Below are 121,896 nucleotides of genomic sequence, written 5' to 3'. Positions count from 1 at the left end.
GTCTGTGGTAATGAATTCCACTGATTCACAATTCTCTGGCTAAGGGAATTCTTTCTCATCTTTGTTCAAAAAGCACGTCCTTCTATTCTGAGGCTGTGCCCTCTGGTCCTAGACTCCCCCACTATAGGAAAAATCCTCTCCATGTCCATTCTATCTAGGCTTTTCAATATCCAATAGGTTTCAAATGTTCCTCAAACATTAACCATTTCATTCCTGGGATTATTGAACCCCCTCCAATGCCAGCAAATTTGCTGACTACACTAGGGTGGTGAAAATCAGTATATAAGACATGAGACATTGGAGCCATTTGGCCCATCGAGTCCACTCCACCATTTGATCATGGCTGACCCATTTGCCACTCAACTCCATTCTCCTACCTTTTGCCCATAACCTTCCATAACTTAAATACACTCAGTGACCTGGCCTCCATAGCCACCAGTGATAATGAATTCCACAGATTCACCACAATCTGGCTAAAGAAATTCCTCCTCACCTCCATTCCAAATGAACATCCACTCTAACTAGTCTTTCAACTTTTGATAGATTTTAATGAGATCCACTTCATTCTTCCAAATTCCAGTGAGTACAGGTCTAGAGCCATCAAACGCTCCTCATACAAAAAGTCATTCAATCCCGGGATCATTTTCGTGAACCTCCTTTGAACCCTCCCCAATGTCAGCACATCCTTTCTTAGATAAGTGGCCCAAAACTGCTCACAATACTCCCAAGTGAGGCCTCACGAGTGCCTTATAAAGCATTACAACCTTGTTTTTATATTCTAGTCCTCTTGAAATGAATGCTAACATTGCATTTGACTTCCTTACCATCAACTCAATATGCAAGTTAACCTGTAGGAAATCCTGCAAGACAACTCCTAAGTCCCTTTGCACGTCAGATTTTTGAATTTTTCCTAGTATATAAAATAGTCCATACTTTTATTCCTTCTAGCAAAGTGCATGACCATGCACTTCCTGACACTGTATTCCATCTGATATTTGGCCCAATCGCTGAATCTGACTAAGTCCTTCTGTAGCCTCCCTGCTTCCTTAACACTACCTGCTCCTCCACCTATTGTATTATCATTCCCAAACTTCGACACAATGCCATCAATTCCTTCATCCAAATCATTGCTGTACAAAGTAAAAAGAAGAACTCCCAGCACCTTCAGAATACCACCAGTCACCAGCAGCCAATCAGAAAAGACTCCCTTTATTCCCACTCATGCCAATCAGTCAATGCTCTATCCATGCTAGTATCATTCCTGTAATACCATGGGCTCTTATCTTGCTAAGCAGCCTCATGTGTGGCACCTTGTCAAAGGCCTTTTGAAAATCCAAGTACACAATATCCACCGATTCTCCTTTGTCTATCCTGCTTATTATTACCTCAAAGAATTTCAATAGATTTGTCAGGCAAGATTTTCCCTTAAGGAAACTATGCTAACTATGGCCTATTTTATCATGTGCCTCCAAGAATTCTGAATCCTCATCCTTAGCAATCGATTCCAACATATTCCCAATCACCGAGGTCGGACAAACTGGTCCCTTACTTCTGCCTCCCTCCGTTCTTGAAAGGTGGAATGACATTTGCAATTTTCTAGTCCTTCGGAACTATGCCAGAATCTAGTGATCCTTGAAAAATCATTACTAATGACTCCACAGTCACCTCAGCTACCTCTTTCAGAAACCTCAGGTGTGGTCCAGGTGACTTACACTTTTCAGATTCCCAAGCATCTTCTCCCCAGCAATTGCAATTGCACTCATTTCTGCCGCCTGACACTCTCAAACTTCTGGCATACTGATAGAGTCTTCCACAGTGAAGACAAAAGCACTAATTTCAGTTTGTCCACAATTTCCTTCACTCCATTACTACTTTTCCATCATCATTTCCCAGGAGTCCGATATTTACTCTTGCCTCTCTTTTACTCTTTATATATCTGGGAAAAAAAACCCTTTGGTATCCTCTTTGATATTATTCGCTAACTTAACTTCAGACTTAACCATATAACCATATAACAATTACAGCACAGAAACAGGCCATCTCAGCCCTTCTAGTCCATGCCAAACTCTTACTCTCACCTAGTCCCACCGACCTGCACTCAGCCCATAACCCTCCATTCCTTTCCTGTCCATATATCTATCCAATTTAACTTTAAGCAACAACATCGAACCTGCCTCAACCACTTCTGCTGGAAGCTCGTTCCACACAGCTACCACTCTGAGTAAAGAAGTTCCCCCTCATGTTACCTCTAAAGTTTTGCCCTTTAACTCTCAATTCATGTCCTCTTGTTTGAATCTCCCCCATTCTCAATGGAAAAAGCCTATCCATGTCAACTCTATCAATCCCCCTCATAAATTTAAACACCTCTATCAAGTCCCCCCTCAACCTTCTACGCTCCCCACATCCCCGTTTCTTCATTTTGTTCTTTATGCATTTTTTTAGTTGCCTTCTGTTGGTTTTTAAAAGCTTCCCAACCCTCCCATTAATTTTTGCTCTGTTATTGCCTTCTGTTTTGCTTTTATGTTGGCTTTGACACCCCATGTCAGCCACAGCTGTGTCATTCTGCCTTTAGAATGGATGTATCAAACCTGCATCTTTCGAATTGCTCCCAGAGACTCCAGCCATTGGTGCTCTGCCATCATTGCTACTAGTATCCCCCTCCAATCAACTTTGGCCAGCTCTTCTCTCATGCCTCTGTGATTCCCTTTATTTCACTAAATACTGAACACATCTGACTTTAGCTTCTCCCTCTCAAATGCAGGGTGAATTCTATCATATTATGATCACTGTCTCCTAAGAGTTCCTTTACCTTAAGATCCCTAATAAAATCTGGCTCATTAAGGACATAAGAATAGGAGCAGGAGTAGGTCATCAGGCCCATCGAGCCTGCTCTGCCATTCAATAAGATCATGGCTGATCTGGCTGTGGACTCGTCTCCACCTACCTGCCTTTTCCCCATAACCCTGAATTCCCCTACTATGCAAAAATCTATCCAACCTTGTCTTAAATAGATTTACTGAGGAAGCTGCCACTGCTTCATCGGGCAGAGAATTCCACAGATTCACCACTCTCTGGGAAAAGCAGTTCCTCTTCATCTGTGTCCTAAATCTACTCCCCTGAATCTTGAGGCTATGTTCCCTAGTTCCAGTCTCACCTACCAGTGGAAACAACTTTCCTGCCTCTATCTTATCTATCCCTTTCTTAATTTTCTATGTTTCTATAAGATCTTCTCTCATTCTTCTGAATTCCAGCAAGTACAGTCCCAGGTGACTCAATCTCTCCTCAGTCTAACACCCCTATCTCTGGATTCAACCTAGTGAACCTCCTCTGCACTGCCTCCAAAGCTAGTATATCCTCCTTCAGGTAAGGAGACCAGATCTGCACACAGTACTCCAGATGCGGCCTCACCAATACCCTGTACAGTTCCAGCATAACCTCCCTGCTCTTAAATTCAATCCTTCTAGCAATGAAGGCCAACATTCCATTTGCCTTCTTGATTGCCTGCTGCACCTGCAAACCAACCTTTTGTGATTGATGCACAAGCACTCCCAAGTCCCGCTGCACAGCAGTATACTGCAATTTTTTTTACCATTTACATAATAATCTGCTCTTTCATCTTTCCTTCCAAAGTGGATGACCTCGCATTTACCAACATTGTACTCCATCTACCAGACCCTTGCCCACTCACTTCTATCACTCCTATCTTTATCTCTTTGCAGACTCTCCGTATCTTTTGCACAATTAGTTTTTCCACTTAATTTAGTATTATCAGCAAACTTAGACACAGTACATTTGGTCTCCTCTTCCAGATCGTTAATGTATATCGTGAACAGTTTGCGGGCCCAGCACCAACCCCTGCGACACACCACTCACCACTGATTGCCAACCAGAGTAATACCCACGTATCCCAACTCTTTGCTTTCTATTAGGTAACCAATCCTCGACCCATGCTAATACATCACCCTGACTTTATACATCATTATTGTATGGACAAGTCTTTTATGTTGCACCTTATCAAACACCTCTGGAAATCCAAGTAAATAATATCCATCTGTTCCCCTCTAACCACTGCGCTCATTATATCCTCAAAGAATTCCAGTAAGTTTGTCAAACAGGACCTGCCTTTGTTGAATCCATGCTGCATTTGCCTGATGGTTCCATTTCTTTCTAGATGTCTCGGTATTTCTTCTTTAATGATAGCTTCAAGCATTTTCCCAACTACAGATGTTAAAGTCAAGTTTATTGTCATTTCGACTATAAGCTGCTGGTACACTACACAGTAAAAACGAAACAATGTTCCTCCAGGACCATGGTGCTACCTGAAACAACACTAGACTATGTGAGAGAACACAAGGCTACACTAAACTATGTAAAACAACATAAAAACTGCACTAGACTACAGACCTGCACAGGACTACATAAAGTGCACAAAACAGTGCAGGGCAGTACAATAATTAATAAGCAAAACAATAGGCACAGTAGAGGACAAATTACACTATAATAATAAATGATGTAGATGTCAGTCTAGTCTGAGTATTGAGGAGTCTGATGGCTTGGGGGAAGAAACTGTTGCACAGTCTGGTCATGAGAGCCCGAATGCTTTGGTATCTTTTGCCAGATGGCAGGAAGGAGAAGAGTTAGGTAACTGGCCTATAGTTACCTACCTTTTGCCTACATTCTTTTTTGATCAGTGGTGTGGCATTCGCCATCTTCCAATCTGCCGGAACCTGCCCAAAGTCCAGAGAATTTTGGTAAATCATCACCAAAGCCTCTACTATAACTTCTGCCATTTGTTTCAGTACCCTGGGGTGCATTCCATCAGGATCAGAGGACCTATCTATCCTCAGGCCCACGAGTTTGCTCAGCACTACCTCTTTAGTGATACCTATTGTATCGGGGTCCTTATCTCCCATTGCATCCATAACATCTCTCTTTGACATGTTGGACATGTCCTCCATCGTGAAAACCAACACAAGATAGTCATTCAAAGCCTTGGCCATTTCCTCATTACCCAATATCAATTCCCTCTTCTCGTCCTCCAAGGGACCTACATTCACCTTAGCCACCCTTTTCCGCTTTATATAATCACAAGAACTTTTACTATCGGTTTTTCTATTTTGTGCTAGTTTATTTTCATAATGTAGCTTCTGTTTCTTTATTCCTCACTTAGTGGCACTTTGTTGCTTTTTGAAGTTTTCCCAATCTTCCAGTTTTCCACTACTCTTAGTGACTTTGTATGCACAAGCTTTTAGTTTGATGCCTTCTTTTATTTCCTTAGTTATCCATGGTTGGCTCTCCCCACCCTTACTTTCCTTGCTTTTAACTGGAATATACTATTGTTGAGCACTGTGAAAAATCTCTTTGAAAGTCTTCCACTGTTCCTCAACTGTCCCACCATATAGCCTGTGTTCCCAGTCTACACTAGCCAAATTCTCCCTCAACCCATTGTAGTCTCCATTATTTATGCATAATACACTGGTTTTAGACTGAACTATTGCACCCTCCACTTGTATGAGAAATTCACTCATACTGTGATCACTCTTTCCAAGAGGATCCCTAACTACAAGATCACTAATTTTACCTATCGCATTCCACAGAACCAGATCTAAGATAGTACATTCCCTTGTAGGTTCAGTAACATGCTGTTCAAGAAAGCCAACACGGATGCATTCTATGAAATCTTCCTCAAGACTGCCTTGACCAACTTGATCCATCCAATCTATGTGCAAGTTAAAGTCCCCCATGATAATTGCTGTTCCATTCTTATATTCCTCAGATATTTCTCTGTTTATTGCCTGTGCCACTGTAATGTCATTATTCGGTGACCAATAGACAAATCCCACCAGTGATTTTTTTCCCCCTTTAATATTCCTAATCTCTACCCAGATGTTTTCAACATTCTGCTCCTTAGGTATTATGTCATCTCTCACTATCGCCCAGATCTCATCTTTAAATAAGAGCGCTACCCCACCTCCCTTACCTTCCTGCCTGTCCTTCTGTATTACCAGATACCCTTGGATATTGAATTCCCAATTCTCTCCACCTGCAACCACATCTCTGTAATGGCCACTAAATCATACCTCTTTGTACTGATTTGAGCCACAAGTTTATTGACCTTGTTTTGAATACTACGGGCATTCAAATAAGGTGCCCTTACACTCATTGTGCTTTTAAAATCTTGTAATCTTTTACTCTTTTGCTCTTGACTTTTCTTCACTCCACTCTTACATTTCTCTTTTTTATCTTTTGTTTGTTCTTTATCTTTATCCACATTTTTTTTTACTTTATCCATACTTCTCCAATCTGTTGAACCCACCCCCTACTGTTTAGCTTAAAGCCCTAGTTATGCAATTCGCTAGGATCCAGGTCCCATCACGGTTCAAGTGGAGCCCGTCCCATTGGTACAGCTCCCTCCTTCCCCAGAGATTACTACCTTTTTGGTTCTGCTTTTTAATTTGGTCCCCATCTGCTCTAATTCCTTCAGCAGAACCTCTTTCCTCATTCTATCTACATTGTTGGTACCCACATGAACCACAACAACTGCAAATTCTTTCCCCTCCCACTGCAAGTCAGATAAGATGTCCTGAACCCGGGCACCAGGCAGGCAACACATACCTCGGGATGCTCTATCCTCGCAACAGAGAACTCTGTCTATTCCCCTGACTATACCAGCCCCAATTATCACTACATTTCTCTTCTTTCCCTCCTCTTGAATGACTCCCTGTGCTACAGTGCCACAGATAGGTTGTTCAACCTTCCTACAGCCCCCACTGTTATCCACACAGGGAGCAAAAATCTCAGACCTGTTGGACAAGCTCAAGGGCTGAGGCTCCTCCAGCACTGTCTCTTGGATCCCACTACCCACATCACTCGCAGTCACACCCTCTTGTCCCTGACCACAAATCAAATTTGAGGCAGCTGATCTAATGGGTGTAACTACCTCCTGAAGCGGAGAATCCAGGTAACTCTCCCCCTCCCTGATGCGCCACAGTATCTGAAGCTCAGATTCCATGTCAACTTTTGAGACTGAGTTCCTTGAGCGTCCAACACTTGCTGTGGATGTGGTCACCGGGAACCACAATGGGGTCCACCAGCTACCACATTATGCAGCTATAGCACATCACCTCATCCGGCATCATCCCTAATTTATTTAATTAGCTGTAATTTAGTGACTTTTTATTCCACCACTACAAAAACCTTACTTGCTACTTACCTGTGCCTCCTCACGAAAGCCTCAAGTTCCCACTCCCACACTGGCCCCCTCACACAATGGACACTCTACTTCGACCCTGCTTTACTTTTATTTCCTCCTGCTAATGCACTGATCCCTGCTCCTTTTTTAAACTCTTCTCCCCGGAGTGTGTGAAGCTCTAACTCTCCGAGATGATTGGTCCGCCGCTAGTGCTAATTGAACAACAGCCAATCCAGAATAGCTGATCCCCTAGGGGTTTGAACCATAAGCTGCTTTAAAAAGACACCTCATAGGCATTCTACAAATTCTCTCTCTTGGGATCCAAAATCAGTATCAACCTGATTTTCCTAATCTTCCTGCATATTGAAATCTCCCATGACTATTGAATTATTTCCTTTCTGACATGCATTTTCTATCACCCATTGAAATTTGTAGCCCACGTATTGGCTACTGTTTAGAGGGCTGTATATAATTCCCATTAGGGTCTTTTCATCCTTGCAGTTCCTTAACTCTAACCACAAGGATTCTGATCCTATGTCACCTCTTTCAAAGAATTTGATTTCATTTTTTATCAACAGAGCCACACCACCCCCTCTGCCTCCCTGCCTGTCCTTTCAATACAATGTGTATCCCTGGATGTTAAGCTCCCAACTATAATATTCTTTCAGCCCCAACTCAGGGAGAATGAAAATCTGGCTGAATGGTGCCACAACAACCTGTCACTCAGTTATTTCAGGAGGAGGAAACAATAGGTCCACGAGCCACTCCTCATGGAGGGAATTGAGGTGGAGAGGGTCAGCAACTTTAAATTCTTCGGCGTTATTTCAGAGGATCAGTCCTGGATTCAGCACCTAGGTGCTATTGCGAAGAAACTACAGTGGCACCTCTACTTTCTTAGGAGTTTGCAGAGATTTGGGATGACATCTAAAACTTTGACAAACTTCTATAGATATGTGGTGGAGAGTATATTGACTGTTTGGAAACACCAATGCCCTTGACTGGAAACGCCTACAGAAAGTAGTGCATGTGGCCCAGTCTATCATGGGTAAAGCCCTCCCCACCATTCAGCACATTTACACGGAGCCCTGCCATGGGAAAGCAGCATCCATCATTAAGCACCCCTACCATCCAGGCGATCCTCTCTTCTTGTTGCTGCCTTCAGAAGAAGGTACAGGAGCCTCAGGACGAACACTACCAGGTTCAGGAGCAATTATCACCCCTTAACCATCAGGCTCTTGAACTGAGGGGATAGGTTCACACACCTCATCACTGAATTGTTCCCACATCCTATCATCTCACTTTCAAAGACAAACAAGAAAATCTGCAGATGCTGGAAATCCGAGCAACACACACAAAATGCTGGTGGAACTCAGCAGGCCAGGCAGCATCAAAGGGTTTTTGGCCCGAAACGTTGACTGTACTTTTTTTTCCATAGATGCTGCCTGGCCTTCTGAGTTCCTCGAGCATTTTGTGTGTGCTGCTCACTTTCAAGGACTCTTCATTTCATGTCCTTGATATCTATTGTTTGTTTGTTTATTTATTTACATTCTTTTTCTATTTGCACAGCTTGTTCTCTTTTGCACATTGGTTGTTTGTCCATTCTGCTGGGTTCAGTCTTTCACTGATTCTACTGTGTTTCTTGTATTTACTCTGAATACCTGCAAGAAAATGAATCCCAGGGCTGTACCTGGTGACATGTATGTACTTTAATAATAAATTTACTTTGATCTTTAAACCAACAAATATCAGATCCATGGTGTCACAAGACTAACAGATGCCACCAACCAATGGTCATATACACAGCACTCAGGTATTGATTATTCGAAGTTCAAGGTACATTTACTATCGAAGTATGTACACTGTATCCAACCTTGAGATTCGTCTTCTTGCAGGCAGCCACACTACAAAGAAACACAATCGAACCCGTTAAAAATCTCGTACAACAAAAACAGTCAAACACCCAATGTGCGAAAAAAATACAAATCACGCAAACAATGAAAAAGTAAACAAATAACACACAATATCAAATGCAGAGTCCCCAAAAGTGAGTCCACAGCCATGGAGCCAGTTTAGAACTGAGGCTAGTAAACCTTGCGAGATACAGAGCTGAACACTGGCTCATCCTTCGTCCTCTGTCTTGACATCTTGATCAGATCGTGCAAAAATTTTTTAAAAAGTAAACAAAAGCACATGGAACATTAAATGCAGAATCCCTGAAAGTGTGTGCGTCTGTTCAGCGCTGAGGCGTGTGAAGTCCGTCCTGGAGCCCGATGTTTGTGATGTAACAACTACTTCCGAACCTGGTGCGGTGGGACTCAAGACTCGTGCACCTCATACCTAATGGTAGTGATGACAAGAGAAGGGGACCAGTCAAACACAAGCAGGCAGTGCTGAACACCTGTCTGTTTTCCACTCTCATCCTTGACAATTTCAATCTTGCTTGGTGCTTTAATTGGTGGGGAATAATGGAGCTGATTATGGGTTCGTCTTCTGCCATTAGGCCTCAGCACAGCATCCATTCCCAGTGATGGCTGCCTTGGCTGTACCAGCACTCTGGTGAGTCTAGTTTGCTGAATCCCCAGGAGATCACAAAAGCACATCCTTAAACAGGAAGTTGCAGTCTGCAGACAGGGGTGATCACAGTTCAGAAGAAATATATCTGCTAGAGTATCTAGTAGTTTAGGGAACTGTCTACAAAGCATCGCCTTTGGTCGCCAGCACTATCTTGCCATCAAGGGCAATCACTGTGACAATGATATAAATACTTTAATGAAATATATGCCTCATATTTTAGGACAGCTTTAAATTTATTGGCTACACAACAGGTTTTCAAGGGCTCTGGAAACAGCAGTTAAGATAGGCAAGGAACAGATGGATCTCCCAGCTAAGCACTTTTCCATTATTGTTTGCAGGTCAGCAGGAGCAAGAACGTTTTAGTCCACCACCTATCCCTTTTCAATCTTCAATTATCAATCCACTTAAGGACTACAACCTCTGATTCTTTTACCTTCCTTGTATAGTACCCTTCCCCTTTCTCCTCTCTACTCTTCAACCTCATCTATTAACTGTTCTCAATTTTCTTTTCTCACTCTAATCAAGGCATATGATCTCCTCTATTCTATTCTATTTACAATCTCCAATCAGCATCCTTCTCAGATCTTCACAATGCCCCTCAGCTTCTCTTTCCCATGGCTGTTCTCCTCAAGTTTGGTCTAGGATCACAAGCCTTTCCACCCCAACCAGGGGGTTCCCAACCTTTTTATGGCATGGACCTCTACCATTAACCAAGGGGTTCATGGACCCTAGGTTCGGGACCCCTGACTCCAACTGTTAACAGGTCTCACACACAGGAATTCTGCAGATGCTGGAAATTCAAGCAACACACATCAAAGTTGCTGGTGAACGCAGCAGGCCAGGCAGCATCTCCAGGAAGAGGTACAGTCGACGTTTCAGGCCGAGACCCTTCGTCAGGACTAACTGAAGGAAGAGTTAGTAAGAGATTTGAAAGTGGGAGGGGGAGGGTGTTAGTAAGAGATTTGAAAGTGGGAGGGGGAGGGTGTTAGTAAGAGATTTGAAAGTGAGAGGGAAGGCTCCCGATGTGGCCTTCTATATATTGGCTGATATACTGCGTCCGGTGCTCCCGATGTGGCCTTCTACATATTGGCGAGACCCGACGCAGACTGGGAGACCGCTTTGCTGAACACCTACGCTCTGTCCGCCAGAGAAAGCAGGATCTCCCAGTGGCCACACATTTTAATTCCACATCCCATTCCCATTCTGACATGTCTATCCACGGCCTCCTCTACTGTAAAGATGAAGCCACACTCAGGTTGGAGGAACAACACCTTATATTCTGTCTGGGTAGCCTCCAACCTGATGGCATCGACTTCTCTAACTTCCGCTAATGCCCCACCTCCCCCTCGTACCCCATCTGTTATTTATTTTTACACACACATTCCTTCTCTCACTCTCCTTTTTCTCCCTCTGTCCCTCTGACTATACCCCTTGCCCATCCTCTGGGTTCCCCCCCTTGTCTTTGTCCCTGGGCCTCCTGTCCCATGATCCTCTCATATCCCCTTTGCCAATCACCTGTCCAGCTCTTGGCTCCATCCCTCCCCCTCCTGTCTTCTCCTATCATTTTGGATCTCCCCCTCCCCCTCCCACTTTCAAATCTCTTACTAACTCTTCCTTCAGTTAGTCCTGACGAAGAGTCTCGGCCTGAAACGTCGACTATACCTCTTCCTAGAGATGCTGCCTGGCCTGCTGCGTTCACCAGCAACTTTGATGTGTGTTGTTAACAGGTCTCTCAGTGTTTTGTGTTACCATCTGGGGGGGGGGGGTGAAGACAAAAAAATTCAAATAAAGTCCATTGAATTTGGTGGAAGATCTAGGAAATAAAGAGATAATATTTCAGCTTCCTAAACCAACTCCTTCTCATCTTCATGTATTTATTAGATTCAAAATGACATCAAAAATTTGTGAGCTACTCAAAGAAAAAAGATATCCAGAAAAATATTAATAAGGATAAAACAAGCTAAACTAAAAAAGATCAATATCATCAAGTGTGAGGTAGTACATTATGGACAAAACAGAATTTTTAAAAGGGGCTGTTTGGTTTAGATTCACAGCCCTTAGATTTGATATCACAAACACAAGTAAATCTGCAGATGCTGGTAATCCAGGCAACACACACAAAATGCTGGAGGAACTCAGCAGGCCAAGCAGTATCTATGAAAAGGAGTTCAGTTGAATTTTTGGGCCGAGATCCTTCATCAGGACTTGATATATTTAGTTAATAATTCTTCCTTGTCAAGTGTGCTCAGATTTGCTTTCAAATCTTACATTGCCTTATTTTCCGTAAGGAAAAATTAACCTTGATCCCTCGCTTTTTTAAACATGACCACCCCAGTTCCAACATCTTCTTACCCTTTGCAGAATCCTTCAACCCTCCCAAATGCAAATAGAAAATGCTGGAAATACTTAGCAGATAAGGCTACATCTTTGGAGGGAAAAAACAGAGTTGATATTTTAGATTCATCACTAATAATCTGAAAGTTTGTTTCTCTTTCTTCCCAAATTTATTTATACTTTTCCTTAAACACAATCATGAAATCATTAAAGTCTCAAATGGCCTCAAAAACAGTTTGAGTCAGTAATTCCAACAAATTACTTGAAATTTACTACAAAATTACTACGATAAACTGAACCAATCTTGGGGATGATCTTTCTATTTGCCTTTTAACACCTTATATTTTGCTCTCAGGTTATTAACATCTGCTTAAGATACAGTAAGTCAAAGATATCAAGGGTAATTCCCACCTTTTGTAATTTTTTTGTTTATTATATCATTTTATTTTCCTTTCAGCTTACACCTGCTATTTGTTCAGCTTTGGCTTTTCACCCCATAATCTACAAGAATTTAACTAACTTCTGGCCTTGTTCAGACTTTCTGTGCAGAATCGTCAAAAGTTACAACAGCTGAAGTCAGTTAAAAGAGCTAATCAGACTAACATAGGATACCACTAACTTTACATTGTTTTATCCTGCAGTGTGGACCTCATTACACCTTACGAAAATCCACGAGTTTATAAGACAGCGATTTTGATTTTATGCGCTCATTGACCTGTAAACTACTCCCTCCCCATCGCCACAATCCCACGCTCAACTCCGACCATGCCCTCCCGTTATCTTTCATTTCTCCACAATCTCCTTTGAATTAAAAATAACATTTAGTTGTGCTTAGCTAAAGTAACCAGAATCCGAAGGGTAAAATAACGGGACATTGAGCTACCTGATCGTGGGCGAGATCTGGTGATCCTATAGTTTCTACTTTCCTATCTGAGTGCCCAAAAAAATATAGATCCTGGTCTTGAATATATATGAAGTAGGGAATTGCAAGGATTTACAACCTCTCAACCCATTTGTAAACCTTCATCCTACGACAAAGATTCTTCGTTCTGTACACTAACTAGCATCTGCCTTGTCCAATTTCCACTCGGAGATTTGATTTAGATTAGTGACGAACATTGCTAATATTTACAAATGTTTGCACGAATGCTTCCGGAATTGTACTGTAAAGCCTTTCTGGTGGAAACGGAGATGTAGGCACAGCAAGTTCTGACAGACTGCCGCTGGCTCGAGCGACCTGCCGTGCCTCTTACATCCGGGTGCTGTGGCACAGGTCGGTGGCCGGTCGCTCGCTCGCTCGCTCGGCGCAGCCGCCGTTGTCGCCGGGCAGTGGGAGCTGCTGCTGGAACACAGCCGCTCTCGCGGCATGCCTGGGCTGCTTCTCGCCCCCGCGGGTCGGTAACTGCCGCGAGGTGACCCTCCGAAGTACGCGTCGCCGCCTGCCTGGGGAGTAGAGGTGAGTATCGGCCCCGAGCTCCGTGTGTGCGCCATGAGTCGCGGCCTCCAGCTACTTCGGAGCCGCGGCGAGGCAGAGGGCGCCATGTCAAGATACAGGCCTCTACGTTGAAATTGTGGGGCAGAGATAGTTACTTCAATTGTGTTTTTTTTTCCCTGTCTGATCAGATGAGCTTTGGATCTTTATAACCTCGCAGAGCTCGTTTTTTTTTAAAAAGCATCGACTTTGCCTTAAAGGTGCCCTTCCTGTATATTAGCCTCGATCAAATCAAAAGGGCGTTCCATGGGTGTGTACTTTCTGTATTACAGTAATGTATCCGCATCTTTATTGGGATTAAACTAAGTGAGAGCGATTGCCCTTGATCTGTACAACAGAACGTAGAAGATGTTAGAAAATGCTGAAAAAGCTTAAAACGTTAGGCGGCATCTGTGGAAGGATAAGCAATCAACTTTTCAGGTTGTAGACCGTATATCTGTATTGAAAAGAAAACATTTTTTCTCGTTCCACAGTTTTCAATGTCTTCAGATTATATTTTAGATGTTTTAGGTTTTTTTAATAGTTACTTTACCAAAACTATCAAATACCTGTATACAAAATTTCATTTATTAAACATATGACGGAATCTGCAGATTTCCTCAACCACCTCAACACCCATAGGTGGAGGAGCAAATCAGCCTTGACCCAGAGGACCTGCCGAAGAAGCTGTCTTTATGAAATAATTAGGAATGGCATTCATGTTGTTAGAACTGCCTAGCAGGGGATTAAATATATGGTTAATGATAATAGATATTGTGTAACAATTTCAGTTGTGAGCAGAAGTATGAACTAACATTAGTTTGATGTAATTCCATATGCTAAATTACAGCTCTACTTTGTTAAATTATAGAAATATATTTTCTAATTTCTTATAAATATATCAGAGGTTAGGATAGATTATATAAAATGATACTCATGGAATAAAAATGCTACCACCAATATCTTCCCCCAATTTCCATATCTTAACTATTTTTTAAAAACCCCACAAATTGGAAATGTACTGTACAATCAAAACTGCAAAAGGAACTTCATGTGGCCTAGAGGTATGTTCCCAGACTACAGAAACACTCCAGAATATTTAGTCAAAATAGTAAAAATGTTATAAATAATCAAGCCAGGTTGCAGCTGTGGAAATACAAAGCAAATGTTTAAGACCAATACTAGATAAAGATGTAACCATCTTTAAGTATGTGGAAGACCAGAGTGGTTAAACGACATAATGGATATTGATGATGAGCAGAAGGGAAGGGTGCTGATATAAACATAAGTGTAAAGATGTGAAATACAATATCAGATTTTTTGGGGGGGGTGGGCTAGGAATAATGACTATGATTCAAGCTCTGAACTCAATGCTGTATGCAGAAGACTACCAAAACTTATAATCAGCGTGTTTCAAATGTGCACTGCTTTGAATGACAAAGGAGTTGAGAACAGAAATATAGACTGAGTTTGGGGTAGTAAATTAAATGATCTGAAACTTGCGGTCATGCCTGTGGCTTTGGTGGAAGCATTCTACAAATTAGTCATGAAATCTGTATTTTGTTATTCCCAGCGTAAAGCAAACCACATCGTGAAGAGGGCATAATTTGTTTAATTTGAAAGAAAACAGAGGTTAATTGCTGTTGAATTGAGATGTTAGGCATCTAGGCAGTGAGGAAGCATATTGAAATAGTTGAGGACTTGATGAGTGTCATTAAGGGAAACATTCTGTCAGAGTATTAAAAGGGGACACGAATGATGCTTAATGACAGCAGTAGAAATTGCAGAGATTCTGTTGATTATGAATGTTGACAACAGCAGCAAAAGTAAGAAGAACATTGTTGGGGTCTCAGGAGTATGATTGGGGTGAAGGTAAAATGTGGTAAATGGCAGAATTGAATCCATGGCTAAGGAAAAAGATCTGATTCAATAGTTGTTACAGTAAAAGTTGGCACCATCTGAAAAAATGCAACGAAGAGAGAGAAACTGGAAAAATGAGGTAGAATCCTTTCAGGAAGTTTTTTATTGGGCAATTCTCTAAAAATTATTGTGGAGTGGTTATTTCAGATAACTGCAGATGCTAGAAATCATAAATATAAAAAAAAAGATACTGCTGTAAGCACTCAGCAGATCTGGTAACATCTGTGGAAAGAGAAATAATTAATGTTTCAGGTAATACTGGATCTTGAATTTGGAATATTAACTTTTGCTTCTGCAAATGCTGCTTGAGCTGTTGAATGCAGCATTTTCTGTGTTTAAATCTTACTCTATGTTTTTTGTGATATTTAACAAAGTGAATAAGTTTAATTATAACTTAGTATATTTTTCCATTTTGGCAGCAATTCTTCCTTCAGTTAGTCCTGACAAAGGGTCTCGGCCTGAAACGTCGACTGTACCTCTTCCTAGAGATGCTGCCTGGCCTGCTGCGTTCACCAGCAACTTTGATGTGTGTTGCTTGGTTTTGCATATCATGGATTAGAAGGATTAATCTGAATACTACCCACTTTTTCAAATTAATTGTTTCCATTTCTGCATTTGTTTTAGCACAGCATGGAAACAGGCCTTTTGCCCAACTGGTCTGTGCTGGCCAAGATGCCTATCTGAGCTAGTCTATTTGTCAGCATTTGGCTTATTACCTTCTAAACCGGAGTTCCCAACCTTTTTTATGTCATGGACCCCTACCACTAACCCAAGGGTCCTTGGACCCCAGGTTGGAAGCTCCTCTTCTAAACCATGAACCTGGCCAACTGTCTTTTAAAAGTTGTAATTGTACCTGTCTCAACCACTTCCTCTGGCAGTTCATTCTACATGTGTTTAAAAAAAAGTTATCCCTTGAGTTTCTATTAAGTCTTTTCCCTCTCACCTTAAACTTATACCTTGTGGTTCTTGATTTCTCAAACCCTGAGGGGAAAGACTGAGTGCATTCAACCTATATACCTCCCTCATGATTTTATGCACGTCAATAAGATTGGACAGTCTCCTATGTTCCATGGGGGAAAAAAGTGCCAGCCTGTCTGATCAGTTGCTTTTAGTTCAGTCGCTCGACTCCTGGTAATATCTTGGTGAATCTTTTCTGTCCTCTTTCCAGTTTAATAACATCTTTCTTGGAGCAGGGTGACCATAATTGATTTCAAAGTGCTGTCTCACAAATGTATCAAGTCACTGTCCTGACTGATGAAGGCCAGTTTGACAAAAGCCTTCTTCACTGCCCACTTTCAGGGAGCCACATGTACCTGAACTCCAAGATCTTTCTGTTCCCACAACATTTTGGGCCCTACTACAATGTTATTTAATTTAGAATTGAAAAGTGGAACTCTATCAATCTTTGATGCCTGAGATCTTATTTTTCCTATTTTTAAGCACTGGAATTAAGCCTTCAGCTTTTCAAATTTTGGTTGACCTTTTGCCTAGTTTTGCAATGTGAAGAGTTTTAACCTGAAAGATCACCCCCCCCGTCTATTTTCCTCCACAGATGCTGCTTGATCCATTGAGTGCCTCCAACAGTTTGTTTTTTTTGCTCCAGATATCAGCATCCAAGGTCTCTTGTGGCTCCATCCTAAATATATGTATATTTGTTTCCAGCTGTTTCTCGATGCATCTCTGTCTCTCTCTACAAGTCTTATCACTTTAAAAGTATGCTGTTTAAGCATTGGATGAGTTATTTACTGACTAGCTGGGGCAAACATTTATTGCCTGCCTACTCATAAAGCTCTTGACCAGTTGGCGTTGAACCTTTGTCTTAAACCAGGATTTTTATAACTTTGCTACTTAATTGGGATACAATTTCCACAGATCAAGTCATTACACTGATGGTGCAGAATACAGTGTGTTGCAGTTACAGAGAAAGTGCAGTGCAGGTAGATAGTCAGGTGCAAGGTCATGAAGAGATAAATTGTGTGGTCAAGAGTGCATCATATTGTAGGCATCTGTTCAATAATCATTAACAGTGGGATAGAAGCTGTCCTTGTGCTTAATGCTTTCAGGCTCTTGTAACTTCTGCCCAATGGGAGGGGGAAATGAGAGAATGTCCAGACTGGGTGGGGTCTTTGGTTATGTTGGCTGCATTACCAAGGCAGTGAGCAGGGTAGTCTGGAGTCCATGGAAGGAAGACTGGTTTCTGTAATATGCTGAGCTGTGTTCACAATTCTGCAGTCTCTTGCAATCATGAGCAGAGCAGTTGGCATACCAAGCCATGATGCATTTGGCTAGGATGCTTTTTATGGTGCATTGATAAAAATAAGTCATTGTCAGAGGGGACATGTCAAATTCCATCAGCCTAAACTCCCAATCCTCTTGTCCTCATTATTGTTGATGTAAACAGAAACATGTACACCAACCCCTTTCCTGTAGTCAATGACCAGCTCTTTTGTTTTATTGAAATTGAGGGAAAGGTTGCTGTCATGACAGCATGTCACTTGGCTATTTTTCTCCCTCCTGTACTCATAGTTACATGAGATGCAGCTCACATGTAACTGCAAACCCATTAGTTAGAGCAAAATCTGGCCATACACTTGTGTGTATAGGAAGTAAAATGACTAGGAATGTTCAAGATTTTTCCCCAGCTATGGTGAAGAAATTGCGAAGTCCAAGTCAGGCAGTAATATGGATAGGGAAATGAGTTGTACTGTTGTATGTTGGTTGCTTTCCTTCAGCTGGTAGAGATTGTAGATTTGTGATGTACTGTGAAATACTGGGGAGAAAGGAAATGATAAAGACATTAAACAAATACTTAGTGTTGATCTTCACAGAAAAAGATAAAAACTGATCAAAATGCTACAGAATGCAAAACTAAGGAAATTAGTTCTGGCATATTGGAAGTTAGCAAATGTGATCCCATTATTTTAAAAAGGAAGGAGAGAAGTGGCAAAATACAGTACTAGAAGCCTAACAACAACAGTCAGGGAAACTTGTATAGTTGCAGGGAGAATATGAAAATTTCATTGGAGGTCAGAAATGAACCTGGATCACTGGAGATGTGAAGCAATTGCCCTGTTTGCAGTGCCTAAGCGCTGGCCTCAAACTTTTTTGGCATTTGATTCCATCTTGTCTGTGGAAATGAAACTAAACAAATCAGTGAGGATTGTGCTGGGGACAGATTACAAGTGTCGTCATGCTTCCAGTGCCAACATAACATGCCACAAACTTACTAACATTAAATGTACATCTTTGGAAAGTGGGCGGAAACCAAGAAGCTGGACGATCCAGGAGTCAATAAATTTGCTGCTGTATTTCCTTGCATTATAAAAGTGATTGTTTTTCAAAAGTAACTATAAAATGCTTTGGATATCCTGAAATTGTGAAAAGAGATGTATGTTCTAATGTTAAATATTATTAAGATGTTTAGTGCAATTTCTCTTTCATGTTCACAGTACATTATGTTCTCAGAGACATTTGTAGATTTGAATCATCTCTTAACAATACAGTGTGCCCTATATTATGATTGTTTAGGTGACGGATATTTGCCCTCCGAGAATTAACAAATCATTATCCTAAACTTTGAGATGTAAAATGAATATTGTCTCACTGAATTTATGTTGCAAAGAAACTTACGTTTTTCATATTGCGCCTCAATGCATGTACTGTTGAGACAGCTTACATCATGGAAACCCACAATTTGCATTATAGAAACTCACAATATGGACCATTTTCTAGGAAAACAAACAAGGACTGTTGTAATTTAGGAGTTGTCATTATTATGGACAGCAATTTATTTAGTTTACATTATTGTTATAAAACCATTCAGTTGAAAAGAATAAATTAAGAAATAGAAGTGGGTACAGGCAAACCTGCTTCATGTGTCTGCTCTGCCAGGTAAGGTCATAGCTGTTTTTTGACGAACTGCCAGTTTCTTCAAAGATATTACAAAGTCTGTTGATCTCTGTCTGAATATACTATGTGATGAGCCCTCTCACATAGAAGTTCCTGCTTAGATGTGAAATTTATTTTCACGTCTGCTCTTGAGTGTCTGAGACTGTTACCCTTAGTCACACCGAGCAACAGAAAAGGCCGAAGAAAGTAGTAGATACAGCCCAATCCATCACAGACAAAGCACTTCCCAGCACGGTACATTTACATGGAACACTGCCACAAGAAAGCAATTTATATCATGAAAAACCATGTCTTCTTCTCGCTACTACCATTGGACAGGAGGTACAGAAGCCTTAGTTCCCACATCACCAGGCTCAGCAAAAGTTATTACCCTACAAACATCAGGCCCCTGAACTGTTGATAATTCACCATTAATCTGAACTGATTCTTCAACCTAGAAACTCACTTTCAAAGACTGCAGCTCATGCTCTCAATATTTATTGCAGTTGGTTTTTTGGTACATTGGTTCTTTGTCAGTCTTTTTCTATGTGTAGTTTTTCATAGAATTCTATTGTGTTTATTTTATCCCTGTAAATGCCTGCAAGAAAATGAATCTCGAGGTAGTATATGGTAACATATAGTATAATACTTTGATAATTTACTTTGAACACTATCCCTGCATCATATGTGTCAAGCTGATAACATTTATATTTCAGTGAGATCACCCTTTGTTCTTACTGAAGAATGTAGGTCCAGTTTTCTTAATATCTCCTTTTAAAATGATCCTTCTCACAACAATCTAGTGAACTTGCATTGTACACTTCCAATCACAAATTTATCTCTTCCCACATTGGGAAATTCAATTGGTATGCAATTTTGCATTAAGACACCCTTAGTCTTGTATTAATTCCTCTTGAATTAAGGCCCAGTATGTTGTTTGCCTTCCTGTTTGCTTTTTGCACCTCCATGTTAATTAAAATTGATTCAATGCACAGCGACAACTGGATTCCCCTTAATACCGACACACTTTAATCTTTCACCATTCATGCGGTGCTCTGCTTTTCCAATTTTATTTAAGTATAGTAGGTGATTAACATTTTTGGTTTATATTCCCACCCATTCATTTAACCTCTTATTTCTCCCTGAAATCTCCAGGCATCCTCTGGAATGCATTTCACTATTTATTCTTGTGTCAGCAACTTTTGATATATTGCATTTTATCCTCTTAATCAAATCATTGATATTCATTGTGGACAGGTGGGGACCCAGTACTGATCCCTTGGCATCCCAAAGTCACAGGCTTGTAAATTAAAAAATGATTAATTTTTCTTGCTTTCTTACAGCAAACTAATCTATGCAAGTAATTTCTTATTAATTTCATGTGCTTCATTTTGGTTAATAATTTCTCGTATCTATTTAAAGCCTTCTCAAAATCCAAAAGATAATGGCTGATTTTTCTTATACTGCATTGCCACTTACCTCTTAAGTTCATATCTTTTCAAATTTTTGGTCCATCGTATCCTACGAGTTAGACCCTGAAAGGAAACTTTTAACAGATTCATGAATAATGATTTCCCAGTTTTACATGTGTACTGTGCTCTGTTAAGTTATTTTTTCTCTTTGGCCTCTTGGCCTATTCCTGAATAATAGATTCTAGCATTTCCTCTTTATGTTCAGACAACTGTGCATAGTTGCTTATTTTCTATAGCCATCTCTTTCAAAATCGTAACATTCACATCATTAGGGTTTAATGTCTTTCAATCCCATTGATTTTCTGCTGCTAGTTTTTTGGACAAAATGCAACTTTTCTACCTCTACTTGTTCACTTTAGATCAGTGGTCTGTACTATTTCTGAGGGGTTCTTTGTGTGCTACTTTAGGATATACAAAGCATTTGTTTAACATTTCTGCATTTGCTTCATTCCTCATTCCTGTCTCAGTCTGGAAGGGACCAACATTAGCATTCTGTTACTGCTTCCTTTGAAAACATATACATAGAAGCTCTCGCTGTCCTTTGTTTGATTATTAGCCATGTAAAAATTGTCACCAAAGAGATTAATAATGTGCAGGCACAGCATGAAAAACTGGTTTAGGCAAACAGGTATGCATGAGTATTTCCTTAACCCAGTTTTGTGCATTTCCTTGATGCACTTTTTTTTCTAGCCTTACTCTTAATTCTCAGGACACCAGTAAGTTTGTCATGAAAGTTAAAACTAAAGTCACCAAGATGGCTTCAGTAATAGCACCCCGGTCAGAATATTTGGTTGTGCAATTATTTGGTAGCTATATTAACCATGAGAGGGCCGCTGTTAATGGGTTACTTTGTATTATCTTGCTAATTTAATTTCTTTGCTGACTATTGGGTTTGTAAAAGTTCAGGCAAATCCTCTTGGACCATCGGGTGATTGGGTGAGTGGTCATTTACAACAATTGTTTACAAAATAGTCAAGGAAAAAACCCAACTAATTGATGTTATAGTCTTGTAATGACATAACATTTGTCGCAGGAGGAGGAAATGAATGACAGAAAACAGCTTCCTGTTGAGATAGGCAGCTAACCTTTTTAAAAAAAACACCACATTGTTTTCTCCCACATCCAGGGTTAAAATATATAATTAATTCAAATTCAAATGTTTTTTGTCAATTTAAAAAATGATGAAAATATGACACATTTATCAGCATTGTAAACTATTAAGAACAATTCAGAATACAGTGCTAGTAGTTCACATAAACAAAGGAACACAAAGCTTGGCTTACATTTGCTTTTACTTATAACAGGGCATCAGTAAGCTGAATAAGCTCCATAACATTGGTGATCCAGTGGCAAGCTTATAATAACAACAGCTTTATGTTTGCTTTTCTTTCATTGTATGTCCTTAGGGATGGAAGGTGGATCAGAATTATTCTCCATACTATTTGAATAAACTCACAAACTAATAAAGTGGGAAGGTTGTTAAGTTTAACACTGCTTTGGAATTGTATGTGTTAAATGTTCACCACCTGAATCTGTAACAGGAATTACATACACACTATTTTAATTTTAAGTAAATTGAATAGCCAGAAGATTTTTTTTTAAAAAGTTTGTTTACTTTTTCTTTCAGTGCTGAGCATCTTGTGGAAAAAAAATGGGAGCTTTTCTAGATAAACCAAAGATGGAAAAACATAATGCTCGTGGTGAGGGAAACAATCTACATTATGGACTGAGCAGCATGCAAGGCTGGCGAATTGAGATGGAAGATGCGCACACAGCAGTTATTGGCCTGCCACATGGACTTGATGCATGGTCATTCTTTGCCGTCTATGACGGGCATGCCGGATCCCAAGTTGCTAAATATTGCTGTGAACATTTGTTGGATCACATCACTAGCACCCAAGATTTCAAAATCGCTGATGATCTGACAGAGCCTTCTGTGGAAAAAGTAAAGAATGGAATTCGTACAGGATTTCTGCAGATAGATGAGCATATGCGAACAATCTCTGAGAAAAGGCATGGTTCAGACAGAAGTGGGTCAACAGCGGTGGGAGTCATGGTTTCACCCAAGCATATTTACTTCATCAACTGTGGAGACTCACGAGGATTGCTCTGTAGGAATGGGCAGGTTCATTTCTTTACACAGGATCACAAACCAAGTAATCCACTGGAAAAAGAGCGCATCCAGAATGCTGGTGGCTCAGTGATGATTCAGCGTGTGAATGGTTCCCTTGCTGTTTCAAGAGCTCTTGGAGACTTTGACTACAAGTGTGTGCATGGGAAGGGACCAACAGAGCAGCTTGTCTCACCAGAACCTGAAGTTTATGAAATCGAAAGAACAGACGATGACCAGTTTATTATCCTAGCATGTGATGGGATTTGGGATGTCATGGGGAACGAAGAGATCTGTGAATTTGTTAAATCCAGACTAGAAGTTAGTGATGACCTTGAAAAAGTTTGTAACCAGATTGTTGACACATGCCTGTACAAGGTATATTGAATATGCTTTCCAGTTTTATTATATTTGATCATTTTCTGTTATCCTTTAACATATTAGAATTAGACTTATCATCGCTGTCATATGACTTGAAATTTGTTGTTTTGCAGCTGCAGTGCAAGGCATAAAAATCTATAAATTACAAAAATAAATAGTGAAAAAAGAAATAACAAGAATGGTTCAAGGACCATTCAGAAATCTGATAGCAAGGTGAAGGAACTGTTCCTAAGTCGTTGAATGTTGGTCTTCAGGCTCCTGTATATCCTCTATGATGATAGTAACCTGACAAAAATGGTCTTCAAAAGCATATATTGTTAATTTTCAGTACTGAATTCCATCATGCCTTGAGAGTAACACACATCAAAGTTGCTGGTGAACGCAGCAGGCCAAGCAGCATCTATAGGAAGAGGCGCAGTCGACGTTTCAGGCCGAGACCCTTCGTCCTGACGAAGGGTCTCGGCCTGAAACGTCGACTGCGCCTCTTCCTATAGATGCTGCTTGGCCTGCTGCGTTCACCAGCAACTTTGATGTGTGTTGCTTGAATTTTCAGCATCTGCAGAATTCCTGTTGTATGCCTTGAGAGTGACTAGCAATTAGATATACTGCAGGGACTATTGTGTTCCTGCTGTCTGAATTGTCTTTACATTCTGGAGATAATTGTAGATGCATCTTCCTTCATGTGCCTTCTGCAAAATTGTATTATTGTTTGCATAGCATCATGAAATTATTTATGGGTTTGTGAGTTTTTAAGAAAGAAATGTTATTCTGTTGGAATAACATTGAAATGCCGCTGATCTTGCTAAAATCAACAAATACAGGTGGATCTGGTGACAAAATTTGTAACCTAAGTGTAAAGTCCTAAAGATGTGCTATATTGATAGTATGGACATGCTTTTCTAATGGCCTTGAGATCTGGGCGACTCGATATATAAATTGTGGGGAAGGGACGTGCTTTTAAACTAACAAGATAGGTTTTTGAATTATTCTGGAGGATTCTTGCACAAGTGAGGATAGAAAAACGAGGTGAATCATCCAGGGCTATTCATTGCCACTGGGTGTATTTATAGTGGAGGTTGATAAGTTTTTGATTAGTAAAGGCATCGAAGATTATGGTGAGAAGGCAGAAGAATGGGGTTGAGATGGATAATAAATCAGCCACAGCGGAATGATGGAGCAGGCTCAATGGGCTGAATTGTCTAATTATGCTTCTATGATATATGGACTATCTATATGTTATAGAATGTTCTTTCAGTGCAGCAATTTAATTTAGTTATATTGTAAATAAAAGGTGAACTGGAATACAAATTCCTATGAAATCACTGGTCAGAAAGCAAATTTTTGATTTGCAGAATTTGAGAGAAGAATGACATGTACTAAAAGCAACGTGCATTTACTTTGAAATATTATTCAAGGTTTTTTTTCCACAGGTAAAGAGCTGAATTTTGATAAGGTTATTCACTTTGTTCATTAAATATGAGAAATCTTTTCAACTAATTGTATTTCCAAACTGATTCTTGTAGTGATTATTTTGAAACTGTTTGTCCAAGAGCCGAGCAGCAAATATACTCCTTGTGTTGCAGCTGAATGCTGGCTGTCACCATGTTTACTTTTAAATCTGCAGGAAAACTGAATAGTGGGATATATTTATAAATTTTGCCACAAGATCTACCTTTAGTAAGTGATTTAGGGTATATCTTGCTTATTTATTTGTATGACTGATAGTATTTTTCTTCCACCTTCAAAACAGGGGAGTCGAGACAACATGAGTGTTGTTTTGATTTGCTTTCCAAATGCACCAAAGGTGTCGCCAGAAGCAGTGAAAAGAGAAGCTGAGTTGGACAAATATCTGGAGAGCAAAGTGGAAGGTGGAGCATCTAAAAAAACACTTGCTGCTAAGTAAAATAACTTTAAAAAGTAATTAAATTGTGTTAACCCTCTAAGTTCGTTTATGTGAACTGGCATCTAAATTTTATAAGTCTTTTATTTGCATTTGCTACTCAGTGAACTTAACTGGTACTTCAGTATAATGCTGGATATAATGCTTACTACCTGAAACATTTTATTAAAATACTGTATAGATTAAAATTTTACTTTTATAAAAATTTCTTTGTGCTATTATAGATAAATGTGTGAGCTTAGAGGGATAACTTTCAGTTAATACTGTTAAGTTGTAGTTTTCAGTTACGTATCATATAGAGTTCTTGGAGCAGTTACTAGTTTATGCTAGCACTTGGCAGTTTGGTTGTGGTGACCATTTCACTTGCAGGACAATTAAATTCCAATAATTATCAATGTTTCAAGAATGTGTGGTTGTTATAATTGTTGTCCATCTGAAAAATTAATGCTGCTAGTGTAATTATTTACTGTAGTTTGCTCAGGTTTCTAAAAGCTGTCATTGTTACAATGTAGCTGTGCCCTTGAAGTGTTGCTGCTTTGGTTCTGCCAACTACAAAAAAGTAAACTATCACTTGTTCATGTTTTAAATGCTCCATCAAAATGTTGTATTCGGTTCAAACAAAACATTCTGTTTGTAATAGAATGTTAGGCACAAGGTTAGGCACCCTGGGCAAATGTCTGCATTTTTGGAAAAGAGTTATTGCCCTTGTTCTAAGTTTTCAAAACTTTGAGTCAATCATATTTAATTTCTGATATTTGGTTGAACAGGAAAAATGGTCATACAGTCATTGTGTGTTACAGCCCACTTCAATACATCTGTTGTGAATAATTTGTCACTTCAGTTTTGCTTCCTAAGTTGAAAATAAAGCTGGCAATCAATATTTAAAATAGATCAAAATAAAAGTAAGTTTCTTGATTGCTAGCTATGAAGTTTGAACGATATAATGGGGTTAACTTGAATCACCATTCCAGATAAAATAAATTTCCATATGAAGACAAAATCTGATATTACAGAAGTTATACCTTGTTTATTTAAAAAAAAACAAAAAGAAGTATGCTTTTGATGTGCATACGTAAGCAGGAAATATTGTGTACTCTTCAAAAATTCAAGTTTGACCATTTCAGCATTGGATGGATGAGTATTACCTTACTTACGGTTAGCTTAATTTAAGTGTAGGGTTATCTGTCATAGCAGTGTGAAAATGCTATGTTTTTTTTAAGAAAAAGCTCTGTGTGTTTATGTTAACACACAAATTTGTTGACTTTATCTAAACATGAGATGGATTTTTTTATTTATATACACCAAGCAATAATCATTCACATTCAGATTTAAATTGCATGAGCATATTGTTGACCTATTGCATGTGACCATGTTGGGGAAAGCGTCCACTTTAAACGCATTTTTATGCCCATAATCACAATTGATTATTGTTTTTAATTACATTTCATCATATATTAAATAAATACAGGAAGTGATTGTGGATAGCTGACATACATAATATTCAATTTGCTTAAAAAGAAATTAAATTTCGTAGAAACGTTTGTACTTTCAGCATTGCTTACTAGTGAGAATTCATGTTTTTGTATCTGATTGTAGCGTATATCTGCATTGCTTGTTAGACATTTGACTGCAAGCAGACCTGGCTGAAAAAATAAAACATAAATAGCCAAAATAACTGAGTTTTAAAAAATTACATTGGTGCAAAGGTTTTTTTCTTAAAGTAGTTCTTCCATTGGAATTAGCAGCAAACATTTTGGCTGGCTCACTGTCTGTTAGAAACCCTTGGCAAAAATGCCTTCTAACCTGTAAATCTACATGCTTAATTTTTTTGTTACATACATTCAAACCACTTAAAAATGCTAAAATAATATGAATCAAAATGAATTAATCCAATAATGTAGTTTATTTTACAATGCTTGGAGCAATAGGAGAGAAATGCTATTTTGTATTGAAAATAGCTGAGTTGTAGTTTATAAAGTATTCTACAGTTTTTTTTAAAGGAATGTTGTAACATGTTAAATTTTCGGTATCCATTAGTCATGTAGAGTTGTGTTCAGTGGATACTCGTGGCACATTTATACAGTAAATTTCTCAATCTGCCATCAGATTTTACTTTGAATCTCACCAGGACCTCTTGTTCCCACGCTGGAAAATTTATTACATGGAGTATCTAAAAAAAAGTTATTGTGTAGTTTTGGGTATTAATAGCAATCGCATCTAATAGTCAGAAAATCTGCCAAACTGGCACCATCTAAGTCTGAAGGGTGCTAGAATATTGCAGTTCTACTGTATCGAGTATTAGAGCAAATTAAAAGGGGAGCACTTGACTATAGTTTGATGCAGCATTGAATTTGGAGGCAATTTGTAATGTATGATTAGGATCTGTATTTTTATAGTTGATGCCTATATGAATTTACTGCCTGATGGGAATTGGGACGCAACTGGTATCAGTTCTAAATGCATGAAGTGAACTTAAGTGTGCAGTAGTTCAAAGATGAAATTTTGGTCCAAAATAGACCTATAAAATGTACGTTCAAAATTGATCAGAAAGTTCTGTGCAGTCTTGTTTATGTGAACAAAAAGTTTCAAATACTTGTGAATATATGTCATTATGTTTGTCAGTTTGGTCTAGTTTAGTGACAGGTCAGAGAACCATGTACTTACAGGCCATATTCCAATTTTTAAATATTTTGGCTTTAAGCATATACAGATTTATCGGTAATATTACTTTTGTAAAATTATGGAACTGTAGCTGATGTTAAATTTCTTACCGCCACAATAGATTTCCTTTTAGTACAGGTTACAAACTATATTCCAAATATTAGTAATCCTTTTTCATTCTTTGATCAGTAACTTCCTTAAATGTATCAACTGAACAGAATATGAAATCTGTTTAATTACATTAAAATGGCATAGGGATTTCTGGGCATTGTCATAAATAATTTGAACATTATAAGCAAATGAAGAGGTGTGCATTTATGAATGATACAGAATGCAGTTGTATGCTATAAAGTGATGTCAAATGTATGCTAACACTTGCATTTCATGGCAGTAATAGCATTGTGTATCAGTTATGCACACTTTTGAACTGATCATTGCTATTACATAATACCTTGATATGATCTAGAAAATTAAATTTAACTAAATTTCACAGTGAATCACTGATGCCTACCATAAATTTGAACCAAAATACCACCCAAATTACGGATTTGCTGATCAGGTAACTTTGATTAGATGACTTAATTCCTTCTTTTTATCCTGGAGACAGTGAGGCTTGGAAATTTGATAGTTTGGAAGTTTCTGCTGGAAGCTGTTATGTTCTTGAACATAATGCAATTATTATCCAATTAAGCTAACTTTTAGAAAGGAATTAGTTAAACTAATAAATGTACGATTTTTGCTGAAGTTGTTGGGGTGCCCATCAGGCATAATTTTAAATTTCTCAAGTTTTATTTATTTTTATTCTATCTTCCTTTTCTTATAGTCTTTTCAAAATGTAAGAATAAAAAGGATTGTGTGTGGGGATATATATATATTTTTTAATAATTTGATTTTCAATCAAACTAAAAACAAAGACATTATATAATGTACTTTATAACAGGTAATTTAACGATGTATTTTCCTAAGTGACATTTCAGGTAACAGTGAAGTATGCTACAAGTTGGCACTCTGCAGATGGATAGAAGCAATAGACATATACAGTGGAAGAAATATAATAATTTGCGAAAATTAATACCCGTTGTATTGAAGTTTTATTCTGTGGCAGCATCAGTTAATCTCCCTTGGCTGTGCCTATGTGTCTGGTAACAAGCAGTATATCTGTCTTATTTGTAGAAGAAACAATGAGTTGCTAAATTGTCTTGCTATCCTTTTGTCTCAACATCTTCAGTCAAATAAGACCTTAAAGTATTTACAAACATATACTGTGACGAAAAAGTGATTAATATAATGTAGTCACTTGCTTAATGTTTGCACACAAAAATTTAGCAAAATGATAATCTTATATATAAATTGAGCAGTTTAGTTATGATTTAAAATATATGGCTAGTAAGTAGCTGTAAATCTTTTATTTTTGTATAGTAAATTATACATGTAGGATTAAATACAATATACTGATAATGTTAGTCATAGTAATAAAGTTATGTTAAAAAGTTATTCTAATAAAGACTTTTGCTGAATCAATTCTGAGATCTTTGATTTTTTTTTCATACGACTAAGTTTTAGGAAGCATTTGTATAATACTTCCTTAAATCTATTTAAAGGCTGTTCTAAATCCCACAAGTAAGATTTCTCTGAGTCATGATTGCTTTTCATTAGTTAAAAATAGAGCTAATTTGTGTGGTGAATGATGCATAACAGTTCGAACCCAGCAGCTTTAATACATTAAATTTTTCATGAATTGTTACATGTTTTTAGAACATTGGTCAGATTTCAAAATTTTCTCCTAATGGCCTATTTTTGAACCTTAATAACTGGGTACTCAAAAATTCATCCCATGGTTGTATAAGTTGAATATTGTCAATACAGATATCTTATGGGAAGCTATATCATTACCGGAGGATTCACTGATCTTTCATGGTTGCTACTATGTTGTTTGTCTCGTAGTTTTTCCAATTTTGATTTTCTTATATTCACATAGTTTTAAAATGCATATTCTACTGACCCACAAGTCCTTCTGATTTCCCAGAAATCTTTGAGAAGCAGGGTGCTGAGGGGGTGCCAGATGTAGTCCACATGATGCGTGCTTTGTCGTCGGAGAGCATCCCAAACCTCCCACCGGGAGGTGAACTGGCCAGCAAGTGAGTGCACAATGTGTGGAATCATAACTTACATTTAAAAATCAATATGCACTGGTGAAAGGAACTTAATAGGGGCTGCTAATCGCATGCAATGTATAACTCCATACCAGCACAAATTCACTGCCTCATTTTGCATTTTGTAATGGTAGGAATGGATGATATTGACAAGAAAGGGAACTTTTAGCAAATCTGTATTTCAAAAGCATTTATCTTATTTCCAATAATGTGATAAATGGATGGTCCAAAAACGTGATCATAGATTAATCTTGTTTTTTCCATAGTGATTAACAGTCCCATTTTAACCCCTTACAGTGCAAGATCAATTTATGATTATTTCATCTTAATGCTAATACTGAAAGTTACAGATAGATTAATAAAATGATTTGTAAATTTTGATGTGCATTATGGAACAAATTTTGCATTCACTTAAATATGTAAAATTCCCATCTATAAATTCTGACCAAACTGGGTGACTTAGATTTACGAATGTTATTAAGCTTCTGTAATTATAATTTAAATTGCAGTATCCTTTTTGCGTCAGGCTGCTTGAACAGTTTTAAAGTTTACAATTAAAACCTATTAAACTTTACAGATTAATGACGTAATTGAATTAAAATCACATTTTCAACTTTGCCAGAAGCATCAAGAAATGGTAGTGTAAAATCCCATGAAAAGGATTCTGCAAATACTTTGAGAAATTTGCATGCTATTTGATACCAGTACATTGTAAAAACAATATAACCTTAATTCATAGAATTCTACAAGTAATTTAGCTAGATATGAGTTCCATACAGTATTGTGCAAAAGTCTTGGGCATGTATATATAGTTAGAGTGCCTGAGACTTTTGCACAGTACTGTTATTTATTTCAACGTGGGCAGAGGGCGAGTTTGTGAATCTGGTGGGAGCAAAGGATGTTGAGAATGGTGAGGGTGGAGCACCATGGAGGGGTTTGGGACAGGTGGTGGAGAAGGAATGGGGGGTGATGGCAGGTGTATACACACTCACCCTGAGACACCAGGCAAGGTCATTTCATTACAAACAATTGGTTTATTGATCATTACAGAATGTCTCTCTGGTCCTGCTCCCTCCCCTCTCCCTTTCCTTTTCCCCAAGCATAATTCCTTTCTGCTTGCCCGCTTTCCACTCTCAGTCCACAATAGAGACCCATACCAGAATTGGGTTTGTCATCACTCACAGATACATCATGAAATTTGTGTTTTTGCAGCAGCAGTACAGTGCAATACATATATACATGCAATTACTACAATACAGTGCAAAAGTCTTAGGCACCTTATCTGTATATATGTGCCTTAGACCTTTGCACAGTACTGTATATTTCAGTATTGTATAATATTGAATATCTATTTCAAACACAGGACATTACTAGCATTGTATCTCTATGTTTACATGGGTAAATGAGGTACATGTTCATGTTGGTGTATATTAACCCCTAATAAATTTGTTTGGCAACATGCAATCAGGTACACCAAACTTTCTTTCTGGTTGTTCTAAATAGAAAAGTAGACAGTTGAACCAATATGTCTAATTAAATTTTAAAAAGTATATGAATTCTAGTCCAACAATTTTTGGGGGTGAGAAAGTTTATTTTTAATTTTGCCCAGAAACTAATTGCAAGTGTTTTTTTTGTTGCTGATTGGTACATGATTACAAATTAATGTTATAAATACTGACATATTTTTCTCCTAAAATATAATTTTCTGATTAATAATATTTGATAGTGTTGTAGACCAACTGAACACCAAAATTCCTGGTACTGTCTGCTTAAGACCATAAGACATAGGAGCAGGATTAGGCCATTTGGCGCAGTGTTTCTGCTCCGCCATTCCATCATGGCTGATTTATTATCCCTCTCAACCCCATTCTCCCGCCTTGCCCCCTCAATAACCTTTGACACCTTTACTAACCAAGAGCCTATCAAACTCTGCTTTAAATATACTCAATGGCATGACCTCCACAGCAGTCTGTGGCATTGAAATACACAGTTTTACCACCATTGCCTAAGGAAATACCTCAGCATTTCTGTTCGAAAGGGCGTCCTTGTATTCTGAGGCTGTCCCTCTGGTCCTAGACTCCCCTATTATTGGAGACAGTCGCTCAACGTCTGCTGGATAGGCCTTTCAATATTCAATAGCTTAAAGAGTATCACATCAGATCCAAATCTCATCAGGTTATATACGTTGTAATTATTAGTTAGATATCAGAGCAGAAACTGACCAATTGCCATCTCTTTAATTTAGTAAACTGAGGTTAGTAGTTCCTGTACTTCGAGAAATGAAAGGGTTCAGCAAACTTTAAGCATCAGTATGCTATCTCCAATACTACATGTGAAACTGAACAGTAATGCCCGATAGGAACTTCTGAAGTTGAGGTAATTAATAATGACATTTTCCAAAGTGCTTCACATGAAAGTTTTAAAACAAAATTTAACATTGAGAAGCATGAACATTCAGATACTGTGTGTGACTGATTGACTTGAGGAAAGTCTTGAAGGAGAACAGAAATGTGGAGTGCTATACCAAAACCTATATCTTTGGGAGCTGACACTTAATTGAGTGGATATGCAGGAAACTAAGATTAGGAATCCAGAATGGAGGAGATTGCAGAGATTAGATTAAATTTATAAATGAGGATTAGCATTTCACAATTGGGATTGACAAGGGGTTTTGATTGAACAAGAAATCACAGTTCAATTAAGTAACTAAAGGGAAGAGGAAACTGTAAATATCTCCTCTATCAGTGATGGTGGCTTTATGAGTGGATGCTCCAATTGCAGATGTCGCTCCACTCTTCAAGAAGGGGAGAGGCAGAAGAAAGGAAACTATAGGCCAGTTAGTCTGACCTTAATGGTTGGGAAGATGTTGGAGTCAATTATTAGGATGAGGTCTCAGGGTACTTGGAGCTGCATGATAAAATAGGCCATTGTCAGCATGGTTTCCTCAAGGGAAGATCTTGCTTGACAAATCTGTTGGGATTCTTTGAAGAAATAACAAGCAGGATAAACAAAGGAGAATTGATTAATGTTGTGCACTTGGATTTTCAGAAGGCCTTTGACAGGGTACCACACATGAGGCTGCTTAACAAGCTATGAGCCCATGTTATTACAGGAAAGATACTAGCATGGATAAAGCAGTAGCTGATTGGCAGGAGGCAAAGAGTGGGAATAAAGGGAGCCTATTCTGGCTGGCTGCCAGTGTCTAGTGGCGTTCCACAGGGGTCTGTGTTGGGACCAATTCTTTTTATGTTATTTATCAATGATTTGGATGATGAAATTGATGGCTTTGTTGAAAAGTTTGCAGATAGGAAGATAAGTGGGAGGGCAGGTAGTCTTGGAGAAGTAGAGAGGCATTAGAAGGACAGATTAGGAGAATAGACAGAAATGGCAGATGGACTACAGTGTTGGGAAGTGTATGGTCATGCACTTTGGTAGAATAAATGAAAGAGTTTTTTTAAATGGAGAAAAAATACAAAAAACTGAGATGCAAAGAGACTTGGGAGTTCTTGTGCGGAATTCCCTAAAAGTGAATTTGCAGGTTAGATCTGGTGAGGAAGGCAAATGCGATGTTAGCATTCATTTCAAGAGGACTGGAAAATAAAACCAAGGATGTAATGTTGAAACTTTATAAAGCATTGGTGAGGCCTCACTTGAGGGGAGTGTTGTGTGCAGTTTTGGCCCCCTTATTTTAGAAAGGATATGCTGAAACTGAAGGTGGTTCAACGGAAATTCATGAAAATGATTCCAGGATTGAATGGTTTATCATATGAAGAGCATTTGATGGCTCTGGGCCTGTATTCACTAAAATTCAGAAGAAATCGGGGTGACCTTATTGAAACCTAACGAACAGTGAAAGGCCTCGATAGAGTGGATGTGGAGAGGATGGTGGCAGAGTTAAGACCAGAGGACACAGCCTCAGAATAGAGAGGTGTCATTTTAGAACAGCGATACGGAATTTCTGTAGCCAGAGAGTTGAATTCTTTGCCATGGGCAGCTATGCAGGCCAAGTCTTCACGTATATTTAAGGCAGAGGTTGATAAGATTCTTGATTGGTCAGGTTATGCAGGGATATGGGGAGAAGACAGGAAACTGTGGCTGAGAGGAAAGTTGGATCAGCCATGATGAAATGGCAGAGTAGACAATGTGCCAAATGGCCTAATTCTGCTGCTATATCTTGTGGTCTTATGATCTCAATCTTCTGAGATTTCAGCCAGCTGCACATAATCCTTCTAATGATAGGAAATTGCACTGGAGGGAGTAAAAATTGCAGGTCCAGAAAGATCCTTGCTGTAGTTCTGAAGTAATGGTGTACCATCGCTAGTCAGTTAGAATGTTGGCACTAAATCAACAAATCTGAAAGTTACTCAGGATAGAAAGGTAGTTAAAAACATGCTGCTTTATTCCAAACATTATCTAGCTTTCAATCATTTGAATATTGGTAAAAGAAGTTGTGCCATTTACTCACAAATAACATGCATACTGGTCCTTCTTGTTCCAACGTGTACAAATGAGTTAAACCCTGAAGCTGAGGTGAGATTAACTGCTCTTGACTTTATAGAAGCTGTTCATTGTATATGACATCAGCAAACTCTAATGAAGTTGTAATTGACAAGAGTTTGCTGGGAAGCGGAGAAGGGAAATAACAGAAAGTGGAATGCAAAAAAAAAGGGCAGAAGAATTCAACACATATTGTGTATCGGCTTTCACCACAGAGGATACAAGTAACATTCTAAAAGTAGTTGTAAATGGGGAAATGAAAGGGGGAGGGGATCTCAGTGAAAATTAAAATAACTAAGAATGTGATCCTGAATAAATTATTGCTCTTTCCTGATTTCATCCCAGTGTTTTACAGAAGGGACAAATGAGACAACTGATGTATTGATTTTGCTTTCTAAAACTGTCTAGATTTGGAAAAGGCACAATGAGATTGAAAGATAGCTAAAGTAATTCAGTTTCTCAAAAAGGAAAAAAAGACAAAGCAGGAAACAATTTTTAATATTTATCATGGAATATATTTAGAAAGCTATTATTACAGGTGCTTAAAAATTTAGGAGCTTTGAACAAAACTATTTGAAAGAAATAATGTTTAACCAATTCATTGAATTTTCTTTGAAGACTGAACATGCTGTAGATTACGAGAATCTGTTGGATGTGTCAAAAATATCCAGAAGGCATTTGATAGATAGCACGTCAGTGATTATTGCAGAAAATAAAAGTTCATGGTATAAGTGGTAATATATAGGCACAGATAGATTAGCTGGTTTGAAGGAGACAGGATGAATAAATGCATCTGCTGGCAAGATGTAATAAGTGGTGTGCCACAGTGATCAATGTTGGGGACTCAAATTTTTTTATAATTTAGGTAACTAATTTGGGTGAAAGCATGGAAGGTTTGGTTATTAAATTTGTTATTGTTACAGAGCATTGGTTAGACTGCCATTCACAATACTGTACAAGTTATTGGTTTCCTTTTTTAAGGAAGTTTGTTAACATATTAGAAGCAGTTCAAAGGAAGGGTAATAGATTGATATTTTGAATCGACAGATTGATTTAGAAAGGAAGTTTGGACAGGTCAGGCTTGAACATGAGGCATTTTGACAGGATATTTGTGGAGAGGAGGTTTCCTATTGTGGAACTATGAAAGATTAAGGTAAGAACAGTCTGTCCTCTCAGAATCATGAGTCTTTGTCCTTTTCTTTCTCATACAGCGGGGAGGTATGCATGGGGGTGAGGAAAAGAGAATGTGATGAAAGCAGAATCATTGAATGCTTAGAGATAATTTGATTCACGATAAAGGGGATACTGTGGGTAAACAGAAAAGTAGTCATGAGATTACAGTTGCATTAGTGTTGATTTCGTTAAGTGGTGGCACGGGTTCAAGTAGCCAAGTGACCTATTCTTTGCTACTCTGAATTCGTATGTCTGTATGTATTGGCTGGAGAGACATAAAAAGCAAAGAAAAATGGTTGCATTTGTTGGAGGCAAATCATCTTGACTTTGGAATTTGCTGCAGGTGTGTCTTAAGATTGAGAATTTGGCTGTTCTCAGTGATGTTCCCTTCATGATAATGTCAAACGAGATTCTGTTCATTGATAATTAGAAAATGAGATACATTTTTTAAGAGATACAGCATGGTAGTAGACCCTTAACAATGAGCCTGCACCACCCAGTTACATCCATGTGACCAATTACCCTACTAACCTGTACGTCTTTGGGGTGTGGAAGGAAACCCATGTAGTCACTGGGAGAATGTACAGTCTCCTTACAGCAAGGAATTGAACCTAGGTTGCTCGTGGTTTGATAGCATTTTAAGACCATAAGACATAGGAGCAGAATTAGGCCATTTGGCCCATCGAGTCTGTTCTGCCATTCAATCATGGCTAATCCTTTTCTCCCCTCCTCAGCCCCACTCCCCAGCCTTCTCCCCATAACCTTTAATGCCATGTCCAATCAGGAAACTATCAAGCTCTACCTTAAGTACACCCAACGATCTGGCCTCCACAGCTGACTGGTAATAAATTCCACAAATTCGCCACCTTCTGGCTAATGGTACCCTTTACACCATTGTGCCACCCAAAATGTTCCGTGACGTTTGCCACTTCAGTAAAAATGCAATCATTCACTTACAAGAAGATCTGATAATATTTAGGCAAAAACTGATAAGCTGCAAGTAATACCAGGCAATAAACATCTTCATTAAGATGAATGTAATTATGCTTCCCTGACATTGAAAGATTTTCCCACTGCCAAATTATGAATTACTAGTCAGAAGCTAGTTACAAAAGCGAACCTAATATTAAATATGTTGCTGTAAGTACCTTACGGCCTAACTCCCAAATCTCTCTATCACAGTCAAGATGGGGCAAAGTTATGTTGAGATATTGTAATTGACTGCAGCTTCAGCAACATTCAAAATTTAATGGTATTTAGGGAAACTAGGTGGTAGATAATTTTCTAGTCTAAGCATTTATTTCATTCACCACTAGAACATTTAGCTGTGAAATCTAGAAAATACTGAGCTGCAACATTTAATGGCTTCTTTAAAAGTAGTTTCTAGTTCTGTGAACCCTGCAACCTAAAAGCACTAGGGTAGCTATCACACAGGGCTGATCATCTATAGGATACTGCTTTGAGTCACACAATGATTTGACTTGGACATTTGTTCTTGCTTCATTGTATGACATCAAATATCTTCTTTGCATTTTCAAAAGAGAAGAAAGCTGTGTCACAATCTTTTGTAAATTATGTACTGCCGCATTAATCATTTGCAGATTACCACAGGGCAATAAGTTAGTTACAAAAAATTTTAAAATGCTACTTTGGCATAGTTAATTATATCCTTGCAGTGAAGATTTGAAAAATGGATTCTTCAAGCTAGAATACGTATAGCAAAGTTTCGGATACATTCTGTGGAAATGGAGGCTGGCTTGGAATTGAAATTGTTAAACCACAAGTAACTCATGAGTGAAGGTTTTAGCAGTGCACCAGGTTTTCAAGAAGACAGAATTATGTTGGAGTGATTATTAACCAGAAGCTTATCTTAGGATTAGTAGAACATTAACATTTTGTATGAAGTGGTTCAGCTGCAGGAAATTGCCAGCAGGAAGGTTGGATTTTTTTGTCGTGTGAAAACCATGGTTTAGGTACCTCTTGCAAAAGGTTTTGGTGGATCCTGTGCAGGATGTTGAGTCAGCTGTTTTTACAGCTTAGTAAAGTCCAGATGGCTGCTGTTGAGAAAGAATTAAGCATGGTTAGGCAAAGGGCTGTTTTACTCTATCATAATGAGCCTAACTATTTAGCCTCTAAAGGGCTAGATATAGATAGGAAATATGAGGTGACACAAGACAGGGAGGATTGAAAGAATGTATTCTTGGGAGATTCCAGTGGAAATAGCACAGAGAAAATACAAAGCCATTGCAGGCAGTTCTCTTGACAATGAATGGGTAGGTAGAAGAGTATTTCTTATTCTGGTGAATAAATTTGGTACGATTAATGTTTACTTACACTGTAGCTTAAATTAAGGTGTGTTTTTAATTTGGAAATTAACCAGTCCCAAGTGGTACCTATATAGTAAGTGGTGAAACTGAAGGAGCTGATGCCTAATAACTCCATTTATACAGGTTCAGTCCTGGCCTCTAGTGCTACATCTATTGCGTTTGCCCATTCTTGTGACCTTTGATTTCCTTTGCGTGCTCTGTTTTCTGTGAACATCCTATAGATATGCAGGTTTGTAGGTTAATTCCCTACTGTAAATTGCCTCTAGTGTAAGTGAGAGAGAAGTCTGAAGGGGGTTAATGGGTATGTGGGGGAAATTAACAAACAAATGGTATTGTTCTGAGGGTTAGCAACTTCTTGAACCAAGTAGCCTTTTCTGTCTCAAGAAATTAAAATTCTGGAAACGATGACCATCAATAACAATGGTTATTATTTTATGACCATGTATGTGGAACACCTTTAACGAGTCATCCCAATAGTAACTAAATTACTATTGCAATCCATGAAGAGTAAAAAGATGAATAGAATGATGAGGTCAAAATGGCTTGTCAAACAAAGGCAACAAAAATGAAGCTTATTTATACAGGTCCTGTGATGATTAAAAGTACCGTAAGTAGCTCTTTCAGTTACTATTTTTTTTAAAGAACTGATGGTTACCTAGTATTTGGTAAATAACGTTATGAATTTTATAAATTAGAGCCATAAAAATAGGCTTTTTAGCCCACTGCATCTATGTGAACCATCTATACTACTTCTGCTTACCTGCATTAATTTTGTATCCCTCTATGCCCAACTTGTTCAAGTAATGGTCAAGATGCCTCTTAAATGTTATTATTTCTGCAACCACTTCATCTGGCAGCTCATTCCAGATGCTGTATGAAACATTTACCCCTCAGATCTCTTAAACCACCTCCCTTTCACTTTAAACCTATGTCTTTTAGTTTTAGGCATCCTATCACTGGAAGCTGGCTCTGGCTATCTACCCTATTTAAGCATTTCATAATTTTTCATATCATTACACAGTTTAGAATTCTAACAAAGGTGGTACTCAATTTGTTATTTTAAGCTTTTCTGGAAATGAAGTAATTTTAATATTATTGAATTGGGGGGAAGGGTGATGCAAATATTTAATAGGGCTGAGCATGCCATCATGTGGAATACTGCTATCTTTTCTTTCAAATTTACAATTTGAATAGTAAATTATTAAAAAGTGGTAATTATTTAATGCTTAATTTATTTTAAAAAATGAAATGTTAATCATTTTGTAACATAAACACTTTTAATTTTACTGATGGCTATTTTAAGTCACCATCAACTTGAATGCATACATGAAAAACTTCTGTTTTTATTTTCTTTAGGCGGAGTGTTATTGAAGCAGTTTACCACAGACTGAATCCTTGTAGGGCTGATGGTGTGAGTAACTGTACTATACTTTTAGTATAAGTAGTTTAAAGTAATTAAAGTTTGTTGTATTTGTAGAATCAATAGAAGCCAGTAACATTATGCCAAGCCAGGAATTCTAAATATTTGTTATTAATGTGCCATTTCTGGACTGAAAAGGCATCATTAGTAGATATTCTATATTGTAAAAAGATAACATTATATAACATTTATTGAAATTAAATTCTATATTGTCAAATATTATAGCATGGAAGAGACCATTTAGCCTACAGGTGCTGATGTTTTGAAAGAATTGTTCCTGTTTGTCCTAGCTTTTTCCATATAAACTTGCAAAATATTTCTCAAGTTCTCAACTTGACTCCACAGGAATTTAGATACCTTCTTATGGAATCTAATAACATCAGTGTTATGATCTAGATCATAACCTTCTCATTTATTCTCTCAGTTATTTTACCAATTATTTTTAATCTATACCCTCTAACTACTGACCCCATAAAATTCACCCCATTTTATAATGCACCTTATGATCTCCCCTTAAGCTTCTCTGCTATGAAGAAAACAATGCTAGCTTATCCATGCTCTTCAAATAGCTGAGTTCCTTTCTACCTGCTTCATGGTAGTGAATCTACCCTGCTCCACCCTAATGCCTCATGATTCTTCGTATATCTGTACTGATAATTACAAACAACACTGCAGTTGAACTCAGCTAACCACTTTAAGAGTTCTCTTTACTTCAGAACACTGATAAAATATATAAAATAGGATCTGAATTTTGACACTTGGAGGATTCCCCTACATATTTCCCATCTTTCAGGAAAAAAAAAGTTGGACACAAAAATCTAAGTTGATGTGAGGAGTCTCCTTAATTTCAGGACCAGGTGAAAAATTGCACTTTCATTGTTGAAGGTGCCTTTTTTCAGTTGGTCATTAAATTAAAGCCATTTGCTTTCTCAGGCATTAGGAAGAAATGTAGGGGATTTTTCAGATATATTTTGTATTATCCCTTAGATAATATAATAAGTAAATCAAAATTTCTGGTCATAGTTACACAGCTGTTTGTGGGTAGTTTGCTATTTGTAAATTGTATAATGTTTTTTACGTTGCAACAGTGACCACACTACAAAGTATTTAAGTGGATGATACACTCAGTAAAACCATTATGTGATACTTCATCAAATCCCTTTGTGGCAATCCTTCTTCACAATAGCCAATGATTGTTAGGTTAGTTCTACTTGATCTTTTTAAAAAGGGTTGTTACATTTTCGGCCTGCTGGTGCTTTTCCCATATCTAGTGTCATTTAGATCCTGACCTCTTAACAGTGTTGGTCCACAAGAGATTAGTTGCAGAGGCAAGGTGGGTGTGCTTACCCTTGACTTCAAGAAACAATTCAACCATGTGTAATGTTGTTGTGTCCTGGTTAAAAAAGAACACATGTCCCGGAAATGTAAAATAAAAACAAAAAACTGTTAGAAACACTTACTAGGTCAGGGAGCATTAGTGGAAAGTGAAACAGTTCATTTCTTGTCAGGTAAGTTGATGAAGGATCCCTGAACTCAAAAATTATGTTTCTCTTTCAATTAGTGCTGTCTGTCCTGCTGAGTGTTTTAAGCATTTTCCATGTTTTTAACATTATCGATTTGTTTTGTCCTCTATCTGTTTTACTGCCTTAATGCTGTTATTTGTTCTATTGTTGTTTATCATTCTTTACTTTTAATGTGCCTTATTCCTCCTCTATATTGCATCATCCCTGTGCAATGCCAAATTTATCTCCTCCTTTAGTAGGAGTTAACAACCAATGAAAACATAGGTTTCACCTATGTGGCTTTTCGCAGTCCTTCCCAGAACTGACTTCTGTGCTCCTGGATGCTAAATACCTTCTTTCTGGAGCATTTGCCCAACTACACACTTAGATACATTATCTTCTACTTTTGGAATTCATTAGCATCTGCTGTTGAAAGTAAACCAGATATTACAGCTTTCAAGCTCTTGATCTTTAACTTTTTCTTAAATTTGTAAAACTCTGTTTTTTGGACTCCTTGTGATGTTAGTTCCAAAAGGAACCTTAATTTCTAACAGTTCCCTTTCTATTTGCTGAATGTCTCTGCAACATGTTCCTGTTAATGTGAAGGGAAAGACTGGCAGGATTAGTGAAATGGACAAAATGCAGGGAAATGAGTCTGCATGGGTGTTGGCATGGGAAAATTGGATCATAGGGCCTGTTCCCATGCTCTACAATGCTGTTTCTTACACCTATTCAATAATTTTTGAAGTGGAAGTTAAATATGCTGAAAATAAATACCAGGTGCCATAATACTTTCACATTTAGAACATAAGACATAGAACGCCACAGTACAGGCCTTTGGCCCACAATGTTATGCTTTAACCCACACTAAGATCGATCTAATCCTTCCCTCCTACATAGCCTTTCATTTTTTTTCTAACGTCCATGTGTCTCTAAGAGTTTCTTAAATGTCACCAATGTATCTGCCTCTACCACCACCACTGACAGGATGTTACATGCACTCACCACTCTGTGTTTTAAAAAAAAACACCTCTGCCACACTCTCTAAGTTTTTGTCCAGTCACCTTAAAACCATGACCCCTGGTAGTAACAATTTCCACCCTAGGGAAAAGTCTCTGCTATCCATTCGATCTGTGCCTCTTACCATCTGGTACCTCTGTCAAGTCACCTCTCATCCTCCTTCATTCCAAAAAGAGAAACTCTAATTCACTCAGCCTCACCTCAAAAGACAAGCTCTTTAATCCAGGCAGCATCGTGGTAAATCTCCTCTGCACAAACTAAAGCTTCTACATCCTTCCTATAATGAGGTGACCAGAACTGAACACTGTGTGGATTTACCAGGTCTGATAGAGCTGCCACGTTACCTCACGACTCTTAAACTCAATCCGCCAACTAATGAAGGCCACCCTGTTAACTGAGGGATCTATGGACATGGGCCCCAAGATCCCTCTGTTCTTCTACACTGCCAAAAACTCCATTGGTCACCACCTCCAGGCAGAATACGCTGTATCTACAGCCAACCTCTGCCTTCTGTAGACAACCCAATTCTAAATCCTCACAAGCAATTATCCCTGGACCCCATGCCTCCTGACTTTATGAATAAGTCCACCATGGAAACCATATCCAATTTTACCTTACTAAAATCCATATACTCACATCCACTGCTCTGCCTTTAATGTGCATTGTCCCATCCTCAGAGTTTAATCAGCTTGTGAGGTGACACGCATGCTGCCCCTCACAAAGCCATGCTGACTATCCCTAATCAGACCTTCCTTTTCCAAATGCCTTTAAATCCTGTCTCTAAGAAACTTCTTCAATTATTTGCCTACCACTATAGGAAGACACACTGGTCTGTAATTCCCAGGGTTATCCCTACACCTATTCTTGAACAAAGGAATAATATTTGCCACCCTCCAGTCGTCGGGTACTACTTATGTGGCCAGTGACGACACAGAGATGATCATCGCCAAAGGCATAGCGATCTCATCCCCCACTTCCCATAGTATCCTGGGATATATCCCATCTGGCTCCAGTGACTTATCTATCCTAATGTTTTCCAAAGGTTCCAGCACATCCTCTTTCTTAACATTGACATATTCGAACATATTGACCTGTTTCACACTGTCCTCACAAATGTCAAGGTCCCTCTCACTGATGAACACTGAAGCAAAGTATTTATAAAGGACCTCCCCTACTGCTTCCGACTCCAGACACATTTTCTCTTCTATTTCTGATCGGTCTAATCATTCTTCTATTATCACATGCATGTAGAGCCACTTGGGATGTTCCTTATTCCTACTTGCTAATACCTTCTCATGTGCTCTTCTGGCTCTCCTAAGTCCATTCTTAAGCTCATTCCTAGCTACCTTGTAACTCTCTAGAGCCCTGACTTATTCTTGTTTCCTAAACCTTAAGTAAGCTTCCTTTTACTTCTTTACAAAACATTCCACATCTCTTATCAACCATGGTTGCCTCACCCTGCTTTCTTTCCCTGCTTCAATGAGACAAATTGAAGACAAAATATCTGATTAATGTCTTCATTTCCATTCTGCATTTCCCTGAGTATATCCTTTTCTAATTTATACTCACAATTTTTGTCAAATAGCATCATAATTTCCCCAATTAAATACTTTCCATGCCATCTGCTCCTATCCTTGTCTTAGGCTGTGGTCTGAGAATTGTGGTCACTGTTTCTGCAAGGCTTACCCACCAAGGGAACTGTCGCCTGACCTGCTTCATGGAACATTTCTTGGAAATATACCTATGTGAATGATGTAAAATGTAATATTAAAATAATATCTTGTTTCGATCAATTTTTTTCAGGTTTGAATATGGATGGATTAGAAAAATTAGTTAAAGTTCTATTGTTATTGTTCCAACTGGGGGTCCTAGAATCTAAGCAGAGACACAGTTTCTGATGATTATTTTGAATTTGTTTGAGTGAATATGATCACTGACTTCATTTTGAATTGGAATAAAAATTTAATTATGAGTCCCAATTAGGAATAGGACATCAAACTAGTCTGAAATTTCCTGCTGGAGTATGTTCTGTACATAAATTCCTAAATTTTATTAAATATCTTTTGCACAGTACTATATTTGTCAACATGAAGTGGAGAGTCAGTTTGTAAATCTGGTGAGAACAAAGGATGATGGGAATGGCGAGGGTGGAGCGCCATGGGAGGGTTGTGGGACCGTTGGCACGGGAGAAGTGCCGGGGTGGGGGTGTGGCATGGGTGCAGACACACCCAGCTTTAAGACACCAGGCAAGATCATTTAATTCCAAACATTAGTTTATTGATCATAATAGAATGTCTCTGGTGCTTCCCGCTCCCTCCCCTCTCCCTTCCCCTTTTCCCAACCATGATTCTCCTCTCCCTGCCCCCTTCACACTCTCAGTCCACAGTAGAAACCCATCACTTACATGTCCTGAAATTAGTTTTTTTGCAGCAGTACAGTGCAATACATTTACTACAGTACTGTACAAAAGTCTTGGGCACCTTAGCTGTATGTATGTGTCTAAGACTTTTGCACAGGACGTATAATATATGGAATCCTGAGAGCAAAATTATTCATTGAAGTGCCAGAGACTAAATGGAAATTGAATTGAAGCAAGATTTGGCATTTGTATGAGCAGATATAGAATGAAGAATATACAGCATGTGCAAGGGCTTTATGCATGGTTGGTAAGAGAAAGCCCCAACCAAGGAAGAAGATGGACATTTTAGACTTAGAAGCTCTCTGATGAACATGAAATGATTTAGAGTAAATGCAAAAGAGACAGAATACATGAGGAAATTAGTAGTTTAAGTGATAGGAGCCAGTGGTCCTATACTCCATTTCTGCAGAAAACTAGAGACTGATATGGAGAAATGTATAAAGTAGGTAAGGGCTTGAAGTTGAACAATAAAAGAGGAAGGATAAACAAAAGCTGATATTGACATGTATTGGATGAAAATGTCAGGATTGGTTGCATTAAATAGCTCCAATTAGGTCATTATTATGTACTTGATAATCATTTCATAGAATGTACCATTGTCTTTGAAGTACAAAAGCAATTATCTCCTGCACCATCTCTTCAAATAAAAAATAATCCTTGAATATGTAAATGTCCACATTGAGTGGAGAATGATACCACCAAATCAGATTGGGCTATGTTTCTACTGGCCTTAAGCATCCTGAGAGCATGATCCTACTATTAAACATATCTTTACCCCATCACATTCCACAGGGATTGCTCCCTCCGCGATTCTCTTGTCCATTCGTCCCTCCCCACTAAGCACTTACCCGTGCAAGCAGCTCAAGTGCTACACCTGCCCAACCGCCTCCTTCCCCACCTTCATTCAGGGACCCCCAAACAGTCAGGCAACAATTCACCTGCGAATCTATATCTGGTGATCCCAATGCAGCATTTTCTACATTGGTGAGACTTGTCACAAGCTGGGGGACCACTTTGTCAAGCACTTCTGCACTATCTGCCACAAGCGGGATTTCCCAGTGGCCAAACATTTTAATTCTGGTTCCCATTCCCGTTCCAACATGTCAATCCATAGCCTCCTCTTGAGCCAAGATGAGAGCCCAAGCTCCGGAAGGAGGAGCAATACCTTATATTCCTTATATTCTGTCTGGGTAGCCTCCAATCTAATGGCATGAATATCGATTTCTTCTTCCAGTGAACAAATTCTCCCCCCTCTCCCCCCACATTCCCCAATCTGACCTTTCACCACTTCTCACCTGCCTATTACTTCTCCCTGGATTCCTTCCCTTTCTCCTATTGTCCTCTCTCCTCTCCTATCAGAATCAGGTTTATTATCACCGGCATGTGACGTGAAATTTGTTAACTTAGCAGCAGCAGTTCAATGCAATAGATAATCTAGCAGAGAGAGAGAGGAAAAAAAAATAAATGAAATAAAACATGATAATAAATAAACAAGTAGATCAATTACATATATTGAATAGATTTTTTTAAATGTGCAAAACAGAAATACTGTATATTGAAAAAGTGAGGTAGTGTCCAAAGCTTCAAAGTCCATTTAGGAATCGAATGGCAGAGGGGCAGAAGCAGTTCCTGAATTGCTGAGTGTGTGCATTCAGGCTTCTATATTTCCTACCTGATGGTAACAGTGGAAACAGTGAGAAAGTTTCTTTCTTCTCCAGCTCTTGACCTTTCCCACCCATCTGGCTTCACCTATCACATTCCAGCTAGCCTCTTCCTCTTCCCCTCCCCTCCCTTTTTTATTCTTTCATCTGCCCCCTACTCAGTCCTGAAGATGGGTTTTGCTTGAAACGTCAACTATTTATTCTTTTCTGTAGATGCTGGCTGATATGCTGAGCTCTTCCAGCATCTTATGTGTGTTGCTTTGGATATCCAGCACCTGCAGACTTTCCTATGTTTGAGCGTTATCCTTTGATTGTATTATATTAACGATTGTCACCTGCGGTTAAAGACGTGGAACATTTATTAAATAAATACTCATGCTGCTAGAATATTTAAAGTACTACACTGAACATATCATGCTGACTCAATTAAGTGGAACAATATCACAATGTTAAAATTACATTAGCCATTGGTTCATGTCCAAGCTAATTCTTTGTAAAAGGAATCTGTCTAGTCCCACCTGCCTGCCCTCCCCAGAATCTTGCATATTCTTTTCATTCTGATAACTACAGTTTCTTTTCCTAATGATGCTATGTGCCTGTAATGATGATGTAAGTTTTCCACTGGCCCATACAGAAATGTACTTGGTCATATGATAATAAACTCAATTAACTTTGTACTACTTTTTCAGTGTGCCTCTTTCTACGAAATTTGCACATTTACCTCCAGATCTCTCTGTTCTTGTACCCTTTTAAAACTAAATCATCTAGTTTTGCCCAATTCCACTAATTACTATCCTTCTCACAGTTTATTATGCCTTTTAATCTGTGTATTTGCAAATTGTTCCCTGTACTGGTATACATACATACATACCTGCTGAGTTCTTCCTGCATTTGTGTGTATAGATGCTGCCTAGCCTGCTGAGTTCCTCCAGCATTTTGTGTGTGGTGCTCTGGACTTCCAGCAACTATAGAATCTCTTGTGCTAAAGTCATACATAGATGTACTTTTTGGAAAAGCATTGGTTTTACAGTTGACCTGTAGGGTAATTCAACTGTACGCCTTTCCTCCAGTTTAAAAAAAAGTACTTTGGTACTTTTCTTCATTAATCTATTTTCTATTTGTGCTGTTAGTCCATGGGCTTTAATCTTGATGTCAAACCTATGATGTGGCACCTTATCAAATATGTTTCCCTCATCAACCTGCTCTTATTTCATTTTTAAAATCCTGTCAAATTGGTTGGGTGTAATTTGTCTTTAACATAGTTGTGACGGCTCTCTGAGCATTCCATTTCAAATCATGTCTAATTTGCAAAATGCCACAACGTTTTAAAAAAAGCATTTGAAGTGATCCTTCACTTGTATCCTAGAGTGTAATATATCATGTAGTGATGGAAAATTTGATGTTCCTCTGCCATTTTCTCAATCAGAAAAATTACAAATTAATATTGTTAACCAAGTAATTATCGAGTTAGTGATTTGAATATTAAATTAGCAATAAAATTTTACTGTTTTTTAATGGTTTTTCCACTCTACCACTCCTAGGAATGTTTCTGCAGTAGTTTTCAGTTTTCTTGTCTCTGAAATTATGTGTGAATTTAAGATTTCATTAATCACCATTAAACTCATATTGTGCTAAAAACTAATGTTTTTGAAATGTTGAATTTTAAACAGCAACCTTCAATTCTCTTGCTTTTAATTTGATCACACTACTCTGGAATAAATGATCATAAAAGCAAAAATAGAATCTGTAGGATATATACACACAGATATATACAGATCTGTATATATGCAACTGCTATGAAAGTATTGTTTGCTCATTAACTAAAAGCAATTAAATTCAATCAAAATTATTACGATTAACTCTTTGCAGTCTGGATTGTCTAGAAATTTCTGCATTTTTGGGCAGTCCAGACTTTAAAGGGTTATACTTCTTCTCTTTATCAAGGAGTCGTCATTCCCAGATGACAGGCGGTAGCAGCCAACCAGGATGATTGCATACATCCACAAGCAAGGCCATCAAGTATCCATGAATCACGGGTCTTCAAAAGGTTGTTCAATATTGTGAGAAGAGTTCAAAAAGGATGCTAATGCAATACCAAAATTCAGTAACCAGCAATGATTCAGCAAGAATGTGATTTGTTTGGTGGCTGAAAATATGCATGATTGAATTATTCTTACTACAAATTGGGCAGTTTTGATTTAATCGCATTAACATGGAAGTGCAATTATGTCTTTTTAAAAAAAGAGATCTATTTAGTGGAATATGACCTCTTTTAAAAGTGTATTGCATAGAAGACTTGATGTCCCTATCTGACATAGTAATGGTTGAGTATCCAATCACTCAAAAGAAGAATCAATCAAGAAGAATCTTGCATCTGACTCTTCACAACATTGAATCGATTTGACTAACAGTGAACTTGTAAATGCTCATCTCATTTATTGATTATATTATGGATCACACTTGTATCATAACATTACTGTGGACTTTTTAAAAGCTGACACTATCCTTTTGTGCAAAGTGATTTATTGGTCATTACACATTGGTATATTTCTAATTTTGTAGCAATTAGCAAAGTTGATTTTCTTTTTAAGTGGCAGAGTGATCTGTGGAAAATTCGTTATGTACAAGACTTGCACAACATTGTATCACCATTTAGTTATAAAATACAATGCTTTAGTGCTTCTCTGACATCTTCCCATCTATGTAAATTGTTAAGTAGTTAATGTTACTTGAGAGGCTTAATCATTTGTTTATCTTCGGCCAAGTTATCAAATCAGTATGATAGTAATAACTGATGAAGTATGCTGGTTGTAGTAATAGAGTCACTGGGTCCTGTCCTCTTTCTTTCAATATGAAATGGTCTTCCATTATGTCTTTATTCTCCACCTATTTTTAATGAATAATAATTCTGGTACTGTTATTGGCTTGAATGATTCAGTCAGCACTGGATGGAAGTTTACAAACACAAGGATAGGAAATGAAATATTTTCTTAGGATAATTCAAAGTACTGAATAGGCTTTAGTTTCATCAATCATCAGATTAATCTTTTAATCTGGTTATTTTTCCAATACAGTGGTGGAAGTGCCTTTATAAAATCAGCAGGAATGAGAAATATTGCACACTATTAAATTACTTCTATTTCTATAATGATGGCTAAGAACCCATAGCAGGATATACTATAGTAGTCTTTAGTGTATCGGTAAAGGACAAATGACACTTCAGGATTAGCACAGGCTAGCTTGCTTTATCTTCCAAGTAATTCACAGAACAGATATTTCAATGCTGCTGCTAAGTTTATTTGTATTTAATGCTCGATTATCAAAATTTGGTAACAGGATTACTTTCTCATTTGAAACCATTTATTAACTATTTTCCAAAAATAGAGAATAAAGCAAAGGCCGATGAAAAATATTTCAAGTGGGAAGTGTTATTTAAATCCATTGTCCTGGGGGCATGTAGATTTTAATTGTTTGGTTGTTAAATTGTGCAGTGACAGTAAACGACTTGGAGAGTTTTCTGATTTAAGTAAATGGAAAAGAATGTATTATTTCAAGAATGGATTATATACACAAAAAATAACCAATTTAAAGTATAATGCGACAATCAAATGAGCTTCCAATTTTATTCATAGTCTTTGTATCTTGTGCATTGGATTCCTTTGATCTATTCAAAGCAAATTTCTTTTTGTAATTCTTGAAATTTGTATTATACAGAGTTTAAGCAGATTGGAATTCTAAAGATGATTTAAAAAAAGGCTTTATTTTTAATGTATTTTTAGAGTAGTGATATCTTGTTATGAAAGACTCAGTAATCAGTCTTGAGGATGTTTATTTTAACTTTTTATCATGGTGGCTATAATTTTGCAATAAGTTGCAAAGAAAAATGTGCTGAAATGCATAAATTTTCCTCCCTAAGTGTTGAAACTTCATAGAGCATATATTGTCAAATTATTAATTGAAGTTGCTTTAGAAGTGACATTTTAATCCCTCTCTCATTTTTCCTTAAGTTGTGTGGTCCAGATGCATGTTTATTGTAAGGCATTACAGGATTTTCAAATCCATGTAATTTTCAACAACAGCCAGTAATGCCAGAGTAATTCTGCATAGTGTGGACTTGACAGTTTTTCCCCATTACTGTGATGAATTTGAATAGGCTATTAAACTCAGTCTCTCTAATTAAATTGAATCTAGTAGTATGTTGTTAGAGCAGCCACCCCAAGTAACAAATTGCCTTTTCACAATATTGTGATTTCAGTAGGTTCATTATTTTATTTGTGCAATTTGTAGTTATAGACTTGGGATAATAAACATTACTCCTGAAGTAATATTTAATTGTTTTGTACGAAAAATTAAAAGGTGTCTATAAGCTATTTATATGAAATGCTCCCTTAGGTAGAACACAAGTTTTAAGACAAGGATGGTTGATACTGATCTTACAAATTTTTTAAATAAACTAAAAGGATATTGCACAGGTTTTATTAATTCCAATGGCTTGGGAATAATTGTATATCCTAGAGTTAGTTATTGCTGGGCTGGAATTTTTTGTTTTTAGTATTGACTCAGTGATGACATGCTTTTTGCATTTTTTTCCATTTTTCAATTTCAAAATTGGTTAAAATTCATGGATTGAATGAAAAATTAAGTGAATAAGATAAATGAACTTTACGTCTCTGACTAATAATAATGATTGGATTTGAAATCTTCTTGGACCTATTTTAGAGGAATGTGCATATGAAGATTGGCCTTAACTTCTTTTAAGAAGGTAAGGAGGTTATTTATCTTTGCAATTTGTTCAAATAAGCAGAGGAACTGAAGCGAGTTTATTTACTAACATGCCAGGAAATGACATTAGCATTGAAAGTAATCCTGTTAGTTACAATGTTCTGATGTGTTTTGTTCACTGCGACAGTTGCTGCTTGGTTGAATACTGGAGGCCATTCATGGTTTATGTAAGGTGATACAACTTTGGAGTGAAATTCTTCATTATTCAACCACTTCATTTTCTCTAATATTATTGTACTCATTTTGTTCTTTCAAACCATTGAAGTCTCCACTTTTACTCTTCTGTTTTTTTCCATCACAAGACCTCTGACCAGGGACATACTGGATAATCCATGTGTTTAGAAATCATGTGCAACTTTCTGGAAACAAGTATAAATTCCAGATTGTTCCTGTGCTGGTGTGAGGTGTTATCATTTGTGGGAAAAATCACAGTGGGGTTTAGGGTGATTTTTTTGCTTTTTGTACTTAAAACTGAAAAATTCCAGCCCTAGCTTTTATGAATTTTGATCCTTTACACTTTTCAACTTCAGATTTCAAATTAAAATTAGATTAAGGTTGAATTTTGTAATGGGTATCTCCCAAGTGAGCTGCCCATTGTACAATGTGACAAATTCGGAAATTCTGGTCAGTGTCATTAGTAGAGATATTCAAGATATCATTTGACTTTTTCAAGCCTGTTTTATTCACGATATTGCTGCTATGTTTCAGTTAAAACTAGTTTAAATATATTTTGATAAACTAATTAGAGTCACTATTGCCATTGAATTTAAAAAGGCATCCGTTAGTCTTGCGAGACCATGGATCTGCGCCTGGAAAGTCTTCACTCTACAGGGCGCAGGCCTGAGCAAGGTTGTATGGAAGACCGGTAGTTGCCATGCTGCTCTCCACGACACCGATGTTGTCCAAGGGGAGGGCAAGGGCCAATACAGCTTAGCACCAGTGTCGTCGCAGAGCACTGTGTGGTTAAGTGCCTTGCTCAAGGACACAACACGCTGCCTCGGCAGGGGCTCAAACTCATGATCTTCAGGTCGCTAGTCGAATGCCTTAACCATTTGGCCACTTGCCATTGAATTATAACTCTTTATTTTTTCTGAAAAAGGATTAGTGCTTTCCCGGCATACATGACGAATAAACTCTTCTCGGGCTTCCAGAGAGTTAGAGGTATTGGTTATAACTGTTTCGATGACCAACTCTGCCATCTTCATCAGAGATGATGGCTGGGCATGTCTAGTGTGGTGGTATTATTTCCCTCCATAGTCTGTCCCTCCTGATTGGTTAGTCCTCATCCAATCAGGTTTCCGCTCTCACACCTTGTTACAATCGAATGCCAGCTCTTAGAGCGAGACCTTTGTGCTTGTTAAAATTCTTTTCCTCTATTCTTATTTCAGTGGCTTCCTTTACCAGGTGGTCGCAAAAGCCGTTAGCATGGCACAGTAGTTTTGTGTTGTCAAAGTCAATCTTATGGCCATTGCGAATGCAATGTTCTGCTATAACAAAGTTGAAAGAGGCATTAACGAAGCCATCTTTGTCAAACTGGAAAACCCATCACTGAACAGGGGCAGGGTACAACACCACCTAGCAGCTCGTTACAATGCAGTCTTAACATCTCTACCCTGGCATCTCCAGAACAGTTCACACCTTCATTCATGCAAAGATAAGACTAATGACCCTCTCATTACCTCAATGACTTTTAACGACTGTCATGTGATTGCTATACCTTTAATGAACTCATAGAGTTTATAAACCAGAAAACTTCCCACCATGGATCAGAACTGAAGAAGCCTCTTGGATGAGTGGCAAAACATCTTTTATACAACACAGCAAGTTCAGTTGCCTTGATTTACTTTGATATACAATGACCTAGATGACTGAGAACCTCCATAGACAATGTTTTGCTACACCGATTTCTCTGGTTAACCCAAACGGGTACACCTCCTGTGCTCCTTGATGTGGATTTCCACTGTGTCCCCCATCTGGCCGGTACACAACTCTGCACTGACAGGGAATCCTGTGAACGCTAAAACGTAACAGAACATTGCATTCACGGTAGCCATAGGATTGACTTCGATGGCACGAAACTACTGTGCTATGCCAATGGCTTTTGGGACCACCTGATAAAAGATGCCATTGAAATAAAACTAGAGAAAAGTATTTTTAACAAAGACAAAGTTCTTGCTCTAAGTAAGAACTGGAATTTGATTGTAAACAAGGTGAGAACAGAAAACTGATTGGAGGGATGAACTACAGGGATATAAATACCACTGGACTAGAAATGTCCAGGCATCATCCCTGATGAAGGTGGCAGAGTTGGCTATCAAAATGTCAGTTATAATTGATAGATCTACATGGCTGCAAGCCAGGGAACAGTTTATTCATCTTATTTTCACTGTTTCAACTCTCTACAAACTGGAGAGATTGTTGTGAAAATTTGGAAGAACATCAACATTGAAGGTTGTGGATTTAGAAAGGCAAACCATTTCTAATCAATGCTCATCTTTTGTTTCAAAGTTTCTATAAAATGAAGTTTAGGTCTGAAGCATTGTCATTCGTATAAAAATAAGAAAACATTGTTTTTGAAGATTTTTTAAAAAACTGGAAAAAAAGAGAATGCCTAAAGCACTCAGCAGATCAGGCATTATCTGTGGGGAGCCTTGTCAGTGCCAGAACTGAGAATTGTGAGAAAACAAGAGTTTATGTTACAGAGGACAGCAGACAAAGTTGTTGGGGTTGCAATTATTTACAAGTTGGCAATTGGAACAAAATGAAATGGATACGTAGTGTAACAACAAATGTAGAGGGGGAAATGTGTGTATCTTAATTTGTTAATGTTTGTATTAAATCCTGAGTCTTGTAGCATGCCTAGTTGGAAGATGAGTTTCTTTTTCTTGAGTTTACACTGGATGTATTTGAGGAATGTGAACGATCAGAGTAAGATTGGGGCAGCAGTGTACATTGACAAATGACTCATTAGCCTTAGAAGTCTTCTACAAAAGAGTCAGGCCACATCGTGAGCACCCAATTATATGCCACTTATTCTCTGAAATTTAAAACATTCTTCTGTCTTTTCCAGTGCTGATGAAGGGTCCTTGACACAAAACAATGACCGTTTTTCCGTTTCACTGATGCTGCCTGATCTGCTGAACGTTTCCAGTTTTTCTACATATTGTTATAGCCATCTTATGTAATTAATTTCAGACTTTCTTCTCCTGTTGTTTATATTGTGTTTTCAAAAATGTAACTATTCACACCGGTTTGCCTTACTGCATTCTAGGAGGGTACTGTCCTGGTACAATTCTAAGAAGGGATTATGTGATGAGCATTAACTTCAAACTGAAACTTGCTTATTTTAGCAGAATTTTCCCCCATAAATACCCAGAAATATCTTGTATGTTTATATTGTTGGTTATCAGGTAATATCGTATACACAACTGGATTTTCATTCCCTCATGCATTCCTTTCCCTTCACATTTTTTGAGTCATACAATAACAGCATTGGAAAATATGTTAGTAATTGTTTACTTTTGCAAACAGAATGATTATAGTTTCGGTGAGACGTAATTTAATTTTTATCCCTTTAGAAATATTGGTGTGTAGAATGTTTATCAATACTGTACTTAATACGTTGTTCAGAGCTATTAACTTTCTTAGATATCATGTTGTGTTTACAAAGTGCTTGTTAATTGTATATTTTGTATAATATACTGATCCCAACTACAAAGAAAATATTGTGTGAATTTAATTTTTAACTGTAAGCTTGTACTGTGTTGGAGTCAATTGAACAAATTGCCTATGTTTGTGGATTGTGAAAGATTGAAATACAAATATGGCTGAAGAAGTGTCAGTAATTAAAGTGACAGGCAACTACATCATAATATTGTGTTTTTACTCATGTTAAAATATAAAGATTGCTTGAATGGTTTGGTGAACATTTTATATCATGAATTATTTATAGGCTGCTTTCCACACCTTAGAGATGTATAGTGAGTCATAGGAAACATATATATTCTTTATCTGAACCAGAACACTAATCAAAGAAGAACAAAATTAGAAGATAGTATTTACCTGAAATTAAAAACTGAAAATTCTGAGAAGCTGTATCTATGAAGCGAGAAGCAGAAGCATTAAGATCCATAACGTTTTATTTGGCAGAAATTAGAGAGTGAATATTTGGGGATCATTTTCAGGATGGCTGTTGGTGATCAGTGGAGTTCTGCAGGGCTCAGTGTTGGGACTGCAACTGTTTGATTTTATACATTAATGATCTGGATGAAGAAACTGATGATGTTATGTCCAAGTTTGTAGACACTACCAGTATAGGTGGAGAAACATGTAGTGTTTTGGAGACAGGGAGTCTGCAGAAGGACTTGGACAGTTTAGGAGTGGGCAAAGAAATGGCAGATAGAATGCAGCAGAGGAAAGTACGGGGTTATGCAATTTGGTAGGAAGAATAAAGATGGAGATTATTTTCTAAATGGAGAGGAAATTCAGAAATCAGAGGTGCAAAGGGACTAGGAAGTCTTGGTTGAGAATTCCTTCAAGGCTGAGTCAATAATAAAGGCAACCTCAATATTCACATTCATTTAGAGAGCATGCGAATATAAAAGCAAGAATATACTGCTGAGGCTTTATAAAGAATTAGTCACACCATATTTAGAATATTATAAGCAATTTTGGGTAATGTATCTAAGGAAGGGTACAGTGGGCCTGGAGAGGGTCCAGAGAAGGTTCACAAGAACACTATGAGGAATAAAAGACTTAACATATGAGGTGTTTGAGGTCTCTCAGTCTGCACTCAATGGTGCTCAGAAGGCTGAGGGGATCTTTGAACTTTTGAACTATGATCTCGTTGAAACCTAGCAGATGTTGAAAAGCCTGAACGGAGTGGACATAGAAAGGATGTTTCCATTAGTAGAAGAACCTGGGATATGAGGCCACAGCCTCAGAATAATGAGGAAATACTTTATCCAGACATTTGTGAATCTATGGAGTCCATTGCCACATATAGCTGTGGGGGATAAGTCGTTAATGTGTATTTAAGGCATAAGTTGATGGTTGATTAGTAAGGAGGTTAAAGGTTATGGGGAGTAAGTGTGAGAATGGGGTTGAAAAATATCCATAATTGAAATGCAGAGCAGACTTGATGGGCTGAATTACCTAATTCTGCTGCTATACCTTATAGTCATTATCAGTGGTGCTAACTTTAGGTCATTGGCCTAAGATGTTAACTTTGCTTCTCTCTGCAAAATACTATTACCAGCATTTTGTATTTTAATTGTATATACAAACCAGTGAAAGTCATTAATGGTTCTCTTCCGGTGTAATACTAGCCATAATTCATTGTTGGACCATAGGTCCATATTCCATATGCCTAGTTGTTGTTCTTGAAGGATGGAAGGGTGATGCAAAGTTGAAATCACCATAGATCATAAATCTATATCTAACTGTTGAATCAAAAATAGGAATAGATTTTGGTTTATTTGCCTTCCATGTAACTTATCTGAGCTGTTTACACCATGGGGATACAATTGGTGAACTACTTTAAATACAATGCAAACACAATAACTATCTGAGGTTGTTTAGTTGTTGACATTTCTGTCAACATTCTATCTCTGTTGAAGGCCTCAAGCCAGTGATTATCACTGAACTGGTAAGGATTTTGCATGTCATATTTAAAAACAAAGGTCTGCTCCAAGATACAGGTAATAAATGTTCTTGATAAGACTCTGGACAACGTGGATCTTTTCTCACATTTGAAAACCAACTATCAGTAAGTGCACATGTCTGGTGAAATTCACCTCTTTTTCCAGTGCACTAGCAAAACCTTTGGACTTCTGAGAAAAAGAATGTTCGAAGTTAACTGTGGTAAAATGGAGACTGAGAGGGTCTGATCAATGGAGGCTGAAGGTCTGAGAGGGTCTCTCATCAAGATGATGAGTGGCATTGATCGTGTGGGTAGTCAGAACTAACTGAAAGAAGAGCTAGTAAGAGAACTTCTTTCTGTTAGTTCTGATGAAGAGTCTCGGCCCGAAATGTTGACTGTACCCCTTCCTAGAGATGCTGCCTGGCCTGCTGCGTTCACCAGCAACTTTTCTGTTTGTGGTCTGTATTGTGCTGTGGGTTTTCTATGTTTCTAATGCAAATGGTGATAGTGCTCAGTGAAGGTGATGAAGGGTTGTTATTGTAGAAAATAGTGGAGTGTAACTGCAAGGAGATAATGAAGACAATTTAAAAAACAGGGCTGAAATTGAAATAGTGAAGAGCACAGTTGGAAATTTGAAATAAAAGCAGATCAAGCTGTAGAAAAGAAGGAAGAAAGGCAGATTTCAAACAGATTGGTGATCTTACACAAATTGCAAGTGCTGGCTTTTAAAAGAGATGATTTTCTTCCTTTCAGTGTGGTGACTTTTCATTATCTTTATTCTCCAGCTATTTTTCAAACATAACACTGTTATTGCGCAACAGTTTAAATAATCCAGCCAGCACTAGTGGTAACTTTAAACACAAGGATAGGAAGTGAATTGTATTATTATGGAAATTCAATTACTGAGCAGGGTGCGGTTTAACATGATTAGTTGGAAGATAGGTGCAGTTCCTTGAGCATCCTTTGAACTTGAAAGAAACATCCTCTCGCATTTTCCTGTATATGAATGACGGTGTGACTTCATGTAGAAATAAGAGTTTGATCACCTTTACTACCAATTTCTATTTAATATGGTCTATCTCAGTATGACGCAGCATAGAAACAGGCCTTTTAGCTGACCATGTCTATGTGTCCTATCTTCCACCCAGAGCAAGAGGCAAGTTTATTTTGTTATCACTATTCACTCCAGCACCCTCCACATGAATGTCTCCCTCCATAATATCTGCTACTTTCAATATAATGCCATTACAAGATACATCCGCTCCCCATTCAGCATTCTGAAGGTACTGTACTCCATTTCTTCAAGATAACTCTTCTGCCTCTATCATTATGCACCCATTTCTGACACTGCTTTTCTGTACAACTGATGTCCTTTGATCCTTTATGCTTCCCATTTTCGTAGGCTCAACTATTATTTCAAGGTGAAGCAGTGAGCTATTTATGTTACTTCCAATGCAATTTACAGTATTTAGTGCTGTAATGTGATGAGATAACCTCTACATTGGAAATTCAAATGCAGATGCAGTGACTGCTTTGTAGAACACATCCATTCAATTTGCAAATGCCTGTGACTTTTGCATCCCAGTCCCCATTCTGACTTCTGCCTTTGGCCTCTCATCCTGTCCTAATGAATCCAGCTCTTCACCTTTCAGCAAGACTCTTTATATTTCTTGGGTCTGAACACTGTGTTCAATAGTTTTGGATAATTGGTCTTTTGGGTTGGACATTTCTGATGACATTTCATTAACTTGTAATATTAGGCAAGTTTTCTCTGTGCAGCTGACTGACCCACTGAAGTATTTTAAAATATTTTTGGCATTTTCTTTTATTTCAGATTTGTAGCAATGCATTGTTCTGTTTCTTTTTCCAGCATTGTGTTTTTCATTTTCCTCAGTGTCATTTACACTTTCTCTGGACAAATTATCTGTAGTTAGCAAACCTTCAATGCCACCTCAGAGTCTGTGTCATCACCACTTCTTTTGCTCTCTCTGCCCTTCTACTCTTCAAATTAGAATGTTCTTTTGTTTTTTTAACTTTTCCTAGTTCTGATAAAAAGTCATTGACCTGAAACATAACTCCTTTTATCTCTGCACAAATGTAGCCCAAACTGGTATTTCCAGTGTTTTCTGTTTTTATTTATGATATCTGGAACATTCAGCAAAGGAGAAAATGCAAGAAGTTTTTTTTTGTGTGCTGTCTTTTTATGATCTGAATAACCTAAAGTGGTTCACATCAATTTAAAGAATTTTCATTCTAAGTCACAATTTTGCGAAATTTGTCAGCCACTTTAAGGCACGAATGTATTATTTTTCATCAAGTTATAATTTCTGAATCTGGCGCCAAATGGACTTATTTTGGGGAAAAAATCATTAAGTCTATTAAATCCATCTGACTGATGGTATAATATATTAAGGGCATGGAATGGGCTGCTGGCAATGGTGGTGGAGGTGGATACGATAGGGTCTTTTAAGAGACTCCTGGATAGGTACACTGAGCTTAGAAAAATAGAGGGCTGTGGATAACCCTAGGTAATTTCTAAAGTAAGTACATGTTCGGCACAGCATTGTGGGCTGAAGGGCCTGTATTGTTCTGTAGGGTTTCTATGTTCGAAAATACTACAGCTTTGTAGTTCCCATAGTGCTTAGTATCAGTTTAGATTGCATGCTTAAGATTTTGAAGAGCTCTTTGAACTACAACTTGCTGATTTGAAACTATGTACTATGGTTGAGATAACTAATGCAGAACCTAAAAAGGTACTTTGAAGGAAGCATGAATTTAACTTTTGCATTTTTCTTGGCCTCTATTTAACAAAGAATTGGTATTCCACAATAACAGACATGTAAAATAATTAACTAACAACACCAAATAATTTCTAATTATTCTTAAAAGATTAAATTGAATACAATGAAATTGAACCTCACTACTGCTTCCTAATCAGCTGCAGGATCAAGAGGTGATCTTCCCAGTACAAATGAAGGGAAATCTCAGCAAGACTTGGCTTAACTAGTGGACTCTATGTAATCTGTCAGTAAATCTTGCAACAGATATGTGCTGGCCTTTAAATAATTAACAGCAAACTTTTTTTTAAAACTGCTGACATTCACTGTATCCTGTCTGCTACTGGAAGTTGTTGCCTTTTTGCCAGAAATTTAATCAGTGCTAGTAGAATTTTGAACTGCTATCAGTAGTGACACAGTCACTGATGGCAAAATAATTACAACATAGTGGATATGAAATAATCTGCAAGTTTTCTTATTAAAGAAGATGCTATGTCAAAGTTTGATTGCAAAGAAGCATCCTGTGAAAATGGTAATTTTAGGTTGAGGATAATAAATCCACAGATATTGACAATAACTAAAAGGTGCACTGGTTAAAATGCCGAACTGGTAACACAAATACTTGAAAATCCAGCAATTAAAAATTGAAAATGCTGTTAATACTCAGCAGATCAGGCAGCAATGGTGGAAAGAGAAAGTCTATGAGATTTCGGGTGGTGGCAGTCATGGCAAGTTAGACAGCATCTATGGAGAGAAAGTTAAAGTTTGAAATTGATAATATTTCATCAGTTTTTTATCCACAGATTCTGCCAGTCCTGCAGGCTAATTTCATAAACAGTGAGAATAGGTAAAAGGATAATGTTGAATATCTTGTAGCTTCAGGGTGACAAAAGAGAGATGGAAGAGCAAACCAGGAAATTGCGGAGAATATGTCCCCCCTTTAGAATACTGAAAGTGAAGTGAAGATGCTTTTTGGTGAAATCTCATGGAACTCCATTTGATTAAAACACGTTTCAAAATAGTAAGTCATTCGTGTTCGAATAGGAACAAGGAATAACTGTTGTCCTTGCCAGTGATGCCCAGAATCTGAAAAATGACAAAAAAAAAACTGAAATGATGTGTTTTAAAAAAAAGTGCTGAGTGTGATAATGCTCAAGAGATTGCAATGTTGTAACCTTAAAAATCAGGAGAAATAAAATTAAGTTCAGTCTTCACTTTAACTGAATTATAAATTTGCAATACAGATAAATTAATGGCAGAAATAGAGATAAATGAGTTTGATCGAATTATCACTAACATTGAGATGTGTAGCATTGTAGGCAAAGATGGGAATTAAATATTAGTGGGTATTTTGCATTTTGGAACAGGAAAGCACAGGAGAGTCTGATCAGGAATGGCATTAGGACAATAATGAATGAACCACATGTTCTAATATTTACAGGAACCCTCATGGAGCTTTACTGATCAATAATATGGGAACCTAAAACAAGGATGATAGAATAATTATATGAAATAAATGTTCAGATGGGCTGGGCAAACACAATTGGTGTAGATTCAAGGATGAATTAGTGGAATGCATTTGGAGCAATAGATTAGTAAGGAAATTAGTCATCTGAAAACAAAGGGTTCTGTAGGAAAGAGGATTTGAAAAGTCATCTTTTCTCAGCACCATCTTAACATATCTTTAAATTTCTGGGTGTTAATCTGATGACCTATCCTCAGCCCAACACATTGATGCAATCATAAAGGAAAACTCACTAGCTTCCCTACTTTCTTAGGTTTGCCATTATACAGAAGTACTGTTGAAAATATTCTGACTTGTTGCATCATGCTCCGGTATGGCAACTCGGTTGTGCAGGGTTGTGGCCATTACTTCATGAGCACATTTCTCCACACCATCAGTTATGTGTACAGGAGGTGTTACTTCAAGAAGGCAAAATCTGTCATCAAGAATGCCTGCCATCCATGTCATGCCATCTTTTGAGCAGGGGAGTACAGCTACAGAAGCCTGAAGTCTCTCACCACTAGGGTTCAAGCTACTTCCCTTCGACCATTCAGTTTTTTGAGCCAACTGGTAAACCCTCATCGGTACTGTTTAGCCACTTTGACCACCTTGCACTAAAATTGAATATTTTTGTTCTAGCTGTGATTTCTTGTAAAAAAAAATGTGCACAACTTAAGATTCATGCTTGTGAATATATGGTGGTATGTTCCAGTAATGCTGCTGCAAGCAAGTTTATTATTGCACCTGTGCATGCATGTACTTGTGCATTGGCAATAAACTTGACTTTGACTTTAGGTTTGAGTATGACAGGTCTCAGTTCGGCAGCAAGAATTGCAAAGAAAGTTGCCTCAGAATGATGGATGGGCTGATTAGGTGGATGGGAAATTAAAAGTTATGATAGATAAATAATAACAAATTTTAAAAATATATATTTACTCATTCTGCACCTACAAGAAATAAAACTCCATGGGGAAAGTGATATTTTCATGACTAAAGAGATGGGAATGGTATTAGGTTGAAAGTTAAGGTTAGTCTTGCCAAAAGATTAAAAGCTTTAGGACAGGAAAAAGGCTAACCAAATAATTCATAACAAAGAGAAGGGCGGATTGAACGCAAGCTAGCAAGAAAGTATTGAAAAAAATTACAAGAGCATCTTTTTCACAGGCAGTCCTTTTGGGATTGAAGATGACTTGTTTCGATTCTGGTTCAAAAGCTTCTGAGGTAACTGATGAGGACCACTGGTGCATCAGGAGATTCTTCCACAGATGCTGCATGAGGTGCCTGACAAGCCAGGTGGGCCAGTCCACCAATGGGAACTTTTAATTAACATTAAATGAATAATGGATAATGCTGAATAATGGAACTAGAATTTGATTCCTCACTGCATCAGATGTCATGGTGTCATGAAAACTACCTATCCATCAGTGTCAGCAAAATAAAGAACTTCAGTGGGGGAGGGGGGAGGGAGTACATAGCACATGCTCCTTGCTCCTCTTCACATCAACAGTGTTGAGGTCAAGAAGGTTGAGAGCTTCATGTTCCTGGGACTGGTTCAACCATGGTGATACCACTGCCAAAAAACGCTTACCAACCTCTACGTCCTCAGGACCCATGCTCCTTGTGACTCTCATACTTCTTATCAATTCACCGTTGAAAGAATCTAATCTGGATGCATTATGGTTTTCAATGGCAACTGCTTCTGACTGTCACAGAAACTAGCCTCCATTCGGAATTCTATCTGCACCTCTCACTGTCTCGGTAAAATGCCCTGTATTACCAAAAACCCCACCCAACCTGGACATTCTCTTTTCTCCTCTCATTGGACAGAAGATATAAAAGCTTGAAAGCTGGAACCACGAGGTTCAAGGACGGCTTCTAACCTTCTGTCGTAAGACTATTGAACAGTTCTCTCGTATGATAAGAATGGACGCCTAATCTCACAGTCGATCTCGCTATGACATTGCATTTTATTGCATGCCTGCACTGCACTTTCTGTATTGTAACACCGTATACTGCACTCAGTATTGTTTTACCTCATAACCTCAATGCACTATTACTGTATAAAGAATTGATATGAATGCTATGCAAGATAGTTTTTCACTGTATGCTAGTGTATGTGACAGTAAACCAATTCAATATGGAGGGAGATCATAGAGGCTGAAATTATTTTCTTAAAATAAAAAAGCAGCTTTGGGCATGTCCAGTAGAGTTGCAACCTCAGATCCAGTGAATGAGGTTCTACCCTAATTTCCAGTGTATCTATGTATGTTCCCTCTTTCTGTGACTGCATAGATTTACATTGGGTGCCTCAGTTTTATACTACATCTCAAAGCTCTGCAAGTTGGTAAATTAATTGGCCGCATCAAATTTCCACTTAAGGTACGTAGAGAATCTGGAGGAAGTTGATGGGAATGTGGGGAGGATAGGTGATGGGGAGAAATTAATGTGGAAATGGGATTTCTCTGCAAACTGGAAAGGACTTAATAGTCTAAATGGCATCCTCCTTTCTCATAAAATTTGGAAGCTGATTTAAATCAGAGAATTATAAGCAGATTGTTATGGAAATGGCAGCTGAATTCATGTTAACTTTCCAAAATTCTATAGATTCTTTAACATCCCCATTGGATTGGATTGTAAAAATTGTGCATGGCGGGTGAGAGAAAAGAAAAACTGAAAAATGTATTTATTCTAAACATCATAAGGTTCTGAGAAGATTGAGACCATTTACTCTGTCTAGAAATGAATAATTGGGGCAGGATAGATACTTTATTAATCCCAAAGGAAATTTAGTGTCACAATAACATTACAAGTGCACAGATATACAAATATTAGAAGAGAAGTAAAGAATAAAAAATAAGTTACCTTAAACAGTTTCATGGGAGGTGGAGTCATCACTTCCCCAGCTATAGGTCATCTCATTATAGAGCCTAATGACCAAGGGTAAGAATGACCACATATAGTGGCCTTTGGAGCAGCGCAGTTGTCTTAGTCTATTACTAAAAATATTCCTACGTTCAGACAAGGTGGCATGCAGAGGTTGAGAAACATCGTCCAGAGTTGCCAGGATTATCCGTAGGGTCCTTCGTTCTACCACAGCCTCCAGTGTGTCCAGTTTGACTCCCAATAACAGAGCCAACCTTTCTAATCAGTTTATTCACCCGTGTTGATGCCATTGCCTCAGCACACCACCATGTAGAAGATTGTGGCATGATGCTGTTACAGCACTAACGACTCGGGTTCAATTACTGCTGCCTTCCCTAAGGAGTTTATATGTCCTCCCAGTGATTGTGTGGGTTTCGTCCATGTGCTCCAATTTCATCTCACCTTCAAAAGATGTACAGGTTAGTAGGTTAATTGTTCACTTGGATGTGATTGGGTGGTGTGGACGCATTGGGTTGTAAGGCCTGTTACTGTGCTGTATCTTTTTTTAAAAAAGGGAAGACCACTAGGTCATAACTAAATGGTGGGACTGGAACAGGAGTAATAAGTCATTCCTACTTCCTATGTCCCTATTTGAATGAGTGTTAGTTTGCTACTGAACTGTTTTCATGGGAATGGGAGTGGTGGGAAGCTTGTTTATTGCAGATAACCTCATTGAATTTTGCATACATTTTGGAGATGGATAACTGGCTAAGAAAAGGCTGAAAACTTGCTTATGGTTTGTCTAATTCAAAATCATTCACATTTCAACAAAATCTGGAACAAGCTTGTTAACATAGCTGAGGTCAGTCGCCATTGCAGATTTGGGTAACGGTGCTGTCAAATGCATGCCTACCAAATGATTATGGAGTTCCAAAAACTTTGTTATGAACTTTTAAATTGGAACAACATATAGCTATTGACATGAGATGGTGCTGCAAATCATACACTGGCGCAATGCTGCTTTGCTTTTAAGTAGGAATTGTTGGTCTCAAAATATGATTATCGGGCAGTTTGATAACTGACATTTAACCATGGTAGCGTACAGCGCCAGCGACCAGGTTCAGTTTCACCACCGTCTGTGAAGAGTTTGTACGTCTTCCTCATGACCACATGGGTTTCCTCCAGGTGCTTCGGTTTCCTCCCACATTCCATAGACATACAGTCAGGTTGAGTGAGCTGTGGGCATGCTCTGTTGGCGCCGGAAGCATGGCGACACTTGTAGGCTCCCCAGCACAATCCTCGCTGATCTGATTTCACTGTAAATTTCAATGTACATGCCATAAATAAAACTAATCCTAATCTACAGAATTGAGCTAACCCTATCCATTATTGGATTGATTTTTGTATTCTGCAGTTGATAGGCTTTAAACATTTCGGTATGATTTGGATCCTCAGTTGCCTGAACCATTGAAATCAATGCTGTTCAGTCACCTGAGGCTGTGCTCTAGGGCTGCTAATACTTTTTGTTAACTGGGTAAATTCTATTTCCTTCCATTGTATCCCAGTGCTTATTGAAGTAACTTTATACCTGAGGGCAAAATACATACAAAGGTTTAACAGATTACTCATCATGGTTTCTGACAATACTATAGTCAGAAGAAAGTGTGAAAGAAATGCACCTGGTGTAAATAATTATAGACCAGGGAGAAAAGGTATACGTGGCACGGAACACCAAATGGCAGACTAATTGTTTGCAAAGGGGGAAACAATCTGCTGCTGATGAGTTTGAGATCGGTTCGATTAATGCAAGCTTTCCTGCCAGTTTTGTTTAGCCATGTCATGGTCTGTTTCCTTTAGTAAAGCCATTAAATGTGACTAATGCAGGCGCCCAGCAGTTAGCCCTTACTTCCCCGGGGCTGAGGATATAATGTCAGTGGGCTACGATCCAATTCACTATGAGTTGGATACATTGAATCTTTTTACTTGGAGGTTTTAACAGGCAAGGCCGATTGTCTGCTATCAAATGCTCTGAAAGCATCCTAGCTCATAAAAGCAATTTCATGTGCTCATTGATACAAAATAAATTCTTGAACCTCGAAGGTAAATTTTCAAGGTCAAACTGCTGTTTTTTTAATATCAAAATGCAACTTAAAAAAAATAAAGAGGCATAAATGCTTTGTGTGTGTGTGAGAGAGAGAGAGCGCGCACTAGTGTTATGTCACTTTGCAGTCTGGGGTTTGCTTGTCACAGACCACCAGAGTTTAGCACTTGTTCATAGGTATACAATAATATGATTTAAACAAACAAGATCAAGCTCTCAAACTGGTTTAGGTGTACAAGGATTTTTAACCTGCACTGATGCTGCGTTAGCGGCTGAAAGGAGAACTGTCCAGTTGCTGCACTCATTGTTTTGTCTGCTCTACCCATCGCTAGTGATGAAGCAGCTTCCCATCTCTAAATCTGGATGACATATTTACTTTCATTTTTGCCACTTAGTTTAGTTTAATTTTAATTTGATATTTAACCTGAGGGAGAAATATTATCTGAAAATTTACATGCATGTTGCACCATATTTGATGAAGACAAAAATTTCATTATGTATATTTTGGTTCTCATATTATGCTAGAGACATAATATGTCCTCATACCTTCATTCCATTCTGTCCCCGTGGTTCAGTCTTTTCCCACCTACATCTGCGACACTACTCATGTCCTTGATCTTCTCAGTAACCTTTCATCTTCACCATGGATGTTCAGTCCCGATACACTTCTATCCCCCATCAGGAAGGTCTCAAAGCCCTCCATTTCTTTCTTGACAGAAGAATCAACCACCACCACCTATGTCTGGCAGAACTGGTCTTCACCCTTAACAGTTTTTCCTTTGGCTCCTCTGACTTTCTCCAAATCCAAGAGATTCCCATGCCTGCTTCTTCATCAGCTGTGTAGAACAGTCTGTGTTTGAAGCCTTGGTCAACACTTCCTCCGCTACATTGATGACTGCATTGTCACTGCTTCATGCACCCATGCTGAGCTCATCAATTTACTAAATTTTACCTCTAACTTCACCTGCCCTTAAATTCAGTTGGGCATCTCTGACACCTCCCTCCCCTTTCTTGATCTCTCTTTCTCCATCTTTGAGACAAACTGTAAACCAACTTCTTTTATAAACCTACTGATTGCAGTGGTTATCTCAACTATGCCTTTTCCCACCTTATCGCCTATAAAAATACTATCGCTTCTCTCAATTTCTTCACCTCCACCACATCTGTTCCCAATATGTGGCTTTCCATTCCAGGACATCTGAGATGTCCTCTTTCCTTAATGAAGGGTGTTTCCCTCCCTCTACTATTGATGCTGCCCTCACTCAATCACCTCCATTTCCCATACATCTTCCTGCAGTCATAATAGTGATAGAGTGCCTCTTGTCCTCATCTACCACCCCATCAGCTTCCACATCCAGCATATTATCCTCTGCAACTTCCACCATTTCCAAAGGGATCCTATCACTAAACATATCTTTACCTTCCCCCCTCCACTTTCTGTAGGAATTGTTTCATTCATACTTTCCCTGTCCATTTTTCTCTCCCCATTAATCTCCATCCAGGCACTTATCCATGCAAGCGGCCTAAGCCCTACACCTGTCCATACACCTCCTTCCTCACCTCCATTCAGTCCTTCCAGATGAGGCAACACTTCACCTGTGAATCTGCTAGGGTCATCTGTTGTGTCCAGTGCTCCTGATATGTCCTCTACATTGGTGAGACCTGTCATAAATTGGGAGGTGCTTTGTAGAGCACCTCTGCACCATCCATCATAAGCAGGACTTCCTAGTGGACAAATATTTTAATAGCCATTCCTACATGCCTATCCATGGGCTCTTCTAGTGCCAAAATGAGGCTACCCTCAGGGTGGAGGAGCAACACCTTGTATTCTGTCTGGGTACCCTCCAACCTGATGGCATGAATATTGATTTCTCCTGGCAACTCAAAAATTTCCCCACTCCCCACCCCCACTCTGACCTCTCCTGCCTATTATTTCCCCTGTGTTCCCTCTCCCTTCCCTTTCTCCTAGTGTCCATTCTCTCTTCCTATCAGATTCTTCTCCTGCTCTTGGCCTTTCCCACCCAACTGGCTTCATCATCACCTTCCAGCTAGTCTCTTCCCCCCCACCTTCAAATCCATACACAAAGTAAGGATAAAATTTACAGGTGAATTGCACATAAATAAACAAAGTACATAAATTAAATATTGGCAGGTATAGAATAGATTAACTGGTGACACTTAAAATGTGATGCGTCAGGGAGTTCAGAAGACTAATGGTCTGAGGGAAGAAACTTTCCCATCCTGACTGTTCTTGTTTTTATGTGTCAGAGTCTCCTGCCTGATGGTAGAAAGTCAGAGGACAGCTGGATGGCTGGGTGGGATCCTTGATAATGCTAAGGGCCCTGTGTACACAGCGCTTCTAATCAATCTCTCAGATGGATGATAGGGAGATCCCTATGATCCTCTCAGCCATTCTCACAGTCCTTTGTAGGGACTTCCAGTTTGATGCTCAGCTGCTCCCATACCAGATGGAGATGCAGCTTGTCAGGACACTCTCAATAGTGCTCCTGTAAAATTTGGTTAAGATGGGCGGAGGGAAGAGGGAAGCTAGCTTGCCTCAATATCCTTAGGAAGTGGAGGCACTGCTGTGCCTTCTTGTTTAGGGAGGTGACGTTGAGAGACCAGGTGAGGTCACCCCTGACGTGAACTCCTGGGAACTTGGTGCACTTAACTCTCTACAGATGAGCCATGTATTTGCAGAGGGGAACAGTTCATCTGCACCTTCCTGAAGTCCTTGGTCTTCTCCACATTCAGACTTGGGTTGTTGTTCTCACACCAGTCCACTAGATGCTCCACTTCCTCTCTGTACTCCTACTCATCATCGTTGTTGTTGAGGCCAGCCATTGTGTCATCCACAAACTTGATGACACAATTTGAGCTGAATCCTGTAACACAGTATCCACATCTAGAATAGAGAGTAAAGGTTAGCTTTATTTGTCACAAGTACATTGGAACATCAGCGAAGTGCATTGCTTGCATCAACAACCAACGTAGTCCGAGGTTGTGCTGGGGGCAGCCCAGAAGTGTTGCCATGCTTTATGCGCCAAGATATTATGCCCACAATTTAGTAACCATTACTAACCTGTATATCGTTGGAATATGGGAGGGAACTGGAGCATCCAGAGGAAACCCATGTGGTCATGAGGAGAAAATGCAAGTGCCTTACAGACAATGGTGGAAATTGAACCCAATTGCTGATTCTGTGAAGTGTTACACTACATGCTATGCTACCATGCAAATAAAATAAAGTCATCTTTATATGTTCAAAGATTGTACGAGTTTGTGCACAGCCGAGTATGCCACATGAAGCAATGAGATAGCTGGCCAACCAATTGGTTGCTGTGATGGCTGAAGGATGGTGTGAACCAAGTTGGTTTATGAGCTGCAATTGATGTTTCTTCTGAGCCATGGCACCTCTGACACCAGTGCATTCCACACTAAAATATCAGTCTATCTCATATTCTTGGATCCTAGGTATGACTTGAAGTGATTTAATTCAAATGATAGTCCTATATCTAAGCCAAGTTACCACTAAGCTGGCTGTAGCATTTGCTTAATTGGCAACTTCTTGGCCTTTCTGTTAGAAGATTGTGGATTCAAGTAAAATTATAGGTTTGAGTACCTCAGCTCAGCTCATGTTAAAGGAGTAAAAGAATTTCACTCAAATGAGACCACTACCATCTACTCAGATGAACACAAAGGCTCCTATTGAACTATTCAAAGAGAATATTGAGTACTTGTGCCACTTCCTTGAATTAACACTAAGAAAATTATTTGAAATTGCTGATTCATCTCATTTGCTTTTTGTGGACTGTTACTGTAAGCGAGTTATCAGCTACTATTTTTCTGCAGGATCACACATCAGAAGTACCTTGCACCTTATTGAACATTTTATTATGCATAGATAATTTGCTGACCTACCACTGAACATATTCCTGAGCCCAATACCAACTTCAATTTAAATTAGCATTATTTCAATAGCTAAATTTCAACTTTTTACACACATCTTCAACTTAATTCATATTTTGGCCCACTCAGAATGTATACAAGCCACTTCTTTTTCTGCATTAACTAATTGGTCGGTACCATAATCAAAACCATTTTAGGTATTATTTCAGTCTCTGCATGTGAGAGCTTGTATAATTTTTATTGTTCTCGTCATTTCTAACAATTGCACATTACTATGAATTGTAAAACATTCCTTATTAGGATAGTTTTTTTTTACAGCAGCCATCTGCAACCGGTAGCAGTGCAGAAAATGCTGTCATTTTTGTGTGTGTATGCTGGCAGTTGAAGTGTGAATGTTGGCTGGATATCGGAAGCTGTAACTTAATTTACATTGCCATGACCAAGCATCTGGGACATCAAATGTACTATCATATGCAAAGCAAATAATTTCAAACAATTCCATGCTCCCTTGAAATTGAGGTCAAGTGTTCTAGTATAGTCCTGACATGAACAGCACAGTTACAGGCCATTTGGCCTACCTGGATCCATTCACTGTTTTTTTTCTCTGCTAAATCTGCCAGTATAACCTTTTTTCTCCTCTATTCCCTTGTATCTTTTCCTAGCCTCTTCAATACATTCACGCTATTCACAATGTATCTGTACTTTTCTTACTCAGCTGAGAGTGCTTCAGATGTCCATAGTGTGAAGAGTGCTGTGTGAAGGTTATTTCATTCTTTTGCTATTCCTGGAGTTTCCAATTCATCATCAAACTAAATTAATTTTGAAAGTCCCTCAGTCATGTTGTATGCGAACACATTCTAGGCTGGTGCTCTATCACAGTACTGAACAGGTGTTGCACTCTTAGAGTTGGCATCTTTTGGATAAGGTTTTAAACCGAGGCCTCTTGACTCTCCAGTGGTCATGAAAGGTGACATAAAATGTAATGCTTTCTTTCAGTAGCAAAGTCTTTACAGGGAATTCCATTTTTATTGCTGAAAGATCAGCTGCCAGTGGTGTGTTAAAGATGATATCCTGATGTCAAGGGATAAGAAAATATGTGCATGGTTGTGTATGGGAGACAACAGAACCAATTTACCCCCCCTTCCCTATTTTGTTATCTCAATCTTTCATTGATTACTTCTACAAGGACAAGAAATAACAAAAATAGTGAAGAGACCAGTGACTTGGTCGACATAGAAATACTTAAAAACATTGTTTCCTTTAAATGGAGATTTGAGACCAAAACAAAATATATTCAATATATTAATAAAGATCACAAGTGTCAGTACAATGGCAAAATGATTTAGGAATGTTCTAATTACTCTTTATTTGTCTCTTTTCAATGTAATATCTCCTTTCAAGCACATAGCCTAGTGAATAATTTACTGTGCTGATTTACATTTGATAGTTTATTTCAAAGGCAATGTATATCTTAGGATTTCTTGGTGAGATATTCTTTGAGAAGTTAACTTTGTTGGTAAACGTTTAATATTTGTTATGAAACTATTTGTTTTCAGTTTAAGAAATGTGATCTGTTAAATGCAAATTTTATGATGTGCCAGGATCTAATCCAGAAGCTAATTTTCCATTATGTTTCATTATTTAAAGGAACCTTAAATATTTTACTTCAAGGTAAAACACAATAAAAAGTGATTATCACATGTAATTGACTGCAAATCAAATTTCACACAGAGAACTGGAGGTGTTTTCTATAGTCTACTGTAATTTGCCATGACAACACTTGATTGCTACAAATGCTAACTCACCAGTGTAAAAGATAAAGGCAGGATGAAGTTGCTTTTTAAGAATGCTTTCAAGGAACAACTGGAAGAGACAAAGAGTTACTTGGGTGGTCCAAGCGCAAATCTCTTTAGACAGAGCAGGTACCAGAGAAATCATTGTACACATCTAGTTGGTAAATAGCTGTGAATTTTCTGCTTTTTCAATTGAATTGCACAACTTTCGAATACTCACAAAACCTCAAAACAAATCAGAAGTTACGAATTATTTTTTAAAACAAACTGTGATGAAGTAAATTGATATACCATAATTCAACCAAGACAGTAAGAGTCAATGTAATTATTGTTTAATAAACAAACAATCTGAAGAGCAGGCTGCACCTAATAGATCCAACCCAACAGCTACATTTTATTAAAAGTTGAGAAAAAGACTTGGAATTTCAGCTAAAACCTGAATTCCCTATATACATGTGAAATCTTCTGAGTTCACAGTTTAACAATTTTGCTTCTGTGTATTGCTGAATGTTAGTAGAACTTACAAACTAGAATAAGGTCATTTAATATACAATCTTAGTGACTTGTAAAGAAAGCTATTCATGCTTGACAGATAGTTGGGAAAGTGCCCTCTTGAGTTGCAAATGAAAGTTCAAAGTAAATTTATTACCAAAGTACATATATGTCACCATATACAACCCTCATTAATTTTTTTTTGCGGGTATTATCAATAGAGTAATAACAGAATCAATGAAAGACCACTTGGGTGTTCAACCAATGTGCAAAAGACAGCAAACTGTGCAAATAAAAAAAATAGCAAATACTGATAGTAAGTAAGCTAACCAACCATTCTCTTATTAAAATATTGGTGTTGTTTACAATCAGTGACAATTATTAAATATCTACCAGTGATTTCTGCAATATACATGCAAATCCCCAGATTTAGGAGATTTTTTTTACATAGGTAAGAGTGAAAATCTGAAACATTACCACATTGAGAATTACAAGCTGATAGCATACAATTAAAGATAAGATAGACCAATATATAAAACGGAAAGGAATTGAGAGACAGGCATGAAGGAAATGTTTCATGAGCGAGTTTATAATTAAAATCTCTATGTTTAGTTTAAACAGGACTTCCCAACCTTGGGTCCATGGACTGCTTGGTTAATGGTAGGGGTCCATGGCATAAAAAAGTTTGGGAACACTTGTTTTAAAATCATAGGAATATGCAGAGTAATTTCTCATTCCTTTTTCTTCGCCTGATGCAAAATCTTGTTTTATATGACTCCCTGAATCTTTAATGAACAATATAGTATTCTATAAGAACATCCAGTTTGTTTAAGGTTTGATTTATTTTTCAAATTAACGTTATATACCAGCAGGTGGCACTCTGTATTACTGAAAATGCTAAGTAATAGGATACATTTTCTGATGGCAGTAGACAGGTAGTCATATTCTTTCGGGGTCAAAATCTACAACATAAAATACGGCATGTACTGTCGAGTCTAAAGAGAACTACAAGTCAAGTGTGTGTGTGTGGGATGACAATCTGCAGGCTTTTAACGTGTACTGAAAAGAGCTTTCAGTAACATTACTAACCAACAAAGAATGCAATTGAATGGGGTTACTAGGTTAACTGGTTGTTAGTTTTAGTTCTGGAATTTTGTTTTGTTTGAAGGTTATCTGAAAATAAATGCATTCACTTAACTGAGGTATAATTTCTAGTTTTAATGAATAAAAGTTTGTTTTCACAATTGTTTAATTATTCCACACATTCTCACCAAAACATGCAGCATTCTCCAACACTACTCAGAAGTGATTGAAAAGAATGATTGGTGGCTTTAAGTAAGTTGAAAAAGCAGGGTGTTTATTATTTACAGGAATTTGGGTGTTGAAGGCTTTGGTGAGACCTAATCTGGAGTATTGTGTGCAGTGCTGGCTCCCTCACTACGAAGAACGGAGAATATAGAATATTACAGTGTAGTACAGGCCCCTTGCCCATGATGTTTTGCCGACCTTTTAACCTACTCTCAATCTAACAGTCCTGTCCTACAGAGCCCTCCATTTTTCTATCATGTATGTGCCTATCTAAGAGGTTCTTAAATGTCTCTAATGTAGCTGCCTCCACCAATGCCTCAGCAGGGTGTTCCACACACACACCACTCTCTGGTAAAAACTTACACCCCCCCCCCGTACTTATCGCCAATCACCTTAAAATTATGCCTCCCACCATATTAGCCACCTATAGGAAAGGTATCAATAAGAAAAGTTATAAGGATGTTGCTGGGACTTGAGAAACTGAGTTGTAGGGTAAGTTTGATTAGGTTAGCACTTTATTCACTGGAGCACAGGAAAATGAGAGATTTGATAAAGATATACAAGGTATGAGGGGTATATATAGGGTTAATGCAAGCAGGTTTTTCCCACTGTGGCTGGATGAATTTAGACCTAGAGGTAATAGGTTCAGGGTGAAGAATTCTATTTTATTTAACGTTTTTTGATAGTATTCTGTTTTTTGTGCTGGGTGTGGTGTATGTATTGTGGGTGCAGTGTGGTTTCATTTTGCTTGTATATATGTACAGTCAGATGACAATAAACTTGAACTTGAAAAGTGAAATATTTTAGGGGAATGTAGAAGAAACTATTTCACTCAGAGGGCAGTGAGAGTGTGAAACGAGCTGCCAGAGGACGTGGTGGATAAAGGTTCAATTGTAATACAGTATTTAAGACTACATAGTTGGAATGGACGTTGAAGGCTATGGTCCAGGTGTGAGCTGGTGGGACTAAGAATAACAGTTTGGTGGACTAAATGGGCTGAAGTGCCTGTTTTTGATCTGTAGCACTCAGAGTCTGAGTTTTCCAGTAGGAGTCACTGGCATTATTCTGCCTTCTAAATATGAAATATCCTTCACTTTCGACTCATATTTTCTTAATAGATCTGTCTCATCTGTCATTAAATACATTTTCCTCCATAATTCAATTCCAATTATAAAGAAAGAAATAAACAGTAGTCACAATTCATCAGGAGAATCCAGTAAAAATATTTTCAGTACTAATGTTGGTTAGCTGAAATACTTTAATGAATGATGAATATAAAGATTGGAAGATGTTCGTTCAAAGGACCGTGTTTGCATTAATTCCTTAGCATGTTGCACATGTAATCTACTGAAAGAAGAATTTCAAATTTATTGTAGGATAGGTGTATCAATGGTCACAACCTGTATAAGTCATATTTTGTGTTTTAATTTCAAAAATTCAATAATGTAATATTCGTATAGACTACTGACCTGTGTTTAAAAATGCATGCCATAATTTTAAAACATTACTTTAAACACAACAAAGAGGATAATTGCTGCTTAAAATAAGTTCTGTTGATACTCCGAAGACAATTATTTAAATCTTGAATGATATAAAATCTGAAATAACCAATCCTTTCAAATAATGGTTAATTGAGAGTTCAATGTGTGCGTTTTTAAAAAAAAAACCGAAGAAACATTATTCTAATTAGTGTTTGAGGAGTGAAGTTAATTTTAGTGGGGTCATGCTATGCTGTAAAGGGTCTAGTGACCTTGTCACAAACAATTGGAAATTTTACATTCATAGCAATAGCCTTCTTTTCGGTTGATGACATAATCCCTTTAATTGATGTCAGTTAGGAGATCTACTTCTGAAAGAGTACTGGAAAACACCTATAGACAGCAATTTCACTCCATCTACTCTTACAACAATAATGCAGGGATGAACAATATGCCAGAGACTCCTTGCCACTTCAGGCCTGTCAGCACAAAGCACTCACAGTTGAAAGCATGGTATTGGGGATTAACAAATCTGTTTACATTAACACTGTGGTCTATGAACCTCAAAGCATAGAGAACTGCTGAATATTAAATGTTGTACAGAGCACTGAAAAATTATGTTAATATGTCTATTTTATCCTGATCCAGAGTTTTAGCTGCTGAAATGCACACATTGGCTGACAATGAATCTAACATTAATATTCTATGAGTACTTACAGTCTTCCCTATTCATTTATCAGTCCTATATGTGACTAATTCAACATTCAGAGGGGTAAATTTTCATTCATCTTTGTATTAAAAGAAATTACTTTGATAATAGTATGCCCAAGTTAGGAGGTAGGTTTAAATCCATTTCAGCACGAAATATAAAGGCTCCAGATCATTAGTGGGGAAGAGCTGTACTATTGGTAATGCCATTCTAATGAAATGTTAAATCCAGGTCCCTTCCTCCTACTCAGAAGCGACATAAATACTCCATGGAATTTTCCCAGTTGTTCTGGCCAACATATATCTCACAACCAACAGCGTGACATGATGCGCTCGTCGCATTTTTGCTTTGTGAGTACATGCGATTTGTTTTATGACAGCACTTCAAACATACTTAATTGGCTTTCAATTTCATTAAGATGTCCTCAGTTTGTCAGGTTATGAATATAAGATCTTTTTTTTTAAAAGGTCTTGTATTCATAGCCTGAGGGAGGTCTTTAAAATAATGGATAGATTGGCTAGAGGAAATATGCAGTGAATGATTTCAATTGTGAAATTATTTTTTTAAAAATTGCAAAATAGTGACTGCTGAGATTCAACATAGAACAAATATAAATATGTATATCCCTTGCTACCAGTTTTTGTGGTGGATGTGTTTCAATTTCACAAAAGAAACAATGGGGACTGGACTTGTGTACCAGTGCCTAATGGCATATGTGGTCTTGTCACATGCAGGATTTGAAAATTCACATGCATGGCCAGGAAAATTCAGAAATATACTGTTTTCATTTTAATTAATGAGGGTAGATCCCAGCCTATCTGATGAACAAAACCACTTTATATTTGTTATTTTCCACACACGTTAACACTAAATCCTATCCACTCCCATCAACGATCATGACACTTGGAAAGGTTCCTCTAACCCCTAATGAACTGCAATTTAGCTCTCTCCCCTCCTTATTGATCTAATGATTGACCCTTGCATCCTGTCCAATTCATTTCCACTAGCTACTCTACGAACCCTCACCTTTCAGACCTCCTTGAACAAAATGTTGGATTAGCATTGCCCATCCATTCGGATGCCTAAGGAGCTACTATTCCATTTCCAGCAGAACATCTTTACCTGGCATGCTCAGTTTGCCTGTTCTTGTGCTGTATTGTTCTTTGTTCTAAGGTTCCTGTCATATACACTCGATGTGCTACCAGAATTTGACCCATCAGGTGCACCTGGATTAAATTCCATTTGCCATCAAATTGCCCAACTTTTCTATTGACCTGTGTCCCACTGTATCATGATCTTCTGGTCAAAATGCCACCAAGATACAATGTCTGCCAATGTTGTGGCTCAAACTTAGTTTTTTTCAGGTTGGTAGGGATGGTTTTGGTGCAGTGTGGGGAGTTAGAGATCAAGTTAGGGTTTGTAGGCAGGGAGGTGATGAGAGGCAATAAATTAAGAGTCTGGGCAAATGTTTTCAACCAGACTGGTTCAATCTTCAGTCAAATGTCAGTGATATTGAAGATTGAGTCGCAGGCAATGAGACCAGTGATCCTAGAAGTTGAGTCATAGTAAGACCAGCGATCCCTGGCCAGTCCTGGTCACTGGATGGAAGTCCATATGGGCAGCAATTACTGGGTTCAGGCAGGGCTCATGAGGGCCGGTGACATCCTCCAGGTCACTAGAGTCGAAGGAATGGCAAGTCCTGATGTCAGCAAAGTCCAGAGGGAAAAGCCGAAGGTTGAAGTGCAGAGCACAGCAAGTCCAGAGGTAGAAGCCTGAAGGTCAAAGACTTAAGGTAAAGGCCCAGAGGAGACATGAGGGCCTAGGTCACTGAGGTCAGGGTCCATACGAGTCTAGTAGTCAAGGCCAAATGTCAAACCCGTGATTGGAGAGTCAAAAGCTGGAGGCCCTGATGTCTGCAAGTCTGAGAATCCAGGAGGTGACCTGTTCTGGGGTTGGAATCATGTCTGTGAGTATGATTGGGTGGGAGGATGGGAACGGGACTTGATTTGCTGTTCGTCACCACACCAATTCTGGATCCAGTTCACCAACGTGCCTTAGGTCCTTTGCAACTTAATCTTCAGGACCAGCCTACCATGATGGACTTGGTCAAATATCATAGCCATTTCAAATCCTGAAGAGAGTTCAGGATATGGAAAGGATATATCTCAAAAGCTGATGTTAGCCAGCAGAAACACATGATGCGTTTTGGTCTTGTTTACTTGTTTCTTGTTAACTACAAACTATTTAAATCATTATAATAGTGAGTACTTGGACATAAATGATAGGACTGACAGATAAAACATGTCTTCTGCAGAAGAAAATGTGCCAGCCATCTCAGGTACGAGAAAGGACAACAGAACTGGAGGAACTATTTTGCAAAGTTTTCTCACATCTAAAATTTCTCTTTCCCATCTTATTTCTTTCTCACCCAATATACACTGCAGAACCAATTACAGCACTAATTGCTAATGCAGCTAATTCCTCCACAACCATCCCTTTATATTAATCTATTTGCAGTTATGCTTTTTATTTCAGAGATTGATTTCAGGAAAGGAAGGAGCATAGTTAATCAATAAGATCAACAAGTACCAGTTCAGACGCTGTGGCAGGAATATTTTAGGCTTGAGATGGAATTTTCACCTGTTGAATCGTCAGCAGAAATGTGTGCAGGTGCCAGGTCAGAGGGATAGGATGACACAGGGTCGTGTTTGCTAAATGGTCATGCTGTTGAGAACTGCATCCTTTTTCTTATATTTTGCATATGTGTGCTGGAAATTCACTGGATGCCAACTGCATAATGACCCTCACAAGTATTCATCTTAACTGTCTGTGAGCAGATACTGATATCAAGGACTTCGGTAAACTGAGGACTAATATGTATTCACCAGGGAATGTAAGTTGCATTGGGTGTTAAGTTAGGTGACTAGACACAATAGCTTTGAGATTCAAGAAATTCAGCTCCAAGTTGTTTCAAAGTTAAAATTTGTTATCAAAGTATGATAATTAAAGTTTCAAAGTATGTCACCATATACTACCTTGAGATTCATTTTCTTGCAGTCATTCATGGGAAAACAAAGAAATACAATAGAATCAACTACACACAAAGACGGACAAGTAATCAATATGTAGAAGACAAACTATACAAGTTTAAAAATAAATAAATAATACTGAGAAGATGAGTTGTGGAGTATTTGAAAATAGAGTTATTTCAGAGTATTTATTTATTCATTTATTTATTTTTAATTTAGAGATACACATACCAATCCTCATAGAGGGATCAGAAGTGGAGAGAGTAAGTAGTTTCAAGATCCTGGGTGTAAAGATCTCTGAGCATCTAACCTGGTCCCAACATGTCAATGCAGCTATAAAGAAGGCAAGACAGTGACTATACTTCATGAGAAGTTTGAAGAGATTTGATATGTCAACAAAAGCACTCAAAAACATCTATAGATGTACCGTGGAGAGCATTCTGACAGGTTGCATCACTGTCTGGTATGGAGGGGCTATTGCACAGGACGAAAAGAAGCTGCAGACGGTCGTAAATTTAGTCGCTCCATCTTGGACACCAGTCTACAAAAGTACCCAGAACAATCTTCAAGGAGCGGTGTCTCAGAAAGGCAGCGTCTATCATTAAGGACTTCCAGCACCCAGAGTATTTATTCCCTTTTCTCATTGTTCTCATCAGGTAGGAGGTACAGAAGCCTAAAGGTACACACTCAGCGTTTCAGGAACAGCTTCTTCCCCTCTGCCATCTGATTCCTAAAAGGACGTTGAACCCATGAACACTACCCCTGTTTTTTAAATATACATTATTTCTGTTTTTGCATGATTTTTAATCTATTCAATATACATAAACTGTTATTTAGTTATTTATTTCTTCTATATTATGTATTGCATTGAACTGCTGCTAAGTTAACAAGTTTCACGATACTTGCCGGTGATAATAAACCTGATTTTGATCCTGATTCTGTGCAGAACAGGCCCTTCTGGCCCAACAAGCCACACTGTCCAGCAACACACCTATTTAACACTAGCCTAATCACAGGACAATTTACAATCACCTACTAACTAGAATGTCTTTGGACTGTGGAAGGAAACTGGAGCACCCAGAGGAAACCCTCGTGGGCAGGTGGAGAACATACAAACTCTATACAGAACTCCAAACTCTGAAAGCCCCGAGCTCTACTAGTGTCGTAGTAACCACTACACTACCTTGGGTCCCCATATAAGTGAAGTAATTTACACTGGTTCAGGAGCCTGATGTTTGTTGGGTAACAACCGTTCCTGAACCTGCTGGTGTGGGACCTAAGATTTTTGTACCTCCTTCCCAATGGCATCAGTGAGAGAGTGTGGTCTGGATGGTTGGTGTCCCTGATTATGGATACTGCTTTTTTGTGGCAATGCACCTTGTAAATGTGAATGAATAAACACTTGAAACAAGTTGAAACATGAGGTCCTGAATCTCCAAGCTATTGATTAATCTATCCAGTGATCACGACTTGGGTATCCCCCATGGTAAATCTGTCCTCAAGTTCATGTTTATTTTCATTTGACTACATATATATATCCAAATGGAACAATATTGGACCATGATTGCATCGGACCATGGTGCACACAGCACATAAAACAGAATATTATAAATAAGTTAATAAAGCATAGTTCAAAATGCATGTAGTGCACAGCACAGGTAAACAGTAAACAGCTCACCATCCTCGTGATGAGACCTCAATGGTGGCAGGATATTCATTAGTTTCACAGCCTGGGGGAAGAAGTTGTTATCCAATTTGGCAGTCCTGGTCCTGATGCTTCTGGCCAAAGAGATTGTGGGATGGTTGGTAGAGATCCTCAGAAATATTTTGGGCTCTTCATTCTCAATGCTCCCAGTTAAGTGTCGCAAATGGGGTGGGGAGAAAGACTCCGGTGATCCTCCGTAGTGGATCAGTTTTAACAATCCTCGTAGTGTCTTGCAGTCCAGTGCCTTGCAGCTTCTGTACCACACAATGATGCAGCAGGGAGGACATTCTTGATGGTGCACCTAAAGAAAGTTGTTAGAATGGGTGCAGGCCTCAGTCTCCTCAAAGTGTAGACACTGCTGTGCCTTCTTGACAAGTGAGGAGGTGTTGTGGCTCCAGGTTAGATTGGTGTTATGTACACACCAAGGAACTTTGTGCTCTTCATTCTCTCCATGGCAGAGCAATTGTTGAGCAATGGAGAATGGTTGACCTGGCCTTCCTGAAGTCCACAATCATCTTTCTTGTCTTGTCCACATTGAGACTCAGGTTGTCTTTTTGCACCATTTGACAAGCCTCTCTACCTCCTGCTGATACAGACCATATTTCTGGTGGTTCACAGTTAAGAAGAATTTCCAGGAGCACTCCATGGCAATCTATTGTCATGCAGGGCCAATATATGGTTAGGTGTAGTCCCAGAATGCTTGTGACACTTGTCTTGATGAAAAGTCTTGGCCTGAAGCATTGGCTGTTTATTTCCCTCCATAGACGCTGCCTTACCTGCTGAGTTCCTCCAAATTTTGTGTGCGTTGCTTAAGATTTCCAGCATCTGCAGAATTTCTTCTGTTTACAGTTGAGACACCTGCCATCCTTTCTCTGGTTTAGACTGACAATTCACCTGTTTGAAGTGTATATCCTTTGGTTTAAGTTAGGTTAGGATAGGGATGGCAGACTGTGTAAATACCATCACTGGTACTGTAGCACTGCAGAGCATGCAGCATATAGAAAGCATCACGCTCCGGCAAAAAAATATAGAGACTATGCCTGTTAAAGTGATACTATGATGAACTATAAACTGGAAACTGATGTCACTTATAACTGACTGCAAATTGTATAACTTTAGAGACACAGTGAGTTAGCTACAGGCAGCGCTATCCAAATCTCACAAGAGGTGCCAGTTGTAGTTGTAATAGGTGACATAATGTGAGAACAAAGTTCAAAATAAATCTTATTATTAAAGTACATATATATCATCATATACAACCTGCAGATGCATTTTGTTAGCATATTCAACAAACCTATAGAATAATACTAAATGAGAATCAATGAAAGACTGCCCAATCTTCTTTGTGAAGACAAGGAACCAAACACATTACTCCAGATTCAGCAAAAACTTCTCAGAAATCAGAATTCAATTATGTGAGAAAATAGGCAAAGAAGTAAAGTACTGCCTTACCTTTTCAACCCTTTCTCATAAGGTAATCTGCCTGTTCCGGCTTTTGTTAAACCTTTGAGCTGCTTCCAACACAATAACATTTTTCACTAAACAGGGAGATTATTACTGTAACAATACTCACCTCACGTAACCGAAATAATAACACTCCAAAGGCTTTCTGAATTATTTGTCATATACAATATGCACACTATTGTGAATCATGCTCTGGAACACCACACCATTCTATGTCAGAGTCCTGCTTTCTCTCAACATTGAGATAATATGGCATTTCAACTGCCAAGATAAAAGTCCAAATCCATAGATCCCACAAAGTTGCTAAGGTGTCTAAAAAAGCATATGGTGTATTGGCCTTCATTAGCCAGGGAATTGAGTTCAAGACTGCAGCTCTGTAAAACTCTGGTTACACCACACTTGGTGCATTGTGTTCAGTTTGCCTCATTATAGGAAGGATATGGAAGCTTTAGAGAAGGTGCAAAGGATGCTGCCTAGATTAGAGAACATCTCTAATGTGGCAAGGTTGCATGAGCTAGGACTTTTTCTTTGGAGTGGAGGAGGATGAGAGCTGGCTTGATAGTATTGTGTAAGAGTATAAGAGGCATAGATTGAAGGGATAGCCGGCTCCTTTTCCCCAGATTGGCAAAGGCCACTACCAAAGAATATTATTTTATGGTGAGTGGAAGACACTTAAGGGAGATGTCAGAGATAATTTTTTTTCCCCACAGAATGGTAAGAGCCTGGAATGTTCTGCTAGCGTTGGTGGTAGGCGCATGTATGAAAGAAAAATGGAGATATGAAGGAGGGAGGGACTAGATAGATCATGGAGTAGGCTTATATAGGTTGGCATAAGATCATGGGCTGATGGGCCTGTACTTTGCTCTACTGTTCTATGTTCTGTATTCTAAGATAGACATTTTCATATATTCCACATTAAACTCCCATTTGCTATATCTTTGTCCTCTTGCTTAACCTGTTTCTATCTCTCTGTTTCCTACTTTTATAAGACCATACAATAAAGGAGCAGAATCACATATTTTGGCCCATCCAATCTACTCCACCATTGCATCATGGCTAAGTTATTATCCCTCTGAACCTCATTCTCCTGCCTTCTCCCTATAATCTTTGATGCCCTGATTGATCAAGAACCTATCAATCTCTGTCTTAAATATACCCATGACTTGGCCTACACATCATCTGTGGCAATGAATTCTATAGATTCACCACCGTCTTGTTAAAGAAAAAAATTTCCTTATCTCTGTTCTAGGTGGATGTCTCTCGATTTTGGGGCTGTGCCCTTTCATCCTAGACTCATCCACTATAGCAAACATTCTCCCCACATCCACTCTATCTAGGCCTTTCAATATTTGATAGGTTTCAATGCGATCTGCACCCCCCTCAGAAAAAATTCATCTCCAGTGAATATAGGCTCAGAGCTAAATGTTCTTCGTATTGTTAACCCTTTCATTCCTGGAATCATTCTTGTGAACATCTTTTCTTAGATAAGGGGCCCAAAACTGCTCGCAATACTCCCACTATAGACCAATGCTTTATAAAGCCTCAGTGTTACAGCCTTGCTTTTGTATTCTGGTCTTCTCAGAATGAATGCTAACATTGTGCTTGCATTCCTGACTGTTATCTTTTGTAACTCCAGAAATTAATCGAAAGTAAAACACAGGACCCCCGAGATCTCTCGTGTACATTTTGATTTAGTGAGGCATGCACCCATGATATGGTGGCATAATGACGTATGCCATTCATGTACTTTTACATAGAACCCCTAATGATTTATGTAGACAACAAAGAATGCTTAATCAAACAATGTACAATATTGCTCAAATATTACTCCAACTCTATAGAATGCACCTCAACTATATACACAGTATACTATATAATACAATTACTGTGTAGACATCCACAACATAGTAGTCTTCAATCTTTTTAAACACTGTCTTGACCTTGCAGCACCTGGTCCATAGTTTTCTGCCAGAGTGCAGAGGCAGATACTACTCCAAAAATAAGCATATTGTAGTGATAAAGGCTTTTTGGAGCTTTTATGGTAAGAAACATTTTGGACTCTTTTTCCATCTCCATCTGTAGGTAGACCACAGCTAAGTCCATTTTGCTGAAGTGTTTTCCTCCAGAAAGGTTTGCAAAGATGTCCTCTATTCTGGGCAGCAGGCATTGATCTGTTTTCAGTACTGGGTTGATGGTGACCTTAAAATCAGACCCATTCTTCGTGGCTACTGGGACCACAGGTGTTGCCCATGGGCTCCACTCAAACTTGGAAATAATCCCTCTAGCTTCTATATGGTCCAGCCTCACTGGCTGTTTTATCATGGATGGTATAAGGAAACAGATGGGCTTTGCAAAACTTGGGAGCAGCATTTTCATTTAACACTATTTTATCCTTGATATGTTTGAGTTTTCCAATACCACCCTTGAACACGACTGTGACATCATCCAGTACCTTTCTTAATTTGCTTCCAGTTGTTTCTTTTGCAGGGGATGTGGCATGCAAATGATTCAAGGTTCAAAGGTTCATTTATTATTAAAATATGTGTGCAATATACAACTCAGAGGTTATTCTTCTTCAGATAGCCATGAAACATAGAAAACCTTTGAAGTAAATTCAAAGAAAAATAGCAACCCCACCCCTGCACAAAAAAAGTACAGAAACATGACCATCAGCCCCCAAATCCCCCTTCCCTACACAAAAAAATGAACAAAACTGCAATAAGAACATCAGCCCCCAAACCCCATTCCTGCACAAAAACACAATAAGAATATTGACCCCTAAATCCCCCTACCCCGCACAAGAAAAACTAACAAAGCACAAAAAGAACACTGGGTCCTTCCCCTGCACAAAAAAAACAAGAAAGAATGGGTGACAACACAAAATATGAAAACCATAAGACTGAAAGAGTCCATAGTCACAATCCATAAACACGGAAGCTTGGGAACATCCTCCAACATCATGTAAAGAGAGAGACCTGGTTCAAGCGCAGTTGCCTACCCTCCAGGCACAGTGATAGGCCACACAGGCTCCTCCAGCAGCAGAGGAATCAAAAAGGCAGGTAGTTGCCAATGAACACTCGCTCACCTTCTGCATTCACGCATTCACATTGATGTTTCAATCTTCCTCATTGCTTTAATCAGAAAATACTGGAAGCTTTAATCAGCTAAATGGAGTCGATCATTGGCTTGCATTCCATCTTGAAGTTTCTTTGCCTTGAGGCCTCAAGTGTTCAAGCTTGGAGTCCAGAATCTTCTCAGAGACAGCAAAATGCTGGATCACTCAATTGACCACCAAACTGTAAGTTTCAGAAACATATTTAAGATGAAACACAGATGCAAAAGAAGTGAAATAAATTGTTTTGTGTTCTATCCAGAAGGAGGCGCTATCTTGACCAGAAATGGTGGATGGATCTCCAATGAGGTTGTAGTTGTAGTTGTAGTTGTCTCAGCCAGTCATGGCCCCACAATGTTCTTACCACATATAACCCCAAAGCGGCTTGTTAGTTGTTGTATTTCACTGTTATGAAAGTCATTCCCACAGGCATTATCTTTTCTTCAGTATATGTTCTTAGTTTGGATATCTGCAGACTTCAGTTCAGTATCTTTGAATTGCTGTTCCAACTCATTTTGTGGAATGACTGAAACAGCCGCGCCAGCGTCCAATTCCATTTTAATTGATTTGCCGTTCACTTCTGGCATAAGCCATATTGCTGATCTTATGTTAGTTTTCATATCGTATAGCTCAAGGCTACTCAGCCCAGTGCCACTCTCATCACTATCAGGTTTTTCATCAACAGCAGGCCAGATTAGTGCTCTTTTTGAAACTTCCACCTGATTTTTATCTTTTTCTTTTCCCCATGTAGCCCATTTATATTTGCTCTTTTAATGTGTCCTTCTTTGTTGTAATTTCTGCCTTTAAACTTGCATTGGTCTCGTGTATGTGAGCCCCTGCCACAATAGTAACAGAATTTGTTCAGCACCTCCTCCTTTTCAATCTGTACAGTTTCCATGATCTCACTGCTTAATTCCCTCAATTCCATAGACTTCATGCCAATTTCCTTAGTAAATACAGACGCAAAAAACCTATTTAAGATCTCCCCCATTTCCTTTGGTTCCGCACATAGCCAACCACTCTGATCTTCAAGAGGACCAATTTTATCCCTTACAATCCTTTTGCTCTTAATATACCTGTAAAAGCTCTTTGGATTATCCTTCACTTTGACTGCCAAGGCAACCTCATGTCTTCTTTTAGCCCTCCTGATTACTTTCTTAAGTATTTTCCTGCACTTCTTATACTCCTCAAGCACCTGATTTACTCCCTGTTTCCTATACATTTCATACAACTCCCTCTTCTTCTTTATCAGAGTTGCAATATCCCTTGAGAACCAAGGTTCCTTATTCCTATTCAATTTGCCTTTAATCCTGACAGGAACATACAAACTCAGCACTCTCAATATTTCCCCTTTGAAGGCTTCCCACCTACCAATCACATCTTTGCCAGAGAACAACCTGTCCCAATCCACGCTTTTTAGATCCTTTCTCATTTCTTCAAATTTGGCCTTCTTCCAGTTCAGAAAATCAACCCTAGGACCAGATCTATCCTTGTCCATGATCAAATTGAAACTAATGGTGTTATGATCACTGGAACCAAAGTGCTCCCCTACACACACTTCCGTCACTTGTCCTAACTCGTTTCCTAACAGGAGATCCAATATTGCATCCCCTCTAGTTGGTCCCTCTATATGTTGATTTAGAAAACTTTCCTGAACACATTTTACAAACTCTAAACCATCTAGACCCCTAACAGTATGGGAGTCCCAATCAATGTATGGAAAATTAAAATCCCCTACCACCACAACTTTATGTTTCCTGCAGCTGCCTGCTATCTCTCTGCAGATTTGCTCTTCCAAGTCTTGTTGACTATTGGGTGGTCTGTAATACAATCTCAATAATGTGGCCATAATTTTCCTGTTCCTCAGCTCCAGCCATAAGGACTCAGTAGACAAGCCCTCTAATCTGTCCTGCCTGAGCACTGCTGTAATATTTTCCCTAACAAGCAATGCTACTCCCCCACCTTTCATTCCTCTGCCTTGATCACATCTGAAACATCGGAACCCTGGAATATTAAGCTGTCAGTCCTGCCCCTCCTGTAGCCAAGTTTCACGAATTGCTATAACATCATAATTCCACGTGTCAATCCACGCCCTCAACTCATCCGCCATCCCCGCAATACTCCTAGCATTGAAATATATACACCTCAGAAGATTTTTACCACCACTCACAACCTTTCTATCAGTGGATTTGCTTGAACTTTCAACATTTATTTTCACCCCAGCCACACTGTCAGCTCTGGCACTCTGGTTCCCATCCCCCTGCAAATCTAGTTTAAAGCCTCCCCAACAGCACTAACAAACCTCCCTGAAAGGATATTGGTCCCCCTGTAGTTCAAGTGTAACCCGTCTCTCTTGTACAGGTCCCACTTGCCCCAGAAGAGGTCCCAATGATCCTGAAATCTGAAACCCTGCCCCCAACACCAGTTCCTCAGCCACTTGTTCATCCTCCAGAGCATCCTATTCCTACCCTCACTGGCACCTAGCACAGGTAGCAATCCTGAGATTACCATCCTTGAGGTCCTGTTTTTCAACTTCCTACCAAGCTCTCTATACTCACTCTCCAGGACCTCCTCACTCTTCCTTGCTATGTCATTGGTACCGATGTGCACCACGACATCTGGCTGATCACCCTCCCACTTCAGAATGTCATGCAAGCGATCAGAGACATCCTTGACCCTGGCACCCGGGAGGGAACAAACCATCCTGGATTCTCTGTCACGTCCACAGAACCTCCTATCACAAAGGAATTTAAAGTTGCTGATCAGTTATTAACCTTAATTAACTTGTACGTCTTTGGAATGTGGGAGGAAACCAAAGCACTCAGAGGAGAATGTGCAAACTCCCTACAGACAGTAGCAAGAATTGAACCCTAATCGCTGGCACTATAAAGTGTTACACTAGCCGCTGTGCTACTGTGCAGCCCTCGTAGAATTTCATTAATATGCCACTGAGATTTTGAATTCTGTGAGGTGATATTAGAGAAAAAAATGTGTTCATATTACTGTGGATAAAAGTAAATAACTTATGTACTGTTGTGCTTTAGATATTATTTATAGCTTTCGATTCTACCATGTACTTTGCAAATCTATGTGTCAAATTGTCATAATTTCTTCTTAAGCAAGGAATTTACTGAAGTGCTTTCTGAACATCATCTTATACTTGAAAAGCTAAAGCTGTATAGATTATATTACTTACTTAATTCCATTGAGAAGGGTCAAAACACATGGAGAATTTCAGATCCCTTCATCACTTGTCTCATTCCCTCTCCATGTCTTATTTTAGTACTAATTCCCTGCAAACTGCAATCTTCCAGTTCTTGTCTCCTGCATATTCAGGGTCTACTGCCCCACTATTGAAGGTGGAATCTTAATCTCACCTCTGTTCTTCCTTCTCTCATCCTTTCCATGTCACCTAATCATGGGACAATTTACAATGACCAATTAACCTACACAGTATATCTTTGGAAACTTGAGCACCCGGGGAAAACCACAGGGAGCACCATAATAAAGCACACTGCGTTATGTAAATAAAGATTTATCTTCATGTTAAATGTATTTTTATCCATTAGTTTCCTATGTATACTTACATAAAACTTTTGTGCCTTTGTTTTATGTTGTTATTTATATTTTCATTAAAATTACAAAATCCATGTAATAGATCAAATTCAGTTGAAAATAAAAGTTTACCATAATATTGACAGCCTACAAAATGGTTTTCCTAACTAGTGTTTAAGGATTTCTGTTGTTTTCTCTTTTAGTGAATAGTAAGCGTTATTTCTATATAACGGATATGAGAAGTGAATGACAACGGAAAACCAATGAAAGGTCAAAAGGTAACAAATACATCCTTTAAAGATAGCCTGAACAAATTAGACAATTGAAGATTACTATGTGTCCCTTGTCCTGAAGACTTCTGTATTCAGGGCTGTCAATTTAGTTGTTGGAATAAGGAGAAACAGAGGTTTAAGTACATTCAGTGTTTGTCCTTATCCCAGCGGGAATTTTTTCCGATTACCAGGTGACACAAAGTATGGACTTAACAAGCAAAATTTTAAAAAGAACATAATTTTCATTATTTAGTCAATCACAATTAGAAGCGAATGTTTTCTCTGTGCGGGCTACCCTCTTTTCAGAACATTGTACTACCACCTTTTGTTCATTTGTAGAAAAGACCAGTGGTCAATGGGGACCAGAATGGTGTACACAGTGAAGTTTGGTATTCTTTGGTCTGCTACATAATGCGCTTTGTCAGGAGAACAACTCCATGTCCTGAACAGAATTGTTCAATTAAAGAGCACAGCAGGGAATAGGAAACTTGTTGCTAAGTGACTGACAACTGCTGCATGTCATTTGATGTTAAAGTGGGATGGAAGTGGCAATGTTAAGGCTGCTAGCCAATGACTACAAGTGTATTTACACAATCTGTTTTGGGAGCCAGCTGTTCATACAAATTATAAAGAACTCTTTCTAACACTAGAGTTCTTTCAAGGCACCAACCTGTTTCTTTCCATATTTCATGCCTCTATCATGGCTACCTCATGCCTTTAGACTGATTGCATTAATAATCCCCCAGAGGTTCAGGTAGATTCCATGGGCTGTCTCCAATACTATGACCATCAGATATTTCATTTGAAAAGTTGTGTTAACATCTGTATCCTCTATATTTTCAAAAATGTGCTTACAAATATACTTCTCAAGCTTTAAGTTCCACAATCAAATAAGTGACTCCAAATTACTGAGCACCCTTAGCCTTTGCCTACTCCTGCCTGTTGAGCCAAAGTCTAACCACCCTAACCCTGGACCACTCACACAGTGGCCACTCTGCTTAAAACTTGCTTCTTTTTATTGGCCTTTGCTAAGTTACTAATGATTGAAGACGTCCCAACAGGCCCCTCTCACTTTTTAAAACTCAAACCTATGTAGAAGCAATGTTTCAATTTAGTGAGTTTCCATCAATTGATTTATATGGCAGTGTAATTGGAATATATGGACGTTACTAGAAGGCCAAGGAAGAATAAAATCATATATGAACAAGGACACATGTCTTGTTGGCAACCTCTCTAACTCCTGGTATGACTAATTACTGCTTTGCTGATATTTCAACTTTCAATCCCTTAACTTGTTAATACTCTTTGCCTGTTTATTTCACTATGGCTTAATCAATTTATGCCACACATTCTCCATAGCTTTGCAGAGTAAACTCTTAGATTATCAGCAAGTTTCTTAGGAAATACAATGAAAACAACCATGCCTCTTGAACAAATTGTACCTTAGGTATTTACTTGGAAAATTGGTACTACAGGTTAACACCAGTTTACAAAACCATTCAAGGTGGTCTTATCAGCATTGTGTGTCACCTGCATTCACATTATAGAGGGGGTGGATGGAACTATGGCACTAAAGCTGAATATTCTAGCTGGATACATCTGTAGATATGTTGCAATTTGTAGAAATAATGAACTAAGTAGTACTGGCAGTATGCGAAGAAATAATATCTTTCTGATCCTACTCTCATCACACCACGTATGGAATCAAAGTGCCCATTCATATAAATTGAGATTCCTGGCATGGAGATGTGGGTTATATAATTTTTATTTAATTTCTTGCATTTTAATTATTTCTCATCAATTAATTACTTTTATTTTAAACTATTTTCTCTCTTTTTAATTACCAAAACATTTTAATAGTCTCTGATTACATAGAAACATAGAAACATAGAAAATAGGTGCAGGAGTAGGCCATTCGGCCCTTTGAGCCTGCACCGCCATTTATTATGATCATGGCTGATCATCCAACTCAAAACCCAGCCTTCCCTCCATACCCCCTGACCCCTGTAGCCACAAGGGCCATATCTAACTCCCTCTTAAACATAGCCAATGAACTGGCCTCAACAGTTTGCTGTGGCAGAGAATTCCACAGATTCACCACTCTCTGTGTGAAGAAGTTTTTCCTAATCTCGGTCCTAAAAGGCTTCCCCTCTATCCTCAAACTGTGACCCCTCGTTCTGGACCTCCCCAACATCGGGAACAATCTTCCCGCATCTAGCCTGTCCAATCCCTTTAGGATCTTATACGTTTCAATCAGATCCCCCCTCAATCTTCTAAATTCCAACGAGTACAAGCCCAGTTCATCCAGTCTTTCTTCATATGAAAGACCTGCCATCCCAGGAATCAATCTGGTGAACCTTCTTTGTACTCCCTCTATGGCAAAGATGTCTTTCCTCAGATTAGGGGACCAAAACTGCACACAATACTCCAGGTGTGGTCTCACCAAGGCCTTGTACAACTGCAGTAGTACCTCCCTGCTCCTGTACTCGAATCCTCTCGCTATAAATGCCAGCATACCATTCGCCTTTTTCACCGCCTGCTGTACCTGCATGCCCACTTTCAATGACTGGTGTATAATGACACCCAGGTCTCGTTGTACCTCCCCTTTTCCTAATCGGCCACCATTCAGATAATAATCTGTTTTCCTATTTTTGCCACCAAAGTGGATAACTTCACATTTATCCACATTAAATTGCATCTGCCATGAGTTTGCCCACTCACCCAACCTATCCAAGTCACCCTGCATCCTCTTAGCATCCTCTTCACTGCTAACACTGCCACCCAGCTTCGTGTCATCCGCAAACTTGGAGATGCTGCATTTAATTCCCTCATCCAAGTCATTAATATATATTGTAAACAACTGGGGTCCCAGCACTGAGCCTTGCGGTACCCCACTAGTCACCGCCTGCCATTCTGAAAAGGTCCCGTTTATTCCCACTCTTTGCTTCCTGTCTGCTAACCAATTCTCCACCCACACCAATACCTTACCCCCAATACCGTGTGCTTTAAGTTTGCACACTAATCTCCTGTGTGGGACCTTGTCAAAAGCCTTTTGAAAATCCAAACATACCACATCCACTGGTTCTCCCCTATCCACTCTACTAGTTACATCCTCAAAAAATTCTATGAGATTCGTCAGACATGATTTTCCTTTCACAAATCCATGCTGACTTTGTCCGATCATTTCACCGCTTTCCAAATGTGCTGTTATCACATCCTTGATAACTGACTCCAGCAGTTTCCCCACCACCGACGTTAGGCTAACTGGCCTATAATTCCCCGGTTTCTCTCTCCCTCCTTTTTTAAAAAGTGGGGTTACATTAGCCTAAAAAGTGGGGTTACATTATCTCCGAATATCAAAAACATTTAAAAACTTACATCTTGATGATGCTCCAATCCTTTTCCTGCCTCCAGTCAAAGGCAACAAGACTTCCCGAGGCAGAGCCTCAGCATTTTGCCACCTAAGTCCCATTTTTTTAATATAGGTTATGAGAACACTCAGTCCTCTTTTATTGTCATTTAGAAATGCATACATGCATTAATAAATGATACAATGTTTCTCCAGAGTGATATCACAGAAAACAGGACAGACCAAAGACTAACACTGACAGTACCACATAACTATAACATATAGTTACAGCAGTGCAAAGCAATACCATAATTTGATGAAGAACAGACCATGGGCACAGTAAAAAAAAAGTCTCAAAGTCCCGAGTCGATCGACTCCCAAGTCCCTGATAGCAGCAGCAAATGGGAGAAACTCCCTGCCATAAACCTCCAAGCACCGTCAACTTGCCGAAACCTTGGAAGCAACTGACCACAGCCGACACTGAGTCCATCCGTACAAAAACTCCAAGCTTCCGACCAGCCTCTCTGATACAGCCTCCCGAGCGCCATCCTCTGCCGAGTGCTTTCGACCTCTCCCCGGCCGCTGAAACACGCAAAGCCGAGGATTTCGGGGCCTTCAGCTCCAGAGATTCCAGTTACCACACAGTAGCAGCGGCAGTGAAGCAGGCATTTCAGAAGTTTTCCAAATGTTCCACTGTCGTCGCGCCGCCATCTTCTCCCCCCCTCCCGGGAAGATTTGATGCTAAAGCCTCTTGGAGCATAAGGGCAACTCAATCTATCCATTGCATCTGACCCCAGGTAAGTCTCTGCATGTAAAACCAGTGGCTGCAGGTCAAATCCAGCTTGATTCAGCCCATTATTTCATGACATATTACTCATATCACATTTTGCAGAATTAAAACCCGGTTGTACCCAGGAAGGTTGCATTTGTGCATCTCCTGGATGTAGGTAATTTGGTGGGTGGTAAATTGTTAGTCTGGTCAATCCCTAGTTTCTAAGAGAAGCCTGTATCAGAAAATATCATGTCTGCAATTAGTTTCTATTGTAGGGAGTATACCTTTTCAATTTCAACTTCCAGTTTAATTGTCATCCAACCGTACATGAACACCAATGAATAAAGCCAAATGAAACAGCATTACTCCAGGACCAAGGTGCAAAACACAGTACCAACAGTCACACACAACACAAGATACATATAGCACATATAAGATAGGAGTAAAATACAGTCACACAAAAAAATATAGTCCAAATCCTTCAGCCCATGAATTTTGCAGTCTGCATTTAAGCCCAATACAGTTTATTTTCTGCCAAGTGAACGGGGGGGGGGGGGTGCACCAACTCCAGCATGAATGCCATCCACACTGCCTCAGGCATTTTGGTGGAGTGTCTGACTCGAATGCCTCCCCCTGACTGGCTGCAAATAGGTGACACCACGGCTTGAGGCACAGTCTTAACCACGACCAAAGCAACTCAGCTCCTCTGCCATCCACCCCGCCATCCACCCCCGCCATCCACCCCCGCCATCCACCCCCCGCCATCCACCCCCGCCATCCACCCCTGCCATCCACCCCTGCCATCCACCAATAAACCAATGAATTGGACTTGCAACGTTCCACAACATCAATGTGCAACTGGGTCTAGTGATCACAAGAAAAGCAACAAAGATGATTACTCACTGTTAGACTGCACACCTCCTTTGTGCACTAACACTTCTCTGTCATAGACAGTACCACAGTGCGCACCAAGTCCTGCTCTTTCAGTTTCTCTGCCAATGAGAGTATCGCTGATGGGGTAAGACCTGCAACACTTGAAGTTCTTTATGCCCAGGAGGTCCTTGTGATCATAAAAAATATGTTTAAAAAGACAATGGCTGACCTCATAGAAGCTGCTGTATCCAAGCATGCTGCTATCTTACTGGTACCTATTATTAATGAATGTGAATCCAAATAGAAATCCAGTGCCTGACAGATGCCAGTAAGAATACTTCTGCTGAGATATTTCTATTGCTGACACATCAAATCTATGTATTTCTTGTTCTTTACTTTCTCTGGGAATAATGAAATAACTTTTCTTCTGATTTTGACGCTACTATTTGAAAGAATTAATGAGTAAACAATAAAAAAACTCTAAAGATTATGTTTTTCCTGAATCTATTGCTGCAAGTATGCCAAAGCTTGTTCATACCACATTCCTGAGTCTGCTTCCTTTAGAGACTATATAAAAATGTATATACAACATTATGCTTGCTTGGGACATATGGATGAAGTTTTACTGACTGAAGGTTAGGTGTTACCATATACTTGCCCAGTGCCACCTAACCTGCTGAGTTCCTCCAGAGTTCCCTTCTACTATTGTAGATGCAGTTAACGTGGGCAGAACTTTAAGTATTTGAGCAAGCCTTCAAAGTATTATTTTATTGATACAACATTACCACTACGTAACAGAAATAAGTTTAAGGCTTAGTTTAACAAACACACCAGCAGTTGCAGAAATGACAACAGTAGGTTTCTGTTGCCTACGGTTTTACTGCAGGCCAGATGTTCAATGCTTCTGGCCCTTTGAAATCTTTGCTGCTGCCACATCAAATCTGGAATGATCTCACCGCCCGACTTAGTCAGATCTACTCGGATTTATTCTTTAAATTCTTCTCCATCTTAGTCATCTTCTGTTTGATGGCATCTGTTAAGACAGCAAACAGCTGATTGGTTAAATCAGTTTTGACATTCTAATACAGCATTATAATACCATTACAGTCATACCATATCAAATCAGAGGCTATGTCTTTGTGCCTGTATTGTTATTTGTGAGTTTCATGGTACAATTGTCCATGAAATATAAAAATAAATTGTTATTTCCCATGGGCATTTACTTTATCAAATTTCTTTGTTCTAAGTGTGTAATTGAATTGTGGCAAATGATGCAATGTTCATTTCAGTTAGAATACTCTTAATACCAGTTCTTACAAAGGAAATAATATCCAAACTTTAGACACACAATTCAAACATTACGAGCACATTATTATTGCATTATTTCATTAAAAATTCATGCATAATATTTTAAAAATACATAATCAGAAGTATAAATTAGGTTCTATTTAGTATTAAAACTATCTTCCTGAGTAAAACAAGAAGAATAATAACTTTGGAGTTACGGAAATATAAAACAATAACCTTAAGAAGGGGCATATTTTACCCTTCTAGGTGATGTGATATATTTTCCATTCTCAGAACTCAAAGAAAGTTCCTAAATCAATTTGGCAGCACTCTTATTATCCATAGTTTCAAACCATTAACATTATCACTGTAAGGTCTGAGCAGTCATTTGTCTAACAATGAGAATTCCTAGCATGTTAGTACATAGAACATAGAAAACCTACAGCACAATACAGGCCCCTCAGCCCACAATGCTGTGCTGAACATGTACTTACTTTAGAAATTATCTCAGGTTATCCATAGCCCCCTATTTTTCTAAGCTCCATGTTCCAGTCCAGGAGTCTCTTAAAAGACCCTATTCTATCCACCTCCACCACCTTCGCTGGCAGCCTATACCACACACTCACCACTCTCTGTCTACAATTACTCTTTGCCTTCTGTGGGCAAGCCAATTCTAGACCCACAAAGCAAGGTCCCCTTGGATCCCATGCCTCCTTACATTCTCAATAAGCGTTGTATGAGGTACCTTATCAAATGCCTTGCTGAAATCCATATACCCTACATCTACTGCTCTACCTTCATCGATGTGTTTAGTCACATCCTGACTATTCCTAATCATATTATGCCTCTCCAAATGTTCATAAATCCTACCTTTCAGGATCTTCTCCATCAACTTACCAACCACTGAAGTAAGACTCACTGGTCTATAATTTCCTGGGCTACCTCTACTCCATTTTTTGAATAAGGGAACAACATTTGCAACCTTACAATCCTCCAGAACCTCTCCCATCCCCATTGATGATGCAAAGATCATTGTCAGAGGCTCAGCAATCTCCTCCCTCGCTTCTCACAGTAGCCTGGGGTATATCTCGTCCGGTCCCGGTGACTTATCCAACTTGATGCTCTCCAGAAGCTCCAGCACATCCCCTTTCTTAATGTCTATATGCTCAAGCTTTTCAGTCCATTGTAAGTCATCCCTACAATTGCCAAGGTCCTTTTCCATAGTGAATACTGAAGCAAAGTATTCATTAAGTGCCTCCGCTACTTCCTCCGGTTCCATACACACTTTTCCACTGTCACACTTGATTGGTCCCACTCTCTCACATCTTATCCTCTTGCTTTTCACATACTTGTCGAATGATGTTAGATTATAATTTTTAAACATGACTTTCCCTTCAACAACCAGAGAGTGTTTTTTAAAAAAATTAATGGCAAATTTCAAAATATGATTTTTTTGCTTAACGTACTGCTCAAAGACAGTTAATAACATTTCATATCACTATAGAACACTTGAAAGTTAAGCAAAAAGATTCTTGAGTACGGAGTTTAATGACACAATGTTGCCTTTGGAATACTTGGAAGGAGAGGTGAAAACATTTTTTCCAAGTAGATTGAATCAAGTATACTTCAGGACCTATGGTGAATAGGTAAATTGGTAAAGTGAAAAGCTTGTCTTGCATACCATCAATACAGGTCAATTCATTACAATGATGCATCGAGGTAGTATAAGAGAAAACAATAACAGAATGCCAAATAAAGTGTTAGAGTGTAGGGAATGTACCGGACAGATAGACAGCAAGATGCAAGATCACCACGAGGTAGTTTGTGAGATCAAAAAATCAATCTTATTTTACTAGGGAAATATTCAGTAGTCTTATATACTTTAAAACACTTAACACTGTTCATAAAATTGTCGATGTTGATTTATACAATGACAGGTCAAACTTTCTACATGAAACCTAGAACAAACTTTATTATCTCTTTTAATGCATAATTTTCTATAGGGGCACAATTGAGTGCATCCTGACTGGTATGGGAACTGTACTTCCCTCAATCGTAGGGCTCTGCACAGAGTGGTGCGGGCAGCCCAGCAGATCTGTAGATGTGAACTTCCCACATTTACAAAGACAAGTGTGTAAAAAGAGTGGAAGGATCACTGGGGACCCGGGTCCCCCCAACCACAAACTGTTACCATCCGGGAAACAGTACCACAGCATAAAATCCAGAACCAACAGGCTCCGGAACAGCTTCCTTCACCAAGCCATCAGACAGCTCAATTCATGCTGACTCAACTGTATTTCTATGTTATATTGACTGTCCTGTTGCACATACTATTTATTATAAATTACTATAAATTGCACATTGCACATTTAGGCAGAGATGTAATGTAAAAATTATTACTCCTCATGTATATGAAAGAGGTAAGTAATAAAGTCAATTCAATTCATTTCTTTCACCTAGCCTGCACCCTACTCATACAACCCACTACAAGTACTGCAATTTGGATCAGAACAACTCTAGTGAAAGCTCGTTGACCTGAAAAATTAACTCAGATTCTTTTACCACATATGCTGAGTATTTTCAAACTGTTCTTTTTATATTTCAGATTTCCAGCATCTGCAGAGATATGCTTTTATGTTGAAACATAGAAAACCTACAGCACAATACAGGCCTTCAGCCCACAAAGCTGTGCTACACATGTACTTACCTTAGAACTACCTAGGCCTACCCATAGCCCTCTATTTTTCTTAGCTCCATGTACCTGTCCAGGAGTCTCTTAAAAGACCCTATTGTTTCCACTTCCACCACCGCCGCTGACAGCCCATTCCACGCACTCACCACTCTCTGCATAAAAAAACTTACCTCTGACATTACTCTGTACTTGCTGCCAAGCACCTTAAAACTATGCCCTCTCGTGCTAGCCATTTCAGCCCTGGGAAAAAGCCTCTGACTATCCACACAATCAATGCCTCTCATTATCTTGTACACGTCTATCAGGTCACCTCTCATCCTCTGTCGCTCCAAGGAGAAAAGGCTGAGTTCACTCAACCTATTCTCATAAGGCATTCTCCCCAATCCAGGCAACATCCTTGCAAATCTCCTCTGTACCCTTTCTATGGTTTCCACGTCCTTCCTGTAGTGAGGCGACCAGAACTGAACACAATACTCCAAGTGGAGTCTGATCAAGGTCCTATATAGCTGCAACATTACCTCTCGGCTCTTAAATTATTTGGGTATATTTTTAAGAGACCTTTTCTAGGTCAAGCGTATCCTTGCATATCACATTTCCGAAAAAATGCTAAAGTTAAACTGGAGTTACATTCTACTTTTATTCTTTTATATCCTTCAAAATTATTTGCTTTTAAATTTTCCTTCCTGTTCCTTCTTTTAATACAGGCTTCCATTTATCTGTGCTCTATTTACAAGAAGCATACCACAGAGAGAATTGCTCTGTTATTAAGAAGGAAACTTATGAACCGAACATTGTATAGTGAGATATTTTGTTATTTGTACAGGAAATGGGTGAAGTTGTGGAATGTTTCTCACTCTGTACTTATCATGGAGAAGGTCATGTAAGCTAGGGAATTCAGGGAAGAGAATAATAAGATCTTGGACAATATCCACCGTACAAAAGAGGAGGTGCTGGCGAACTTGAGACATTTGGGTTATTAGGTTAATTGATCACGTGGGTGTAATTGGGCAGCATGCCTGTTAGCATACTGTACCTCTAAGTGAATAGACAGACAGACAGATAGATAGATAGATAAACAAAACTTCAGATCAATGACATTTTATCAGTTCATTGACCTGAAACATTAATGCTGTTTCACTCTCTACAGATGTTAACACCCTACTGAGTATTTTTAAATAATGTGTTTTTTTTCACATTAATCACCTCTTCCCAACTAGTTTAACTCTTCTATTCAGTTCTCCTCTTGCTTACACTCAGACTGTTCCAAATCAAAGCAACTTTGATAAAAATTCAGTTTCTATATCATGTTCATTTAAAAAATGGTAATGAATTTAGGAATTGCCCAGAAGCTATTTTGATTGAATGAAGAGGGGAAAGCTTACTGTATGCTGAAGTCAAGTGGTATGTTATACTGTAGCTGCTCTGGGACTGTTGATCAACAGTCAGTGTGTGCAGAAAATGAAGTGCCTTCGGCCTTTTCATAGTGATTATTGATTGGCTTAGCACAAAGCTGCCAAGAAACATATGGTCTGGCTGTTATCCGATTGGATTACTTCTTGAATCCAACCATCATTCAGTGGAAGGATCTTAGCATCAGAGCAACTTTTGTAAGAAGCTAAGCACTAATCCAGAATTATCATCCCGCTGGATTCTATCCGAGTTCATGTTTTGAAAAGGTGAAGCACTGAGCTCGAATTCAGGCATATGTTAACAACTTAATATTTATTAATTTAGCAACACAGCATGTTAACAGGCCCTTCCAGCCCAATGAGCCCAAGCTGCCTAATTGCATCCATGTGACTTGATTACCAACATCTTTGGAATAGAAACATAGAAAACCTATAGCACAATAGAGGCCCTTTGGCCCACAATGCTGTGCCGACATGTACCCACTTTAGAAATTATCTAGGGTTACCCATAACCCTCTATTTTTCTAAGCTCCATGTACCTATCCAGGAGTCTCTTAAAAGACCCTATTGTATCTGCCTCCACAACCGTTGTCAGCAGCTCATTCCACACACTCACCACTCTCTGCGTAAAAAAACTTACCCAACATCTCCTCTGTACCTACTTCCAAACACCTTAAAACTGTGCCTTCTTGTGCTAGCCATTTCAGCCCTGGGAAAAAGCCTCTGACTACCCACACGATCAATGCCTCTCATCATCTTATACACCCCTATCAGGTCACCTCTCATCCTCCGCCGCTCCAAGGAGAAAAGGCTGTGTTCACTCAACCTGTTCTCATAAGGCATGCTCCCCAATCCAGACAACACCCTTGTAAATCTCCTCAGCACCCTCCCTGTAGTGAGATGACCAGAAATGAGCACAGTACTCCAAGTGGGGACTGACCAGGGTCCAATATAGCTGTAAAATTACCTCTTGGCTCTTAACCTCAATCCCATGGTTGATGAAGGCCTTCTTAACCACAGAGTCAACCTGCACAGCAGTTTTGAGTGTCCTATGATCCTCCACACTGCCAAGAGTCTTACCATTAATACTATATTGATGTGGGACATTTGAGAAACTTTGAACTTTACTGTGCTCATGGATTTCTTCATCGTTATGGTATTGTTGCACTGTTGTAACTATATGTTATAATTATGTGGTTTTGTCAGTTTTTTCAGTCTTGGTCTGTCCTGTGTTTTGTGATATCACACCGGAGGAAATAATGTATCATTTCTTAATGCATGTATTACTAAATGACAATAAAAGAGGACTATGTGTCTTCATAATCTAAATATTCTGCCATCATATTTGACGTACCAAAATGAACCACCTCACACTTATCTGGGTTGAACTCCATTTGTCACTTCTCAGCCCAGTTTTGCATCCTATCGATGTCCTGCTGTAACCTCCCGCTGTAGCCCTCCACACTATCCTCAACCTTTGTGTCATCAGCAAATTTACTAACCCACCCCGCCACTTCTGCATCCAGGTCATTTATAAAAATCACAAAGAGTAAGGGTCCCAGAAAAGATCCCTGAGGCACCCCACTGGTCACCAACTTCCATGCAGAATTTAACCTGTCTACAATTACTCTTTGCCTTCTGTGGGCAAGCCAATTCTAGATCTACAAAGCAAGATTCCCATGTCTCCTTACTTTCTCAATAAGCCTTGCATGGGGTACCTTATCAAATGCCTTACTGAAATCCATATACATTACATCTGCTGCTCTTCCTTCATCAACGTGTTTAGTCACATCCTCAAAAAATTCAATCAAGCTCATAAGCCGTGACCTGCCTTTGACAAAGCCATGCTGACTATTCCTAATCAAATTATGCCTCTCCAAATGTTCAAAAATCCTGCCTCTCAGGATTTGGAGTGTTCGATGACATCCCGCCTTCTCAGGATTTGGAATGTTGGAGGAAACTGGATCACTAAGAGGAATCCCGAACGATCATGGGGAGAATGTACAAACTCCTTACAGCCAGTAATAGTGTCACTCTAATCACTATGAAACCATGCTACCACTAATATAAATTATGCCAACGAGATTGTCAATATTGAACCATCTTTTCCTTTATTGCAAACAAGAATATTTGGCTTTTGGATGTTACTAACAATTAGAGATATTTTTAAGAAATTTACTGTGTGAACATCTCTTATGCTTAGAGGTCACATTTATGAAGTATGATATTCCAAATTAAGAAAATTCATAGCTGATAAATATTTCCCTTGATAATGAATGATGCAAAATATTGTCATGAGGAAAAAATATGTTACATTTATTTTCAAGTAATTGAACTTGACATAAAGGTTTATTATTGCAGTTTGGTATACAATAATCCAAAAAACAGTAAGTCCCTCTGGTCAGGGTTTGTGTCAGATAGATGATAGCTTAACAACAAATGAATTAGGACACAGGTTATAAGATAATGACACATCTTTTACATTATTCGAGCTTTGCATCATGAAATTTGTGCAGTAACACTTCGTGTGTTGTAACAGGGTTTACAGAATAAGGGAATGATGAATACTTTGCTTTGGTCTGCACACCTTTGGATCAATTAGATTAATACTGGAAATCATCATTTTGTCTGTGAGATATTTAATTTACTTACATCACAGACCAATATTTGTTTCTAAGAAAACTAACATGATAAGATACTGTCGCAGGATTTGAGGTGAGACTTTCAACATTAACAATTTTGATAGGGAAAGAAATCTAATGGGTATTTCTTGAATTTGCATACTGTAACTAGAGGGTGGTTCTCTGCCTGACTTACATTTTGATATTGGTTTGTCATTACCACATGTACTGAGATATAGTGAAAAGATTTTGCTTTGTATGCCATGCACTGTGTAACATTGCTATTGATGAATTGATCTATCACTACACATTATTGTTTATGTAAGATTGCTGTAGACAAATTGATAAAATGCCAAAATGATTACTCCTCAAATATATACTTCTGTCTGTGAATTCCTAGAGATGATCTGAAGCATGAAAGACACTTTATTAATGCAGTTTATGCTTTATTTTGTACAGCTCAAATTAATATTTGTTATTAATTAATGTTAGTGATTATAAAATAATGTGTACTACGTAGAGTGTGTACTATGATACACTGTGTGAGCTAACATAATTTTTATTAGGTAATCATTGTGGTCTACCTTCTTACTAACTCAGCCGTAATGGAGAAAATTTTATATTTTCTAAATGAGTCAGATTAAGCCTCCTCAGTGAATAGGACCTGTCGCCATTAAGACTAGCTTTAATTTGCATGTCAGATATTTACTATGGATTTCTAACACACTGTCTGAGCTTTGTAATCCTTATTATCTCTGGCAGATTGTCCTTTTAATCATGGCAAAGTATCTTTTGTATTATGAAAACTAAAAATTAAACATCTGATCAATTGGATAATGGTTTTCATATGGTCATCAATTCTGTTATACATATTGATTCTAGAAAACTTAAAAATTGCACATTCTTTACTAATGTGATCCCAAAAGAAGTGACAAATTGACTTACTAGGTTTCTATTCACCCGAGTCACCTTTCCGCTAATCCTCTCGAACTGGTTATCATCTCTGTAGATCGGGGCAGCCGCAGTTTTATTTTACTGGACCAATCAAAGCTCAATGGTAAAATTTATCAGCAGGAAAGGCTTCCCAATTTCTTGATGGATCTGCTTCCTTTGGAATTCTGATGGATTCTTGAAGATTGGGTGAATTATTGGAGGGTAGTTCACACTTTATGCAGGAAGATGGCTCAGAGGGTGCAACAGTCATCAATTTATGAGGGCAAGAAGAGGTTTAATGATGCCACGAGGTAGGCAAAGACAAGAGGAAGATGTTTAACTTAATTCTACTCATCTTATTGCCTCTTGTGCTCCCTTGGACTACTGACTTGCAAACTAATCTATTCGTATGAAATTTTTGAAAACAATAATGCACCTAGTAAATTTAAAATCACTGAGTGGAAATAAAAGAAAATACAGTGGATTTTGCTTACTTGGGACACATTGGGACCAGTACATTTTGATCCAATTAAGCAACTGCCCTAATTAGCTGAAGTTTCATGGAAAAAAGCTATAAAAAAAGACTAACTACTGTTTAACTGAGTATAAGACCATAAGACTCAGGAGCGAATTAGGCCATCGACTCTACTCCAACACTTCATCATGGCTGATCCTGGATCCCATTCAACCCCATACACCAGCCTGCCCTCTCACCATATCCCTTGTTGCCCCGACCAATCAGGAATCCTTCAACTTCCGCTTTAAATATACCCACGGACTTGGCCTTCACTGCAGTCTGTGGCAGAGTATTCCATAGATTTAGCAATCTTTGGCTAAAAAAAAAATCCTCCTTACTTCTGTTCTAAAAGGTCTCCCTTCAATTTTGAAGCTGTGCCCTCTAGTTCTGGATACCCCCACCACAGAAAACATCCTGTCCAGTTCCACCTTATCTAGTCCTTTCAACATTTGGTAGATTTCAATGAGATCCCCATACATGTTTGAAATTCCAGTGAGTGCAGGTCCAAAGCTGCCAAACACTGCTTATATGTTAACCCCTTCATTCCTGAAATAATTCTTGTGAATCTCCTCTGGACTCTCTCCACTGACAATACATCCTTTCTGAGACAAGCATCCCAAAACTGTTGCCAATACTCCAAGTTTGGCCTGACTAGTGTCTAATAAACCTTCAGTATTATCTCCTTGTTTTTATATTCTATTCCCCTTGAAATAAATGCCAACATTCCATTTGCCTTCTTTACCACTGACTCAACCTGTGAATTAACCTGCTGGGAGTCTTGCACCAGCACTCCTAAGTCCCTTTTCAACTTTGATGTTTGAATTTGTCCCCATTTAGATAATAGTCATCACCATTGTTCCTTTTACCAAAATGCATTCTCATACATTTCCCAACACTGCATTCCATCTGCCATTTTTTTGCTCATTCTTCCAATTTGTCTAATTCCTGCTGTAATTGCATTGCTTTCTCAGCACTATATACCCCTTCACCTATCTTTGTATCATCCACAAACTTTGCCACAAAGCCATCAATTTCATTATCCAAATCATTGACCAACAATGCGAAAAGTAACGGTCCCAGTACTGACCCCTGAGGAATACCACTAGTGACTGGATTTAAACGAAATTATGTATTTAAATGAAATACAGAACAAATTAGAACACTATCAGTACTACCAATCTACATATTTTAGTTCCTAATTATCATCGACAGAGGAATTCATCCAGTGTACCTGTAAGTTGCCATGTTCTTTTGACTGTAAATGAACAAAATCAGTGCAGACACCTGGTGTAGATAATGCACTGCTTTTATGCAATGTTTTCAACGATCTCCTCCTCCAAATCTTCATTGTGACATTCAAGATGATTATCGATACCTTCAAATTCTTCATAGTTTGTTTTGGAACAAAGGTCTCCTTGCTAATAGAGATTTCTGTGTTTCATTATCAACATTTATCTTATTCCATAGATCAATCAAATGTATTAATATAGGAGATTCTTTCTTTTCCCGTATCCATTTAGATTCCCATTTATATATAAAATCTTTAGGTCTATTTTCTCCTATCTTGTCTAATTCTATTTTAATCCATGCTGGTTTTCGATCATCGAAGAAAGATGCAATAAATCTAAGTTGATTTGCTTTATAATAATTTTTAAAGTTTGGAAGTTGTAACCCTCCTAAACCCAAATTTACATGTCAATTTTTCCAATGATATTCTTGACATTTTACCTTTCCAAATAAATTTTCTCACAAGATTAGTACAATATAATTTGATTAGACTTAGATTAGTACAATATAATTTTTTACACCAATTATATATTACACCACAAAAAATAAATAGATTAAAAATTAAAAATAGATTAGAAATTTTACCACAAAAATAGATTTAAAATTAAAAATAGATTAGAAATTTTCTCACAAGATTAGTACAATATAATTTGATTAGACTTAGATTAGTACAATATAATTTTTTACACCAATTATATATTACACCACAAAAAAAATAGATTAAATTCAAATCTATCTGATAAATGCTTTCGGTGTAATCAAGAAATTGGTACTTTTTTACATTCTACTTGGTCTTGTTTTAAAATTCAACCCTTTTGGATAAATCTAAGAGTCTTATTGGAACAAATTACTGGAACTCAACTTCCACATAACCCTGTATTATTTCTATTAGGTGATATTGAAGGGATAAAGCCGAAACTTAAATTGAATAAATATCAGAAAGAATTTATAAAAATTGCATTGGCAGTAGCTAAGAAGACTATAGCAGTTACTTGGAAATCTGATTCGTATTTAAGTATGGATTGTTGGAATAATGAAATGGCTAGTTCTATTCCACTTGAAAAAATTACTTATAATTTAAGAGATAAATATGTAACATTTTTGAATATTTGGCGCCCTTATTTACAAAAGATAGGATGGCATATCTAAGTGCTCCGAAAAAGATCTTGGTCCCTTGGGGAAAGTAACGAATAATTATACCAAATTTATTTTGAATCCCATGGAGCATGTGGAAACCTTCCAATACCCAGGCGGCTCTTCTTCTTTTTTCTCTTCTTCCTTTTAGGTAGGTCTATATATGGGGGGGGGGAGGGTTAAGGGGAGGGGGGAGGGTAGATTTTATCTTTCATGTATTCTTTTTGAAAACTCAATAAAAATTATATTATATATTAAAAAAATTCTTCATAGTTCCCAATTTGTTGAAGTAGTAAAATAGTTTTGTTTTCACTCCCATCTGTTTCATCTCCAATCCTGAATGCCTGAAACCGCAGTAAGCAAAGCAGTTTTGAATTGTCCTACTGTTTATTTCTCGCCAACTATCAGTGATAAAAAAAATCACTGCTTTTTGAACATAAGTGCACGCAACTAATACTATTTAGAAACTGTTCACTCTAAGCACTGTGTAAGCACAGTGTAATGACACCTACACAAGGATGCGTGTCTGATGCTAGTTAGCAACTGTTTGGCAACAGTGTCGTGCCCCAGTAAAGCAGCATAGTGCCCCAAATAACAATGGGTCTCCTGCCTGTTTTCTGAATTAGTTTTTGTTCTTTAAGAGTTGTCCCAAATAAGCGGCTGCACCAGTTAATTGATGGCCCAATTAACAGGAATCCACTGTATTGTGAAGATGCTGGAAATTTTCAATAAAAACAAATAGTTCTGGAAATTCGTGGCAGATCAGAAGGCAGTTCTGGAAGGAGAAACCAAGTTAATATAATGAATTTTTAAAAAAGGAGGGAGAGAGAAACCGGGGAATTATAGACCGGTTAGCCTAACGTCGGTGGTGGGGAAACTGCTGGAGTCAGTTATCAAGGATGTGATAACAGCACATTTGGAAAGCGGAGAAATGATCGGACAAAGTCAGCATGGATTTGTGAAAGGAAAATCATGTCTGACGAATCTCATAGAATTTTTTGAGGATGTAACTAGTAGAGTGGATAGGGGAGAACCAGTGGATGTGGTATATTTGGATTTTCAAAAGGCTTTTGACAAGGTCCCACACAGGAGATTAGTGTGCAAACTTAAAGCACACGGTATTGGGGGTAAGGTATTGGTGTGGGTGGAGAATTGGTTAGCAGACAGGAAGCAAAGAGTGGGAATAAACGGGACCTTTTCAGAATGGCAGGCGGTGACTAGTGGGGTATCGCAAGGCTCAGTGCTGGGACCCCAGTTGTTTACAATATATATTAATGACTTGGATGAGGGAATTAAATGCAGCATCTCCAAGTTTGCGGATGACACGAAGCTGGGCGGCAGTGTTAGCAGTGAGGAGGATGCTAAGAGGATGCAGGGTGACTTGGATAGGTTGGGTGAGTGGGCAAACTCATGGCAGATGCAATTTAATGTGGATAAATGTGAAGTTATCCACTTTGGTGGCAAAAATAGGAAAACAGATTATTATCTGAATGGTGGCCGATTAGGAAAAGGGGAGGTGCAACGAGACCTGGGTGTCATTATACACCAGTCATTGAAAGTGGGCATGCAGGTACAGAAGGCAGTGAAAAAGGCGAATGGTATGCTGGCATTTATAGCGAGAGGATTCGAGTACAGGAGCAGGGAGGTACTACTGCAGTTGTACAAGGCCTTGGTGAGACCACACCTGGAGTATTGTGTGCAGTTTTGGTCCCCTAATCTGAGGAAAGACATCTTTGCCATAGAGGGAGTACAAAGAAGGTTCACCAGATTGATTCCTGGGATGGCAGGACTTTCATATGAAGAAAGACTGGATGAACTGGGCTTGTACTCGTTGGAATTTAGAAGATTGAGGGGGGATCTGATTGAAACGTATAAGATCCTAAAGGGATTGGACAGGCTAGATGCAGGAAGATTGTTCCCGATGTTGGGGAAGTCCAGAACGAGGGTCACAGTTTGAGAATAGAGGGGAAGCCTTTTAGGACCGAGATTAGGAAAAACTTCTTCACACAGAGAGTGGTGAATCTGTGGAATTCTCTGCCACAGCAAACTGTTGAGGCCAGTTCATTGGCTATGTTTAAGAGGGAGTTAGATATGGCCCTTGTGGCTACAGGGGTCAGGGGGTATGGAGGGAAGGCTGGGGCGGGGTTCTGAGTTGGATGATCAGCCATGATCATAATAAATGGCGGTGCAGGCTCGAAGGGCCGAATGGCCTACTCCTGCACCTATTTTCTATGTTTCTATGTTTCTATGAAATTATCAATAAAAATACAGATGCTGAATATTTGAAATATTTGAACATCTGTAGGTTCCCAGACTCAAAAAGTTAACTTCGTTTCTCTCTCCCAGATTCTACCTGATTTGCTTTCTCCAGCAGTTTTTATTTTTATTTTAAGTTTCTGGGAATGTATGGTGGCTTTAAAAATGGAATTTACTGTTGATGAACGAGAAGTTTTTTTTAAGCGGTCGAATTTTAGTGTGGTTAAAATGACTTTGGGTGATGGCAAGTATTCTTGCTAGCTAGATTTCTTTAACTGCCCCTTCAGGTTAAAGAAATGGGAGCAAATAATAAGCAGTGAAGGGCTGAAGTACGAGAAGTAACACTGATCTGAAAACATCAAGGTCACATAAAGGATCTACTTTGCAACCAATAGAAAGAATACTGTGGCACTGTGGAAGCCAGGAAATATCAGCTTGTTAAAGATGGGTCAAAGTGGAACAAAAGCCAATTCAGCTTTGCAGATTGTCAAAATTGCCATGTACTCAGACATAAATTAATAAAGTGTCAGTTATTAAGGTGAGCAAGAGAGTTGGTTTAGTAAATTATCGAGGAACTTCTGGAAAACACAAAACTGAGCATTTAGATGAACAGCTAATGTCATTTTCACCAACTTTAATATGACACGGACAACTTTAATACGGGTGAAGTGCCTCCATACAGTCCCTCTTTGCTGATGACCGTGCGCTCCTGGCGCACAAAGACAGTGATCTACAGTTGATGCTGAACAAATTCTCAGATGCTGCTACGCCCTTTGGCCTGACTATCAGCCTGAAAAAGACTGAAGTACTTCACCAGCCCATGCCAAACACCAACCCCATAGAACCAAAAATCACTGTTGACAACACCCAGCTGACAAATGTAAACAGCTTCAAATACTTGGGAAGCATCATCGGGTGATGGGTCTTTGGACAAAGAAATTGACTCCAGGATCAGCAAGGCCAGCCAGGCTCTGGGCAGGCTGCGTACCAGAGTGCTCAATCGACACAACGTCCGCATCTCCACAAAGCTGAAAGTCTACAGAGCTGTGGTCATCCCTCCTCTCCTATATGGATGTGAGATGTGGCCTCTGTACTGATGACACATCAAACAACTGGAGAAATTTCACATGCACGCCCTCCGCTCCATCCTTGGCATTCGTTGGCAAGACTGTGTCTCCAACCTGGAGGTCTTGGATCATGCGGAGTCCGCCAGCATTGAGTCCCTGATCATCAGAGCCCAGATGCGGTGGGTGGGACACATCATCAGAATGGACGACCACCGTATGCCTCGCCAACTGCTCTATGGTGAACTGGAGACCAGAAACAGACCTCAAGGTCGTCCACGCAAGCACTACAAAGACGCTACTGTGACATACAGCCAAGGGAACTAGAAGCTGCGGCTGCTGACAGAACCCGTTGGCAAGCCCTGTGCTATGAAGCCTACACCAGTTTTGAAGACAGGCGCTGCCAAAAACTGATGGAAAACCGTGAGCGGCGTCACAGAACAGCAGTCACAATTATTATAACAACGGACTTCCAGCGTCCCCATTGTGCTAGACTGGGACTGCAGAGCCACCTCTGTGTTCACAGATAAACTGCACAATAGCGTGTCTTCTTTGAATCCAAAGGACTACCATTAAATTGACCTTTTACCAGCCTGTGCCCTAGCCCAAACCAGGGTAAGTGAATAAATGAGTTGGCCTGTTTTTCAGAAGCATCATGATTCATGAGCACAGAGTGTATGTGCTGATAGTGAAGGTGGATCAATACATTTGGCTGAGACGATGGAAGAGCCAACTACAGAGATATTTTTGTCACTTGATATTTTTGTCATTATTGAGATGGAGACAATGATAGTGCAGAAGATTTTTGCACCAAAAGAAACAAACAGAATCTATTAAGGAATTTGTACTTCTGCAAACAACATCTAACATAGTTTTCTCCAAAAAATCATCTTCTGTATGATCTTCCTAATGCACGTCTCTAATAGAATGAAGGTTTCCACTCACCAAGCTGGCCCATACATGCTTCAGAAACTCACTCAAGTTACACTACTTTTTTTGAAATTAAGCAGGACCAGAAAGTTATGCAGCTGGATTCCTGTGCATTCATGTTGGATGGTTAATAAAACTTTATCACTCAACCTATGTGGCTATGAGGAACTTGGAAAATTGGCCCCAGTTGTGCATACCATGTGAAGTACCCTCTAGGAGAAGCATTTTCACCATGCATTCTAATACATTTACCTTTCCTTCTTTAGCTGATTACCACAGCATTTGGAAGATAAATATTAGCTTTATTTACATCAAAATATACAGTGAAATGTGGCATTTGCATCATGTCAAATCAGCAAGGATTGCCACTGATCGAGCTTTGCTGTGATTTGCCTCACTGTGTGATGAACTGAGGCTAAAGCTAGGGGCCTGTTCTGGCTGCTCCAGACTTTGGAATGATGGACTCACTTACATTCTGAATGCTGTTGCTTGCTTACATTGTTTGCATGATTTGTGTTATTTTTCTCCCCTGCGCATCTTGGTCTTTTTTTTAATGTGATGGCCTGCAGGCCAGAGAGTGGTGAATCTGTGGAATTCTCTGCCACAGCAAACTGTTGAGGCCAGTTCATTAGCTATGTTTAAAAGGAAGTTAGATATGGCCCTTGTGGCTACAGGGGTCAGGGGGTATGGAGGGAAGGCTGGGTTCTGAGTTGGATGATCAGCCATGATCATAATAAATGGCGGTGCAGGCTCGAAGGGCCGAATGGCCTACTCCTGCACCTATTTTCTATGTTTCTATGAATCTCAAGGTTGTATAATTTATACGTATTTTGATAATAAATGTACTTTAAACTTTAAAATTTGAACATAGCATGCCAGCAGCTCACTATTCCTAACACATACGTCTTTAGAATGTGGGAGGAAACTGCAGCAGATGGAGGAAACCACACAGTCACAAGGGAAATGTTCAAACTCCTCACAGATAGTGGTGATTATAATAGCCAAAAGAAAGCTAGCACCAAAACGACATCTGAATCCATGGTCATACATTAAACCAAAACAAAAATCATAGATACGGTGCCTATAAAAAGTATTCACCCCTGCCCCCTTGGAAGTTTTAATGTTTTATTGTTTTACAACATTGAATCACAATGGATTTAATTTGGCAGATTTTGACACTGATCAACAAAAAAACGATTCTTTCATGTCAAAGTGAAAACAGATCTCTACAAGGTGATCTAAATTAATTACAAATATAAAACACAAAATAATTGGTTGCATTAGTATTCACCCCCTTTAGTATGACACACCAAATCATCACTGATGCAGCCAATTGGTTTTAGAAGTCACATAATTAGTTAAATGGAAATCTGTTTTTGGAGACCTGTCAAGGTGTTTCAATTGACTGTAGTACCTGGAAGGTCCAAATGCTGGAGGGTCAGAATCCTGGCAAAAACTACACCATGAAGACAAAAGAACACTTCAAGCAACTCTGTGAAAAGGTTATTAAAAACCACAAGCTAGGAGATGAGTACAAGAAAATTTCCAAGTCATTGAATATCCCTTGGAGTACAGTTGTCAATCATCAAGAATTGGAAAGAATATGGCACAGCTGTAAATTTGCCTAGAGCAGGCCATCCTCAAAAACTGAGCGAGCGTGCAAGAAGGGGATGAGTGAGGGAGGCCACTAAAAGACCTATGACAACTCTGGAGGTGCTACAAGCTTCAGTGGTTGAGATGGGAGAGATTGTGTGTGCATACAACTGTTGCCTGGGTACTTCATCAGTGCAGCTTTATGGCAGAGAGGCAAGGAGAAAGCCACTGTTAAAAAAACTCACATGAAGTCTTGGTTAGAGTTTGCTAGCAGGCATGTGGGAGACTCTGAAGTCAGCTGGAAGAAGGTTCTACGGTCTGATGAAACCAAAATTGACTTTTTTTGGCCATTAGGCTAAATGCTTTGGCATAAGCCAAACACCACACATCATCAAAAACACACCATCCCTACTATGAAGCACGGTGGTGGCTGCATCATGCTGTGCGGATGCTTCACTGCAGCGGGCCCTGGAAGGCTTGTGAAAAGAGAGAGTAAAATGAATGCAGCAAAATACAGGGAAGTCCTGATGCAGTCTGCAAGAGAACTGTGACTTGGGAGAAGATTTGTTTTCCAGCAAGACAAAGACCCCAAGTATAAAGCCAAAGCTACACAGGAATGGCTTAAAAACAACAAAGTTAATGTCCTGGAGACCTCAATCCAACTGAGAATTTGTGGCTGGACTTGAAAAGGGCCGATCACTCAAGAGACCTATGCAATCTGATAGAACTCGAGCAGTTATGTAAAGAAGAATGGGGAAAATTGCAGTGTCCAGATGTGCAAAGCTGATAGAGACCCATCTACACAGACTCAAGGCTGTAATTGCTGCCAAAGGTGCATCTACTAAATACTGACTTGAAGGGGGTGAATACTTATGCAATCAATTATTTTGTGTTTGATATTTGTAATTAATTTAGATCACTCTGTACAGATGTTTTCACTCTGACATGAAAGAGTCTTTCTGTTGATCAGTGTCAAAAAAGCCTTCGGCGGGGGGGGGGAGGTGAATGCTTTTTATAGGTACTGTATGTCAAAGATTGGCAACTCGTGTTGGTGCGTGGCCAAGTGGTTAAGGCATTCATCTAGTGATTTGAAGGTCACTAGTTCGAGCCTTGGCTGAGGCAGCGTGTGTGCCATTGAGCAAGGCACTTAACCGCACATTGCTCTGCGATGACACCAGTGCCAAGCTGTATGGGTCCTAATGCCCTTCCCTTGGACAACATCGGTGGCGTGGAGAGGGGAGACTTGCAGCATGGGCAACTGCTGGTCTTCCATACAATCTTGCCCAGGCCTGCGCCCTGGAGACTTTCCAAGGGGTAAATCCATGGTCTCATGAGACTAACGGATGCCTATAATAATAATGTCAACTATTTGCTTTCTTGTAATGTCTGCCTTCCATGTGCATTCAGCTGCCCTAGTGCTCTGAAGGTGTGTGTCCTCCTCCTCCCACTATTAGGTGGAGCATGGCTGGTGGTAGGTGAGATATGCAGTGGAGGAGGGTTAAGATGACTTTATTGACCAATCACAAGGCAATTCACTGCACAGTTTTTAATTAATTCAGAGCTTGCACTTCGTTGTCTCCACACAAATTTCAACTAACTATGAGGTACATCACGGTCTGAGGTACCCACCTGCTTCAAGCGGACTAGACTTGTGCTGGTGCCTAAGAAGAACGTGGTTAACTGTCTCAATGACTATCATTCAGTAGCCTTACATCCACAGTGATGAAGTGTTTTGAGAGGCTGGTGATGAAACATATCAACTCCTCCCTGAGAAGCAACTTAGTTCTGCTCCAATTTGCTTATTGGTGCAATAAGTCCACAACAGATGCATCTCCTTGCCTCTTCACTCAACCCTGGAATATCTGGACAGCAAAGATGTATACATCAGGATGCACTTTATAGACCACAGCTTGGCATTCAATACCATTATCCCTTCAAAACTATTCAATATGTTTCAAGACCTTGGCCTCAATAACTCTTTGTGCAATTGGATCCTCAATTTCCTCACTTCAGACCCGTCAGTTCAGATTGGCAACAACATTTCCTCCACAATCTCCATCACCAGAGGTGCTCCATAAGGCTGTGTGCTTAGTGCCCTGCTCTGCCCCCTTACATTTATGACTGTGTGGCTGTGCAGAGCTCCAGTGCTCTATTCACATTTGCTGATGATCATTTTGGAAGACCTGTCCTGGGCCCAGCATGTAAGTGCAATGACAAAGAAAGTTTCGAACTAAGTGCAATGGTTCAGCATAACATCTAAAATTTTGACAAACTTCTATGGATGTGTTGTGAAGAGTATATTGACTGGCTGCATCACAGCCTGGTATGGAAACACGAATGCCCTTTAATGGAAAATCCTGCAAAAAATAGTGGATATGCCCCACCACTGGGCACATCTACACAAAGCGTTCTCTCGGGAAAGCAGCATCCATCATCAGGAACCCCACCAGCCAGGTCATGATCTCTTCTCATTGCTGCCATTGGGAGGAAGGAACAAGAGTCTGAACTGTTCCAGTTTCAGGAACAGTTGATACCTTTCAACCATCAGGCTCTTGAACTGGAGGGGATAACTTGCCTCATCGTTGAATTGTTCCTATAACTTATGGGCTCACTTTCAAGGACTCTTCATTTCATGTTCTTGGTACTTATTACTCATTTACAGTTTGTTGTCTTTTGCCACTGGTCGTATGCCCAAGGTGGTGTGGCCTTTCATTGATTCTATTATGGTTTTAATTTCATTATGGATTTATTGTGTACGCCCAGAAGAAAATTAATGGATTGTATATGGTGATATTTATATACTTTGATAATAAATTTTCTTTGAACTTTGAATTGTGTGGACTCCATGCCAACAATTTAAGTCATGAATCAGAATCAGAGTCACTTTATTGCCAATATCTGAAACATACCAGAATTGATTGTGGTTCGGTGCCAAGCATTAAACACAGGGCAATACCATAACAGACAACACAACAGCAACCAACAATATACAAGACAATATTGTAGTCATGAGCAATCAGCAATTAGCAGGACGGTCACATGCGCAAATATCAATGATCAAACTTAAATAAATGAAAACATATAAATAGACTCATTAATTATCAACAGAACAAGGAGAGCAGGAAAGATCAATTAATAGATATTATGCTGGGACAGTAAGAGTATTGCACCTGAGTGACTTTTCTTGAGAAGCTGGATAGCCACAGGAAAGAAGCTTTGAAAATGACATGTAGTCCTGGTGGCGATGAACTTGTTGCATCTTCCTGATGGCATTTTGATAAATGGGTCACTTCTAGGGTGGGTGGAGTCAGCTATTGTACCCATTGTACCAATACTTACTCACACCACCTCTCCACCTTATACCATTGAAAAAAGGGATCTCCCTTTGGCAAAAAAAAGATCCTTTTTTCTCCCTGTAACCAGTATGGGGAGTGGGGAGGGGTGGACTTCCATGCAATTGTTATTTACCAGTACAAGGCCTTGGTGAGACCACACCTGGAGTATTGTGTGCAGTTTTGGTCCCCTAATCTGAGGAAAGACATCTTTGCCATAGAGGGAGTACAAAGAAGGTTCACCAGATTGATTCCTGGGATGGCAGGACTTTCATATGAAGAAAGACTGGATGAACTGGGCTTGTACTCGTTGGAATTTAGAAGATTGAGGGGGGATCTGATTGAAACGTATAAGATCCTAAAGGGATTGGACAGGCTAGATGCAGGAAGATTGTTCCCGATGTTGGGGAAGTCCAGAATGAGGGGTCACAGTTTGAGGATAGAGGGGAAGCCTTTTAGGACCGAGATTAGGAAAAACTTCTTCACACAGAGAGTGGTGAATCTGTGGAATTCTCTGCCACAGGAAACTGTTGAGGCCAGTTCATTGGCTATGTTTAAGAGGGAGTTAGATATGGCCCTTGTGGCTACAGGGGTCAGGGGGTATGGAGGGAAGGCTGGGGCGGGGTTCTGAGTTGGATGATCAGCCATGATCATAATAAATGGCGGTGCAGGCTCGAAGGGCTGAATGGCCTACTCCTGCACCTATTTTCTATGTTTCTATGTTTCTCACTGCTTTTTCATCTGAAGCCCTTATTCTCCTTGATTATGTTCAAAATATTGTTTTTCAAGCTCATTGGCACTGGCCTATCTAGCTAAGATGTGTCAGCTTTTCTTTGACTCTGGGCTGAAACAGCGTCATTTTTTTCTTTTCTTTCAAGTAACGAAATGTAATTAATGCCTCTTTCTTTGTTCTCCCTGAATCAGAGCAGTTCAGCCAGTTGCTAAGCTAAGGTTACCTCAGGTCATAGACACAGACTCTCCTATTCATAAGCCTGCATGCCCTATCTTACCAAAGAACATCTCACAAACAACTTATTATTTGGAAATGATCTTTAGTTCAGCAGATTAACAGTAAGGGCCTCATTGTTTCCTTTCTTAATTGCTTTGATCCAGCTATTCCTGGGCAAAACCTAATGTTCTAATCCTGCTCCTATGTCTTATGATCTACTGCATTGAGCAGTGTGTAAGACTAGCAATGCTAAAGTAAAATTAGAAGCTTTTTTCACTGACCTTAAAGATGTGTGGTAGGTCATGAATTTCCAGTGGCATTTCATCCATATCCTGGGGTTTGAATCTTTGCACTAAGCCTGACAGCCTTCTCCTCGTACTTCCGATTTAGCATCCCTGTGAGTAATAATTGGTCCTCATCTGATCTCCTCCTCTCTGCTATGTCTGCTGTGGTTTCCAATGCTGTATCAGAAGATTTAAGCAGCAATTCGTACTGGGATTTAGCATGACTTCCAGCAAAAATGCTAAAACCTTTAGAACAGTAGCTTTCAGGCAGTTATTATAATATATAGCAGATGCAGGCTGACTTTAAACAATGCTAGTTAAATTTTGTTGGAGCTAGACACTAATCAGATTGAACCTAAATTGATGCAGTAAAGCAATCCCCATCCTGGAAGATGCTGGTTGGTTACTGAAATCATGATGATGATAACTTTGCATGCTTCATTAGGTAAAGGAGGTGTGGCTCAATTTCACATTGTGTTCTTGGAGTCTCTTACAGTACTGTACAATTTCATCTCCATACTCTAAGGATTATATGTCAAATTGAAGGTATTGAAATATTAGTAGCCCTTGATTGAAGTCAATATATTATGGATAATCTTTTTATAAATGTATTGAAAATAATTTTCCTACTTAAGAGATTCTTAGCTAGGTACATGGAGCTTAGAAAAATAGAGGGCTATGCGGTAGGGAAATTCTAGGCAGTTTCTAGAGTAGGTCGGCACAACATTGTGGGCTGAAGGGTCTGTTCTAGGAAAATAAGATTAATATTAGGATAAATAAAGGGAAAAGCATTCCATTCTCCTACACAATAAAACATACAGTGTATTCATGACTGTATTTAAGAAAGTTGTTGTTGAGTGCTGTTGAGTCACCATAGAATTATGGCAAACCTATGGATAGTGTAGTTGCCCAGAGAGTTTTCATGGCAGGATACGGAAGTAGATTGCCAGGCCTTTCTTCTGCGCAGATACTGCCGCTGCTTGGGTTGGAACCCAGCTGGATTCGAATTCAGGACCATCCACCTCTAGGTCCAGTGCAGGTGGCACTACACCACCAGCTGGTTCTACTTAAAATTTCAGTATGAATTTGTTTTGAACACAAATAGTTATGCAATTTGGTTTTTGTAAAGTTTTTCCTCGCTTTGTAATTTACAGTAATGAAGTGCGGTTGGTGCTGCAGTTAAAGAAAAATAAGCTTTTTACAATTCTTACTATACATTTTAGAAAACAGAACATTTTATTTTCAGATTGTACTAAATCTATGTAACACTTAAGAAACAAATTATCGAACATTACACAAGGATAGTCTGGGTGTCATTATACACCAGTCATTGAAAGTGGGCATGCAGGTACAGCAGGCGGTGAAAAAGGTGAATGGTATGCTGGCATTTATAGCGAGAGGATTCGAGTACAGGAGCAGGGAGGTACTACTGCAGTTGTACAATGCCTTGGTGAGACCACACCTGGAGTATTGTGTGCAGTTTTGGTCCCCTAATCTGAGGAAAGACATCCTTGCCTTAGAGGGAGTACAAAGAAGGTTCACAAGATTGATTCCTGGGATGGCAGGACTTTCATATGAAGAAAGACTGGATGAACTGGGCTTGTACTCGTTGGAATTTAGAAGATTGAGGGGGGATCTGATTGAAACGTATAAGATCCTAAAGGGATTGGACGGGCTAGACGCAGGAAGATTGTTCCCGATGTTGGGGAAGTCCAGAACGAGGGGTCACAGTTTGAGGATAGAGGGGAAGCCTTTTAGGACCGAGATTAGGAAAAACTTCTTCACACAGAGAGTGGTGAATCTGTGGAATTCTCTGCCACAGGAAACAGTTGAGGCCAGTTCATTGGCTATGTTTAAGAGGGAGTTAGATATGGCCCTTGTGGCTACGGGGGTCAGGGGGTATGGAGGGAAGGCTGGGGCGGGGTTCTGAGTTGGATGATCAGCCATGATCATAATAAATGGCAGTGCAGGCTCGAAGGGCCGAATGGCCTACTCCTGCACCTATTTTCTATGTTTCTATGAATATCACTCTGTCCCAGATTTTGCAGGTTAACATCAACAGTTCTGAACAGTGACACAAGTTGTTATCCATTATAAACACCTCTCTGACTGGGACATGCATGTGCAGGACATTGTATTAGTATAATTAGCTTAAGGTTTGCCATATTTAGCTGACTAATGAACTGTCTTGTCCATTACTTAAGAATAACATAAATTTTAAGGATATCCTTTTTAATATTTGCCCATGGTGATGTTAGAATTTAGAATCTATAAAGTACCACAATGGTTGTTTACAACTTATATTAATTTTACATATGAAGAAATTAAACAGGAGTTGGAAATATCTAAGGTTATTAGAATGGGTTTTCAATACTTAAACTGAAACCCACAACTCTCCTAGCTTTAACAAGGTAATGTTCTTTATATTTTGCATATATACATTTATTATTAGGAACATTCATTTTGAGAAAATACAGTTTGATTCAATGAAGTCCTATAAACGTTTTACCTACGATCTTAAATTTTACCAACATTGGAGAATGGTGTCTATTAAATGTCACTTTATATCTGTTCCCAGCACACTATCCTGTAGCGGTTTTGAAATACCGGATGAAGTCACTCAGCCAGCAGCAATGAATTGTCAGAAACATAATCACGGCCTTGAGCATGAGTTACTGAAGACAGAGAACATAAAGTCAACTCATAATCTAATCTTATGCCAATATTTTACTTTAAACTTAATTAATCTTGGCAGCATTGAGGCTGATTTTCTTCTCTATTTTTCTTTCATTATGAAATAGTTACGCTTTTCAGGGTATAGTCAAACATTTTTTACAATATCCTAAGAGCAAACAAAAATGTCTAAGATATTTCTATTATGAATTAAAAATATAAATCCTTTTTCTTGTTCAAAGATTCCTTTTCTCAAGAACATGTTCTCAATAATAATATGAATAGAATTTTGTAAGCTGGATGATGTGTTCTCAAGAAATGGAAAATAGCTCATCTATACTCTGAGAATAGCAAGGAAGTCAGACAATGTCAGTTTTTAAGATTCAAGATCCAAAATTGTTTAATGTCATTTCCAATACGCAAGTGTAATGGGGAATTAAATAATTGTTACTACACATCTGGAGCAGTAATAAAAAAACACAATAAAATAAAGAAAATGATAATAAAAAAAGCACAATAAATATAAATACATAAGAGCGTTCATGTGCATAGGTTGAATGTACATTCAACATAGATTGATTGTATGTAGTTAATACAGAATTAAATTCATGCTGAAAATACCCAATATGTCAGGCAGTATAAATAGAAAGAGAAACAGAGTTAGCATTTCAGATCAGCGAGCCCTGTTCAAAACTAATGAATTTTGGCAAAGTGATATGCATAGCTAATAATGGGTATAACTTGGTGCTAATACTTTATACAATCGAAGTACTTCTGATATTGGAATGTATATTGTTTATTCTCATTATGCACATCCTTCCTTTAACTAATCAAGGTTTGTTGCATCATCTCCCATTCCATAAAATTGTAGAGTCTAGAAAATTAACTGACAATTTCAGAGTGATATTCTATTGATTGCAGAATTGGGCAGAGCGATACCCTGGGTGATCAAGTTAGCATGCCTGACCTTTTCCTTGCACCAGATATACACGAAGTGAGGTTATTGTCTGTGTATTTCCGGCCTTCCTGTCACAACTTAGAGCTTGAAGGTGTATTAGTATTGGTTCACTATTGTCACATGTATCGAGATACAGTGAAAATCTTACCTTGCAATATTGTTCATTCAAATCAGATCATTACATAGTCTATTGAGATAGTACAAGGTAAAAAAAAACAATGCAGAATAAAATGTAAAAGCTACAGAGAAAGTGCAGTGCTGGTAAACCAAAAAGTGCAAGATCATAATGAGGTAGATTGTAAGGTCAAGTGTTCATCTTATTGGACAAGAGGTCTGTTCAAGAATCAGATAACAATGGGATAGAAGCTGTCCTAGAGCAACCTATGCAACCTGTTGAAGAAACTCAACAAGACAGGCAGAATCTATGGAATAGAATAAATCATCACCGTTTTGGACTGAAAGATTAACTAATTATTCCACTCCATAGATGCTGCCTGACTTGCTGAGTTCTTCCAGTATTTTGTGTGTGTTGCTCAGGGTTTTCAGCGGCTGTAGAATCTCTTGTGTTTATGAAGCTGTCCTTGAGCCCTGTGATACATGCTTTCAGGCTCTTGTATCTTCCACCCAATGAGAGAGGGGAGAAGAGAGAATGTCTCGAGTGGGTAGGGTCTTTAATTATGCTGAGGCATTGAGAAGTATATACAGAGTCCATAGATGGAAAGCAGGTTTCTGTGATGTGCTGAGCTGCGTCTACTACTCTGCAGTTTCTTGTGGTCACGTGCAGAACAATTGCCATACCACACCATTATGCATTCAGATAGTGTGCTTTCTTCAATAAAAATTGGTAAAGGTCAACAGAGACATGACAAATTTCTTTAGCCTTCTGAGGAAGTAGAGGTATTGGTGAGCTTTCTTGGTCTTATCGTCAATGTGTTTGATATATATTGGAGTGGATTAATTAGATCTAATATTGGACATTGGTATAACACAAAGCTACTGAATAGCTGTCAAAGTTCAAAATAAATTTATTACCAAAGTCCAAATTTGTCACCATATACAACCTCAAGATTCATTTTCTTGCAAGCATATTCAATAAATCCATAATAGAATCAATGAAAGACTGCATCAACTTTGGCATTCAATCAATGTGCAAGACAACAAACTGCAAATATAAAAAGAAAGAAATAATAATAGTAAATAAATAAACAATAAATATTAAGAACTTGAGATGAAGAGTTCTTAAAAGTGAGTCCATAGGTTGTGGGAACATTTCAATGGTGGGGAAAGTGAAGTTGAATGAAGTTATCGTCTTTCGTTCAAGGTTGATGGGCAATAACTGTTCCTAACCTGGTGGTGTGAATCTTGCGGCTTCTGTACCTTCTTCCTGATGGCAGCAGCAAAAAGAGAGCATGTCCTCGGTGGTGGGGATCCCTGATGATGGATACTGCTTTCCTGCAAAAATGTTTCATCTAAATGTGCTCAATGGTGGGGAGGGCTTTATCCATGATGGACTTAGCTGTATCCATCACTTTTTGTAGGATTTTCCATTCAAGAGCATTGGTATTTCCATACCAGACTGTGATGCAGCCAGTCAATAATCTAAGTAAACAAGCCAAATAGGATTCACTTTAGATTCTTTGATGCATTAGCCCCTTTTCATACCTTAGGAGTCAGATGTTTCAACTTGGCTCTGGAGCATCGGATGAGCAAGTGGTTGCAGTTGATAGATAAAGTGCCACTCCATTCATGGCATGACTAGCAGGGCTCTCTAGCAATTCCATTTTGTGGATCCTATGGATTTTATAAAATGGAAGCCCAGCATAGAAGAATTTACTATTAATATATTGTCAAATTGTTTTTAGCTCACAGTTGTTAAACTATTTGTATGTACTTAATATGGTGTATGGATTATTATTATTGGTGCTGATGGATTTTAACAAGGTATCCTTTAACAAATGCAGTAGAAGAATGGGAGTGGTTTAGGCATGCTTATTCCGAGTAGCACACACAAAATGCTGAAGGAACTCAACAGGTCAGGCAGAATAGGTGGAGAGGAATAAACACACAAACTTTTGGGCAAAGACCACTGATCAGAACTGTGTGTGTTACTCTGGAATTCCTGCATCTGCAGAATCTCGTATTTATGTGTTGCATATTCATTTGGCTTAGTGCAATAAGTTTTCCACAGAAGTGAAAACCTGATTTTGGCAGCGGGGTTTAATACCTACACAGAGCAGAAAAAGACTATCACTGGTATCACTGGTAAATCAATGTGCTTTGTCCAAATATTGCAAGAGCATAACATATAACAAATTTTGTTCTAGAATGCTTTAGTCTTTAATTTTAAATGAAGGATAGTGAAAAATTTCAAGAACAGGTTTTGCCCCCATCATCTTGCTTCATGATTATTAATTT

The 121,896-nt window shown here is 38.8% G+C and overlaps 1 protein-coding gene across 13 annotated transcripts; it reads left to right on the top strand.

Annotated features, from left to right (window-relative positions):
- Positions 1-13,243: 13,243 nt before the first annotated feature.
- ppm1aa (protein phosphatase, Mg2+/Mn2+ dependent, 1Aa) lies at positions 13,244-78,718 on the top strand. Of its 13 annotated transcripts, none has more exons than XR_010017736.1 (7): positions 13,247-13,556; positions 22,479-23,339; positions 25,093-25,210; positions 29,930-30,041; positions 39,410-39,464; positions 47,945-50,837; positions 53,928-54,730. XR_010017736.1 is itself a non-coding variant. In XM_063046613.1 (7 exons), exons 2-6 carry the CDS (start codon positions 22,503-22,505, stop codon positions 50,821-50,823), a joined length of 1,149 nt encoding a protein of 382 aa, XP_062902683.1. In that variant the 5' UTR covers positions 13,247-13,556; positions 22,479-22,502; the 3' UTR covers positions 50,824-50,837; positions 53,928-54,730. The 13 variants fall into 13 exon arrangements, 11 of the variants coding, with proteins under 11 accessions (XP_062902651.1, XP_062902683.1, XP_062902693.1 ...); XM_063046613.1 differs by having other exon boundaries at positions 39,410-39,462; positions 50,795-50,837; XM_063046581.1 differs by lacking the exons at positions 47,945-50,837; positions 53,928-54,730 and adding an exon at positions 61,944-62,226 and having other exon boundaries at positions 13,244-13,556.
- The last annotated feature ends 43,178 nt before the right edge of the window (positions 78,719-121,896 follow it).

Source organism: Mobula hypostoma, chromosome 1 (genome assembly GCF_963921235.1).
Source record: "Mobula hypostoma chromosome 1, sMobHyp1.1, whole genome shotgun sequence".
In the NCBI taxonomy this organism is placed as follows: Eukaryota; Metazoa; Chordata; class Chondrichthyes; order Myliobatiformes; family Myliobatidae; genus Mobula; species Mobula hypostoma.
Note: the sequence above shows the minus strand (reverse complement) of the source record. Positions and strands in the feature narration are given on the sequence as shown.

Bases quoted from the DNA above. Each gene is read 5' to 3' on its own strand.
- ppm1aa (XM_063046581.1), top strand. From the start codon at position 22,503: ATGGGAGCTTTTCTAGATAAACCAAAGATGGAAAAACATAATGCTCGT. The intron at 23,340-25,092 runs GTATATTGAATA...CCTTCAAAACAG, and splicing joins TTGACACATGCCTGTACAAG to GGGAGTCGAGACAACATGAG. The intron at 30,042-39,409 runs GTGAGTGCACAA...TATTTTCTTTAG, and splicing joins GGAGGTGAACTGGCCAGCAA to GCGGAGTGTTATTGAAGCAG.